Below are 142,383 nucleotides of genomic sequence, written 5' to 3' on the forward strand. Positions count from 1 at the left end.
GATTCCTTCCCTTAGATGCACAGGGAGAGTCTCAAGTATGATGGAAATGGACAGTTGAGTAGTGACTTAGCCTTATGTACGATGTTGGAATTCGTGCTAGCAGTTTGAGCTCTAGTTCTGTGTGCCTATGATTTCATGCTGCTTATTGTCCGATTCCACTTTGACTTCATGGAAAATTAATCCCACCAATTAAACAAAGCCTACTAAGTTAATGATATTTTCTGTGCAGAAATTAAATTTTATTTTCAGCCTTTAGCTAAGAAATTTTTCCAGTAGGTGCTCAGCTACTTAAAAACTATTCTCAAACATTCATCATTAGACAACTGGAGTTTTTGCTGTGTTTGTAACCTACTAAAATGGATAGGCTGTTGAATATTCCACATTCAAAAGTTTTGTAGGGAGGAGGCGGAGCAAGATGGCGGCCGAGTAACAGCTTCCTTGCATCTGGGCACTGTGAGTCTGGGGAGATAGGACTCCAGGCATCTCTGGCTGGTGGGATCTGCCTATCATCACCCCTGTGAGGATACAGGGAGTCAGCGAGAGACTTCTGGACCCCAAGAGGAGGACTAAAACAGTGGAAAAATGGCAAGTGGTCGCGTGTGTTCAATCCGTCTAAACGCGCCCACAACTGTAAGTTCAGTAGCAGCAACACTGCAAACCAGAAAGGCCTTACCTATGAACTGTTTTGGTGTCTTTGGACTTGGCACTCAGTTGAACTGCCTTGGGGAGAGCCTATGCAGGAGTGTGGAGAAATTTGGCCATTGTCTAGGGCCCCAGTCTGAGCCACAGAGCCAGACAGAGCTAACAGTGTTTGGCTCTGGGTCACAGGGAGCCATTGTGAGCGATCTGCCCCGGCAAGCTCAGCCCTCAGGGTCGCAGAGCTAGAATCAGGTGGGAGCTGGTAACCTATCCACCAAGTAGCCTAAGGGTGGGGTCTGAGCCGCCTTGCAGCCCTAACCCTCAGAGGCAGAGTGAGACCGGTTTTGGCACACTGGGTAAGTGGATAGCCACTTCAGCAGTGATTCCAGCGACAAGCACTTTCCTGGGAAAGCTTCTGCTCAGCAAGTTTACACGTTCAAAGTGCCTTTTAAGTGGGCTGAAGAGAGATTTAGGGTGTCTACCTGCTGGGGTTTGAGAAATCAGCAGCCTCCAGTCGTATCAGAACTGTGATTAACATCTCATACCCCAGAAGACCACTTGTTGCCCAGACAATATTCAATAACATATACATACTGCTTTGTTTTTGGTTGTGTTTTTTTTGTTTGTTTGTTTGTTTTTGGTTTGGTTGTTTTTTTTGTTTATTTTGATGTTGTTGATGTTGTTTTTTAATTTCAACCTTTTCCATACAGATCCTTTTTCTTTCTCAATTTTTCTAGTTTAATTATAATTTCCCATTGCTGCCTTTTTCAATAACTAGAACTTCATTTTTGCTAGTATTTCTACTGCTATTATTTGGTTTTTCACCCAATTTTATCCCGTAAAATTTTCTGTTTGCTTGTTTTGGTTTGATTTATAGCATTTTTGTCTTTCCTGTCTACTTGGTGGAGGTGGGGTACTGTGTCTGATCAGGTTAGCAAAGAGCTGCTGACCTCAAGGGAACCACCCAACTGGGCACCCCAAGAAGGTGGGGTTTTTTTAAGGTTGCATCAAAGTACCCTACTGTACACTTATATTGCTCTGTCTCCCTCTTTCTGTGCCTCTCTTCTTTTTGTCAATATTCCTTTTACCCACCCCCTCTCCTTTCTCTATTTTTCTTTTTTTTTTTTCTTATCACTCAGTCCTCCTTTCTTTCATCACCTTTTTGCTCTTCATCCTTCTCACCCTTCTGGTCCTGTAACCCTTAGTCCACAGGCACGAGAACTTAAAGAGCAAGAGGAAGTGAAAGGAAAATTAGGGTAAGGAAACAGATAAAAGAAATCACTCATGAGGAAGAATCAGGCAACATGAAGAACCAGTCCAGAACAACCCCGCCAAGGGACCATGAGGTAGCTACTGCAGAGGATTCCACCTATAAAGAAATGTTAGGAATGACAGAAAGGGAATTTAGAATACACATGTCGAAAACAATGAAAGAAATGATGGAAACAATGAAGGAAACTGCTAATAAAGTGGAAAATAACCAAAAGGAAATCCAAAAACAGAATCAAATAAGAGATGAACAATATGAAGAATATAAAAAGGATATAGCAGAGCTGAAGGAACTGAAACAGTCAATTAGGGAACTTAAAGATGCAATGGAAAGTATCAGCAACAGGTATAGACCATGCAGAAGAAAGAATTTCAGAGGTAGAAGACAAAGTTCTTGAGATAACTCAGATAGTAAAAGAGGCAGAAAAGAAGAGAGAGAAAGCAGAACGTTCACTGTCAGAATTATGGGACTTTATGAAGCGTTCCAACATACGAGTTATAGGAATTCCAGAAGGGGAAGAAGAATGCCCCAGAGGAATAGAAGCCATATTAGAGAATACTATAAAAGAAAATTCCCGAAATATCACCAAAGATTCTGACACACTGCTTTCAGAGGGATATCGGACCCCAGGTTGCCTCAACTCTAACCGAGCTTCTCCAAGACACATTGTGATGAACCTATCCAAAGCCAAGACTAAAGAAAAGATTCTGCAAGCTGCCAGGAGTAAGCGCCAGTTGACCTACAGGGGCAAATCCATCAGAGTGACCGCAGACTTCTCTACTGAAACTTTCCAAGCAAGAAGACAATGGTCATCTACCTTTAATCTACTTAAACAGAACAATTTCCAGCCCAGAATTCTGTACCCTGCTAAGCTAAGCTTCAAAATTGACGGAGAAATCAAATCATTTACAGATATACAAACATTGAGGAAATTCGCCACAACAAGACCAGCTCTACAGGAAATACTTCAACCTGTTCTGCACACTGACCACCACAGTGGATCAGCAGCAAAGTAAGAACTCAGAAATTAAAGGACAGAACCTAACCTCCACACTGTTGCAAAACATAAAACTAAGCAATGGACTCTCACACAATAAGACAAACAGAATACTACCACACTTATCAATTATCTCAATAAATGTTAATGGCTTGAATTCCCCACTGAAGAGACATAGATTGGCTGACTGGATTAAAAAACACAAGCCATCCATTTGCTGTCTGCAAGAAACACACCTGGCTTCAAAAGACAAATTAAAGCTCCGAGTCAAGGGTTGGAAGACAATTTTTCAGGCAAATGGAATTCAGAAGAAAAGAGGAGTTGCAATCTTATTTTCAGATACATGTGGATTTAAAGCAACTAAAGTCAAAAAAGACAATGATGGTCACTTTATATTGGTCAAGGGAAAAATACAACAAGAAGACATTTCAATTCTAAATATTTATGCACCCAATTTAAATGCTCCCAGATTCTTGAAACAGACCTTACTCAATCTGAGCAATATGATATCTGACAATACCATAATAACAGGGGACTTTAACACTCCTCTTACAGAGCTGGACAGATCCTCTAAACAGAAATTAAACAAAGATATAAGAGATTTAAATGAGACCCTAGAACAACTGTGCTTGATAGACGCATATAAAACACTCCACCCCAAAGATAAAGAATATACATTCTTCTCATCACCCCATGGAACATTTTCCAAAATTGATCATATCCTGGGACACAAAACAAATATCAACAGAATCAAAAGAATTGAAATTTTACCTTGTATCTTCTCAGACCATAAGGCACTAAAGGTGGAACTCAACTCTAACAAAAATGCTCGACCCCACACAAAGGCATGGAAATTAAACAATCTTCTGTTGAATAACAGATGGGTGCAGGAAGAAATAAAACAGGAAATCATTAACTTCCTTGAGCATAACAACAATGAAGACACAAGCTACCAAAACCTGTGGGATACTGCAAAAGCAGTTTTGAGAGGAAAATTCATCGCTTTAGATGCCTACATTCGAAAAACAGAAAGAGAGTACATCAACAATCTCACAGGAGATCTTATGGAATTGGAAAAAGAAGAACAATCTAAGCCTAAACTCTGTAGAAGAAAAGAAATATCCAAAATCAAATCAGAGATCAATGAAATTGAAAACAAAAGAATCATTCAGAAAATTAATGAAACAAGGAGTTGGTTTTTTGAAAAAATAAATAAAATAGATAAACCATTGGCCAGACTAACGAGGAATAGAAAAGTAAAATCTCTAGTAACCTCAATCACAAATGATAAAGGGGAAATAACAACTGATCCCACAGAGATACAAGAGATCATCTCTGAATACTACCAGAAACTCTATGCCCAGAAATTTGACAATGTGAAGGAAATGGATCAATATTTGGAATCACACCCTCTCCCTAGACTCAGCCAGGAAGAAATAGAGCTCCTGAACAGACCAATTTCAAGCACTGAGATCAAAGAAACAATAAAAAAATCTTCCAACCAAAAAATGCCCTGGTCCAGATGGCTTCACTCCAGAATTCTATGAAACCTTCAAGGAAGAGCTTATTCCTGTACTGCAGAAATTATTTCAAAAAATTGAGGAAGAAGGAATCTTCCCCAACACATTCTATGAAGCAAACATCACCCTGATACCAAAACCAGGAAAAGACCCAAACAAAAAGGAGAATTTCAGACCAATCTCACTCATGAATATAGATGCAAAAATTCTCAACAAAATCCTAGCCAATAGATTACAGCTTATCATCAAAAAAGTCATTCATCATGATCAAGTAGGCTTCATCCCAGGGATGCAAGGCTGGTTTAACATACGCAAGTCCATAAACATTATCCACCATATTAACAGAGGCAAAAATAAAGATCACATGATCCTCTCAATAGATGCAGAAAAAGCATTTGATAAAATCCAGCATCCTTTTCTAATTAGAACACTAAAGAGTATAAGCATAGATGGCACATTTCTAAAATTGATTAAAGCCATCTATGACAAACCCACAGCCAATATTTTACTGAATGGAGTAAAACTGAAAGCTTTTCCTCTTAGAACTGGAACCAGACAAGGTTGTCCTCTGTCACCTTTACTATTCAACGTAGTGCTGGAAGTTCTAGCCAATACAATTAGGCAAGACAAGGAAATAAAGGGAATCCAAATGGGAGCAGAGGAGGTCAAACTCTCCCTCTTTGCTGACGACATGATCTTATACTTAGAGAACCCCAAAGACTCAACCACAAGACTCCTAGAAGTCATCAAAAAATACAGTAATGTTTCAGGATATAAAATCAATGTCCACAAGTCAGTAGCCTTTGTGTACACCAATAACAGTCAAGATGAGAAGCTAATTAAGGACACAACTCCCTTCACCATAGTTTCAAAGAAAATGAAATACCTAGGAATATACCTAACGAAGGAGGTGAAGGACCTCTATAAAGAAAAGTATGAAATCCTCAGAAAGGAAATAGCAGAGGATATTAACAAATGGAAGAACATACCATGCTCATGGACGGGAAGAATCAACATTGTTAAAATGTCTATACTTCCCAAAGCAATCTACCTATTCAATGCCATTCCTATCAAAATACCAACATCGTACTTTCAAGATTTGGAAAAAATGATTCTGCATTTTGTATGGAACCAGAAAAAACCCCGTATAGCTAAGGCAGTTCTTAGTAATAAAAATAAAGCTGGGGGCATCAGCATACCAGATTTTAGTCTGTACTACAAAGCCATAGTGGTCAAGACAGCATGGTACTGGCACAAAAACAGAGACATAGACACTTGGAATCGAATTGAAAACCAAGAAATGAAACTAACATCTTACAACCACCTAATCTTCGATAAACCAAACAAGAACATACCTTGGGGGAAAGACTCCCTATTCAATAAATGGTGTTGGGAGAACTCGATGTCTACATGTAAAAGACTGAAACTGGACCCACACCTTTCCCCACTCACAAAAATTGATTCAAGATGGATAAAGGACTTAAATTTAAGGCATGAAACAATAAAAATCCTCAAAGAAAGCATAGGAAAAATACTGGAAGATATTGGCCTGGGGAAAGACTTCATGAAGAAGACTGCCATGGCAATTGCAACAACAACAAAAATAAACAAATGGGACTCCGTTAAACTGAAAAGCTTCTGTACAGCTAAGGAGACAATAACCAAAGCAAAGAGACAACCTACACAATGGGAAAGGATATTTGCATATTTTCAATCAGACAAAAGCTTGATAACTAGGATCTATAGAGAACTCAAATTAATCCACATGAAAAAAGCCAACAATCCCATATATCAATGGGCAAGAGACATGAATAGAACTTTCTCTAAAGATGACAGACGAATGGCTAACAAACACATGAAAAAATGTTCATCATCTCTATATATTAGAGAAATGCAAATCAAAACAACCTTGAGATATCATCTAACCCCAGTGAGAATGGCCCACATCACAAAATCTCAAAACTGCAGATGCTGGCGTGGATGTGGAGAGAAGGGAACACTTTTACACTGCTGGTGGGACTGCAAACTAGTACAACCTTTCTGGAAGGAAATATGGAGAAACCTCAAAGCACTCAAGCTAGACCTCCCATTTGATCCTGCAATCCCATTACTGGGCATCTACCCAGAAGGAAAAAAATCCTTTTATCATAAGGACACTTGTACTAGACTGTTTGTTGCAGCTCAATTTACAATCGCCAAAATGTGGAAACAGCCTAAATGCCCACCAACCCAGGAATGGATTAACAAGCGGTGGTATATGTATACCATGGAATACTATTCAGCCATTAAAAAAAATGGAGACTTTACATCCTTCGTATTAACCTGGATGGAAGTGGAAGACGTTATTCTTAGTAAAGGATCACAAGAATGGAGAAACATGAATCCTATGTACTCAATTTTGATATGATGACAATTAATGACAATTAAGGTTATGGGGGGGAAGCAGAAAGTGGGACGGAGGGAGGGGGGTGGGGCCTTGGTGTGTGTCACACTTTATGGGGGCAAGACATGATTGCAAGAGGGACTTTACCTAACAATTGCAATCAGTGTAACCTGGTTTATTGTACCCTCAATGAATCCCCAACAATAAAAAAAAAAAAAAAGTTTTGTAGGGTGGTGGGGAGTGGGGGATCTTCAATGTTTATTGTAAAATAAGTTCTTGACTTTAAAAAAATAAAATAAAATAAAAATAAATCTTTTGTGAGTAGTTTATTAGTCATTATCTGTTATGACAAAACTAGATGTCATCTGTACCACTTAGAATGCCACTGCCTGGCTCAGACTCAACTTCCCCTTTTTCAGGCTGAAAGCACAGCAGGAGGTCCCTGGGTGCTGGCTCAAAAAGCTGCCACAAATCTGGCTAACAACTTCAAAAGACATATAACCAACAGGTAAAAAGTACACAAACAATCCTCATGTAGGCAGGATATTAGAACAAACAAAATGACAAGGGAGCTTAGGGAGGACCACAAGGGACACAGTGTTTGAGGTATACTTTTAAGGATGTCTGATTTCAAGGGCTGGCGCCAGGGTGGCTCACACTTGTAATTCCAGCGCTTTGGAAGAGAAAGGCAGGGGAATTGCTTCAGGCCAGGAGTTTGAGATCAGCCCGGGCAAGAAGCCAGACCTTGACTCAACAACAACAAAAAATTTAGCCAGGCCTGGTGGTCCTGGCCTGTGGTATCAGCTCCTCAGGAGGCTGAGACAGGAGGATCACTTGAACCCAGGAGTGTGAGCCGGTAGCGAGCCACGATCGAGCCACTCCCCATGGATAGCAGACAGCTTTTAAAAGCTTTTTAAAAAAAAAAAAAAAAAAATTCAAGGAGTGAGCTGGACTCGGAAACTGTCCTGGCGGAGAGCTCAGTGTGGCACAGAGGTAGGAACATACGGAATGCAGACGTATGTGTAGATCTGTAAAGATCAAGGTGACAGTACAATTAAAGCAGTGACACCGTAAACACTGACACCATAGACAAGGGTTCCCATCCTCACCAAGCTGCACACTGGTTGTTGACTTTGGAAACTTACTGTTTTGAGCCTCGGTTTCTTCCTTTGAAAAGCAGCTACAAAATATTTTCCAGCGGTGTGAGGAGTGGAGATAACATTTGTAAAATATTTGGCAGGGAGCAGGTATTCAACTCAATAAATGGTGATAAAATTAGATTTTTGAATAGGAGTGAATGAGCAAAGCTTTTACAGGGGTCCTCAAACTGCGGCCCGCGGGCCACATGAGGCAGTGTGAACAATCGTTCCTTCTCGTTTTGTTTTTTTACTTCAAAATAAGGTATGTACAGTGTGCATAGGAATTTGTTCATAGTTTTGTTTTTTTTTTTAACTATAGTCCAGCCCTGCAACAGTCTGAGGGACAGTGAACTGGCCCCCTGTTTAAAAAGTTTGAGGACGCCTGCTTAGAAAAATAATGTGAGATCTGTGATTAAAACGGATGGTAGGAAAGAAAGTGTTAAGCAGGAAATCCGTTAAGATGCTTTTTCAATTGCCTAGATGAGAGGTAACCTGCGGGTCTCGGTGCGTGGAGATGCGGCGGGGGGGTGCGGGCGTGTTGGGCGGACCCTGAGCCTGGGCGCTGCGGCACCTGCCAGGACAAGCACACGGCCTTCAGTAGAAGTGGGAAAAGCACGCGAGGAATCTGGCCCTTCAGTAGAAGTGGGAAAAGCACGCGAGGAATCTGGAGACTCAGGGATTTTGGAGCCCAGGTACGGAGGACACCGCGGAGGGCAAACAGAGAGAGGGCCCGGGGGCAGGTGGTAGGAAGCTCCCCACCACCGCTCGCTAAATAAATCCTGTCCCGGCGAGAATCTGTTCCCAGGTCTCCCACGATTTGGTAAGACTCCGTATATAAGAGGAGGGGTAGACAGAAGCGACTGCGGGGTGCCCACATCCCTGCTCCCTCACGGAAGCCCGCGGACGCCCAGAGGAGGCGGAGCGCCGCCCCTCCCCCCGCCCCCCCGCAGCGCCGCCCCCACCCCCCTCCGGAGCGCCGCCCCTCCGCTCCCCGAGCCCCTCCCGGAGCAGCCGGGCGGAGTCCAAGTTGCGCCTGCCCCGCCGCCAGTGCGCTCCGAGCGCGACGGCGACAACATGTTAGGCGTGATCAAGAACTCGCTGTTCGGGAGCGTAGAAACGTGGCCTTGGCAGGTCCTGAGCAAAGGGGGCAAGGTAGGCCCGCAGGGCTGCCGAGGACTTGAAGGAGGGATCGCTCCAAACCCCCACTCTGGGTAGGGCTGGAGGGGGTTCGGCGGGGACCAGTAGAAACCCGTGTGCCCCGCACTGCGCGTCCTGGCTTCCGCCTCGGGCACGGCGCTCCACCGTCCAGCGCTGGGACTGGGAAGGAGGGGAGAGAGAGGTCCCGTGCAGCCGGCCAAAGGGCACAGCTGGGGGTGGGGGACAAAGCGGAGAGGGTGATTTGCCGGAGAAGCCCAGCTGGCAAGTTGGGCACTGCCTGTTGAATGCCTTCATTCATTCACATTCAGAACAATTTTGTTTGTTGAGAGACAAGACCGTTGCTGGCAGAAATGACTGACAAAAGGCCTTGTTGGCAAGAAACTCCCCAGTACTGGAGAACTAAGCAGAGTAATCCTCCTTCTTATCTGCAGTTTCAGTTACCAGAGGTCAGCTACCTCCAAAACTATTGAACAGAACATTCTAGAAATAAACAATTTCTGGGTTTTCAATTGTGGGCCAATTTGAGTATCAGGATGTAATCTAGTCACCCAGGACAAGAATCCTCCCTCTCTCCAGCTCATCCACGCTGTAATATGCATTTCCCCCAGCGCCCACACCTAGTCATTTAGTAGCCATCTGGGTTAGCAAATGAACTACCATGGTATTGCAAGTGTTTGCGTTCATATAATTCTAATTTTACTTAATAGCCTGGAAGTACAAAAGGAGTTATAACAATTGCTTTAATTGTTCTATTTTGTTACTGGTTGTTGGTGTTAGTCTCTTACTGTGCCTAATTCATAAATTAAACTTTATCAGAGGTTTGTACCTACGGGGGGAATGTGGTGTGTACAGGGTTTCAGGGATATCTGTGGTTCAGGCATCCACTGGGAATCACGGACCATATCCCTGAGGTTATCCTCAGGGGTCTACTGTGTAAAAGAACAAGATCTGTGCTGCATAGGTGGAAATGTGCCAGGCAGGGAAGCGCAGAGCAGGGGTTGGTCGGTTTTGCCACAGGATCATGATGAGGCCTTCACAGGAATGTCTTGAGCTGGGCCTCAGGGGTGTGTAGGAACGTTGGCGCAACACGGAGAAGGATGTGCACAGAGGCCCAGAGCTGTGCCATTGTTTTTGGCCGACAGACCTGCTGTACTTGGGTGCCTAGAATACAGAGTAAGGAAAGCACGTACAGTGGTGCTGACCTGGGCAAACTGGACTGTACCCCTGAAAACAAAGTCTATTACTAGAATATAATCTCCTTGAGGACAGGTACTTTGTGCACTACAGCTGCAGAGGGTGCTCCCAGCATGGTGCCCCATTTGTTAAAGGAATGTGTTGCCTGGGGGCGGAGATTTGATCCTTAGTACAAAGATCATCGTGCAGAAGCCCTCAGCTAGACTCTTGAGGCAACCAGAGGCCTTTCACCTTGTGGTTTTCCCAGTGGAAATGAGCAGGATAGCCCCATCAAACATGGCACTTCCAAATGAAATGAACATAGCTGGCTGTTACAGACTCTAAAGCAGTGTTTTTCAACCATTTTATCTCCCGGCACACTTGAGCCTATAGTTTAACTTCCACGGCACACTTAATTATGTTGATCAAAAAGGAGATTAAAAAAACGAATACACTTACTGTACTTTGAATTTCTTTTATTTTCTTTCTTTCTTTATTTTTGAGACAGATTCCCACTTTGTTACCCTCATAGAGTGCTATGGTGTCTCACAGCAACCTCAAACTCTTGGGCTCAAGCGATTCTCTTGCCTCAGTCTCCCAAGCAGCTGGGACTACAGGCACCCACCCGCCACACGCATGGCTATTTTTTAGAGATGGGGCCCTCGCTTTTGCTAAGGCTGGTCTCAAACCCATGAGCTTAGGATTACAGGCGTGAACCCCCGCACCTGGCCTGCTTAGACATTCTTTCAAAAAAATATATATATTTTTAAGACAGTCTCACTTTGTCACCCTTGATAGAGTGCTGTGGAGTCACAGCTCACAGCAACCTCCAACTCTTTTGCTTAGGTGAGCCTCTTGCCTCAGCCTCCTGAGTAGCCAGGACTACAGGCGCCCGCCACAACGCCTGGCTATTTTTCGTTGCAGTTTGGCTGGGGCTGGGTTCGAACCTGCCAGCCTTGATATATGGAGCTGGCACCCTACTCACTGAGCCACAGGTGCCGTCCCCCAAAATAATTTTATTAATGGTCTTTAAAAATGTTTCATGGCACAATGGTTGAAAATCACTGTTCTAGCCTGTACTAGGTGCTCCAGGTGTCTGATCTTATGTAACAGGTAATCCTTCCTCTGTCTCTCCTAGGGTGCTTACCTACCTCTAGGTTGCTTCCCTGTGCCCTTTCCCTGATAATACCTCAGCCCCTGTATTATTTGTATAACCAAGTCCTTGCATCAGGGTGCCTCTGTTCTAAATACTGTAGTAGTTTCTGTTTCTGTTAGCCTCTTAATGGTACAGTGTCACCTGTCACTGATTTGGTGCCTCCAGGATAAATGCATCTCCCTGATAAACATCTTCCATCAACCTTTGATGGGAATATGGGGCCATATTGTTATCAGACTGAAGCAAATCATTCAAAGTGAATGAACCGCCGTTTCTACAGCTATAGAATGGTTATATAAATATTAAATTCTTTGGAAACACATAAACATTTTATAAACTAGTATACTCTACCAATATAGCAATAGCATATGTCAGTACTCATCCCCACTTCTCTCTTACTAACTGTTGGGTGACAGGTAATTTAGCCTCTCTGAAGCTAATTATGAGAGAAAATAATCCGGAGGCCCAGGTGGGCAGATCACTTGAGCTTCAGACCGGCCTGAGCAAGAGTGAGACCCAGTCTCTAAAAATAGCCAGGTGTTTTGGCAGGTGCCTGTAGTGCCAGGTACTTGGGAGACTGAGTCAAGAAGATCACTTGAGCCCAAGAGTTTGAGGTTACTGTGAGCAATAACGCCAGGGCACTCAACCCCAGGACCACTGAGTAAGACTCTGTCTCAAAAAAAAAAAAAAAACTTCTTTAAATTTCAGATTAATATGAGGGTACAAACAATTAGGTTACAGTGTTTGGATTTGTTAAATAAAGTCCCTGTTGTAGTTGTGTCCCACACCTGGGACGTGTGCCATACACCTTACATTGTGCCCATGAAGGGGACCACACCAATACTCTTTGCCTTTCCCCTCACCCCTGCCTTCCACCTCCTCCCCTCTCCTCCCCAACTTGAATTGAATTGAGTCTTTCTCTTGTGTGGGCATGTATTAGTTGGCCTACTGGCTTCATATCTTAATAGACTGTTTTGAAATGTAAACGAGATAACCAATTACAAATTGTTCAACAGAATACCTAGTATTTGGTTGGGCAGAGTAACAACTCCCCCTTAGTTTTGCACATAACTTTGGGTAAGTTACTTAAGATCTCAACCCCTTTGAACCTTCAGATTTCTTAACTCTGAGATGAGCATGCCAATGCCAATGTGCAATTAATTAAATATCCAAAGATACTTACAACCTTTTTAAAAAATATGTACAAATTCAGAGTGTTATTATTTTGAAGAGAGGCTTCACCTGAAATTCTCTTTCGTATCCTGGAAAGCACTTGGATCAGAAATTGTTTTTCACTCTCCTGGGCAAATGGATTATACTCGATGAGCCGCGTGAAACATGAGCTTCAGGCTCATCAGATGTTCAGGATTGATTCTTGGCATAGCAGGGAGGCCAGTGCTGCTGCAGACCTTATCAGGTGCCTTCCTCCTCATAGCTCAAGAAGGGAGGAAGATAGCTCTCTGTATTGAATTGGGTGGATCTTGTGGATACTTAGAGCAGGACTGATATTAGTAACTGACATCCTTATCAGATTTGTGTCCAGCCTGTGCACATTGGTTAGGACCCAACACCACTTGGTCATTGTAACTTGGGCAGTTACTTAACCTCTTGTTCTCCAGTTTCATCTGAAAATTAGGATTAAAGCATTAACTTCTTCACAAAAGAAGGAATTGCATGAATAAATCCACATGAAGTGTTTAATAATACCCGACACATAGAAAGTACTCTGTTGAGTTAATTATTATGATCAATCTTTTCTTGTAATAAGAATGCAGGCTTCCAAAATCAATGTATATACCCACGACCTCAGGTGGCAAGATTAGTGTTTGTGATTACAGGCCAAAGTCCTCATCTAATAACTGATTGAGAGCGTAGGCTACCTGAAGGTGGGGCGAAGGAGGGTTATTATCACGTTCCATTACAGGCAAATGCACTAAAAATGTTAAGTTTTAAGAATCAATTCTGTGTTAACTTAGATCCTTTATTTTCTGCAGAGAGTTCTTGTTAAATTTATATATAGCTCCCTGGAGAACCAAAAGATTTTTAAAATATCCATTTCTCTAACATAAATTCTCACAGTGGTTCAGTGGTTCAAATGTCAATGGAAAAGAAGCCATACTCTGTAAAATAATTTAAAGAGGTTTATTCAGAGCCAAATTTGAGGACTATGATCCAGAGCCACATCCAAGAAGCCTTAAGCAAGTAGACTCGCTGCGGTGGGGTTACAGTGTTGTTTTATACGTTTCAGGGAGACAGGAATTACAGGTAAAGTCATAAATCAGTACACGGAAAGCATGCATTGGTTTGGGCTGAAAAGGTGGGACATCTCAATGTAAGGGGGTGGGTTACAGATACAGGTGGTTTTAAAGATTCCTTAGTTGACAATTGGGTGAAAGAGACTTCTAAAAGAACAGGATTCAGCTAAAATGAATGCTTGATTTAAGATAAGGGTCTGTTAATTAGAGACAAACTATTGGACATATGCCCAGGTTCTAGTGGTTTGTTTTGTATATTGAGGACTGTAGGTATGTCTTAGATAGCCTTAGGCCTATTCCTGAGTCACAAAGGTCGTCTCTGAGAAGGCAGGGGGACATAATGAGGCATGTGTGATCGCCTTTCTCATGGCTAGCAACTCGGTTTAGGGTATCCCCTTGGCCAAGAGGGGGTCGAGAAGGAGCCTTAAGATTTTATTTAGTTTACACAAATGAGAGGTTATGGATGTGGTTTCTGTGAAAACATTGTCTCAAACATTAAGACATTGTGGCCCAGCTTTCCCCCCAGATGTCTTGTGAGTTGAGATTCTTATCTCTCTACCTAGCTGTGTGCCTCTTGTCTTTCTTGTCACTAGAATAAAATCAGGTTTCACTCTGTAGCCCTCCTTTCCCACAAGTATTTGTAGGGTGCCTACAATATGCAAGGCACGGTACTAGGTACGGAGAGGTACAAAGGTGATCCGTAGAGGCAGCCCCTGACACACCGGGCTGTGGGGTGGGCATGGAACCCATTATTATTTAATTTTAATTACAATAAGTATTGTGTTGTGAATGTGTAAGGGCCTGTATGAATATGGTGAGAAGCTGTTTTAAGTTAGAACCTTATCTGAGGAAGCAACTTTTAGGTTGAGACCTGTTGGGTGAGTTGGAAGTCATCAGGAAAAGCAGAAGAAAAATACTTCTGGGCTGGCCAGGCGCTGTGGCTCATGCTTGTAATCCAGCACTGTGGGAGGCCAAGGCAGAAAGATCACTTGAGCTTATGTGTTCAGGACCAGTATGAGCAAGAGCAAGACTCCATCTTTACTAAAAATAGAAAAATTAGCCAGTTGTTGTGACGGGCACCTGTAGTCCCCACTACTTGGGAGGCTAAGGCAGGAAGATCTCTTGAGCCCAGGAATTTGAGGTTGCTGTGAGCTATGATGACACCACAGCACTCTAGCCTAGGCAACAGAGTGAGACTCTGTCTCAAAACAAAAAAAGACGACTCTGGGCAGAAGCACCGGCAAGTACAGGTCTGGGCTGGGGGAGTGACCTTGGTGTTAAAAGAAAGAACAGAAGGCCAAGGAGGATGTGCTCTGGGTGTGGCTGGCAAGGAAGGTGGAAGATACATGTGTGTGGGTCGTTGAGAGGCAGCTAAGAACTTGGTGAATGAAGGCTTGTGGGCAGGGGACTAACAAACACGATTAGGTTGGGATAGAACACCTGGGCAATCACCTCATTCACAGCTGTAGTGTCCCCGTATGCTGATGACCACCGCATTTATATCTGTATGTCAGTCCCATACAGAGCTCCAGACCTGGGTGTCCAACTGCCCATTGGACAGTCTGTTCCTCTCTGTCAGGAAGCAGTGGGACTGGCAGATAGGTAAGGGCCTTCCAGCTCTAGAGGCACCTCACTTTTGGAGTTCATAGAAAGGAAGGATCATTCAGGAGGAGATGGTGAGTTGAGTTAAGCTGGAAGGATGGTAGCCTTATCACGGAGGCTGTGGCACCTAGAATCCCACTGGATTCCTTGCATGGACTTTCCACCTGGGGAACAGGCTGGGAACACAGATTGTGTGTACCATTCCTTAGAGCTCTTTTCTACTCCAGAGAATCCTCCACCCAAGACATGCATGCAAAACCCTATGTTCAGATGACAAAAGTCAGGGTGGCGCCTGTGGCTCAAAGGAGTAGGGCGCCGGCCCCATATACCGGAGGTGGCGGGTTCAAACCCACCCCCAGCCAAAAACTGCAAACAAACAAAAAAAAAAGTCAGTTGAACTAATTTAGGGTAGATGAAACTGGTGTGCTATCAGATCAGCGTCAGTGGACTAATGGTTATAAAATCCAATACCCTACAACGGTCTGGGCGTTCTTCCAGGATCTGGCCCCTCCCTTGGGTTCCCTGCTCACCAGTCTCCATGCTCCAGAACTGTGCTCCACAGAACTGGCTGTGTTTTTTGTCATCATCACACTGTTCTTGATCTCTTCTTTGCTCCCATTGTACCCACTACCTGAAATCCCCTCCCTAAACTATCGGAGCATTTACTGCATTATATAATAATTTATATAATTCTTCCCACCACCCTCTTAATTATCCCTGTCATGTTAATCTCCAAATCTGAATCACCTGGCAGAAGTTTTCAGCAATGTTTATTCAGCGAATCAATGAAACAGTGATGAAATGTCCAGTTGAGTGATCTGTAAGGATCTCCAAGTCAGTTTGACCTATCTAGACACGTTAGCAATACACCAGTGCCCCCCATACTAACCCGAGTGGTCCACCTCTGTGTTCCCCTACTGCCCTGACATTCCTTGCCCCTTAAACACATCATCAGAGGACAACCTCCGTGCTCCTGGCTCCCTTTACTACACCGTGCTTTTCTTGATGTTGGAAACCAAGTCTTTCACCTCTGTCTTGTAGCATCTGTGCAACACTCAGCACGTAGTAGATTCTCAGTAGTTGTTGGTTGAATGAATAAAAAGAAAAGAAAGACCAAAGGAAAGAGCTAGCTGACCCTTTCTCAGTAAGATCTCGTCATCAGTTTTCCAATTTCTTTTTTTTTTTTTTTGTAGAGACAGAGTCTCACAGTTTTCCAGTTTCTAAAAGAAGTAACTGCATAAAGCTGGGTGTGGTGGCTCATGTCTATAATCCCAGCACTTGGGGAGGCCAAGGTGGGAGGATCACTTGAGGTCAGGAGTTTGAGCTTACAGTGAACTATGATGGCATCACTGCACTCCAGCCAAGGTGACAGAGTGAGACACTGTCTCAAAAAAATAAAATAAGCAACTGCATAGAATAACTTCTGATACCTTTGTTCTGAACAGGGTACAAATGTCTGCCCCAAATATCTAATGCAGTGAGTTAAGAGGGGTTAAAATGTTCACTTCATCACTAATAGCGATAGAGCAGCGGTTCTCAACCTGTGGGTCGTGACCCTCCTCCCCTTTTTTTTTTTTTTTTTGCAGTTTTGGCTGGGGCTGGGTTTGAACCCGCCACCTCCAGCATATGGGGCCAGCGCCCTACTCCTTTGAGCCACAGGTGCCACCGAGTCGTGACCCCTTTTTAACAATGAAAATGCGTTTGGGGCATTAGGAAAGTTGAGAACCACTGCTGTCGAGAGTCTTGCAACACGCATTAGATGGCAGTTTGGGAATGGGAATTTTTGTTTCAGTTTCGCCATTTAGTAGCTGTGTCATGAGTATCTCAATCTTACTTCCCCTTTGGTAAGATTAGTTGGGTTAAGGGAACTAAACTTCTTTCAGTTCTGAAATCCTGTGGTTCACAGAGTAATATTTCTGGAATTTAAAACATTACAAGTGGCAAGACTCAATTGAGGGGCAGGGCATGGTGGCTCACACCTGTAATCCTAGCACTCCGGGACGCCGAGGCAAGTGGTTTGCTGGAGACCAGCCTGAGCAAGAGTGAGACCCTGTCACTACTAAAAACAGAAAAAAACCTTGCTAGCGGGCGGCGCCTGTGGCTCAGTCGGTAGGGTGCCAGCCCCATATGCCGAGGGTGGCGGGTTCAAACCTGGCCCCGGCCAAACTGCAACCAAAAAAAAAAAAAAAATAGCCGGGCGTTGTGGCACACGCCTGTAGTCCCAGCTGCTCGGGAGGCTGAGGCAAGAGAATCGCTTGGGCCCAGGAGTTGGAGGTTGCTGTGAGCTGTGTGAGGCCACGGCACTCTACTGAGGGCCATAGAGTGAGACTCTGTCTCTACAAAAAAAAAAAAAAAAAAAAACCTTGCTAGGCATGGTGGCAGACACCCGTAGTGTCAGCTACTTGGAGGCTGAGAAAGAGGATCTCCGAAGCCCAAGACTTTGAGGTTTCTGTGAGCTATGATGATACCCAGGGCAACCGAGTGAGACTTTGTCTCAAAAAATATATAAAAAAGACTCAGTGGAGTCTCAAATGAAGGGGGAATTCTAGAATTCTCTGCTACAACAGAGCCAGAAAAGAGTAAAACACCCTGAGTTTGAGTGACAGTTTACTCTTGAAGGCTCTTTGGAAGTATGAGCCTCACAGCAGTCCTCAGAATTAATAGGCACAGTGCCTCTAAGTCAAGACCAATTTGCTTCCCCTGAATCTTGGTCTGGTGCAATCCCCCGCACCCATGTGAGGGGAGTTTGAACATGATATTGGCACTTAGAGTTTGCTTTTAGATTTCTCTGGCCTCTTTCTCATTATCCCTTAATTTTGCATTACAAAAACATTAGTTTTATATTCCACATATAAAATTATAATATTAAATATGTTTCTTCAGATTAGACTGGCCATTCACAGCCTCACAGCCCCACAGCCCTGCCCTCCTCCAGAGATTCTTTATGTCCCCAAGGAGTCACGTCCTCATCCCTAAGTGATTATAGGAAAATCTATTCTGCCAGCCTAGGCAGCCAGGTCCTCTGTTATTTGTCTGTTTTTCATAATCATTAGTAGGAGATACATCTCCTTAATCATATAAAAATCCATTGAGCCTGCAACATGTAAAACTCTGTGATATGGTTCCTGTCCACAAAGACTTCATTGCAGATTTTAAAAACTATGATAGTGCTCCATTACCAGAAGGTAAAATTAATGTAGACCAACTTTTCTTCTACAGAAATAGAGTAAAATTCACTCAGGTACAGTAGAATAGAAGAAGTAAATAGGATAGAAAAAAAGAGTATCAGAATGCGTCCCATCTAGAGACTAAAATAGTATTTTGTGAAACTTGGTGTCAATTCATGATAAGACGTGATACAAAAATGTTTTCCTTGTTGTGGAATGTGATTTTTTTTTTTTTTTTTTGTGGTTTTTGGCCGGGGCTGGGTTTGAACCCGCCACCTCTGGCATATGGGACCAGCACCCTACTCCCTGAGCCACAGGCGCCGCCCGAATGTGATTTTTTAAATGTTTGAAAAACATCATCTGGCAGTGTGTCCAGGATTACAAAATTATATGAGCCCTCACGTGGTATGGAGGGGTGAGGAGGTGCTGAGGAAGAGCTGCAGGGGCCTGTGAGTCTAAACACCAAAGAAATGCCAGATACTCAGTGCAGACAGAGGTAGCAAGAGGAGGAGGAGGATTTGTATAGAAAGAAACGAGACTAGTGCCAGGCGCAGTGGCTCATGCCTATAATCCCGGCACTCTGGGAGGCCGATGCAGGCAGATTGCTTGAGCTCACGAGTTCGAGACCAGCCTGAGCAAGAGGGACTCTGTCTCTAAAAAATAGCTGGACCTTGTGATGGCTGCCTATAGTTCCAGCTAGCTACTCAGGAGGTTGAGGCAAGAGAATCACTTGAGCCCAAGAGTTTGAGGTTGCTGTGACCTATGACAGACAGCAGGGCACTCAATTCCACAGCGACTGAGACTCTGTCTCCAAAAAAAAAAAAAAATTACAGGGGACCTGAGTATTAAGGGTAGTGAGAGAGAGGGCTATGACTTAGTGAGGTAAGAGTTAGGGGGAGAATGTTATGCCTGGGATTAGTGTGAACAGAACTATAGTTGGCCTTCCATACCTGTGTTTTCTGCCAAACAATGGAAAATATTCAAGAAAATAATAATAGCTGTGCAGCAATAAAAAATAATACAAATAAGTAATACAGTCTAACAACTATTACATAGCATTTACATTGTAGTAAATGTCATAAGTAACCTAAAGATGATTTAAAGTATACAAGAGGATGTGTGTAGGTCATATGCAAACACGGTGCAATTATATATAAGGGTCTGGCGCATCTGTGGATTTTGACATCCTCAGGAGTCCAGTCCCCCACGGATGCTAAAAGCCAACTGTACTCTGTTTCTTCTTGAATTGCAGCCCTGCTACTAGAACAAGGCTAATTTTGGGACCCTCAAGTTTTTTATGGGATTGTTATTATATTTCTTTGTTTTCTCCTTTCCAGGTTTTTCTTTTGTTTTTGTGGATCTTGTATTATTCAGATGTCAGATCTCCCAGTTCAACCCTCGATTTTCTTTTTCATTTTCTACTTCTTTTAGTTGACTTTCTGAAAGATTTCCTTCAACTTTATCTTCCAATGTTTTCAGTGAATTTTTCATTCCTATTATGAGATTCTTAATTTGCAATACCTCCTTTAATCTCTAAACATTTCATTTTTATAGCAGTTTGGTGTTTTTTGGATGTCATATCTTTCCTTATATGCCAACAGTGTTAATCATAAGAATTTTTTTTTTTGTAGAGACAGTGTCTCACTTTATCGCCCTCTGTAGAGTGCTGTGGTGCCATACTGCTCACAGCAACCTCCAACTCCTGAGCTTAGGCGATTCTCTTGCCTCAGCCTCCCGAGTAGCTGGGACTACAGGCGCCTGCCACAACGCCCAGCTATTTTTTTTGTTGCAGTTTGGCCTGGCTGGGTTTGAACCCCCCACCCTCGGTATATGGGGCCAGCACCCTACCCATTGAGCCACAGGCGCTGCCCAATCATAAGAAATTTTTTGTGCTTCTGTTATTCTCTACACTTATAAGAATCTCAGAATCCATTATAAGTGTTATTCTCTACACTTACAAGAATCTCAGAATCCATTTCTCATGGCCAGTCATACTCAACCTGTCTCTTCTGCCCTGTCACCATACCAATGTGGAACGTTTCTCAGCTGTGTGTGGCGGTACCATTACTGCTTCTAGAGGCATCACGGGTTGCCACTTTGTATCTCTTAGACACTGTGTCTGCTCTCTCTCTCTAGGAGGAAGTCTCCTATGAGGAAAGGGCCTGTGAAGGAGGGAAGTTTGCAACGGTGGAAGTGAGTGACAAGCCTGTGGATGAGGCTCTACGGGAAGCAATGCCCAAAGTCGTAAAGTATGTGGGGGGCACCAATGACAAGGGTGAGTACCCTATAGGACACGGCCCTGCATTAGTAAGAAGGGGGCTACAGACTGCCTGTTTCAGGGGCACAGGAATTCCTGCCCTGCGTGAACAAGGAGCTTCATTCAGGAAGCTGTGGGGAGACCACTCTGGCATCACTTTGGGGTTTCCTTGCTCACTCTCTCTGAATTTATGCTCTACTCCCAGATCTGGGGCCATTTGCTCTATTTTTTATTTTTTTAACCTTAGAGTGCTTAGTGTGTTTTAGGATTGGTTGACTGGGTGAGGTACCTAAGCTGAGCACAGCACAAGGCAAGGCTAGCATCTACCTTTAGGTCTCCACCACCAGGCTGGAAGTTCCCAGAGTCAGCCCCTCCCAGCTCAGACTCTGCTGGGAACTGAGGCTCAGGACAGCAGATCCCAGTCTCTCCATTGGCAAATGGAGGGGATGAGAATTCGTAGGCTGTCCTACTCTTAAAGACTAGGCAGTTCATGCTGGCTGCCTCTCTGTTTTTAAAATGAAAGGCCTAAAGTTTCATGAAAGGTGTACTTGTTAGCCTATAAACCATTCTTTTTTTTTTTTTTTTTTGAGACAAAGTCTCATTATGTCACCCTCTGTAGGCGTCACAGCTCACAGCAACCTCAAACTCTTGGGCTTAAGCGATTCTCTTGCCTCAGCCTCCCAAGTAGCGGGACTACAGGCACCTGCCACAACACTCAACTATTTTTTTGTTGTTGTTGTTGTTATAGTTTTCATTGTGGTTTAGCTGGCCCAACCTGGGTTCCAACTCGCCACCCTCGGTGTATGTAGCTGGCACTATGCTACAGGCACCGAGCCCTGTAAACCATTCTTAAATATGAATTTGTCTCTCAAGAAGTTTTCTAATTTGGGTGGCACTTTGGAATCACTGTGAACCAAAAAATGAATCAGTAAGGTAAAAAATGAGATGGCATGTTTAATCTTTAGGATATTTTTCAAACTGCTAATTTAGAAAGTCAGATACTGGTATTAGCCTTAAAAACATTTACTAGGACCAAAGTAATCATGCTTTGATTACAAGTTGACCAGTAAAAAGTCAAGAAGAAACCTTTGCCTTCTTAACACTGTCATAACATTTTTTGTATGGAAATATGTGTAAAAAGTATTTAACTCCTTGGCTAGGTACAGTGGCTCACACCTATAATCCTAGCACTCTGGGAGGCCGAGGCTGGTGGATTGCTTGAGCTCATGAGTTCAAGACCAACCTGAGCAAGAGTGAAGCCCTTTCTAAAATGAAAAACTGAGGCAAAAGGATCGTTTGAACCCAAGAAATTGAGGTCACTATGAGCTATGATGCCATAGCACTCTACTGAGGGCGACAAAGTGAGACTCTGTCTCAGAATGAAAAATAAATAAATAAATAAATCTAAATTCATTAAAGAAAATCTTGAAGATAACAAAATAATATCCTTAATCCCTCCCCCATTTTAATATAATCACTGCTATCTTTTGAATATATTTCTTTAGGGCTTTTTAGCTGGCATCTTAGTGTTCCTAGAATTGTACATTTTGTTACTTATTTCATAATTATTTTATACTACTGCTAAATAGTCTTCTTAAGCATAATTATTCACATTTACTTTGTGCCACGTCATGGGCCTACAATTTACTGAGACGTACTACTGTTTTGAACAGAGTTATAAATTCTGCTGCAGTGATCATCCTATTGTCTTTTCCATATTTTGGATTATTTCCTTAAAATGGATGTTTAGATAGGAAGTAAGTAGATGCTGATAATACACAGTCTTGATATATATTGCCAAGTAATTTTTTTCAGAAATTGTATCACTGTATTCCTAACTCCATTATAAAATGAGAGATGTTCGTGTGTGTCTCACTGTGCACTTTTGACACCTGAAATGTTCATTGCTAATTTCAAGAACAAAAAATACGGCCTTGGAAGAAGAATGAAATTAGTGTATCTTCCGTGGCCTTGCACAAGCGCCGTCTCTAAGCCCTGCCGCACTGTGTGTGTTTTTCCATTTTCAGGGATTGGGATGGGGATGACAGTCCCTATTTCCTTTGCTGTGTTCCCCAGTGAGGATGGCTCCCTGCAGAAGAAATTAAAAGTCTGGTTCCGGATTCCAAACGAATATCAAAGTGACCCGCCAGTTCCCAGTGACCAAAGCGTCAAGATTGAGGAGCGGGAAGGCATCACTGTCTATTCCATGTAAGGGGACGATTCTTCAGGCTTCTCAATTCCCATAACCACCCTTTGAATCATCTCCAGTGAGCATTCGCATTGAATTTTTATGGTTGCTGAATTAATTTAATTAATCAAGACTTAGCTTCTCCATCTGTTAAGTGTTAATTTAAGTAGGAAATGCTTAATCCTGACAAATTCTCATTTTAATTTCTTCAGGCTGCAGCCTACTTATGTTTGCATTTTATCTGAATAAGTGCCTTGGCTTATTGCTAAGTGTTGCGTAGAGAGAGTAACCCCATATCTTAAAGCTTAAGATGAACGCCACAGCAGGGTTGTGGGAGATTCAGCAAATATCTAAGTCAAACTGTGGTTTGGGTCATGGACATGTGGGAAGCACCAAGGGCTGGGGAACACCTGATTTCTACCCCACACTGCCTTGGAGTGCCAAGAGGACAGGGAGAATCTGCCAGGGCTGGTCTTCCCCCTTGTTGTTCTGCTCGGTGGTCCTTTGAGCAGAGCACATATCCAGCCTCTGTCATTCTGGCCCTATTTCTAGGACCTCATTTCCTAAACGCTCCCTACGGGATAGAGAGTAGCAGGTGCAGATGGTTGTACGGTTTTGTCCTTTGGGCTCCGACTTCCTCTCAGAAAACAATTCTCTTCTAGATAATTGATGACTCCCCATTTGTTAAAATCCTACTATGTGACAGGCACCAAACCAGGCACAAGAGAAGACTAGAATCTTCACCAGTAATAACCAGAGGTGGCAGTTTGGCTCCGCTCAGGAACAACCTCATGAAAAATCAAATCAATATACACATAACCCTTGCACTGGACAAAGATGTGGTCCATTCCCAAGGATCTCCAAATTTAGTCATTGGCCGTGCTGCTCCAACTCTGCACCTGAGGGTAGGACAGCTTTCTTTGGAGCCAGGTGAATGTGCTGAGAATGTGAGACTCGCTGCTGTGGGCAGCCCCAGGTCAGGAGACCGCAGGGCTTTCCAGAAGACAGTGAATAGAATGCAGCCCAGAGCTGGAGTCAAAGCCTCAGTCCACAGGCTTCTCCCACAGTCCTCACTCTGACTCCCAGCTTCACCACAGAGGCTGCAGAGAAAGCAAATTAACTAAACAGTGTCTTTTCCTGGGGTGGGAAAGTGAGGCACTGAGGGGACAAAATATGAGGGAGGGCTCACTCTCACAGTCTTGCAAGTGCAGGGTGGGCAGTGGGTGGGGGCACTTCCTTATCCCTGTGCCTGTTGGTGGTGTCTGTTTATCTCACCCTAGCCCCTGCTATCTTTTTCGTTCACTTTCCTGTGCTTTGGGAAGTATCCTGGCATAATAACAGGGTGGCCATAAAGTTCATGTGCAATTCAAAAGAGTGTGCCATTTTAAATTGCACACAGACTTTATGGCCACCTTGTATAATGAGGAGGCATTTTACAGACTGAATCCCACATCTGATGCTTACGAGCAAGATGATGCTGGGGAAGTCATTCAACCTCTTTAACACTTCATTTCTCCATCTGCTAAATGTTGATAATACGACTTCCTGTGTGTTGGGAGAAGGTATGATATAATCTCATAGGATTATTGTTAAAGAGTATCTTCCAGTGTTTATTAAGATATTTATTTATTTATTAGAGACAGGGTCTACTCTGTTGTCCAGGCTGGAGTGGTAAGATCGTGGCTCATTTCAGCCTCAAACTCCTATGGTCAAGTGGTCCTCCTGCCTCTGCCTCTCAGGTAGCTGAGACTACAGGCATGCACCACCATGCCTAGCTAATTTTTTTAATTTTTTGTAAGGTCAGGGTCTTGCTGTGTTGCCTATGCTGGTCTTAAATTCCTGACCTCAAGTGATCTTCCTGCCTCAAGTTCCCAAAGTGCTGGAATTACAAGTGTGAACCACTATGCCTAGCCTAAGATACTATTTTTTTTTTTTTTTGAGACAGAATCTCACTGTTACCCTGAGTAGAGTGCCGTGGTAGCATTATAGCCCACAGCAACCTCCAGCTGTTGAGTTCAAGCTATCCTCCTGCCTCAGCCTCCTAAGTAGCTGGGACTACAGGCACTTGCCACCATACCCTTCTAGTTTTTCTATTTTTAATAGAGGCAGGGGTCTCATTCTTGCTCAGGCTGGTCTCAAACTCCTAAGCTCAAGGAATCCACCTACCTTGGCTTCTCAGAGTGCTAGGATTACAGACATGAGCCACTGCGCTTGACCTGAGATACTATTTATAAGTTCCTTAATGTTTATGACCTAGAGCAGGCTTCAAAAATTAATTCCTTCCCTTTGTCTATTCTTATTTCATAAGGAATGAGATCAACATAATTCAGTCAGTTCACAAAAGACTTCAAGCAGATGGGGCTGGTCTCTAATCTTTTGTTTTACCAGACCCAGTATTGAGTTGGCATGATTGTTTTTGTTTCAACTTTTTAGTATGGAAATTTCCAAACATATGGAAAGGTAGAGAAAATAAGATAATTAAACCATACGGGGCAGCGCCTGTGGCTCAAAGGGGAAGGGCACCGGTCCCATATGCCGGAGGTGGCGGGTTCAAACCCAGCCCCAGCGAAAAACCATACACACAAATAAATAAATAAATAAAATAAAATCTATAAAAAAAAAAAGACTTGGGCTTCAGATTTAAAATAATTATTATTATTATTATTATTAAACCATATGTCCCCATCACCTACCTGCAGTGACAATGAGCTCCAAGCTTTGTCAATGTCTGTCTTCCAGCCCCTACCCTGGATTATTTTTAGGCAAATTCCAAACATTATTTATTTCATTCATAAATATTTCAGTGTGACTACTGATTATTTTTTTAAAAGAAATACCTCATTTTTCTAAAAATGTTAACAGTACTTCAGTAATGTTACCAGAATATAAAATATCCTATGTTCAGATTGTCTTATAATTGTTTTAATATTCTGTTTGAATCTAGATCCAGGTAAGGTCCATCCATTTCACCTGGTTTCTACGTTTTTAAGTTTTTATGAATTTGTACACTTCTTCACCAACACACCTTTTCATTTTTCCTGCCTGTTTCTAGGTCATTCTTCCTATTGTTTTCCCCGGTCTGGATTTTGCTGATTATATTGCCATGGCATCTTGCCATGTTCCTCTGCCCCCGACATTGCCTGTAATTAAGTAGTTGGAACTAGAGAAGGGATCAGATTCAGTTTTTTGAGGTTTTGGCGAGAATATTTCCTAGGAGGTGGTATGTCCCTGCCTCGGGGGCTCAGAATGCCTAGTTGCTTCTGGTTTAAGTCACCAGAAATCATCTGGATGCCTTTGTTTCATAAAGGGTTATAAAATGATAATGCTCTCTGTTTTTCCTTCTTCATTTATTGGCTGAAATACTGCAGTAAAGAGAAACTTCCTCTCATCTATTATTTGGTTTCCTTGAGTTTTATCATAAAAGCAAGGCACATACTTGATGTTTTCTCCTTATCAGCAAAATAATGGTTTTATTCTTTAACGTCCTCCAAAGGTGAGGGGGTCTGCATCTTTGTTTTCTGAGTATAATTATAAACGTAGGAATTTAAACATTTGCTACGTTTTAGTTTGTCGCAGTTACTGTTTTTATTGATGCTGAAGTTGTCCTACCTTTGGCCTTTGAGAAGCTCTTCAAGCTGGTTTCTTAGTCCTTTTGACACAACACTAGCAAGTCTATTGCCTCTTGTGAATGCTAAAAATATTCTGATAGTTTTTCTTTTTTTCCCAGCAGCATTCCATTTATCTCAAAAGCACTAGTAATTAATACTGCTTGGGTAGCTTCCTTGCTTTCTGATGTGACAAGACACTTTGAACACATCTTAATCTTTCTTGCTCAGAGTTGAAATTAGCCATTTCCCTAGGAACCCTGTTTCCATATGGTGGGAAAGAGTATCTATTTTAAGAGTATCTATTAAAGCCAAGTCCATGGCAATTTTCTTTTAATTCTCTGAAATCCAAACAGGTGAAAGTGCCAAACATGGTGTCTGGCATTGTGAATTTTTTTGGTTAACGTACACAGTAGTTCTAACTTAGCATATGATTATTCCTCAGCTGGCCACTTGGTGTCACTGCACAGTCACCAAGTTACCAGTTACCCTGTGGTAATTTATGCTATTTCTGATTCTGTTGAAAGCAGCATTAATGAGATGGTAGAAGGCAAGTGACTACTTCAGATGCAAAAGCACGCTTCAAATAATGCAGAGATGCATTAGATGACAAAACTAAAATTCTAAAATGAAAACCTTTGCATCCTTAATTCGGTCTCCCATTTTTTATGACCTTGTGAAACAAAGGGAATATACATTTATTAGCAGTATTAATTACCATGCTTTTTAGATAAATGGAATGCTGCTGGGAAAAACTATCAGAATATTTTTAGCATTCACAAGAGGCAATAGAATTGTCCTCACACTTAGACCAGTGGTAACATTCCAGACCACTCTCCTCCCTTAATGTTCTGTAAAAGCCATTTAAATTAGAACTTGGCCTCCTTGGCTCAGAGACCAACAGCAGGGGATTTTTGATGAAACTTTCACAGTTTTAATAAATGTCAGGATATAAAGGAAAGAGTTGAGAACCAGGAGTTCATTGTCATGGCGACCTGTAGCTTCAGTCCCAGCTCACCACAGTCTGTCCTCTGGCACGTTACCATCCTTGCTGTGCCTGTTTCCTCATCTGTAAGATGGGGATAAGAGTACCTAGCTTCCAGGGGTGAGGATGAGGATGAAAATATGATAATATCTATAAATGCCTGCAGAGTCCTAGACATGACACCCAGTAAATGTTAGCCTTTTCTCCTGTTCTTGGCTTCAACTCTCTAAGAAATAAATGAAATTTTACTAGAATTCACAACAACAACAAAAAAAATCAAAGTTACAAAGGTACAGTTCAAACCCTTATTTCCTCCCACAGCTGTCAGTTGTCCCAAGTCTTCTTTTTTTTTTGAGACAGAACCTCAAGCTGTCACCCTGGGTAGAGTGTCGTGGCATCACAGCTCACAGCAACCTCCAACTCCTGGGCTCAAGCGATTACTCTTGCCTCTGCCTCCCAAGTAGCTGGGACTAAGGTGCCTGCCACAACGCCCAGCTATTTTTTGGTTGCAGCCGTCATTGTTGTTGTGGGCCTAGGCTGGATTCGAACCCGCTAGCTCAGGTGTATGTGGCTAGCGCCTTAGCCGCTTGAGCCACAGGTGCCGAGCCTGTCCCAAGTCTTTTATAATCTCACCAGGCACGGGCATCATTAGACCATGTGGTTGACGCCCAGGTCTATAGGTCCAGGAGTTGCCCTTTCTGCCCAGCTCCCTCCTCAGTGTTTCCCTCCTCAGTTTCCTCCAAAATTGGATCCCTTTTTGTTCTCTGTCTACCCTCTGAGTTCATGTCATTCTGACTCCTTCACCTTCCACATCTAATCGTCGAGGCAGGCCCCATTAGCATCTGGCTGCCCCTTCCTTCCCACCGTGGTCTACATCACCTCTTGTCCTGAACAATTGCAGTGGCCTCCTGCTGGGTCCAGTTCTCCCACCTCTGCTCTCTCTCCATTACCCTTTCATCGCCACCAGCCTGAAGCACAGGACCAATCATATCACCTGTGCCTGCTCAGAGACTGATCCTGCCAGGGAGCTGCTCAGCTCTGGTTGGGGACCTCGGGCCATCCCTGGCCTTGGCATACACAGGGTTTGGACCACAGCCCAAGCATTGAGACACGCCATTCCCACAAGGAGACAGGTGGGTAAACTTTAAAACTTCAGGTCCCCAAATGTTTAACCAGGCAGCAAAGCCTAGTAAAGACCATGTTGAGGCACTTACCACTCTTCACAACAGAGCCCCTTCCCAAACATGCACTGACCTCCGAGCATCCCACCCCCACCCTGGACACAGCACCTGCCTCCCCCCTCCCCAGGCTCTGCTTGTTCAGAGCTGCGTGAGGACAGGAATGTTGCCGTGCTGCTCACTGCCGGCATCAAGATGCTCAGTCAATAATTGCTTAATGTGATGTCTTCCTGGATACCTTTCCTTCATGTTTCAAGTCAGACCTGATCCTCCCTATCCCCTGGCCCCAGAACGTTCTCTTTGTACCTTCTGTCTCCATGGCCAGTGTTCCTTCCACCCAACATCATGTTTGTGTGTGTCCTGTTTCTATCCTGACCACTACACTTAGACGTCGTCATCATTCTCATAGCCTTTATCCTGTCTGACTGGTACTCTGTGTCCGGTGGTGCTCCACTCCATAAGCGCCAGCTCAGTCGGGCTGCATGAAGCTCTTACTTGTCATGTTCAGCCTCTTTTCCGGTGGCTGTGAGGCTGTCAGTCCCTAGGCTGATGCTTCCTTTGCCTCACACAGTGCCGCCTGCACAGCCAACTGCCCGCTGATTCGTGTTGACCTGTTGATTGTTAAAGCTCCAGACAAAGTAGATGGTCAAGCTCAGAGTCATGCAATTTCTTTCCTCCTCACTGTGCCGGTACCAGACACTCCCTAAAAATAACACATTAGGATTTTCACCTTTTTTGCCTTTCTGCCAGAAACCCCTCCCTCTGTCATCCTCTCCCACTTTAACTCTTTCACCCCTTTTGGTTTCTGGAATCTGGAGCATATGTACATATGTGTGCATGAGAGAGATTCGTCAGTTCCCATGGTAACCAAATTCTTTGTTTGACATTGGGTGAGATAAAATGCAGCGCTCAGGGGGACAGCGTCTTTGATGATGAGGGATTACATAGAAACTTATTAACAGGGTCACAAAAATAATGTGCATGGTTCATGTTTATTTCCTTTTAGGAGCTCAGAGCACTTTATAAGCATCCCTGACCTCATACTCAGCATGTTCGTGAGCTTGGGGAGCTGCGGGAAGAAATGAGGCAGTGTGTCCGTGAACACAGCTGAGTCAGCCAGAGCTGGGCCTCCTTCGTGTTCCGGGGTGGTGGTCCTGGCAGCTTGTGCTGCTCTGCGGTGGGGTCGGGGGAGGTGGTTAACTTAGCAGAGAGGAGAGCATATGTGTCTGTTCCAGAGCCCACCCAGCTTTGTGTGTTTTCCAGTAAAATGCTTCCACGATGAAGCAATAGGGAAATTTTTATCTTCATTACAAGCTTCTCAGTCTGCCTGGAAATAAATATCAGGAATCATGGTTTTTCCAGAAGTGAATTTTAGAAATCCCTGAATGATGAAATTCTCCATCACACTCTTTACTGGGTGTCCTCATGCTGCTTAGAAAACCCCTTCTCAGTGTCGCTTGGCAAGTCCTCCTCCACTCACCACTTAGGTACTAAGATTCCTAAGAGCAACCCTTTTTTTATTTTTTATTTTTCTAGAGACAAGATCTTGTTCAGTCACCCAGGCTAGAGTGCAGCTCACCAACCTCAAACACTTGGGCTTAATCAATCCTCCTACCTTGCCGCCTGAATAGCTGAGAATACAGGTGTTTGCCACAACTCTTGGCTAATTGTTTTTTTTTTTTTTTTGGGTAGAGACAAGGTCTTGGTATGTCCAGGCTGGTCTTGAACTCCTGGCCACAAGTGATCCGCCTGTGGCGTGTGCCACTGTGCAGAGAGCAACCTTCTGACCCTCTGTTTGCATATCTGTCCCTCATATCACTCCTTACCATGATGCAGCCAGGACCTACTCACTGGGATGCCCCTAGGTCATCACTTTCCCAAGTCAGTATCTCCAACTCCAGTTCTGTCCCAAGTCTAAGGACACACCTATTTAGATGTTATTCAGATATTCAGTAATTGGTGCATGAATGTATTCACAGAGGCACTTTCATGTAAACATGCCCCCAAGCTAAACCTACCCCACCCCTCCTGTTCACACTCCTGATTCTAGTCCAAGGCATCAGCTCCACTTGGAAGCTTAGCATGAAGTCCTGGAGAACCCTCCATTCCCTTCTCTCTCATCTCCCCTCAATCTAGGTCTTGTCCTCTCATGCTGGCTCCAGTGACTCTTCATCTCTTACTCCTCTGCCTTTTCCCTCTCTACTGCCTCCCCGGGGGAGCCTTCTAAAACACAATGTGATCCTACTTTAAAGCCCTTGCATAGGCCCGCTGCACATGTAAGATCAGGCTCAAACTCTTTAGCCTGGAGGTCACTGCCTTTCCCCATCTGGCTCCAGTCAGTTCACTCTTCTTGTTTGCATTCCCAACCCTGTAGCTTATACCCAGATGTTTATTATATGAACGAATGAGTGAGTGAACATGGGGCAAACAGACTTATTTAACACTTAACTCACTAATAGGTCTTAAGTGCTATCATCTTTGGGTCTGCCAACTGAAGACAGTCACTTTTCTTGTTTCTAAATGAATGGTTTGTTCAGCCGAGGGGTCTAAACATGTATTGGGCACGGTATTGAGTGCTTAGGATACAGCAGTGGACCATTGTGGAGCCTATAGTCTATCAGGGGACAAAAACCATGAAAATAAACATAGTAAGTAAATTATATAGTCTGTTAGAGGGTAAAAGTGCTGTTTTGAAAAAGAAAAAATAAAAAGCGGAACAAAGGAAGAAGACCAGGGATGGGGGTGGTGAATGAGGTTACCATGGGACACAGGCCTATAGGGACTGTGAGAATTGTTAACTGAAGCAGTTCATGACTTGACTTTAGATTACCATCATGTCCCCCATGTCAGAGTCAGGAAATTGAAAGGCTGTTCTGAGCAAATTGCTAGCTAACAATAATAGCTCCTGCTTGCCGTGGGCTCACTGTGTCACAGGCACCAGGCTGAGCAGTTCGCACCATCCTCTCTTCAAACTTTACAATAGCCTTTGAAGATGGATGCAGTCGCCATCCTGCTTTAACAATGAAGGATCTGAAGATTTGAGAAATTAAACAATTTTCCCAGAGCTAGAATTTGAGCACACATTACCCATTTTGCCTCCAGCTGATGAAGGATGACATTTAAGGACCATCCCTTTGGCCCTTTCCAAAATCAGTACTTGAAGACCCAACACTGTCCCTTTTCATGGATCACAGGGAGCATTACCTACCTTCTCCCCCATCCAGCCTCTGATTCATTTCAGATGGAAGTTTCACAGTCTAAAGCAGGAGTGGCCAACCTGTGGCACACGGACCACATGCTGATTTTGTGAGGACTTTTGCTTATCTATGGTGTCAGATACTATATAAAGTATGGCATGAACTCCCCCCCTTTTTTTTGCTAATCAGCTTTCATTAGTATTTGTGTATTTTATGTACAGCCCAAGATAACTCTTATTCTTCCAGTGTGCAATAGAGAAAAAAAAATTGGACACCCCTGGTCTAAAGAGTTTCTTTGTAAGAAAAAACAGAAAGAAACAAACAAAAAAATACTCCCATCTTGTGGTTTTTGTTGCCAGACAAAATCCTGAATATTGTTCTCTGTCTCTTTTTTTTTTTTTTTTGTAGAGACAGAGTCTCACTTTATGGCCCTCGGTAGAGTGCTGTGGCATCACACAGCTCACAGCAACCTCCAGCTCCTGGGCTTAAGCGATTCTCTTGCCTCAGCCTCCCGAGTAGCTGGGACTACAGGCGCCTGCCACAACGCCCGGCTATTTTTTGGTTGCAGTTTGGCCGGGGCCGGGTTTGAACCCGCCACCCTTGGTATATGGGGCCGGCGCCTTACCGACTGAGCCACAGGCGCCGCCCAAGTGTTCTCTGTCTCTTAATTCATTTCCTCTTGTTTGAGCCTCAGCGATGCTAGAGCCCACCTATTTTCATAGCCTTTTAATCTTTCTTCAGTATATTTGAAGAAACAAGCTTCTGTCCAGATTGGTCTCAGCTCCATCCATGTTCCATAACTGTTGTCTAGACATTAGAATAACCAGTCCCTTAGAAACAAAAGTCCTGGGTGTTGTCACCTCAGTGACCCTGCAACCAGCATACTGAATGCTTGCCGAGAATGACTAACCACTTATAAAAGAGCAAAGCATGATTCATAGGGCTCCACCAAAAATAATGCATTATTTGGCCTAATGTTGGCCTGGTGCAAATTCAGACTTTTGAGTCATAAAGCTGATTAGAAATGGGGACATTTTGGACTCCAATAAAGATTTTAGTGTGACCCAGATTGAGAGTGGTATGTTCAGGGCAGGCTACAGGATGTATTTTGGAACACAGCTGGACGACATAAGGGGGGAATAATAATCTTGAAAGCCTTTATTGGTTCTCTTTCCTCAACTTCTGCCATCAGGAGAAATGCCAGATTAAGAAAACGTCTCTTGTTAGAAAAAGGAGGCTTTTACGATTTGAGCAGAAGGGATTTATTAGAAGTGTGTTCTTCTGGGGGTGTCATGTTTAAAGCTTGCCCAGGGGTCCTCCCCCGACTTCCCTTGGTCCTTGCCTTTGTGAGCGCTGGTTTGTAATGGAGCTGCTGCACGTTACTGGTCTCGGCTGTGATATGCAGTCCTGAGAGCGGCTCTGCTGTGGAAGGAGCATGCGCAGCTGCAGCGGCACCCTAAGCCCCCTTGATTCCTTCCCTTTCCCAGACTGGTAACAGAGAGGCAGAGAAGCGGCCAGACAGTAGAGGGGGCTAGAGAACAGGGCGAAGGCGCGGCCTGGGGAAGGCCAGCCTGCTGTCGCCTCGGGAAATGTCCGGAAGGAAAGGGGAGCTCCCGCTCCTGTGTTTCAGATGTTCGTGTTTTCACGTGTTAGTGCATCTAATGTCCTTGATCAACTTTGGAGGAAACAGAAAACATCCCCTTTTTACAGATGAGGAAAATGAGCTCAGAGAGGGCAAATCAGTCCCCGGTCTCGCCACTCGAGCAGTGTGGCGAGGGACTTCTGCCTTTCATGATTCTCCCTCTCTGAGGTCACGTCCTTCATTAACCCTCGCTCTTGCATCCTCAGGCAGTTTGGTGGTTATGCCAAGGAAGCAGACTACATAGCCCACGCCGCCCAGCTGCGCGCTGCTCTGGAGGGCACTGCTGCCTACCAGAAGGACGTCTACTTCTGCACAGGGTACGACCCCCCCATGAAGCCCTTCGGACGGCGCAACGAGGTCTGGCTGTTGAAGCTGTGATACGTCAGCCAAGGGCTCCCTGCCCCCGTGTCCCTTCCCAGGGGGCCGGAGGGGAGAGCACTTCTGGATTCCAACAGCAATTCCAACCTGACCGATTTCCCTTCAAAGCCATCAACTGCCAGTTTTCTGAAACAAGCATGTTCTGTATACTGCGGTTCTTCTCGTGGTAGGAAGTAATACAGCCAAGATAGGCAGCATCCTTCTCGTTGATGTAGAAAATTCTTTGGTACGCCAAAAACCCTGGCAGCATTTTCCCAGCCATCTGGGTCATGAAAACCTGATTTTAAAAAAAATTTGAATATGTATTTTTATTATTGAGGGATAAATGTGATTCATGCATGATCTTCATGATCTTTTGTGATTCTTACAAGCACTTTATCTGAAAAGAAAACAGAAATAAAAATCTTACACAGCAGAGACAAATCCTATGTATAGTTATTTCCAAGATTCAGCAGCCTTGATAAGTAATACAGAGAAGTGTACTATGGATGGGGTTTTCTGTCACAGGAGTCTTGTATTTACAGTCCCAAAGTCCTTCAGAATATAAACCCAGAGATCCCAGGGAAGGACAACATGCACCACAAGCTTGAATGTCCCTAAAGTGGTCACATACTGTGACTATGAGGTATCTCTTACATGATCGTAAGCAGAGGATCTTGTTTACAGTGATCAGCAAAGGGTTCTAGGAGTCCCAAGAAGGGACAGAGGAGAGAAACCATTGCACTCCCAAACACGCACAACCCTGGAGGTGGGAAATTTGCTAGGAGGATTAATTAGCACAGGGCAGTGGGGTTAGAAGAACCTGTGTCTGGTTTTTTTGTTGTTGTTTGTTTGTTTTTTGAGATGGAGTCTCACCATGTCACCCTCTCTAGAGTACTGTGGCATCACAGCTCACAGCAACCTCCAACTCTTAGGCTTAAGCAGTTCTCTTGCCTCAGCCTCCCTAGTAGCTGGGACTACAGGCACTCACCACAACACCTGGCTGCTTTTTTGTTGCAGTTGTCATTGTTGTTTAGGAGGCCCAAGCCGGGTTTGAACCAGCCCTGGTGTATGTGGCCGGCACCCTAACCACTGAGCTATGGGCACCGAGCTGTGGGGTCCATTTTTATGAACTGAAGAGGATAGAAATGAGGTACAATGTGCAGTTTGGCCTGCAGAGAAGGAAAGGGACACAAGGCCATGAGCAGGGAGAGGGGACAGCAAATGAGCTGGAGCAGAGATTGTGGAGCAGGGAAGGATGGAAGAGCATGGTGGGCCCCAGAACAAGAGTAGAAAGTGCTCTTATCCTCCCAGGGCACACCAGGGCCCTGCCCTGTCAGCAGTTCTTGAGATGGCTGCAAAGGTTTTCCAGGAGAAATGCACCTCAGCACTCACCCATGGCCCATTTGCCATTAACTATAAGAAACAGAAAAATGAGTTTTAATCCTCACCATGAAGGAGTCTTACTAAACATTATGTGGGGTTTCCTAAGAAGAGTAAGAACTGTCATCCCCTTTTCTGGGAGGCCCTTCACTGGTTTCTTCTCAAGGATGTGCCAGTACCTTTTCAAGATCAAGGGTAAAGGGTGAGAAAATGAGACCCTGTCTCAAAAAACAAGACAAAACAAAAAGATCAGGGGTGAAGAACACCAGCCACAACCTTGACTGTCAGACACCATGCCGGGCTACTATTATTATTCCACACAAAGATGAGGAAGCTGAGAGGCCCTTGGGCTTCCACACTGTAGTCAGGGCCAAGACAAAAGTGCAGCCACATGGGCATTAAGACTTGTCAAGGTGCTTAAATTTCATCCTAAGAAATTGGATGGCTTTGAGCAAGAACGTAATATGATCATGTTTTAAAAGGAAAATTCTGTCCAGAGTGTGGAAGATAAATTGGAAGATGATGTGACTGGAGGCCGGGAGATGGCCATGAGACTTAGTGGAAAATGATGGAGGCAGAAATCAGGATTGTGGCTGTGAGGCTGAAAATAGCTTGGAGTAAGAGATGAAGTGAATAGGACGTGGCAATTGACAGGTGAATGCAATAAGGGATAAGGTTCAAAGGGGATCAGAACATTGCCCCCAAAGTATGCCATTGTGATGTATTGATTATTTTGAGCTGAAGGCAATGGAGAAACAGCAGATACAGGAAGAGACCTCTACCTTACCCTTTTCTACCCAAAAACAGTGTGTGACTTTCCCAAGAAGAGTGCCATCCTTATACCAAGAAGAAAACACCCTTATCACCAGAGATGGAGAATCAGTGTCAAAATGTGTCTGTACAACCAAACCTTACTAAAATAGCGCTTCTCTTCCATTAGTTGTCCTTGTGTGTTTCCTAGTGATTTTCCCACAATATACCACCCACCCTCCCAGCCTAAACCCTTTTCCTTTGTCTTGTTGTGTCTCCACATTGTATTGCTCTTTGTTAAAATGGTATATAAGCCTCAGGTCAAATGATGCTTTGGGGTTTTCACTTCTTTCTGTGAAGCACCACCCTCATGCCACATAGAAATGTTAACATCAGATAAAACTTAATATACTTTTTCTCCTATTATTCTGTCTTTTGCCACAGAACTTAAGAAGGTAGAAGAAAAAGTCTTTCCTTGATTACAGGGCCAAGTCCAATGCCCACGATCTTGGCTTGGGCAAGGGTGTGGGTGGGGCTGCCACTCACTAAGGTGGAGGCACAAGTGAGAAGCAGGTGGATAGGGGAGCAGAGTCCATGGGGGCATATTTAGGCCTGAGGTGCATCCAAACAGGCTGTCTAGTGAACAGGTAAAAGTGGGGGTCTGATGCTTAAAAGAGAAACCTGATGAGGACACGTATGTTTGTATGTCACCAACGTGTAGGTACAGGGGATAAACTGCACTTGCCCAGGGAAAGAATGTGGGGTAAGATGAGAAGAGAGCCTAGGTAAGGACTCAGAGGAACTTTAGTACATATGTATTCAGAGACAAGCAGAGGAAAAGGGCCTGACAAAGAAGATATGGCCAGGGGTACAAGAGAATTGTCAGAAACTCCAAAGGAAGAGGTATCAGTGAGTATTAAATACTACATCTGCTCAGGGCTGCTGACCCGAGTCCCGAACAGTCCTGAGGCAGCATCTCCTGGTCCATTCCAAAACATCACCATCGTTCCCATCTGATCACTCCAACAGCCCTCTCATTGGTGTCCGCACCTGCCCCACTATCTTTCTTAAGCCCGTTGTCTATGTAAGAACCTTCATTTTGCATGTGGGCTAATATTCAAGCTCCATTTCCTGGCCTGCAGGGCCTCCTGTGAGTTGGTTCCCAACCATTCTCCAACTTTCTTGCTTTCCAATCTCTCTTACTACCCTCCTACCAGAGAAGACTTCTGGTTATTTGAACACTGGGTCTTTTTTGCCCTTGGGCCCTGCACGGTCTGTTATGTCTGCCTGAAGCCCTTGTCACCTCCTTTTCAAATGGCTGGGTCTTCTCCATACAGGTCCTGACTTAACCCCCTCCTCCTTGAAGAGGCCTCAGACCTTGCTAGCTAAAGTAGGGACCCACATTTAGTTTACCATAGCACTGTATTTTTTTTCTTCATAACCCAAACCACCATATTCCATTTGGGGAGGTTTATTCGTATTTCTTCCATCTTTTTCTGCTCCTCCCACTATATTGTAAGTTTGATCAGAAGAAGGCTCCTATCTGTTTGTTTGCTATGTGTTATGTGGCCAGCATTCAGCTCAGGGATATAGCATTTAACTTGACCAACAGTAGCTTAAACCGAGAAGGATTAAACCACACAACAAGAAATCCAGAGGTGGGGTCAGCAGCTTGACGCCAACATCGCTGCACTTGTCTTCATCTTCCCCTCAGAGCTGCAAGGCAATGGTGTGGCTCTTGTCATCTCATCCATGTTCAAGACAGGGAAATGGGGAGCAGAGGAAAGGCTGGATCAGTTGCATTTGTCCCATTTTGTCAAGACACAAAAGCTTTCCAGAAGTTCCCCCATCAGACTTTCATTTACACCTCATGGGGCAAAACTGACATGAAGGCCCAGCTGTAGCTGCAAGAAAGATGGAGAAATTGTGTGTGTTTGGCTATCCAGCCTCTACGGTGAGGGGCAGCAAGGAAGAAGGATATTCAGAATGGATTTGGGGTAGCTAGTCAATAGGTTTTCTGTAAGGGGACAATGAAAATGTATATGTACCTGGGGTGCAGAGTTTGGGAAGGTGAAAACATGGGTTGAGGACAAATCACTGCAGGATCTTAAAGCTTTTTTAATTCCACCTTCTCCCTTCTGAGCTGAGAGACATGGCTCAGGAGCACTTTGCTGTGGCTCCTGCTTCCCCATTTCTCCTCTCTCCCTTTGAAAACCCAAAATGGGCCAGGTGCAGCAGCTCACACCTGTAATGCTAGCACTCTGGGAGGCTGAGGTGGGAGGATCCCTTGAGCTTAGAAATTTGAGACCAGCCAGAGCAAAAGCAAGTCCCATCTCTACTAAAAATAGAAAAATTAGGATCAGGTGTGGTGGTTCATGCCTGTAATTCCAGCACTTTGGGAGGTCAAGGTCAGAGGATCACCTGAGCTCACAATTTCAAGACCAACTTAAGCCAGAGTGAGACCCCATCTCTAAAAATAGCCGGACATTGTGGCAGGCACCTGTAGTCCCAAGTATTCAGGAGGTTGAGGCAAGAGAATCGCTTGAGCCCAAGAGTTAGAGATTGCTGTGAACTATGACATCAGAGCACTCTACGGAGGCGACAAAAGTGAGACTCTGTCTCAAAAAAAATTAAAATTAAGTAATAATAATAATAATGAAAAATTAGCTGGGTGTTATGGTGGGCACCTGTAGTCCCAGCTACTCAGGAGGCTGAGGCAGGAGGATTGCTTGAGACCAGGAGTTTGAGATTGCTGTGAGCTATGATGATGTCACAGCACTCTAGTTTGGGCAACAGAGTAAGACACTCTCAAAGAAAAGAAAAGAGAAAGAGAAAAAGGAAGGAAGGAGGGAAGGAATGAAGGAGGGAGGGAGTGAAGGAAGGAAGAAAAGAAGGGAGAAAGAAAAGACTAAAATGGTGGAAGGAAGGAAGGGAGGAACGAGAAAGAAAGAAAAGAAAGAAAGGTAGGTCAAAATGAAGAAGGAAGAGTGGTTTTCAGTTGCCACCCAACAGTGAGGCTGCAGGGGTGACTGGATGAAGATAGAGAGTGAATTAAGAGATAATGAAATGCAAAATGTTCATCCTCATGCCAGATCTAATAATGAAAAACAGAACCAAAGAGACCAGGGTTTCCAGTTGCCAGTCTGTGGACTGGTAATCTTTTTTCCTGATTCCCATCCATTCTCTTGTCAGTATCTTTCCCAAAATATAAGCTGATGAAAAAAAACACTCTAGTCCCACCTTCCTCCTCCTCTCCCTAGGATCTAGAGTACCACATAAGGCTGATATTTTAGATTGTTGTACAATGAAGTTGGAAAACTGTAACAAGATGAGTACAAATATTGGCCAGGCACTGTGCCTCACGCCTGTAATCCTAGCACTCTGGGAGGCCAAGGCAGGTAGATTGCTTGAGCTCAGAAGTTCAAGACCGGCCTGAGCAAGAGGCCGGTCTACTAAAAATAGAAAATCTAGCCAGGTGTTGTGGCAGGTGCCTATAGTCCCAGCTACTTGGGAGGCTGAAGCAAGAGAATTGCTTGAGCCCAAGATTTTGAGGTTGCTCTGAGCTATGATGATGACACCACAGCACTCTACTCAAGGTGACAGAGTAAGACACTGTCTATTAAAAAAAAAGAATACAAATATTAATAAATCTCTAAACTGCACTCTAGGTTTAATGCTCAAGGTCACTACCTTAAGGCCGCAGCCTCTGTAGAACTGCATCTGTGAGGAGGCTTTGCCTTTCACCAGAGCTGTGTTCCAATGGCTCTAATCCTAGTGCCTGTAATCCACTGGATTACAGCCAGTGTGGCGATGACACAATCCCCGTGTCCTTAGGATACATGTGCTTTGTGATCACTGTGCAGTAAAATTTGTCGTGGCTGCCCCACAGCACAACACCTCACTGTCATGCTGGCTTGAGTGTTTGAGAGTCGTGGGGTGATTGTGTGTATAAACACAGTGGAACACCTGGCTGAGCTTGGGGAGTTAGTCGGTCATCACATTTTTAAGAAAGCACTCCTTAATTTAATTTACTTTTGGCTTCTCCACTCGTGAGTAACGTTACTTTGATCTTGAGTGTAGTAATTAAAGTTTTACAGCGTGCCACCTTGGTGGACATATATTTGATTGAATGCTGTGGATTTTGCCTTTGAATTTATATTTTTGACTAGCTCTAGGCTTTTTCTTTAGAAATATTTTGGTTTCTATAGCAGCATTCTTCTATAGGAATTTGATGACAGACCCATACAATAGCCACAAAGGCAGAATCCAGAATCAAACCATGTAGGATAAAAATGCCAGGGTGGACTAAAGGTATGGCAAGAATTGGTGTGAAGAGCTATCTCCTGATCAGACTTAAGGGAACATTTCATCTGTCATTGGCAATGAATTTATTGGACCCTTGTTATAAAGTCATTTGTGAGCTGGCTCAAACCTTAGCGCCTTCTCCTAGCATGCCTCTTCCTCTCCTCTGGGTTCCTCGTCCTTCCAATGTCCCTCCTGCAAGCCTTTACCCACACTGCTCCCACACCTGGAATCCTCTGTCCCTCTCTGTCCATCCTCTACCCATCCCTCCTGTCTAGCCCTAAGTCTTTGAATTTGGCCCTGATCCCTCCAAGAACACCACTCTTCCTCTGTGATCTATAATCCCCGCCTTACCTCAGAGCACAAAGATGTATACACAGCAGCTGCTCGGTTTTACTAATGCAGATTGGCTGGAATTTTTTTAAAATAAGAACTATTGGTAGCTAACATTTATTGAGTATTCACTGTGTCCCAGGCACTGGGCAGATTCTTTACATGAACTGCCTGATTCATTTTACACAACAACCCTGGGAGGTGTTCACTGGCACCGCCATCTCCACAGGTGAACTGTGGCAGCTCAGGGTGGTTCATTCACATGCTCCAGGCTGTACAGATGGTACCAGACAGAGCCAGGATTTGAGCCCACTCTGCTCTTATCCACTCTGCAGTGCAATGCTACACAATCAGTTCAATGACTGGTTTCCCTGCTGTCAAAAAAGGAAATGAGGCAGGGTGTGAATCTAGCAGCAAGTGCAGTGGGTGGGTCCTTCCTCCTCCCTGTATAATGTACTCTGCGGCTCAGCCAATGTGGCGATGACATAATCCCCGTGTCCTTAGGATACATGCTGCTGCCTGGAATTTAGGTGAACAAATTCCATGAGCTTGAAGTCCAAACCCAGCCTTGGGAACCAGCAGCAACCTATTTGCCACTTGTCAAAAGAGCAGCCCTTGTTTTCTTGCAAATAGTAAAACTCAGGTGAAAGAAATTCTTACCTCACCAGTACAAACACAGGCCTATTGCCTTAGATAATGTCTGTGAGGTGGTTCTAAATAGACTACATATGTTCATCATTGTATTATCTCTGCTCCTTTCTTATGAGCCACCAGATTGTGGATTCACAGCAAGTGTTTTTGCTGTGTGAGCAGAGCATGTTATGAGTGGGGGGAGGGGCTTAAAGCAGAGGATAACCAGCAAAGTCTCACCTGTTCTGGGAATCAAAAGGAACTTCAGCACTTAGATGTATCTGCAAAGACCCCGTGGGGGAGGTGAAGTTATAGGAATCAATTTAATTCTTAGGAGACATTTATTGGTCATTGGAGAACTCCACCCTTAACTCCTTCCCTCTAGCAGACCAGACACCCCACCTTCCATCGCAGGCTAGTACTGGGGGCCAGCTCTCTCACTTTCCTTAGGAAGTTCATTCTGCCATCTACTATGTCCTATGATTTCAATCTCTCCCTCGCCTCAAGCTCCTTCTTCTCAACATAAATTCATGTTCACATCTTTGCAATTAGAACAACAAAAAAAAAAACTTCCCTCAGTCTGATCTTGCTTTCCAGGTTCACTTCAGAGCTCTCGTTATCTTTACAAATTGCCTTGCAAATTACTTAACACACGGTGCTCCTATCCTTCATTCTTATTCACTCCATTCATTGACATTTACCTTCTGTACTTTGCATGCAGTGTTCACGTCCTTCCCTCTCATCCGCTCCATTCACTGACATTTACTTTCTGTGCAATTGATCATCATTCATGAAGTCCAGCACGGGTTGGTCTTTATCAGGTGGAATATCTCCTCTGGACCATTTGATATCTAGACCTCTCCTTCTCTCTGGAGTTTCTCCTCTAGTAACTGTGACCCGCCGTTCTCCAGGTCACCTTCCTCCGACCACTTCCCTGTGTCCTACGTAGGCAGCCCCTCCCTTCCCCCCTCAGTGTTGGTGTTCCTCAGGGGGGTGGTGCTTTCTCCTCTGCTGCATTGTCTAACTCTGCACCCTTTCCCAGTGGAAAAGGTGGGTGTGGGCTCATCCATGACCTTGAAGATTATACAATTGACTTCTGTGCCCATCCATGACCTATTGACTCCCAAGTATTTATTTCCAGCCCATCAATCTTCTTGACTTAATTTTTTTACTTCATCTCATCTCCTTTAAAAATGTCACCCTCAGAAAAAAAATGTCACCCTCAGGAATGCAGAAGTAAAAAACAGGTTCATTGCTGAGACATACATTGAAAGAACCCTCTCTTGATACAAACAGATAGAAAAGGTTTTGAAAGAATCACTTGTAAGGGGTTATAAGGAATTAATAGGATCTACTCCCATTTTTTTGAGGGAGTCACTCTCTAGTAGAAAGGAAGGTGGGAGTCAGGGAAGTATTCATTTCTTCTTCAAGCTGCATATACTTCATAGCACATGAATCTCAACTGTGTGTCAGCACATCTCCCCAATTAAACATGATTTTCTTGAGGGATGATATATAGTATTATGGATTTTTGTATTCTCAGTTCCTGGCAAAGCACCAGTAGACAGCAAAAGTTCAATGTATGGCTTTGGAATGATCAATGAATGAATATGTTTCCCAATGCATGAAAGCTGGAGAGTGGGGATAGGGAGGGGTGGCCTATTTGCCCCCGGCCTGCTATATGCCTAGGATGCCAAAAGGAAGTTGGCACACAAGAACAGTACAATCATGCAGAAATAAATCCACATACTGCAGGGGCGTGTATCCAGTGACCTACTTGACCTACTCATACAACAATTCACAGATATCTCAACTTAGAATCCAAAACTGAACTCCTCTACAGCCTTCCAGTCCCATCCTTCCCATGCCTCAGTCTCCCTCGTGTCTCTAAACAGCGCTACCGTTCTCCTACGTGGTCAAATCAAAAATCTGGAACCCAGACTGAGGGGAGACAAATCTTGCTTGTTGGCTGGACCGTCCGCAGGTAGGATCCTTCTCCCCCATTTGAATATAACCTGAGATCAGGATGTTCCTCTGGCCATTTGTGCTTGATCAGTTACCTCGGAGTAACCGATCTACCTTCCTCAGAGAGCCAGTGGGTTCCTATCTGCCCCAACTCCTCTTATATCCAACAGAGAAATGGTGGGGCAGAGCAGGGTCCCTTTGCTGGAGCACATGCCACAGTCCGTGCCTCCAGCCCTGGCCGACCAGGAGTGAGACTTTGGGAGGCCGCATGCCTTTGGCTTAAGCCTGCGCCTTGTTGTTCGTGGTGTCTGGCCCCACCCTCTGACTTAACACATTTGTGATTCCTTCTCATCATTTATGCATTTCACAAACATTTAGCGAGCGCCTCCTACACGCCAAGTGAACAAATCTAATTGTTTAATTAGATTTTTAAGTGAACAAAACAAAGATCCTTGCTCTTGTAGAGTAGGGGATATAGATAGCAAATGATAGACATAGAAGTAGAATATTGCATTTTAGAGCAAAAAGGACAGGGAGTGCTAGAGGAGGTAGGCACAGCGAGGGTGGCATGCAGTTTCCACCAGGATGGGCAGGGAAGGCTCCCTGCAGGACAGACGTGAGGTCAGGGAGCAAGTTTACCAGGTGGCATCTAGGGGAAGCAGGTCCCAGCCAGCAGAACAGCCAGTGAAAAGCCCCCCAGACGAGACGAGCCTGTGCGGTTAAGGAGTGGCTTGGGGTCAGAGAGGCTGACACAGTAGAGCCACGTAGGTGAGGTCAAAGAGGTGACAGGAGTGGGCCAGTCATTCTAGGCCTTAGAGGCCACATCAAAAGCTTTGACTTTTCCTGTACATAAAATGGAGAATCCCATCGTAGGATTTCAAGCAGAAGAGGGACCCAAACAAACTCAATGGTTTAAAGAATCCTTTGGGGTCTGTAATCCTAGTACTCTGGGAGGCCGAGGCAGGTGGATTGCTTGAGACCAGCCTGAGCGAGAGTGAGACCCCGTCTCTGAAAAATAGCCAGGGATTGTGGATGGTGTCTGTAGTCCCAGCTACTCTGGAGGCCTGGCAAGAGGATTGCTTGAGCCCAAGAGTTTGAGGTTGCTGTGAGCTATGACGCTATGGCACTCTACCCAGCACAACAAAGTGAGACACTGTCTCAAAAAAAAAAAAATCCCTCTGGCTGCTCCATTGACCATGTACAGCAGAGGCTCCAGGATGGGGGACTAGGGCAAAGCAGGGGGCCAGCTAGGATTTTCTGCAGTCAAGCAGGCAAGAGGTGATAGTCACTTGGACACAGATGATGACACGGAAGTGGTGAGAAGTGGTCAGGGTCTGTAATATTTTGAAGGTAGAACCAACAAGATTTCCTGATGGACTGTATGTGGGATGTGAAAGAAGAGTCAAGATGCCTCCAGGATTTTTGGTTTGAGCAACTGGAAAGATGGATTTGCTGTCAACTGAGATGGAGAGGACAGCTGATGGAGCGGGTTTGGGGTTATCAGAGATTCCACCTCCAAAGCCTCTCTTGAATCTTACTGGCTCTCTCCATTACACACACTCGATCCTGGGGGACTAATAGCCACCATCACTGCTCTCCTGGACTCTGGTCCCCTACTTTCTACCCAGGTCCTTTTTATCTGTTCTCAATGCCTGCTGCTCCTTTGTGTGTTAGACAGTCTGTAGCAGATTGACCTTTTTTACAGCAGGAGCTGGGTCGCGTCACTTTCCTGCTCAATGTCCCTCAGTGGCTTTCTGTTTCACTGAACCCCACTCAAGTCCCATGTCATGTGATACCCACTTCCTATTCTGTTCCCAGCCTTTGCTGCAGAGACGATGGCCTGATGGCCGCCTATCAGCCGCTCAGACACGCTGTGCCTTGTTGGCATCTCAGGGTTCCTGTTCACCTCACTCTCCACCTAGAATGCTCTACCTTCCACCCCGCACGGGAGTGACTGGATCTTTCCCATCCTTGGGGTCACTGCTTAATCCACCCTCATAGAGGGACCCCACTCTACCACAGCGTCTTTATAGTACTCCCCACAATTGGTAATTACTTATCTGTGTGTTTATTTGCTATTCTATTTGGTGGCTGCTGTCTGACCAAACTGCAAGCTCATTGAGGGCAAGAACCAGGTCTTCTTTGGTCACCACTATATCCACAGCATCAGGCACAAGGAGTTGTCCCACACTCCACATTCTCCTAGAGATGTGCTGAGTAAATTAATAAATGAATATTAAATGTAATGCACTTTGTAGCTTAAATACAATAAACACAATAACTTCCAGAAAGGCCTTCATGCTCCTTAACACAGCCATGGCTTCCCTGGCTGGTTGAGCCATGGAACCTTTCTCCTCCTCTCTCACTCATCCATCTCCCCACATCACTCGCTTGCTGTGTGGAGAAGAAGCTATGGTCTTCCTCACCTTGGCCACCGCTTCTGTCTGGAACACTCTTACACCTCACTGCACCTCGCTTAGCCATTTCCTCCTCTGAAAGGTCTTCTCTGAGCCCCTCCTCTGTGAACTTACAGAATATTTACTGAGTATCTGCTGCTGTGTTCCCTCCCCAGGGAGGTAAGCAACCTGCATGCAGCCAGTGGGCCCTGAGTCTTCTTCATGGTGGCATCTCAAATACAGCACAGTACCTGCACAAAATAGATGCTCAAAAAAAAATCATTAGGAGAACGATCAAGCAAATGAATGAATAATTACTACAAATATATTTTGAAAAAGAGAGTTTAGAGCAGCAGTTCTCAACCTATGGGTCGTGACTCCTTTGGGGGTCGAACGACCCTTTCACAGGGGTTGCCTAAGACCATCCTGCATATCAGATATTTACATTATGGTTCGTAATAGTAGAAAAACTACAGTTATGAAGTAGCAATGAAAATAATTTTATGGTTGGGGGTCACCACAACATGAGGAACTGTATTAAAGGGTCGCAGCATTAGGAAGGTTAAGAACCACTGGTTTAGAGGGTCTAAGAGTAAATAAATGGGCTACTTTGTTACACAGACAACACTTAAATTTAACATAATCATTTGCCTATTGATAATTATGGTAAAAAATTTCTTTAGAATTGTTAGTATTCTTAGATAGGTTAGACAGTCTTACCTAATCTTTGATATGGTTTATATCATCGCTTTGCTTCAAAAAACTATTTATCACAGCTCAGACCAAATTATCACAAAATCATTGGCAGTTTTCCTTTATGTATAGTAAACTGGGAAGAGGAAATATTTATTTAAGTTCAGAGAGAACAAGAAACTGGCCCAAGATCAGAGAGCAAGTTAGTAGCAGACATGCAAACCCAAGTCAGACTCCAAGCCAGTGCTCATTTGATGAGACTGGTTATTTTCAAACTTTCTTTGACTCTAGCGCATACTCAGAAACACATTTTATACTTTAACCTAGTACAAACATACATGTATATGCGTGTCCCCAAGTAAAGGTTTTATAAGACAACACTCTACAGCACCCCCTGTAGAGTGCTCTGGCATCAGAGCTCACAGCAACCTCAAACTCTGGGGCTCAAGCAATCCTCTTCCCTTAGCCTCCAGAGTAGCTGGGACTACAGGTCTACAGGTGCCTGCCACAATGTCTGGCTATTTTTAGAAACAGGGTCTCTTGCTCAGGCTGGTCTCCAACTCCAGAGCTCAAGCAATCCACCTGCCTTGGTCTCCCAGAGTGCTAAGGTTAAAGGTGTGAGCCACCATGCCTGGCCTGGCATTCTTTTTTTTTTTTTTTTTTTTATAAGAAAGAGCCTTTATTTTTCTTTATTTTTTTTTTTGTGGTTTTTGGTTTTTGGCCAGGGCTGGGTTTGAACCCACCACCTCTGGCATATGGGACCAGCACCTTACTCCTTGAGCCACAGGCGGCACCCTGGCCTGGCATTCTTAACCAAAATTTGAATCATGGAAGAAAACTATGATACATTTTAATATGTTAAACACATTTAAGGAATCCATAAGACATGGCAGTTTTAACAGATGGCTGTAGTTATTTGATGTTCCTCTCATCAAGAGGTGAGGTCTAATTCCCCTCCACTTGAATCTAGTCTGCCTTTAGCAACTCTCTTGTAACTGTAATCAATAAACTGTGGTGGGAGTCGGGATGCGTGAATTCCAAGGGTAGGTCAAAATTGGTCTTGCAGCGTCTGCTTTGGTCTATTGGAATGCTTGATCTGCAAATGTTCCCTCCTGGGACCCAGCTGCTGTGCTCTGAAAATTCCAGGCCACACAAGAGACCATATGTAGATTCTCTGGTCAACAGTACCAGCTGAGCCCACCCTTCTAGTTATCCTGGACGAAGCACTGGACATGCGAATGGAAAATCACCTGGGGGATGGATCCTCTTGTTCCAACTGTTCACTTGAAACTTCATGGAGTAGAATTTATGTTCAAGTCTGTATACAAGAATTATTTTCATTGCTATCAGTTTTATACATGTTAACTTTTATTTCTACAGATTTCTAAAAGTCCAGTCAAAACCAAAGGTGCATATCCTTATAGGATCAGATAATCCCAGCGGCACCAGCATTCCACTGAAGGATGTTCATTCCAAAGGCATAACATTTTCCTTATCAATGTAATGATTATACTTTCTGTATATTCCCAACATAGAGAAGGGAACATTATAAAATCAGTTTGAATGAAATAAAATTAGAGATTGTTATATCTCACTTTGTTCTCAAAGTCACAATTATTGCTTTTGAGAAGAAAATCTGAAGTTTGAAAGAAAAGTATTTGAATAAAAGATCTATTGCCTTTCAAAACTTTGAACTAATAATTGAATTAAATGTGGTGAACAAAGAAGAGTGACTGCATTTACATCTTGAAGAATGATTGAAGAATTCAATTACAATATTGAAGAATGATTAGAAGACCTTATAAATTATGTGAATTAAAAATTGAAGAAAAATTTCCTGTGCTACTAGCATAGATATTGCATTACTATTGTTAACAATCACAACAACCTTGGATGAGCAAAGCGGCTCATGCCTGTAATCCTAGCACTTTGGGCGGCCAAAACAAAAGAATTGTTTTGAGGCCAGGAGTTTGAGGTGGGTAACATAGTAAGACACTGTCTCTATAAGGCAAACAAAGAAATAAACATCGCAACAACATATTGTGTGGACTTTTAGGGTTTCGTGTTTGATTGGATTTTAAAAAGGAAAGAACCCAGTTGAACAATACGCCCAATGCACATGTTGTTTTGTCCTCAGCTAATCCCCTAGAATGAATTTATAATGAGGTTATCAAATCTGTTCATAAATAAAAATTGTGTCTAAATTCCTGTCTTGTGTTATTTTGGAATTTTGTTATCTACATAAATATCAATAAAATAATATGTGATGTTAATTTTGCTGGGCTTTTGTTTTTATTTACCATTGTTGGTAGTAATGGTTAAAAAAAAAAAAGAAGGCCTCCAAATCAACTTAACATACACTTTTACTATCCACATACCATGTCCAAAAATATTTGCTAAAGGAGAACATTTTCAGTTCAGAACATCTGAATCTTCTTTCTGAGTTTATGTACAACATGTACCATGTTGAGTTTAGTGTTTCCCCACATGGCAACCAGGAATTTGACCATGGATAGTAAGTGAAAATGGTCCATTCCAACATCTGAACACAATCTGCCTGCAAGTTTTCCCCACTGGCCTCTCATTTCTTTTCAAGTAATCCAATAACATCTCCTTAGGTACCAAAGACTAATAATGAATAAATCATGATTGTTGGTAATTATCTAACAATTTATGATAACTCTGCTGTATCATCTCGTTATTTTTGCTGTCCACACTTGTGATTCCTTTACAGTTTTTTTCAGTTTAAATAATATCCAATCAACAATATCCTCTTTCACTAGGAGCTGATCTCTAATCCAGTTGTGAGTGAAATAAAATGTAAGCAATGCAGCAAATTCTCTCTAAAAACTGTCTTGTCGCTCATCTCTGATCTGACTTAAAGTGTTGGCAACTTGCAACATCAGTGTTTTCATCAAGTTGAATCACAAAATCTATACCAGGCTGTAATTACTTTTAAAATTTGCCTCTTTTTGTTCTGCAGTAGTATAGATTTGATGAGATATTATGCTATACTAAAATTTGTCAGCTGATTTATCATTTTATCATCAAAAATCCTATGTACCATTCCATACATCCTGGAAGAATAATTTTTGGCAGCTGTGTTGCCCATTTTTTTTTCTGCCACCTACTGTACCGCTAAGTAGATGATTATAAGGCTCTTTAATTAGTAGCAGTCGTCAGCTTAGAAATTATTAATAAATTTATGTATTTTTTCCATTTCCTTGACTTATTGACAAGATATCATGTTGTTTTCCCAGGTTTTTTTTATTTTGATTTTGATTTTGTTTTATTTGGAAGGTTCTTTCACGTATAAAAATTTTATTATAAATAATACAAGTCTGTTGTTTTGTTAAGCCTTGCGAATTTTATAAAAATACATTTAAATTATCTTCACTATAAGGTTTTGCATACACTTTTTCCTGTTTAGAATGCAACTCAAACAAAATAAAATTTTATTAGAGTCAACATCATCAGATTTATACTTCCAGATGCAGAAGTTGAACATTTTTCTGTTTTTCACATCATCCACTTTCTTCTAATAATAAAACAGCCCAGTATGCAGAAATGTATACTAATTCAATTAAAATGTTATAATAGTCACAAACTGGAAAAAAGGTAGAATGACTTCCTTTCTGAAAAAGTACTCTGATATTGACATTATAAATGATACTCAGGTGGGAGTCCTGACAAGCTGCTGATCGATTGCTCCAGTACTTCGCAGCTAACTGCACATTGTGTCAATACACAATTGAACCTACAATATTTACATCCTGATCCAACATTGATCAAATTATGTCTCATCTACAAGAAGATTGAATGCAACGTCTAGAGACAACTACATCATTTCTGGAGTCAAATGCAAAAGGAAAATATGGGACCTCCCTGGGAAGTGCATAAATTAATCCTCCCTTTCCAAGGGGGCACCTGTGAGCCCACATGATGGGTGGCAGTAGTCACAGGGCAGGAGCAGAAATGGGGAGGCCATGTGGGCGACCCGGGGTACCAAGCAGTGGCACAGAGCGGGTGGATAACCATGAACCTGCCTCAAGGAGGCGACAGGAGATGGGACAAAGTGTGAATCAAGGCTCCAAGCCCCCGGTGCACGTTCCTTTGTCCTGTCCAACTTCACTTACCAAACACAAATCCAAAGATAAACTTATTGGCTGGGTACAGTGGCTCACACCTATAATCCTAGCACTCCGGGAGGCTGAGGCGGGTAGATTGCCTGAGCTCAAGAGTTTGAGATCAGCTGGAGCAAGAGCGAGACCCTGTCTCTATTAAAAATAGAAAAACTAGCAGGGCATCACTACGTCACTACAGGCACACACATCTATAGTCCCAGCTACTTGGGAGGCTGAGTTAAGAGGATTGCTCAAGAGCAAGAGTTTAAAGTTGTTATGAGCTATGATGCCACAGTACTCTACCCAGGGCAACGGAGTGAGACTCTGGCTCAAAAAAAAAAAAAAAGAAAGAAAGAAAGAGGCTCGGCGCCTATAGGTCAGTGGCTAGGGGCACCAGCCACATACACTGGAGCTAGCAGGTTTGAACTAGGCCTGGGCCTGCCAAAACAATAATGACAACTACACCACAAAAATAAAAAAAAAAACTGGGTGTTGTGGCGAGCACCTGTAGTCCCAGCTACTTGGGAGGCTGAGGGAAGAGGATCACTTAAGCCCAAGAGTTTGAGGTTGCTGTGAGCTGTGATGCCACTGCACCCTACCCAGGGCAGCATAGTGAGACTCTGTCTCAAAAAAAAAAAGAAAGAAAGAAAGAAAAGAAAAGAAATAAAATCATTAAGAATGTCAAGAGAATGACCTCTGGGCATCAAACTCCAAGTACAGTGCTCTTCTCAGGGGAGGGAGCTCCTACAACCGTAGGAAGCCATCCTGGACATGCCAGCAAACAAGATAACAGATGAGCTGCTCCTGGCCAGTGCAGCCCTGTCACGCGCCTTGTCCGCACACAGTTAGTTGTTCAGAGCTGCAGGAAGAAAAATATGTGTAAACTCTCATATTTCCTTCCTTCCTTCCTTCCTCCCTTCCTCCCTCCCTCCCTTCCTTCCTTCTTTTTTTTTTTTTTTTTTCTCCTTTCTGGCCATGACCCACAAATCATGTTTAGGCCCTTGCATCTCTCTAAACACCTATCCTTAGAAAGTGGGAAAAGTCAGGAAAGGCAACCTGGTACAGAATATGACCAGCAGACAGAAAACCTGCGCTGTCCTCTCCAACGTCCCATATCCTGAGCACATCCTTTCATTTCTCTGGGCCTCTGCTTCCTTGTTATTAAATTCCTCGTGTTACAATATCGGCTTTCTTATTGCTGATTATTAATAAAGGGTTAGGCTGGGTGACCTCCAACATTTCCTCCGGCTCTGTTTCTGTGAGAAGGAAATATGAGTAACACAAATAGGTGTTTGGCCAAAGGCTTTTGGTCTTTTGACTGTTTTGTCTCCATTTTTAATGGATTCATTATAATCAGGTATTTTGATTCATCAAAGCCATATCTGAGCTAGGTGTCCTGGTGGTATTGTGGCATAAAAGCCTAAAGAAATTAGGCGTGAGTAATTTGGGTGCATGAAGGCAAAAAGCCCTCATATCCTTATGGGCTAGCAGCCTATGGATGAATACTATAATGCCAGATTTTACAATAACAGTAATTAATGCCTGAGACAGGCCCTTTTATCTAGGGTGCTCAAAAGGCCTGAGGTCATTAACCCATTCATTCACCTGCCTGCAGCCATGAAGAGGTCAGGAGAAATCTTTGTAGAAGACCAGCACAGCCAGAAACTCCAGTCACAACAAGGAGGAACAGCCAGGACCAGCTAGCAGGAAGGAGGTGGGAGGTGGGGACTGCTAAAATAGTTCTCTGGGAAGAATTCAATGGAAAATTCTCCTGATGGTCAACTGACAACCATGTAGCCACTCACTGGGCTCTCAGAGTGGATTCTCATGGATGTTACATTTCATCATCTGAAAAATCTCTTTACCCTTCATGTAAACTGTAGCCTTGACAACTTCGGAAAAGAGTGACATCATGCCCAAAGTAAGCAGAGGGGGCACTCTCAGAGGAGAACCCTTTTTTTTTTTGTAGAGACAGAGTCTCACTTTATGGCCCTCGGTAGAGTGCCGTGGCCTCACACAGCTCACAGCAACCTCCAACTCCTGGGCTTAAGCGATTCTCTTGCCTCAGCCTCCCGAGTAGCTGGGACTACAGGTACCCGCCACAACGCCCAGCTATTTTTTGGTTGCAGTTCAGCCGAGGCCGGATTTGAACCCGCCACCCTCAGTATATGGGGCTGGCGCCTTACCGACTGAGCCACAGGCACCACCCAGGAGAACACTTTTTAAAGTTAAGGAGGCTATAAAGAGAGAACACTGCTGTAGAACAATTTTGTCAAGAGTTTAAGTTTCGGCCTTTTTTGTAGGTGGATTCCATTAAAACACATTTGTTAAAACCTCTGCTGGTGGCGCCTGTGGCTCAATGGAGTAGAGTGCCAGCCCCATATGCCAGAGGTGGCGGGTTCAAACCCAGCCCTGGCCAAAAACTGCAAAAAAAAAAAAAGCAGACTGCTAAAAAGTACTTTTTGAAGGGTCTGGAATTTTATCATTACAATCATTCAATGAATCAAACCATTCATCATTGAGGAGGTGTTCCACAAGGGGCCAGATACTAGGGAGGCATAAAATGTGGATTTTATAGTCCAGGCTGCTATAAAATCTAATCGAAATGAGAGTAATAAGTAAAATACAGATATATCTTCTTATTCTTTTATTTCTATTTATTATTACTTAATAAATTAATTAACAAAATATGCAGAAAATAGGATTGTGTCATTTTGAACAAGACAGACTCTAAGTCTTACAGAGTCCATGGCGGGAGGTGAGCAGCGGGGGCTTGGATGATTGGTCAGAGAAGGCGGGAATGTCACAAAGGAGAGAAAATGAGCTGGATCCTAGATGAAGACAAAGTGTTTAGGTCAGAAACAGGATCGCTGGGAATAAAGCAAACAGCAGTGTGGGACAGGGAACAACATCTGAGCAAAGGTGAGCGGAAGGGAGCTTGTTTCTTTGTAAGGCAGTGGGGAAAAGCCACCTGGGGAGACCTGAAAGCAACATGGGTGGACAGGAAAGGTAGCTCCAAGCCACGGAGTGCCTGGAAACCAAGACTAGCCGAGCTCCAATTCGGGGTCTCAGAAGTCCCCTGTGTGCTATATGATTTATTACTTGTCACCAAAGGAGGAAAGGAATATATTACTCTTATATCAGTTGGTAACCTGTAATTGAGAGCTCTGTTATCTCAGGACTTGGGAATCCCCCAAGGAATGAGACCCAAAGTGACCGTGTTCTAATGGGGGTGAGGAGCCGAAGGATGAAGGGAATTATAGCCAAAGACTTAGGCAATGCCAGGAATGGCTTGGTCCAAGCAGGTGCCCCCCATGATGAGCAGCCAAGGCCTGGGGAAGGATTTTCAAAGGAAAAGAGGAGAGATTAGTAGAGAAGACAAATTTCCCCTAATTCACAATTTTGCCTACCACTGGCTATTTTAATGCCAAGGGTAGGCAAAATCACCCAGTGAAACTCTCTTTACCTTTGTATGCCTTTGTTGAGTGGCTGGTTATTTGAATTTCACCATTAATATCAAGATGTAGGGGAGTCTCTGGGGCTGGCTTTCTTAAGGAGCAAGTCAGAAGAAGGATGAAGTGTCCTCTCCTGAGGCCAACTGGGGGCCACTTGCAGCTTCCTGAACACACCGGGCATATGCGGGCAGGAAGCAGTCTTCTCTACAATCACACTCCCTTCTGGCCTAGGTGCCTCTGCTCAGCAGCAGAAGGAAAAGTCATTGTTCTCACCAAAGAAATCTCTGTAGAAAAGTTGCTGTGAAACTGGAATAGGTGTGTCTTTCTGCCCTTCCGGTTCTTTTTATAGGCCCTGCAGGAACGTGAGTTAGAGGCCTGCGATTCTTCCGCCCATTTGGGGAGAGATTAAAGAAGCTGAGGTCGTCTCCTCCTTACTCATAGGCAGTTACAACCTGGCCAGCTCCACAGCCTCAGCTTCCAGAGTGGACAAAGAGAAGGTAAGTGGGTAATGAAGGCCCATGACCTCAGCTGGAAACCTGGATGGCACCTGCCATCAGCTCTGGGACTATCTGAAGGGAAATAGAGCTTGGGGTATTCAACTGCAAGTTATTTTTTTTCCAAATGAATTTGTGGGATTTTTTTTTTTTTCTAAGCCACCTCAGTCAAGACAAGACATGGAATTTGGTGCTAAACTATTTGAAAAGTTATTTAAAGGAAAGGACCATTTTGTATAATTCTTTGATGAACAAATAGTTGGCATTTAATTATAACTTGTTGCATTAGATTGACTTAAATTGAATTGGAAAAGGGAGCAGTCATTTAAATTGCTGAGAAAAATCATCTGCCTGTCTCCTTCAAGCAGTGCATCAGTGCCTAGAATGATCCAATGCTCCAGGAGCCCTTGTTCTAGAGCTTGACATAAGTGGAATTCCATCAATCATGCAACGTTGTCACAAATCTATTTTATGAAAAAGATGTCGCATTCACTTTCAAAAAGCCTTGGACACTGTGATATAAAAATGCAGTTAATTATCCAGATAAATTATCAGGAAGCCCAAATGAAATCTGTTCTGCTTCTCCCAGAAGAAGGATGGAGCTAACATAGTTTTGAGGGTTTTAAGTTGATTTTTTCCTTTCTTTTTTTTTTACTGATATCCTATATACAGCGGTTACAAATTTGGGGGTAATATATGCGATGGTATTTCTCATCGCTTTAGACCTCTGATTTTCTCCCCTAGGGAAGTTTAGTGTTTAAATAAGTATCAAGGATCAAACAAAATGCAACTCAGACTCTCTTCAGTGTCCTTAGGACAATTTTGGCAAAGCCTTTCTTTCATATGTCCTGCTGTCTTCATTTCTGAGTAAAAACACGTGATGGTGCCCTGCATAAGACTACCTCTGGGACAGGCACTGTGTGGTTATGTGATGTCCTAAATTTGTGTCATCTTTTTCTGCAGAGGGTCAGAAGATCATTCTTGTGAGATCCACCTTTAAGTCATCATGAATGAGGACTGCATCAAGTCCAGTGGGGAGTATTTTCTCCTCTGTGACAACGAGGGGGCATGGGGCGTTGTTCTGGAGTCGCTGGCAATACTTGGCATAGTGGTTACAATAATGCTACTCTTGGCATTTCTCTTCTTCATGCGAAAGGTGCAAGACTGCAGCCAGTGGAACGTCCTCCCCACCCAGTTCCTCTTTCTGCTCGGTGTGCTGGGGCTCTTTGGACTAGCTTTTGCCTTCATCATCCAGCTCAATCAACAAACTGCCCCTGTGCGCTTCTTTCTCTTTGGGGTTCTCTTTGCACTCTGCTTCTCATGCCTCTTGGCTCATGCCTCCAACCTGGTGAAACTGGTCCGGGCTGGAGTCTCCTTCTCTTGGACGACAATTCTGTGCATTGCAATTGGGTGCAGTCTGTTGCAGACAATTATTGCCATCGAGTATGTGACCCTCATCATGACCAGGGGTATGACGTTCATGAACATGACACCCTGCCAGCTCAACGTGGACTTTGTCGTACTTCTGGTCTACGTTCTCTTTCTGATGGCCCTCACGTTCTTTGTCTCCAAAGCCACCTTGTGTGGCCCGTGTGAGAACTGGAAGCAGCATGGAAGGCTCATCTTTGTCACTGTGCTCTTCTCCATCATTATCTGGGTGGTGTGGATCTCCATGCTGCTGAGAGGCAACCCACAGTTCCAGCGACAGCCCCACTGGGATGACCCGGTCATCTGCATCGCACTGGTCACCAATGCATGGGTATTTCTGCTGCTGTACATTATTCCTGAGCTCTGCATTCTCTATAAGTCGTGTAGGCAGTGCCCTCGACAAGGCAACACCTGCCCGGTCCCAGCCTACCAACGCACCTTTTGTGTGGAGAACCAGGAGCTCTCAAGAGGTACTTTCCTGGGGGATTCAGGGGATACAGCGGGGTGGGGAGGAGACAGAGAAATAGGGCAACTGTATGAACCAAAAGGGAACAAAAAAGAGAATGGTCCGATTTTGAGTGAGTGGCTTCATAGTTCAAGCATAGAGATGAAGACGCCCAGAATCAGTTAGGCACAGTGGCTCATGCCTGTAATCCTAGCCCTCTGGGAGGCCAAAGTGGGTAGATTGCTTGAGCTCAGGAGTTTGAGACCAGCCTGAGCAAGAGCGAGATGCCATCTCTACTAAAAATGGAAAAACTAGCTGGATTTCTTAGCGGGTGCCGATAGTCCCAGCTACTTGGGAGGCTGAAGCAGGAGGATTGCTCAAGTCTAAGAGTTTGAGGTTGTTGTGAGATATGCTGCCATGACACTCTACCCAGGGCCACAGAGTGAGGGTCTGTCTCAAAGAAAAAGACACCCAGAATCAAGGTTAAATTGTTATGAAAAACACAGGGCTGTATGAGAAGAGATCAAGACAGAAATGAACCAAAGACCCTAAATAAAGAAGGTGTGACTCTGAGTGCTCATGCTGGGTAAAGAAAGGCATCCACTGTAAAATGAGTTAACTAGCCCCAAATTAGGCTTAGACCATGCAACTGCATGACATCTAATGCAAAGTCCAGATGTGTTGGCCGTCAAGTACAAAAGTCAATCCTGGCAACACTGATTGACATTTTTAAAATTTAAATCTCAAACCTAATTTGCCCAAATGTAATCTTAGGACTCACCACTTCACTAAAGTCATAAAGCCCAAGTGTTTCTGAATTTTGCTTTTCAAACTATTCACTATTTAGAATTCTTTAAGATTTACAAAAAGCAACAGAAAGAGCCATTACATCAGATTTCTGAATACAGACTCAGATGGCATGTGATCATGAGTAGAAAGAAAACAACTTGATTATGTGACACTTCTATGATAATTTCTGGGTCATACTTTTATCCAAGCCACCTGACTATACTTTTTTAAAGATTAAAATGTGTTATCCATGACGACAAGGACATGTAGACCCCAACAACCTGGGAGAGATAGGGCTAATTTCAGTTATCTGGAAATATATCAAAACTCATTAATTTCTTTTCTGAAAGATCTGACCTATTATTTACATCACAGCCTATCACAGTTTACATAAATTCTTGTGTCTTAATAGGCATCTGATTTCTTACATTTTATTTCTAATGTGAAATGATGAAATTTTACATGCTGTATAGCACACATAATGTTCACCAAGCTCAAAAAAATTAATATATGCTCTTCTTTTAAGTACACACACTTTTTTGAGCTGTAATCTATGGCTAATTGCATATTCAAATTAAACTCTGCTCAGATAAATATGTCCATTAATTCTTTTCAGTTAAGTCGACTGAGAGTTGGAAATTGACATTATACATCCTTCCCATAATAGTTTTTCATTGCTTGTTGATGATGCATAATCAGATCACTGAGGCTTGTGGCAGAATTGCAGAGTCGATCTTTCTGTTGTTGTATGTTTCCAAGAAACAAAACTCAGAGAGAAAGAAGTTGTTAGAATTTCACAATAGCCCAAAACACACTGGGACTTGTAAGGTCATTATTCTAAACCCCCAAAACATTAGGCAAGTGTTCAAAGTGTTCTAGGAAGTTGTCTTAGTTAAAAAGCAAGGACTTGCAAAAAAAATGTACAATGTTTCCTCATTTGGCTAAGACTATCCTATTACTGAAGCAGGGTCATAAAATCTATTTCTGAGCAGGAAGTTGTCTACCAGTGATAGTCATTGCCAATATAGTTTGATATTGTGTGGGGGGGGAAATCAATAGGGTAGTAAAGAACTTATAGATTGTGCTCCAAGATTGGACAGAATAATCAGAAACTTAAGCTCAAAAAAAAAAAAGAATCAGAATTTAGGTCACCTGGAAAAAAGTACAAATATTGACATTTAGAAGAATAATTAAAACTCAATAAAAAGTATAGACTTCCTACCTAGCTAGAAAAAACATACAAATAGATATAAAACAGTTAGCATCCAGACAAGTATAATAACAATAACTTGAAAAATACTAAGTGTCATTGTAGGTCATGACCTGGCAGTGGGGAGGGGAGCAGCTTACCACTGTCTTTGTTTTTGTTCACTCAAGAAACCATAGTACTATATAAACAGATGTGTGGTCAGCAAGAACAGCTGTGCTGTTGTAGTCAGCATCAGTCAGTCCCAAGACTACCCATTCCAGGTCTGCATCCACTAATGAGCTTGGGGAGCTTGGGGAAGGCTCTACAGAGAACCACAAAAGATGATTAAAGGGTCATAACCTCAGACCCATGTGGAAAGGTTAAGGCAGTGAGATGGAGATGGGTGTTCTTAAACTTTAGGTGCCTTTCTCAGAGATCATCCAAATTCTTGCTCTTGAAATTCTGTATCAAAATACAACCTTTGGTTTGAGTCTCTGAGGCATGCATTTGTCATGTGACTCTTCTGACTAAGGCTGGTTGCAGCTAGGACTCCAGTTGAGTAATTATGTGATGTTCCACTGGGGTAGGAGACAAGAATTATTCAGCCTAAAGGAGAACAAGACAGGATGATTAGAAGAGAATTTCACCATTAGGAAGACCTCTCGGCAAGAGGCTATTGTTTTCTATTGTCAATTAGAGACAATAGATTGCAAATGGACTCAGAGGCAGGAGGGTTTAGATTAAGTATGAAAATAAGAGTTGATAAATGCTGAAAGGGATCAGCAAAGGGGATTAAGGACTCCATTTCCCTGGGAGTCTTTCAAAAGAAGATTAGGCTTTATTTCTCTGAAGTAGCTTAGGGAGTTAATTCTAAAACACAAATCATCTGGATGGAGAATGAAATACAATCAAGTTACTACAGCAGGACACCAAACAAATAGGTATAAATAGTCTTTGCACCAGGTTACAAATACGTTTCTGAAAAGCTGTAAAATGACTGAACATTTTTTTTTTTTTTTTTGGTAGTTTTTGGCCAGGCCAATTTTGAACCCGCCACCTCTGGTATACGGGGTTGGTGCCCTACTCCTTTGAGCCACAAGCATCACCCATGACTGAACTTTTAAAAAGCAGTTACTCTTCACTGGAATCTTAAGCCAATGATATAGACATGTTTTCACAAACATTTGATCAAAGTTTTACATGCTCAACATATTGTTAGGCACAGGAAATTGTTATTATAAAGCTAAACAAGATTCGGGTAAAGAACCTCTGTACACATAAGTGAAGCAATTAAAATGCAAAATAAAAATGAAGAAGCAATTCTGAAATTATGTTGATGTTTAATTACTTCATTTACATGCACCTGGGATTATGTTACTTTTTAACATATCCTTTATTAATTAGGTTAGTTGATGACTATACTACTTGTTTTATATTTAGAGTGACTGAATTTTAGAATATTGCCGTTCCTGAAAAAGGCATAACTAACCTCCAAAATAAATAAATAAATAGAATAAAATCAGTTACTCTTTGAGAATTTTAAATGTGATATAACTTGTAGAGATCTTAAATATAGTAAAGTATCAGCTATGAATCTTTTTAACTAGGGGAAAGTTCTTCTAATTATTGCCTGCTTTATCTGTTTCGGACAAATTAGAATATTGTCACGTATATATCAAGCTTGCTAAAAGACCTGTGTATATTTGAAAGTGTCACATTACCGGGGGCATTTTTTTCTTCCAGCATTTGAATGTACACAGAAAAATCTAGTATGATCCTTGCTGAAAGTAAAAGGACACAAAAATAATCAATGAGTGTGTAATGTAAAGGTGGGTCACTGAGTATAAAACGAGGGGAAGTAAGAAGACTTCCCGTAAACATAAACCCTTCCAGGTGTTTTCTCCTGGCAAATGTCAATGTTTTTCTGACAATTCTCAACATTTTTTTCTCTAAGGCACATCCACCTTACCAGGGGGAACCCAATTTGAATGGTCCCAGGTGGTGCAATTTTTGTTTGTTCTTTTGTATAGGATTATTTCTTTTTTTCTCTTGGTCACCCTCAAGAATTACAGACCACAGAGAGAGCACAAGCATAAAACAGTGGAGAAGACAGTGAGTTATGCGCATAGATAGATAAGGTGTCTGAGGATAGATAAGGTGAAGATGGTAACATTCAGAAAAATTCAGGGAGCAGAGGCTAATTGGCCAGCAAGAGGCAATACAGACCACAGATTCCTGCCTCACTACTCTGGCCGTGAGACTCTGCTTCTCACCAACTTTGAGATGGACCCAACCTCCTCAACCTCCAGAAGCCTCAGACTCCTTGTCTTTAAATGATGTTCATGATGTTTCTCTCTGCCTCCTCCATGTGTAAAGCAGAAGGTGTTACTCAACTCAGATTTCCTACCATGAGGTGGTTGCAGGTTTAATGTAGAAAAACACTCAGCCTTTTGGTTAATTCATGAATGAGAATAACTAGAGCTGGAAGAATGAGAGTTTCTAACTTATGATCTGATGAGAATGTTGGGTATAAGTTGATTATGGAGAGACTGAGTATGAAGGAACCTCATTATGCCACAAGGAACAAAGTCAAGGGTTCCTCTGCCATGAAGGAAGAGCAAGCATTTCATCTATCACAGCAGCCTCTCTTAAAAAAAAAAAAGTGCTGCTAGGAGGAAGATGTCTGAGCATCAGTTATAACTACACCGCCAGCACCATCACAACAATCCTATACAAAGCACTACACCTACAGCGTTTTCCATATATCGTGGCCTGTTCTGAGGGCTTTCTATATCTAGTTTTATATAATCTTCAAAGCAACCCTATAAATGAGACTTACTATTACGACTGTCATTATACCTCTTTTATTTCCATCAGGAAGCAAAAGCAACAACAGGTTAAGGAGCTTAGCCATAGGAAACACCAGAGGGAGACCCAAGCAATCTTCTCCAGGGTCCTCTGCTCCATACGACAGCCTCTAAGCAGGAACAGTAGTGACCCCGTGATGCCTGTGATCACCACAAAACAAGTATATATCCCGCAAGTACGTGGTCTGCCAGGCAGACCCAGAGCTGACAGACACTCAGCTATGTGTGTGATTATAACAGTACAGGACTGTCTCGAGCAACCTTTTTTATTATGTTAAGTTTCAAAACCTAAATTCAAGCTTGCAGAAAATCAAGTCTAAAGGGGCTGTTGAAAAGAGGGGAGATGTCCCAGGTCACACAGGTAACACAAAGAGAGAGGCCGCTGCCCCCAGCTTGGTGTTCTTCTAACACGGTGTGCGGTGTCCTGAACCCTCACAAGCTATCCGCATAAACATTCCTCATAAACTTTCAAAACACTCTTTTAAATCATCCATCTTTTCAATAACAGCCTTAAGTGAGAATTCCTTTGAAAGGTCAGGAGCCTCTCTGCAAGCCGCTGAGTCTTCCTGGAGTCCTCCTGTGCTGTTTCCACTAACCCAGCCCTTCCCCCCTTTGGCTTGCAGCCCGAGACAGTGATGGAGCGGAGGAGGATGTAGCATTAACTTCCTATGGTACTCCCATTCAGCCGCAGGTAAATGCGCTCATCTAAGCTCACCTAGGAGGGACATAGCAAGCCCTCCTTCCTTAGGGGACCCTCAGGCTTCACTTGCAGTGGCTTTCCTGACTCAAGAGGGGAAAGGCAGGGCAGGATTATCCCTACAGGGATGTGGAGTTTGACCCACCCAGACTTAAGCCAGGCCAGGTGGTGCAACACAGCCAGGGCACACCTTGGCCCCCACCCGAACCTCTCCCGATCTTCACCACTATCAACAGTCCAGTGTTCTGATGCAGGTGCAGGGCCCTGGAAAGAAAAGCCTGCTTGAAGGGTTTATGTGAAGGTGAAGAGGAACAGGCTTACCATGTTTTGCCTTGGGGACAATTATAAATATGTATGAGTGCAAGTTCTGTTTTTAGTAGCAGTTGTCTGACTCCATCGCCTAAACCCCGCTGACTGCCTCTCTCTGAATCGCTGTCTAGCTCCAGCAGCCTGGGCTGCCCCCCCCCCAAAACTGGGCTAGGTCCGTCACCATCATTTGCATGCCCAGATGGATGAACAAATTTTAATCCTTTCAGGCAAAAACAGAGGGAACACACCACTGAATAGATTGGTGGGGGGGGGCTTGTTTGTGCTGTGGTGGCTTGAAGACACACAATTCGAAGCCAAAAAAATGCTACTACGTTGGGACACAATTCTTGTATTATGGGGATCAAAAGTGAAAGCCATGCTCACACCATTTGTTCAATAGACTTTAGTAGTCTACTAACTAAGCTAGTCCCTCTGGTCTGTTATCTGAGAATTTGCTCTTCCTAGAATGACAGAAATGTAAGCTATATTGTTTGCTGTAATCAACCCTCAGAAGGCCGTTTACACAATGAGAGTATCTTTGTTATCCCCTCCAAGAGTTTCTTGATTTAGTTTCAATTTCCAGTGATCAGCCACTCGAGAACCTTGCAAAAAGATCCTTGTTCATTGCTAAGAGTGTAGCCTGATATAAGTAGGCTCAGTATCTTTTTCTTTTTTTTTTTTATTAACAAAGAATTAAATGGTGGTGAGACAATACTTCAAACATAGTTCTGCAGAGTGCCACACCCTCTGTTGGCTTAGAAATTTGACAATGGCATTTCTTTCTTTGCAGCCTGTTGATCCTACGCAAGAGTGTTTCATCCCACGGGCTAAACTAGGTCCCCAGCAAGCTGCAGGAGTATAAAGTCTACAGGAAACATGAGTAGTGACACCCCAGAAGACCATCCTGGGTATTGTAGCGCTGATCAGCCACTGGGAAGCCCTCCGAGCCACACCGCCAATGAAGAAGCGGCTCCTCCTTCTGTTTCCTGGCTCTTTTCATCCACCTAGATCCTGCATCAGAGCACTGCCCTTCCAAGCGTAATTATAATTTTGCTGGCCACCCTACCTTGAATATGTGTCTTTTTCTTCATTCGTGTTAACTGGAAAATTCCCTTTCTTAGCAATGCCTCATAGTCATAGTACTAACAGACCCCAGTCAGAAGAAATTAGAGGCATTATAATGTGACAAAGTACAGAAATCAGTAGCAACTTATTACAGAATTACTCTTCTAGCCATTCTTTTAAATGATGCTAAAACACACACAACATAAAATTTACCATCTTAAATTGCTTACGTTCATAGTTCAATGGTATTGACTATATTCACATTGTTATACAAAGGATCTCCTAGAACTTTTTCATCTTGCAAAACTGAAATTCTAAACCCATTGAACAATGATGACCCTCCAGCCTATGGCAAGCACCATTCTATGTTCTGTTTCTATAACTCTAAGTACTTCATATAATTGAATCATATGGCATTTGCTTTGTGTGATTAGCTTACTTCATTTAGCACAATGTCCTCAGGGTCTACCCACGTTGTACCATGAGATAAGATTTTCTTCTTTTATAAGGCTGAGTAATACTCTATTGAATGTATACACCACATTCTCTCTCTTTCTTTTTTAATGTAACTGTCCTTATTCACTTTCCTTCTGAAAATTTGGCACCATGAAGTCCACATTTTTGTTTTTTATTTTTTGTTTGTTTTTGTTTGGCTTTTTTTTTTTTCTTTTTTTTTTTTTGCCGTTTTTGGCCGGGGGTGGGTTTGAACCCACCACCTCCGGTATATGAGACCGGCACCCTACTCCTGAAATCCACGTTTTTTACTTTGGGTTGCTTTTACCTCTTGGCTTTTGCAAATAATGCTGCAGTGAACATTGGTGTACAAATATCTCCTTGAAATCCTGCTATCAATTCTTTTCGATATATGCCTGGAAGTGGGCTCACTGGATCATATGGTAGTTCTATTTCTAATTTTCTGAGGAACCTACATACTGTTTTCTATAGTGGCTACACCATTTTACATGCCACCAACAGCACATAAAGAGTTCCGAGTTCTCTACAACCTCACCATCCCTGTCATTTCCTATGGGTTTTTTTTTTATTTTATTTTTTTTTTTTAGTGACCATCCTAAAGACTGTATGGTGTCTAGTCATTTTTTATAAAGAAACCCAAAATATGATTGGCCCAAAATTTTCTATAAAAGTTATAGCAGAATTGTCAAGATCACAATTGAGCAATTTAAATAATACAAATATTTCCGTGGACTTGCAAGCTGGCAGGCTCCAACTAGCATAGCAGCAGGCACAGTGAGGGCAGTGACCTGCTTTGCTGAACTAGTAACAGCAAAGGCGGAGCCACCCAGCTGATGCTCATAAATGGTTTTAAGTGGTGAACATGAAAAGCACAGCCTGCCTATCTTGATGTCTCTAATAAGCTGGTGCCTGTGCACTAATCGTCTTGCCTTTGTTCCTCATGCAGACACACATTCTTTTCAATGGTTTCATTTGTCCTTAATACTCATTTGTTTTATGTAACAGGTATAACAGGACCAGTGTCAGAAGTGTGCTTCCAGAAGGGTCCTTAGGGTCTGATTCATCCCTCCCCCCTTTATCCCCCTCTAAGAGGCTTGTCCAAAATTATCTTTCTGTACTAGCACGTAAGGTATATTTCCTGTTGGGAACAAATGAGAGATTTCAGACCAATGAGTGCTGAGTGCCTGCTAGGTGAAAACACTTTCAGAATAACTATATGTCAGAGAGCCTTTTCAATGGACAATGGGCAGCATAAATTATTCAATAGCCGCAAATATGTCCTGAGCATCTACAAGGTACCCGGAGCCTTTCTGGGACTCAGCCTTAGACGAGGCAGATAACACTGCTTTGGCAGAGCTTCCATTTTTAGCGGGGAGATAATACAATGCAGAGAATTTTAGGAACACAGTTCTCTTGTTTTGCAGATAAGGAAGAGACACTTGCCCAGTATAACATGGCTTATTAGCAGCAGAACCAAAACCAGAATCCAGGTTATCCACTCCTGTCCAAGCTCTCACCCTCTACACAATGTTCCAATGTTTTCATATCCTTTTCTGCTACACTAAAATTAGCTGCTCTATTTTAAAATCTGTGCCCCAAGCAACATATCAGCACAACCCAAGACCTAGGTAATGACCAGAACATTCTACCTTCTGCCCTATTGACGATGAAAAATTGAGGAAAAAAAAAAAAAAGGTTTAAGCCTTAAGTAAGCGTTTGGCTTACACATGAGGTGGCATCGCCCCAAGAACCTAGTTCCAGAGACTGGAAGCCAGCCATGTGACCTTGCATCTGCTCTGCAAGAAAACCATTATCACTGGTCCTCCTGGTTTTATCCCAGTAATGATGACAATGATACCTTTGACATAATTTTGGTTCATTTTGTTTCACAAGCAGGAGATGTTTCTGTAGAGTTGGTTAACAAATTTTTAAAAACCCATTGAAGCCATACACAATGGCCTAATATTGTCTCCCAAAATGTATTTCCTAACACTAGCGAAGGTAAAATTGAGCTTGTTTGTACCAAATTACCTCTGAAATTTACACCACAATTTTAACCACATTATAGACTATGTGTGAGTTAGATTGTGATAGGTTGCAAGTTTCTCCTTCAGGATGTTTCAGAAATTGAGTTTTATTTTAAGGTTACATATGAGCAGGGAGACAAAACTGAGAGGACAGCCACTCAGCCAGCCTGTTGGAGGTTAAATACTGTCAGGCATTGGGAGGAGCTTGCCGTCCCCCTCCCCACCTCACACCCCCTCTCGGCCACTTTGACACTTTCCCAATAGTTTCTGCTGCTTTTTGCGGGTATTTTCACTTATCCACCCACTACCGACTGATTCTCTCCCCAAGTGTCATCATTCAGATTCCTGAGCGGGGCTCTGATTGGTCCAGCTGATCATCATTGTCCCTGACGGGGAGTTTATTTGCATCAGCCCACTTCATAGGCTAAACCAGCCTGTGGACTGGCTGCCCGTGGGTCCTGTACCCACCGCTGGTCTCTTCAGTACACTTGGCTTGGTCATGTAGTACAGACTTGGTCCCTTCAGTCTACTTCTACAGGAAGCTGTGGGCAAGGAAATGTCTAGAGAAGGCATAGCATGCACCACAAGTGACCAATGCAGGAGAGATTAATCCAGAAAGATATAGTTTTGTTTAATCACACTTTTATGAAAATCCAATTTTTAATTTATTTAGAGTATCATGAGGAACCTGCTTTAAAAACTAGATTTAAAAAAAATTTTTTAAATTATAGCATTTTTTAAAGATTAAAAAAGATAAAATTAAAAACAGATAAAGCTACTTAATTCAACAATGATCACAGGCCTAAACTCATTTACTTATATGTGATAGTTACATAATTTGAATGTTACATATTGTCTTAAGTATCTTAGATCGTATCCTTCTGACTTTATTTATCCAAAAGAAAAGGCATCAGTGAAAAGCTTTATTTTAAAATACCTGTCTAGTGTAACACAATTGGTTATCTCAGCTGGTTAGAGCATGGTGCTAATGAAATACTTGCCCAGAGAGAGTCAGTGTATCTTTCATCTTGATGATATTTCCCTGATTCAAAGAACATCAAAGATGTGTATTTCTCCACATTACATTTCATGATCTTCCCATAAACTTCAAGGGTCTTCTACCTAGGCTTTATTTCAAACTATGGTCAGGTCAAGCCAAAGTTTTCTTATTTTATCCATTATCCTATCTTCTTTATTATTTAAAAAGAAAAAACTCTCCCCTTTCCTGGCATACTATCTATTTCATATTGGCCAGATTCATGCTTTCTTGTCTGTTTTCTCTCTAGAAAAACTGAGCTTTTCCATTTTTGTTTTGAATATATACAGCTGGTCAGATTAAAAGAATATTTGCTGTAGCACTGCTATTATTAGGGCTTTGTTTTAAAAGCAAATGAAAAGAAATGGGGCTTTCCCTATAGCAGAATAAGATCTCAGATCATAAGGCACATTGAGATACCCAATCCTTTAGGTGAGAATTTGTTTTAAATAGTACTTTATACATTACAGCACTTCACATAATAATTTTCACATACACAATCTCATTTAATTTATTGGATGAATTAGCCAATGCTTTTTGATTACACATATATGTACATACATATTTTTTACAAAGATACTAAGAATCTCACCTAATAATCTGCATTGGGGCAGCAATCACTCTGCTGTTCATTATGACAGTCTGAACTACCTCTGTAAAATAAAGTAGACACATATCCCCTTGAGAATTTTTATTTACAGTAAGAGGTGTCACAGGAAGATTTCAAAAAAGACAGTGCTTTTGGTTTTCAGCTGCAGCTGTTACTGCTACAAAATAATTGGTAGAGGTGGTCATTTAGAAAATTAGAAAAATCAGTCAATTTTATGGAAAGTATTACTGTGACAATCATAAATGCTATTTTCCAAATATTTCCAAACTCTTATCTTCCAGGTACACTGTGTTTTTTGGGTCCTCTTGAGATTGAGTTGGGACCATGACACTATTTCTGGCCTGTAAGTTGTGAGCAGAAATGATGCCCTTTTCAAATTGTTTAAGGGCAAAAGCAATTAATTGTTGGGGTAAGACCCTCAAAAGCTTTTTTCTTCCTGCCAGGGTGGTGAAATATTCCAAATAGTGGCTGCTCCATCCATCTGGGCTCCATGGTGAACATGCAGAAGATCAAGAAATAAAACTTTTGTGTTGTTGTTTTTGGGTCAGGATCTCACTCTGTTGCCCTGGGTACAGTGCTGTGGCATCACAGCTCACAGCAACCTCAAACTCCTGAGCTCCAGTGATCCTCTTGCCTCAGCCTCTTGCCACAATGCCTGGCTATGTTATTAGAGGCAGGGTCTCACTCTTGCTCAGACTGGTTTTGAACTCCTGAGCTCAAGCAATCCACCTACCTCAGCCTCCCAGAGTGCTAGAATTATAGGCATGAGCCACCACACCTGGCCTAAAATTTTGTTGTATTAAGCCACCGAGTTGTGGTGGTGTTTGTTACCTGGGCTAGCCCAACCCATCCTGACTGACATAGCCAGTGAAACAGTGGTTTTATATCCCAAAGTCAAACAAGGAGTTACTTACTTGCCTGCACATTTTATTTTACTCTCTACCATTCTAGTGTTCTTCAAAGGCATCAGATCAAAGGAAAACCACCCTGTTCTTGACTGATACATGCCAGACTGATCTGCCAGCTAGGTGGCTCCATGGATGTTTGCATAATTACAATTCACTGAGATAGCTACCATCATAAAAGCATGTGGAAGGCGAAGTGGCCACTTAGAACAAAGAGTCATTCTGTCTGGGAGATTGAGTGCAAGAAAGACTTCACAGAGGAGGTCAGAAGCTTGCACTCTGTCTTATAGGGTAGGGAGGAATTTACTGGGCAGATGATGTAGAAAATGGTACTCAGAGCAGCCACTAACAGGGAGCCTTTGTGTGAGATAGAAAAACATGCCCCCTCTGAGTGGCTGAATTTGAAAATGTGCCCCCACACCAAAGGATGCAGTGTTATGCCAGGGCACAGGGCTTGGCAAGCAGAGGGAGGCTAGATTCCAACCCTACCCACCCCACCATCTGAGCCAGGGGGCTTTGTGCAGTGCAAAAAAAGAATCTAGTCAACTGACTGTAAGCCCAGATATGCAGGGCAGAAAAAAAAATGCATGTGTAGCTGCAAAGAAAACCAAGGCACATTTAGAGAGCTGCAGGGCTGCGTTTGTGCTGAAGCATAAATAGACAAAGGGAAAAGCAACAGGAAAGGCTGGTGATCCCAAATGGAGGTCTCTGAATACGGTCTGGATGTGACGAGCAGTGAGAGCAGGGGCCAGATCTTCAGCACCCACTGCTGTGCCCAGCCCTCTCCAGTCCCCAGGCAAAAGGGAAAATGTGTGTCCTATGTACACTTACCAAAACATCTTCCATGCTTTGAGCCAAATTGAAAAAGTTAACTTAAAAAGTTTTCTATCAGGCCAATCACAGTGGATCACACCTGCAGTCCCAGCACTTTGGGAGACCAAGGCAGGAGGATGACTTGAGCCAGGAGTTTGATACACCAGCCTGAGCAACATAGTGAAACCCTATCTCTACAAAAAAAAAAAATAGACAAATTAGCTGGACATAATGGCGCACATCTGGAGTCACAGCTACTTGGTAGCAGGATTGCTTGAGCCCAGGAGTTTAAGGTCGCAGTGAGCTGTGACGACACCACTGCACTCTAGCCTGGGCAACAGAGGAAGACCCTGTTTCCACATAAATAAATAAATAGTTCCCTATCAAAATAAAGTCCTTCATTGCCTAGTTGTTTGTACATCCTTGCCAACCCTCATAAACCCGTGAGAGGGACCCACAGACTGATCAGAAATGAGGGCTCCTCTTACCCAATTAACACTGGGTTATAAAATAAACCATGGATAGTCAGTTTTTATAAAATTTTGATATAGTGTTTATCATGGGCTTTTTTGCATTAATTTTGATTTTTAAAAAAATATTGGAACAAATATTATTTCTCTGGATGGCTGAGTCTTGGGGATCCCCAGGAGAGAGTCTCACCTGCTCCCCATGGTTCCTGCTGGTCAGACCATCCCTGTGGAGGGTATGGCTGGGGCTCGAGAGGTTCCCTACTGTGTGCCACATTCTCTTAGGAAGCTCCATGCTCCCCATAGCTGGGCCTCACCACAAACCTCTTAAAGGGGAATTTCTGAGAGTGCAGTCCAGACATGGCTGAATTTTAAAAATCTTTCCAGGTGAGTCCAGTTGGCCTCCAGGGTTGCAAACCACTGCCTTAAAGAGAGTTTGGATTAGATATGAGGGATGAGGAAGGGGGAGGAGTCGGCATCGTGCCTTGACTCTTTCGGAAAGAGGGAACCCAGGAGGGCTCAGGAAGAGAAAGAAATTTGTAGGTAGAGAAGACAGCAAGTGAGTACAGCTCTGGAGAAGCTTGTTTGGAGTGGCGATGAACCAGGCAGGTGACTCTAAGGCTGTGGAGTGCAGCAGAGACAGAGGGGAGGGAATGGGCTTAAAGGTAGAGATGGAGGTCGTAGTGTGAGAAGAGAGGCACCGGGGATAAGCACCCCAAAGATGCCTCATGGTGGAGCGGGCTGCCCTGTCCCTGAAGGGGCTCTCTCTCCTGATGCCTGTGCCTCTGTATCCCCCTCCACTGTTAACTTTTGGGGTCCCCAACAAGATCCTACGCAGGTGGGAATGAATCTGAGTGCTGTTTGCAGAACCACACCCTGTAGCTCACAGTGAATAAGACCAGAGGGCATCCTGAGATTCTTCCCGTGGACTGGGGTCACAGGCTGGGAAGGAGCAGTTGGAGCTTGCCTGGAGGATTGGTGCTTCCACCTAAGGACAAATGTGAACTGGCCCCGGCCTTTTCCCAAACCTGTCTGAGCAGAAGAATCTGCAGGGATACTTGTTACAGATAAAAATTATTAGACCCTGACCCAGACTTACTGAATCAGAACCTCCAGGAGAAGTCCCCAAGACTCTGCATTTTTAACAAGTTCCCGTGTGATTTTCAAGACAGAATGAGTTTGGGAAGTCCTGCTCTGTTGACAAGGAAAAACTTCTGGTCTGATATGCAGCGAAGACTGACAAGGCTTTCCAACTGAGCCCAGGAAGGCAGAAAGTGATGGCTTGAAATGGCATCATCAGTGGGAAGTGTATGAGTCAGAGCTGTCCCTGGGAGCACTCAGCTTCCAACTCGGATCTTCTTCTTCTCCCCGGGGGGGGTATAGTCTCAGCCTACCCCTAACCCATAGCTGCCACATCCCCAGTGACCCTGGGCTCCACCCAGCCACAATCCAGAACACATCCAGCTTTTGTAAGAGAAAATGTTGCCAGAAGCAGCTTATGCCTGAGAATTCAGAAAGACAAATCCTTCCTGGGCCTATTTGCTGGCATTCTCATCTGTTTTCAATTTGGTTTATATAATCTGAAGGGTCCCTGTTCATCCATTGTAGTTCAAGTTAGTTTAGAAAAGTAATGCACTTGAAAAAAATGCAGTTGATCTTGTGTGGATCAATCTAAAATGCTTCTTTTGTTTTTTGCTTTGGGGGATGCTTTTCTCTTTCCTCATATTTAAAGTTTGTTCTTGTCTAGTTCTCCTAGGAAACAGCACTTTCCCAAGCTTGACAAAGAAAAGCCTCAGGGGAATAAACGGGGACATGATGAAATGTATTCAGCCCCAGAAGTAAAGAATTCCGTTTCTTTCCTCCAAGCCTCAGGCTTGTGAGTTGTTCTTTTATCACATCAGACTTAAGTGTTTTTGTATGGGGAGGAAAAAAAATACATGATGGTTGATCAGCTGAAATTTATCAAAATTATTTAAGGATAAATTGGTTGATCAGGACACCAGAACAGACAAGAGAGCAATCTGGAAATTGTGTTCTCTGAGTGAGAAACCATAATTCTAGTTAGCCTGTTAGCCTCCTCCCTGCCAAAAAATCCTTTCTTTCAAAATGTTCATTCATTCAGTTTATGTGCAGATACTGTGCTAGGCTCGGAGAATGCAAGGGGAAAAAATAATTTTCTGTCTTTCTGAAACCTATAGAATAATGGGAGAAAACGAACCAACAAAAATACATAATTTCAGTCCAGCATTAAATGGACTGCCTATAGGAGCCTCCCAAAGTGAGCAGTGTTTGAGCTGAGATGTGGAGGCTGTGAAGGAGAAGACTCTGGGAAGAGTTGGCAGAAGATTCCAATGGGAGGCAGGTAGAGCTCAGCTCCCTTTAGGGAAGGACTTAAGGGGAAATGTGGCTCCAAACTGAGTAACTGAAAGCGTGGACCATTAAGAAATCAAAGTTGAAGGATCAGAACCAAGAAGGGCTTGTCTAACCAAATAGGAGACAGGCAATGAGTTCCTTAAGGGGGTTTCAAGGGTGGCAAGATGTGGTCGCGTGGACCCTGGAGCACCCTGGTCTCAAGTAGCCAGACCCCAGGCTGACTGCCTGACAATGAGCAGCAGCATCCACTTAACCTTTGTGTGCCTTAAACATCTTTGTATCATTTTCTAACTGTCCTATAAAGTGAAAATGATTGGGAGGCCCTGCTTAAGGCTTTAAACTTAAACCAAAGTGAGTGTTGTGAAAGCCTGCTTGAGATTTACAACTGTGTGTATAGGTTATGTCATCAAATTTCCTTACTATATAGAGGAAGATTTTTCGGACTGGACCCATTCCTGATTGAAGAAATAACTTGAGGCAAAAGGAGGGGTTGCCAGCCACTGTTAACCTGGATGCCTATTTCATGCCGGGTACTGCTGGTCAGGCCCTATCAAGGCTGGATGAGCCTATGTATTGACATCTGGAGATGGTTCATTCATTTCCAAGGCCTGCTGTCACAGAGAAGTTGAGGAACTGGGCTCAGTTTGAAATTATTGAAATCTGAAATTATTTTTTGTGAGCTGTGATGCCACAGCGCTCTACAGAGGGCAGCATAGTGAGACTCTGTCTCCAAAAAAAAAGAAAACCCTGGAGAGTGAAAAAGAACAAAAAGAAGAAGAAGAAGAAATTATGTATTTTTTGTTTGTTTACTTGTTTTTCTCCCATTATTCTATAGGTTTCAGAAAGACAGAAAATTGATTTTTTTCCCTCTGCATTCCATGAGCCAGCACAATATCTGCACATAAGTTGAATGAATGAACATTTTGAAAGAAAGGATGTTTGGGGGTGAGGGCGGGAAGGCTCACAGGCTAACTAGAATTAAGGCTTCTCTCTCTTTTTTTTTTTTTTGGCCGGGGCTGGGTTTGAACCTGCTACCTCCGGTATATGGGGCTGGCGCCTGAATTAAGGCTTCTCAGTCAGAGAACACAATTTCCACATTGTCTGTTCTGGTGTCTTGATTGACCTGATGGTGCTGGTCAGGGACCCAGTGCACTCCAGGCACCCAGGGAAGTGTGGACTAACTATAACTTTAGACTAACCTTGCTTTGAAGATATAACCACTTTAAGATAGGAAGATACTGTATAACTTTGTAACCTATGAGGAAGAATCTGTTTAACAGATACTATAATGAGTAATAATCTTGCTGATATTTACTTTTACTATGAGAATAAAAAGTAACAAAGGGAAAGAGGGATAAAGCAGTTCTTTGAGGAGATAGCTCAGCTGCTCTCTGGAATTGCTGGCTTTTCTGTAAATAAAAGTGAAACTTTGGCTCAGTGCCTATAGCTCAAGCAGCAAGGGCGCCAGCCACATACACCGGAGCTGGCAGGTTCAAATCCAGCCTGGGCCCACCAAACAATGACAACTACAACCAAAAAATAGCTGGGCATTATGGTGAACACCTGTAGTCCCAGCTACTTGGGAGGCTGAGGCAAGAGAAACGCTTAAGCCCAAAAGTTGGAGGTTACTGTGAGCTGTGACACCACAGCCTTCTACCCAGAGTGACAGCTTGAGACTGTCTCAAAAAAATAAAAAATAAAAAAGTGAAACTTTGATCTCTCATCTGCTTCTCAATTGATTGGCTTGGGTGACAAGCAGACCGACTCCTTGGTCTGGCAACAGAGGGATCTTGTAAACTGAAAAATGAGGTCCCTCACCCCAGGTCACAGGCAATTGGTGACATACACTCCTTTCTAGCACACAGTCAACAACCTTGTTTTTCTGTTGATTTCAATGGAAATATTTTGAATTTGGCACTATAATGTGTATGTACACACAGTGAATAGGATGTAAGGGTATTGGTTTCATCTTGTAGAAATTACTCTTTGCACCTCGTGATTACCTCTACACGCCAGTGTCCACACACATATCAGGAATTTTTGAGATTCTCATAGAACACTGGAAAAGACGTCTGGGAGCATGAAAGTGTCCCCCTTTATCCTCTGTGCAGAATTCATAAACAACTATTTTCCTTTCCATTCTCTGGTTTTCTCTTAAAATTAAATGCAACACACACAGCCTAAGCCCAGTGATCTATAGAAAATATACAGCTGCCAACTTGATGTGTCTGGCATGGCCACCAAGTTTGTCAGGAAAAGGAAGGATCCCGCCAGTGCCTTTGGTGCCTTCGGTGGGGGTAGGGGGAGCAACACCGCCCAAAGAGCCCCCTCCAAGCATGCCAGGCTCAGTGCTCTCTGCGCCTTTTGGAGGCTGCTCCTCTGAGCATGGTCCCCCCTCTTTTATGAAGCAGAGTCTTCCAGAAACTGAGAGGAAGAATGCCACTCTAATTAGAAGGAGGGTCTACGATGAGGTCAAATCCATCTGCTCAATGTCATAAATAAGTCATGACATTCTGAGACTTGTAACTTACTCTTTGCACCTCGTGATTACGTCTACATTTTCCTGCATTAATTATATATTTTTTCTGCATTATTTTCCTGCATTATTATATATTTTTAGACAGCGTCTTGCTCCGTCACCTGGGCCAGAATGCAGTGGCATTATTATAGCTCTGCAACCGCGACCTCCTGGGCTCAAGTGATCCTCCTACGTCTGCCTCCCGAGTAGCTGGGACTACAGGCAGTAGTCCTGATACTATTTACAGGTGCCCAGCTAATATTGCCCAACTAATATTTCTATATTTTGTAGAGATGGGGTCTGGCTAGGTTTCCCAGGCTAGTCTTGAACTCCTGGCCTCACATGATCCTCCAGCTTCGACATCCCAAAATGCTGGGATTACAGGTGCAGACAGCACTGTACCTATCTCCTGAATTTCTCATTCTTATGACCTTAACTTTTAACTTCATCTTAACATTCTTATTTATTCATTATTTAGCCAGATCTCTGATTTCAAAACTCTTCCTCCCTACCAGCTCTCTCTCCCAATCTCCCAATCCCACTATGACCCTTTTTTCCCAGCAATGCCCAGACTCCTCCCCTTCCTCTCTCTCTCATTAGTTCAGGACAGTCTGATGCCCCCTCCTCTAACCTTCTCCTGGTTGCCAAGTATTCAGAGTTCATGGGCTTATGACTCTGATGACTAATTCAAGCTACACAAGTTCAACCCACAAACCTTTCTGATCTTGCTGAGTAATACAAATCATAGGGTTCTTTCTTATGCAATTAATCACCCGTAAAGCACAACATGGACCAAGTTTTTTTGTACTTAAAAAATGGTAGCTTTTGTCTAAAGAACTAAGTCAGGCAATATTTCGGGCATCAATTACATGTATCTGAGGGTGGGGGCAGATTCAAGTATCTTTGCAAGGGATTCTACCGTGTCCACCATAAAGCCATATTAAAGTACTTACAGCTTGTACTTAACTCGCATGGGGCCTTCCATTCTCAAGCAAGGCTATGAAAAAGAGAATTGTGTTATAAAACAGAACTGCCAATGACATCAAATAATAACACTTACCAGAAGGTGAGGACACATCCCCACAGGAAAGAACATTTTCATTTTTACCTGAAGGGCAAAGAAAGTGTGTGGGCTGGAAATATGGAAAAAGAAAACCACACAGTAAAACTTATAGCTCCTCCATGGGTCTTAGACTCAAATACTACATAACAATTTGGCAAGTAAAAGTTGCCAAAGAATTAAGAGACTGTGTATCCTAACAGATAAGAGACGCTATAAGCTTGTGCAATCCAGGCTTGCTCTAGACGCAGAATTCCCCATGTGGTCATGAACAAGAGCTTCATGGAGCTTGAACACTTCCAACAAGAGAAAACCCACTACTTGACAGGAAGCTCTTCTGGAATCTGCCTCCTTAACATTTCTAACTGTCGGGTCACCTGTGAGGTTGTGGTTATTAGAGATGGTTGGGGGCATCACGGAGTTACAGGTAAGGGAGGTAAAGGCAGCCCACCCACCTCATCTCCCAGCCAGTTACTTGGTACCTGTGCCTCGTGAGTGGCACAGGGACCAAGGTGGGTGGATTACCTGAGCTCAGGAGCTGATCAGAGGCTTCGGGTGTTAAATAAAAGGGGATGACAATAATAATAACTCATGACATTTTTATACATATTAAATTATATTATACAAATAAAGCACTTAGAACAGGGCCTGTTTGGGCGGTGCCTGTGGCTCAAGGAGTAGGGCGCCGGCCCCATATACTGGAGGTGGCGAGTTCAAACTCGGCCCCGGCCAAAAAAAAACAGAGCCTGGCACAGGGTCAGCACACAATAAATGTTGGCTATAATGATGATGTACCCTGCAACATCCTCTCCTCTCTACTAGCTCTTTAGAAGCTCATCCATCAGAATGATGTGCACAGAAATGGATGTAGTATTCCAGTGCTGTATAAGAACAGTGCATGATGGGTCTTGGACTTCACAGTGATGTCAGTGCCAACTACAATTGCTTTGAATATTTGGCTGCTGAAACTCATCACTGATCCTTATCAGTCTAATAGGCATCTAAAACTACCAGGTCTTCTTCATAAAAACCACTGTCAAAATAAGTCTTTCCCAACTGTATTTGTGTAATTTATCTTGAGTGCATAAATACATTTACAGCTATTAAACTAAATTCTTGGCCTGGAATCTTTATTCTAGCCTATTGTAACACATCTGTGCTCTGGTTTTATTATTTAGTCTTTCCTCCTTCTGTGTCATGTGCAAAATTTGATAAACAAGCATTAGTTTTAGCCAAGTGATTGATAAAAATGTTATCCAAGGCTGGGTGAGGTGGCTCATACCTGTAATCCCAGCACTCTAGGGGGCCGAGGCGGTGAATTGCCTGAGCTCAGGAGTTTGAAACCAGCCTGAGCAAGAGTGAGACCCCTGTCTCTAAAAATAGCTGGGCATCATGGCGGGCGCCTGTAGTCCCAGCTACTAGAGAGGCTGAGGCAGAGTCTTTTTTTTTTTATTTTTGTAGAGACAGAGTTTCACTGTACCGCCCTCAGGTAGAGTGCCATGGCATCACAGGTCACAGCAACCTCTAACTCTAGGGCTTACGCGATTCTCTTGCCTCAGCCTCCCGAGCAGCTGGGACTACAGGCACCCGCCACAACGCCCAGCTATTTTTTTTTTGTTGTTGCAGTTTTGGCCGGGGCTGGGTTTGAACCCGCCACCCTCGGCATATGGGGCCGGTGCCCTACTCACTGAGCCACAGGCGCCGCCCAGTAGAGAGGCTGAGATAAGAGAATCACTTAAGCCCAAGAGTTTAAGGTTGCTATGAGCTATGATGCTACTGGCACTCTACCAAGGGTGAAAAGTGAGACTCTATCTCAAAAAAATAAAAAAAAATGTAATCCAGACAGATCCAAAGGTTGAGTCCTGTGGCACATCACTGGAGACCTCCAGCTACTAAAGGGTCCTTTCTTGGCTGTTTGACTTATGACTCTACCTAACGCTCTTATCATTATCCCTGCCTTTTTCCAACTTGTTCATAAAGTTATCATGCTAAAATCGATACATGCCTTTTCTATTTCAATTCCTTGTGGGTAAAACATTAGTCGATCTGGAAATATTCCCTTTTACAGAAAGGTAGTAGGTACATAATCCTGGGGCATATTGCCTGCCCCTATCATGGGTCCTTAAACTTTTTAAACAGGGGGCCAGTTCACTGTCCCTCAGACCGTTGGAGGGCCGGACTATAGTTTAAAAAAAAAAACTATGAACAAATTCCTATGCACACGGCACATATCTCAGTTTGAAGTAAAAAAACAAAACAGGAACAAATACAATCACACCGCCTCATGTGGCCCACGGGCCATAGTTTGAGGACCCTTGCGCATATCCCAGAGCTCAGGCATACCTATGTGGGCTTGTCAGAGGAGGTTTTTGAGTTGAGTCAATAAAAAAACAGTGGGATTGACAGATGGTAACACGGAAGCAGATCTGAACATTCTAAACTAGAAGGAATTGGGACCAGGCTGTAGAAGGCACTGGGTGTGGCACATGCCCTAATCAAATTCCATTTAAGTTTCATTTTCTTTTCTGTGGCAGATGTGGTTAGAATTTGGTGCTTGGGAGGCTGGGCTTGGGGCAAACCCTTCAGGCTAAGTCATTACAAATGCTAGTCATTTGCAAAGCTTTTCTGAGGACTACCTCCGCATCTGGAAGCTGCCCAGGGAGTAAAGGATCTCCCAGAGGTGTGGCACTTCCTCTCTAAAGGGAAAGGAGAGGTTCTGGGGCCAGGCGCAGTGCCTCACACCTGTAATCCTAGCACTCTGGGTGGCGGAGGCTGGGGGATTGCTTGAGCTCAAGAGTTTAAAACCAGTCGGAGCTAGAGTGAGACCCCATCTCTACTAAAAATAGAAAAACTAGCCAGGTGTTGTGGCCGAAGCTCATAGTTCCAGCTACTTCAGAGGCTGAGGCAGGAGGATCACTTGGGGCCAAGAGTTTGAGGTTGCTGTGAGCTTTGATGCCACAGCATTCTCCCCAGCGTGACAGAGTGAGAGTCTGAGAGAGAGAGAGAAGGAAAGAAAGAGAGAAAGAAAAGAAAAGAAAAGAAAAGAGGTACTAACTAAGTGTGGAGTTTTGGCTCGGTAGGAGCCTCGAGGAAGCAGAAGCCTCACTCTGGCTGGGGAAGATGAAGACGGACCTCTTTGCCTTGCTTTTCCAGCTCTCCTTTGGCTTGGGGGCTGAGGGGCAGGGACCTGTGGTTAACCAGAAGCTGCTAGTCCTTCCCAGTCCCGACAAGCACAAAGGAGGGAAGACGACCAGAGGAGAAATCAGGGAAAGAAAGGGCAGTTGGTGAGGGAGAGGAAAATGAGAAGAAGGCTTAAAATACGTGGCGACTGTGGCCATTTTATTTCATTATTTACTCAAATACTCCCTTGGGAAAAGCACCTGGACTTGACCCCACCGGTGCTCACAGTAGGAAGAGCACAGAACCAGAAACCTCGTCCTGGTTGTATCGGCTCCATCGGGCCTGTGCTTCTTCTGTAAAATGATGCCTGTAGGGAACCAGATAGAACCTGCTCAACCCCTAAAATCTTGAGTAAGCATGGGAGTATTCCACGGTGAAGGTTGAAGAAAGTGGCAGAAATCTGGAAAGTGTGGAGATCATGGTCAGGCATCAATGCACAGACCCATCTGCATCCTTAGAACATCCTGAAGCCAAGAAGGGAAAAGCATAGTCTGCCCTGTATATAAGAAATTCTAGGCTGGGTAATAATCTCAGCTACTTAGGAGGCTGAGGCAGGAGGATCGTGTGAGCCCAGGAGTTTGAGACTGCAGTGCACTGCGATCATGCCACTGCACTCCAACCTAGGCAACAGAGTGATACCCCATGTCCTAAAAAAAAAAAAGACAAAAGAAAAAATAAAATAAATAACAAGGAAGGAATTTCGGAAAATGACCATAAGGTTAGTCCTTTCCAAAGAGAACAATCTACAACTTAGAGACTCATTTCTCAGATCCTGGATCTCAGCAGTCAACACTTGAGAAAGGTTTTTCTGAAGCCAGTGCCTCCAATTCTGAAATAATGCCATGTTTCAAACTGAGGCCCCGACAGCAACAAACCTGCAAGCCCTTGGAGTGAGAAATGGGCAAGAATAAATGATAGGTCCGGCACAGTCCAGTTCTCAGCCATAATGATAAGTCCAGAAATGGAGGAAGGAAACTCAAGATACACGGGGGGGAAATGGGGCTTATGCAGCTTTTCCAGGGCCAGGCTGTACTTTCTGTTTTGGCACACTTTTCCTGACAAAAAGCCAATGTTCTCACCTTATAAATACTAGCTGACATTAATAACAATAGCATATGAGACCATTATTTGTAGAGATGCCAGATTGCACACAAATGGGCTGGAAACACCTTGTGGAAATTCACAAAAATAAGACAAAGAGCAAAGAAATACTTCCGATGGAGATTGAGAACAAGTTCTTTAATGATGGTGGGAGGCAGGAAGCAAAAGGCTCAGGCTCATAAGTACACGCTTCTTAATATGGGATGCGTTTGCCTCAAACCTGCTGAGTACCTGCAGCTCTGTTGGTCCACAGCAAAGCAGCTGCAGATGTCTGCTTCTGTGAGGCACCGGCTCCCTGAGAGCTGATGCCTGATGTGTCACTGCCATCTAGTGGAACTGTGGGGTATGGCAGTTGTGGACAGCCTCCGCCTAAGGTGAGAGACAGAGAAAGAAGAGACAGTCTATTTTGCACTGACAGTGAAAGATGAGAGAAAGACTGGAGTTTTATTTCATCATCACCCATTTAGTTCAAGGGAGATACCCTTTAGTTCCCCACCATCAACCAACTGGAAACACCAGGACCAGGCTGGGATGCACCTGTGTGTTCTTTTTCAGCCCAGGTGGAGACGGATAAACTCCACAAAGTCGAAATCCTCTTTTCCAAGGCAGTGATTCTCAGATGCCAGCACCTCCAGTCCCTAAGAGGTCTGCACTTAAACAAAAGAGCTTATTTACGCGCAGAAGATGTGAGACCTGCAGACAGGTTAACAGGCAGGGCGTGACAAGTGCTGTGTGCACACGGAGCGTTCTTCTGCCACTTGGCAAGAAAAGTCAGGGAGATGATGGCCTGCTTGTTCAAATTCCTGAGACCATTTTATTTCTTAGAAGAGGGACAAATATGGATGCCATTTCCAGATCCTCTCCAGTTTTTGAAGAGTCTGACTTCGAAGTCACAAGAGGAAGGAGAAACGCATGGTTTTGAGAGCCTTGAGGATACAACAGCCCACTAGATCCCTTTTCCCTAAAAAGAAACCAGATCTAGAGCATTCTGTGGTTTTAAGCCTTTGGTTGACAGGACAAAGACCAGAGAAGGAAATCAAAGACGGAAGGGACATGGTATAATTTCTGTAACTTTAATTTTACTGAGGTTTGATTTGAATCCTAGGATGTGATATATTTTGGAGTATGTGCCGTGAGCTGATGAGAAAAAAAGTATATTCTTTTACTTTGGGAGGGTAAGCTCTGTATATGTCTATTAATCCCATTTGATCTAGAGTCATTAAAAAAATAAAGAGGGAAGGGAACGTGGATGTCCTGAGTACCTACACTATGGCAGAAGATATGTGAAATCATAACTTGTGTTGCTTTCAATCATAGCAAACTTCACTGGGCCATCAAAGATGTCCGACCTTTTGGTTTCTCTGGGCCACACTGGAAGAATTGTCTCCAGCCACATATTAAATATATGAACACCAATGAAAACTGACGAGCAAAAAAAAGTCCATGAATAATTTTTTGTGATACCTGCCCCCACAGATAAACCGGAGTCCTCATATAATCCACATGTGGCCTGTGGACTGCAGGTAGGATGCCCAATATCATTATTTATCTTTTTCTCTTTTCAGGAAAAAATTAGGCCACCGAGTGCAAACCCTATCAAGCAAAGCTCGAGGGATGTAAACATCCCTAACTCAGCCATCGTCCACTCACCTCTGGCTCAACTCACCTCTGCCCCACGCTAGTTTTGCCTTTTGATGAAAAGCAAAGTGTCTGGCTCTTAGGAGGGAACTGCCCAGCTTAGCCATGAATTTTCACATCCCATTTACTTTCTATGCACAGCAATTCTTTTTCTCCACCACTAAAGAGAGATTTCCTATTGTCCCCCCTCACAGAGCTGTTTCTTGATCAAGTAATTGGTAGGTATCATGTCTTTGCCAAGAAATATTATGAACCAAATCCATTAAATACAAAGGGATTGGGATTTGTCCTCTCCTATAATTAAACCTAGGGTGAAACATGAAACCAGCTTTGAGGTCTCTTCCCTGTCTTTCTTGGGCTGCCAAACCCCATTCCAAGGTTGCTCCTCTGCCCGCCTGGAGCAAAATGTCAGGGCCCGTGACAACCCTGGCTTTCTCATTGTTGACAGCTTCAAAATTTGTCAGAGGATACATACTTGTCTTAGATGTCACAAGAGGAAAGAGAAATGCACGGAGAAGGTCTAAGTGCAAACCAAGGGAAGTGAACCTGGAACTTCAGCTCCAACATGAAGCCCCAGGGCAGGCCATGGGCTCTCCCTGCGCGCCTAACCCCACCACTTGCACTGCTGCCGTCACCATGAAAGAGTTGCCACCACATCTTTATTGCATACCCAGGTGAGTAACTGATTACACGAGGAACGCTCCTCCATTAGTAGACAATGCCTGCTTATAGAATGCAGGAGATAAATACAGAGCAAATCTATTTACAGAGGCTGAGGATCAAGGAGATGGGAGAAGATCCAGTGCTGGGGATTTAGAGCAACAGCAGCACACTAATTCTCCTGACCAGGAGCAGGTGGGCCTGTCCACGCTGGTGAGATCTGGAAGAAGACCTGGTAGAGCATACGGAGAAGATCAAGTTTGCAGATGGTGGTGAAGAGAGGGTGACCTGTGAACTGGTGCTGGGAAGCTGCAGGGCCCTTACGGTGATTACTCAGGGCCATGGAGATGAGTAGATTTAGGCTGAACTTCAGCCTCTCCCACCCAGGAAAGAAGGGGGGTTGAGGGAAGGGGAAGAGGGTGAGCAGGAAGAGATGGTGTCAGGAAGTTGGCTTCCAGTGTAGATAGGCAGGCAGGGCTGAGACCAGCCTTTTGATTTTGCTCAGATTTGCAGTTCTGCTCTGGGACAACCAATCCAAACAAAACCTGCCTCGGGTTAGATGAGCTGGCCCCTAAAGCTGGGCGAGCCAGTGTGTGGTCAGATGACCTTTAGTCCCACGTAAAATGACAGGAATAGTGAGTCTACCTCTGAGGTGCCTGAGACTTTCACATAACAGATGTGTCCTAAGTATGAGACAAAGGAAAAATACTATGATGCTACTGGGAACCCGAGTGCTGTTGGCCCTCATCTGTCCAGGTGTGCAAAGACAGTGGTTGAGGCTGAGGAGGAGGCAGCTGTTCCCGTAGCATTCTGTACAGTTTTCTTAGAAGACTTGAGAGTTGGCCCACATCCCTTTGAGCTCCCAGCTGGGTCTTCTGCCTGGCTGTGCTTGTCCCAATCTCCGGAACAGAGTTAACTGTCCTCTTTCCTTCCTTCATAGTTATTATAAGGGCTAGTCTGAGCGTGGGCCCGTGGGATGGAGAAATCCTTTTGGGGAGCCCGATTCTGGAAAGAAAGCAACCACATTATTAAACCCACTCCTGGGCCATTTCAGCAGATCCACAGTCTGGGTGGGAATCTGATTACCTCCCCCCTCTCCCAAGCCCTCCCTGAAGTCCTCCCTGGACCCAACATTTGTTCTGCCCTCCCCCCGCCCCAGCTCCATGAAGCAGATTACAGGAGAAAAGACCCATGGTCCTCTCAAGGTAGCCATCTAGGGACTATCACAACATTAACATCATCTGTTGCCAAAGGAGAACAGTTCCCGGAGGCTGATGCCACTGAGGAAGGAGAAAGAGATCATTTACCTGCAGCTGAAAGTGGGTGGAATAAGGCGCATACAGCGTATCGCCCATCTCTTGAAGACCTGCAATAGGGAAAGGAGAAATTAAAGCATTAGGGGCACCACCTGCCCGCACCCCATTGTACCTCCCGCCTCAGTGACATCTTGTCTGTTTAATCGCCTATCTCTCCAGTAGACTTTAATTTTCTTGCAGGGAAGAACGATGACATCCTCCATCCTGGGACCGAGTAAGCACACAATATTGGTTGAAAAAATGAATAACTACGATCACCAGGGAAATCCCTTTCCCTAACTTCACCAAGCCCCACCTTTTCCTAGGACCTTCAAAAGCACATTTGAAAAGCCATGAAAAACAAAAACAGTCTTTTCAGATAGAGATCTGATCACAGGTGTAACTAGAATGACTCTCAGGGGCCACTTACCTACTTCCTTAACTGCCTGACAAGGAAAATATAGATATATTCATATCACTTTCTTTGAGAAGGTGCAGAATTTAGGAGCAACTATTTTCTGTGCATTTGGAGAAAATTCAGAAGGTTTTAAACTTGGGAATGGAAGGGTAAATATATGCGATCGTCATGAATGCAATTTAAAGCAATTCATTTCTTTCCCACCAAATTTACCTGCCTAATTTGCCCAATAAACAGGTAAACTTCTAACTGTAAGATCTTGTGGAGCACAGATTAACCAGAATGATCCTGGCCTTGCAGCTGATGCTGGAGAGTAAGGACTACGTGACAGGTCCATAAATAACTACTGGATGAGGGAGACTGACAAGCGCATTTCAAAGTCCCACAGAGGCTCAGGGCAGAGTGACCACTGTTGGACAGGAAGGAGGCCTGGCATGTTCAAGGAAGAGGGGAGACTGAGGCCACACAGCAAGGGACAAAAACACCTTGAGCCCAGGCAGAGGCAGGAAAGTGTAGCGACTTGGTTTGTTTGGACAAAGAGGTTGTTGGTTCTCACGTGGAAGGATTTTACAAGAGCTAGTGGGGAATATAAGCAGCAAAGTGTGGTGGCCAGAGGAGCATTTCAGGGAGTGTGAGCTGACAGTGACCCATAAAATGAACAGAGCAAGGGAAGAGTCATCCGGGGAAGACAACAGGGAGTTCAGGAGTGAGGTGACAGAGGGAAGCCACAGGCACAGATAGAATGGACTGGGTGGATAAAATATCCTGCTGCCCAGCTCCCCTCACTTCAGAGCTCCAGTGCCCTGGAAAGGGACCACAGCTGCCACGAGAAGCCCCTGGACATGTTACCCCTCAGGCTCTAAGAAAAGAGAACAGACCTATTTTCATCTGGCACCTAGAACCTGGCCTCAGGTGTCCTCATCGCTGTCCCAGAACCACCTACCCGCTGTGGTTACACTCAAAGGTCAATATAAACCCAGGAGACCAAGGAATAGAGCCCTCTGGGTCAGGGCAGCTTCTGGCTCTCAATTTAGCCTCTTCTTACAAGAACAACACTGGGCGGCACCTGTAGCTCAGTGAGTAAGGACACTGGCCACATACACCGGAGCTGGCAGGTTCGAACCCAGCCCAGGTCTGATAAAACAACAACGACAACTGCAACAACAACAACAAAAAAAATAGCCGGGCATTGTGGCGGGCGCCTATAGTCCCAGCTACTTGGGAGGCTGAGGCAAGAGAATCACTTAAGCCAAAGAGTTGGATGTTGCTGTGAGCTATGACTCCACAGCACTCTACCCAGGACCACAGCTTGAGACACTGTCTCAAAAACAAAGAAAGAAAGAAAGAACAACACTGGGACTCCTGGTCTTATAGACTGTGAGGTAAGAGCAAAATATTTGACTCTTTTATGTCAAATATGATCTATTCCCTCCCATGGGCCCAGAGACATGCAATGAAACGTGACTCTTCACGCTGACCCAGAATCCCCAGTAACTTTATGGAGATTCCGGCTGGTTTATGAAAAAGGGGCTTTCTCCCGTCTTTGCTCTGGGATCACTGCTGGAAATCACGACTTGGCTTTATGCCCTCTAATCTACAAAAGCTCCCCAGTTCCTAGTTGTCTTTTATGTCAAACACAATCTCACCTACTTATCACTAGAAATCACTAGATTTTTTTCTAGTCACTTGTTTTCCATTTCAGAGAAATGGAGGATTCGGAGAAAGCTCCATGGTGCCCACCCTACTGGAGATTACACCACAGGCAAGGAGAAATGGGAGGGTCCTTCCCCTGTCTGTACCATGAGTAAAAAGTATGAAATTAAGGGTGGCGCCTGGGGCTCAGGGAGTAGGGCGCCGGCCCCATATACCGGAGGTGGTGGGTTCAAACCCGGCCTCGGCCAAAAACTGCAGAAAAAAAAAAAGGTATGAAATTAAGACACTCAGAGGCTTCTGCTTGTCTCTAACTGGAAGGATGAGTTTAAGCAAGAACTGAGCTTTGGGTAACTTATCTACCCTACCAGGGGTATAATCTAGAAAATCTTGCATGTTCCTTACACTTAAAATATCCTCTGATGCTCCCTCTCTTTCTACAGGGGATTGTCCACCCAACCAGGCTGCACACCTTGAGTGATCTCCTCTTGGGAGTAGGCTCTGTTCTCTACACCATAGCTCTTCTTCATGAGCTGAGGTTTACATAAAGCATCCTCAACCGGGTAATCCATGGGGTTCCGTTGCTTTGTAAGCAGCTGAAACTCAGGTATGACATAAACCAACAGGAAAACCCAGCCACTGGCCACCAAGGCAGAGCTGAGGATGGTGTCATCCCACTTGTGGTCAAAGACAGGCATCAAGAGCAGGGTGATCCATGTCACCCAGACAGCAGCAGAGAGGAGCGTGGTGAGGAAGATGTGAGCCCCGTGTCTCTTCCAGCCAGTGAAGGATCCACAGAAGGTGAAGGAGGACACAAGGAAGGTCAGCGCCATCAGGAAGAGGACGTAGGTGAGCAGAAGGACAAAGTCTTCGTTGCGACGAGGAGCAGGAAGCTCAGAAAAGACATTGACGTTGGTCCTGTTCATGGTCAGGATGACAAATTCAACAGCGATTACATCCTGTACCAGGCTGAAGCCCACAGCCAGGCCCAGAGTCACCAGCCAGGAGAGGGGCTGCCCCCCACGGACTAGCTTCGTCAAGTTGAGAGCATGAGCCAGGAGGCAAGAGAAGCAAATGGAAAAGAGGACCCCAAAGAGGAAGAAGCGAGTGGGCCCCGTCTTCCCATCCAGTCTGATGATGAAGGTGAAGGTCAGGCCGAAGACCCCCAACACCCCCAGGAGGAAGAGGAACTGGGTGGGCAGCATTTTCCGCCTGCTGGAGTCCTGCACCCTGCAGATGAAGGCCAGGAGAGCGAGCATGAACACCACCGAGGTCACAGCCCCGACTGCAGCCAGTGCTTCTAGGACGATGCCCCAGGGGTCAGCAGTATCACAAAGTCTGTGGTATCTGGGGTCCAGGCCTTGGCGGCAACCAGGAGGTTGTGTTGTAGTCATTCTGGTCCTGCAGGAAAGCAAAGTTGAGAGGAGGAGGATGGTGAATCTCCTTTACACAGTCATCAGGTACAAAAGACTAGAAAAGGATTAGAAAATAAAAAATTGTATGTTTTGCCCTTGACCTAACTACATTAGATAAAGCTACTGACTCTTCCCTACCTCTTGTGGCAAATTCTAAAGACTAATGAAGGGAAGGGGGGAAGCTCATACTTGCCTCCCTACAACTTAACTATATTAATATTTACCTTGAAGCCAGAGGACCTAATGCTCTGAGTAAGTGTTTTGAAGCCTAATTTCAAAAACATAACAATGTGAATAAACTACCAGGGTCCCTGGTATTCTGGGGTCGAGTTCTCTTAAGAATTAGTGACACATCTAATTTTAAAGTCAACACTTTAATCATAATTTAGCAGAGTCAAGTTGGCTCCACCTTTGGCCCTATTCCAGACAGCATTTGTAAGCACCCCAGTCTCTCATGGAGGACAGGAGTTATCCTAACTGCAGATTTTTCTACAGAGGCCAAACATTCTTTTCAGAAGTGCTCAATCCTCTTCTTAGGCTCTGTGGTCTCTTGATAGAAAAAAATGTTTTTTCCTCTTAAGATGTTTAAAGATGTGCTCGCTTCGGCAGCACATATACTAAAATTGGAACGATACAGAGAAGATTAGCATGGCCCCTGCGCAAGGATGACACGCAAATTCGTGAAGCGTTCCATATTTTTGTATGATGCCCCATAATCATATCATTGTATACACTTATGATTTAATAAAAAAAAAAAAAAAAAGATGTTTAAAGATGACTCTACTAATTCCAAAGAGTTATGTAAAGACTCTTCCCTATCATAACTAGATCTTGATTAGCAACCTGTAAGGAGGGATATCCTGGATGATACAAAAACAGCAAGTAATCCAACTAGAACTATTATTAATAGTTAACACATTCATTTTTTTGAATGATGGGTCAGATTTTACCACTAATTGCCATATACACACACATATATATGTATATAGGTGTATATTTGTATATGGCATATGTATATATGTATAACCTATATACATATAGAGAGATAGATAGATAGATCAGTTTATTTTCACAGCAAACCTACGTGGTAAAAATTATTAGCCTTATTTTAGATGAGGAAACTGAGGCAGAGAGAGGTCAAGTTACTTGCCCAACATCATAAGCAAGGAAATGGCAGAGGCAGGATTTGAATCCAGAGTTCATGTTTTCAATGACACTAGGCTTTACCTCTCCAGTGCATTCTAACTGGCCCTAAAATATAATCTGAGGCCTCAGTGCTTGTAGCTCAGTGAGTAGGGTGCCAGCCAGATACACCGAGGCTGGTGGGTTGGAGCCCAGCCCAAGCCAGCTAAACAACAATGAGAATTGCAACCAAAAATAGCTGGGCCTTGTGGTGGGCACCTGTAGTCCCAGCTACTTGGGAGGCTGAGGCAAGAGAATTGCTTAAGCCCAGGAGTTTGAGGTTGCTGTGAGCTGTGATGCCACAGCACTGTACCAAGGGCTAAAAAGTGAGACTCCCTCAAAAAAAAAGAAAAAGAAAAGAAAAGAAACTGGCTCTCTAAGCTTAACTCTATTGTATATAGTCATTTATTCAACACATCTTTACTGAGAATAGACATATTCCCCATCATAGTAGAAGAGATAGGTACAGGTAGGTATCATTTGCCACTATGGCCACTGAGGATCTGTCACCTGCGCACTCTGCCCTGCTGGAAGCTACGCCACAGCCATCCCTGTGACAAGTAGAGCACAGAGTGAATAATGTTCCACCCACCGAGAAGTGCAAAATGAGAAACAGGAGGAAGGCAAATGAGGTTCAGAAACAGCAACCCTTGAAATACAAATACCCCAGGTCTGATCTGCTTTGCCTACCAACGTCCCTCTTGGGAGGAGTCGGAGAGGGGAGGTGGAATACAGTGAATGTAGAAGAGGAAAACTTCATCTCATGCCAGGGCCGGAGGGACCCAGGCGTATGCACTTCATTCCATTTCTCCACACCCTTTCCGATTACTCACAAGGGTCATGTCTAGCAGGAAAGGTATTTTCTTTCCTTGGTTCTCTCACTCTCCTCACCCCTCCCTGCCAATTGCTCCTTCCCCACCCTGCGGGGTAGTACTGTTTGTGGACAGGTGGTTGTGATCATATTACTTGATAATTATGAAGAACTTTGAACCTGATGACTCTAAATTTTGACAGAGATTGATGAGGTTCTGACCTAAAGGACAGTTCTGGTGCTAGACAGATGGACGGTGAGGGAGATACTCGACCTACAGACAGACCCCTGGAATTTTGTGCAGCTGTGCAGATAAGAGCAATGGGGACAAATGTGGGCAGAGGATAAAACCTACTTCCTCACATTTCACCTCCACCTCCCACCTCCTGATCATGCAAAGGGGATGGAGAAACAGTCCCTGAAATGCCTTTAAAATAGCATTTACAAAACAAGAACACTTTTCCAAGTTTTCATTATGACATTTTTATAATGGAGGCCCATGCATCCATCGCTTGGTTTCAAAAATTATTACTAAATGGCCAATTTTGCTTCCTCTACATTCCCCACATTACTCACTAGATTATTTTTAAGCAAATCCCAGACATCGTATAATTTTATCCACAAATCTATTAGTCTGTTTCTCTAAAAGATAAAACCTCCTCCTTAACCACACTTAAACTAACAGTAATCTTTTAATATCAAATATCCAGTAAGGGTTCATATTCACTAATTCTCTCACAAAGGACTTTTTTTAAAAGGAAGGAAGGAAGAAGGGAAGGGAGAGAAGGAAGGAGGGAGGGAGAAAAGAAGGAACTTAGACTTCTTAGTAAATATTTTTTTATCTGAGTAACTAAGTTTTTGGAATTATCATTCTTAATTAACCACCATTAACACTCCTCACCCTTCCCCAGCCTGATAGGGATTGCTCAACAGGTCTAAAATGTCCTAAGTAGTTTGAGTCTAGTCAGAGGAAAATAAAATCTACCAGGGTGATTAACAAGCAAGTCTGCACTGAACATGTGTTGTGTTGCCCGGAGAAGGGTCTGGATGAGGGAAAACCACCAACCAGGTGGCTGGAAGGGAAGGACAAGATTTCTGAAAACTGAAAAGAATTTCTAGAAAGCAGTGTTTGAGGAGGAAAAGGGAAGCAATTGGCATTTGGGAATAGAACTGCGAGGAAATAGCCCGGGGGAAGAATGACAGACTGGGGCAAGAAAGAGAAACCAGACTGAGACTAGTGGTCGCGTGGACTCACTTGAATCAGACAGGGAAGGGAGACCTGGGGTCCAACCAAGAAAAGACTTGCTCCTACAAAGACCAAACAGGGGAGGAGAGACCCAACTTATTCTCAGACTGCTCTGGAAGGGAAGGGAGGTCTCACAGCTCATTCTCACCCTGGATCAGGCATGGTGTTATAGACTTAATTCACCCAATCCTCACAACAACCTTATGATACATCTCACATTGTTATCCTAGTCCTACAGCGGCAGCAACCGAAGCACAAGTTAGCTGAGGCACTCGCCTCACAGAGCTAGTGAGTGGAAGGGCCAGGATTCCAATCCAAATTCAAACTCCAAAGTCACGGGTTTTAACATTGCACAGCCCCTCTGTCCATTAAGAACTAACATACTGATTTGAAATGCAGGTGATATCAGCCTCGCTGGTGCCTTATGCTGTGAGTGTGGGTTCAATCCCCTGAGGAGCAGTTTGCCCTTGTGAGTTGCCCCAACCCTACAGAGCTACACACACCCTCAAACTCCTGCACACAGCAAAGAGGAAATGACAGTGTGTGGGCTCTGCTGCGGTGGACAGGGCAGGAAAGGAGAGCCTTCAGGAGAAGGAAAGATAGGGCAGGTGGTCTCCCACGATCTCCCCACTTGTGAACTCAAGGCAGTAGCCCTAAAAGCTGGCTTATAATCTACCACTAAGTGGAGAAATGACTTCAGAAGTGCCTATCCCGGCCAGGTGCAGTGGCTCAGGCCTATAATCCTAGCACTCAGGGAGGCCAGGACAGGTGGACAGCCTGAGCTCAGGAGTTCAAGACCAACTTGAGCAAGAGCAAAATCCTGTCTCTACTAAAATAGAAAAAAAATTAGCCAGTATTGTAGTGGGCACCTATAATCCCATGCTACTCTGAGGCATGAGGATCACTTGAGCCCAGGATTTTGAGGTTGCTGTGAGGTATGACACCACAGCACTCAACCACAGAGTGACAGAGTAAGATTCTATCTAAAAAAAAAAAAAGAAGTGCTTATCCTTCATTAGCAAACCTATCATCCAAGTCCCAGCAATGCCACCCCTTCACTATCTCTTAAATATGCCCACCTTCCCACCCCAATGTCCGGCCATCAGCATCTCTCCTGGACCACGTCAGGAGCCTTACCTCTCCCTGCCCAGGCCTGCCCTCTCCGAGCCTCCCTGCACACAGGGGAAGGAGTCACAGACCATCAGGCTCTGCTGCCAGCTTTCCCAGCCTCACACCTACCTTGCTGCCTCCTTCTCCACCTGCCCAATGCCAACGTCTTGGTACCACTCCAAACAAGCCCCACTATCTCACTTCAAACACCCTGTCCCATCTGCATAGAACACCTTCCTCTACTTCCGCATTTCCTGCCCCCTTCAGAGTTTCCTGCTTCCAGAATGTTTTCCTTGATTCCCTAGTTCAGTGAGAAACACATGTTAGGAATTCCCAGACACCCTCAGCTTTTCTTACCCCAGAGCTTTTTTTTTTTTTTTTTTTTTGAGACAGAGTCTCACGTCGTTGCCCTCAGTAGTGATGGTGGCATCACAGCTCACAGCAACCTCAAACTCTTGGGCTCAAGCGATTCTCTTACCTCAGCCTCCCAAGTAGCTGGGACTACCGGCTCCCCCGCCACAATGCCCAGCTATGTTCAGAGACAGGGTCTCACTCTGGCTCAGGCTGGTCTTGAACTCCTGAGCAGGTGATCCACCCACCTCAGCTTCCCATCTTACCCTAGCACTTACCATGTAGCCCTGTAAGTGCCTGTGTATGTGTAAGTCTGTGTCCCTCTAGACCAGATGGCTTTGTGCAGGCAGGGACTGTGTCATTAAACATTGTCTCCCCAGCCGCTAAGCCTGACACAGGGCAAACACCCACCCGGAATGAAGGAGCAGGTGCGCGGTACTAGGTGGGTAGGAGTGAAGCGTTTCAAGAATAACAAGAGCTACGGCCTCTTGAGAATACACTGAGCCATGCACTGCTGCATTTAATCCTCACAACACCCCTCTGATTATGTGCCCTTTTCATAACTGAGGCACGAAGAATAAGTAACTTGCTCAAAATTATAAGGCTCATAAAAGCCAGGCCCTAGGCACTAGGTGTATACATAGACATGTGGGTCTGGTGTGCAGGGGAGGTTTGAGCTATAAACACAGATTGGCAGTCATCAGCCTAGAGGTGGTATTTAAAGACTTGAGAGAGGAAAAGATCACACGGGCAACTGAGGACAGACCCATAGAAAACACCATCTCATCTAAGTAGGAATCAGCAAGGATGTTAAAAAGAAATTGTCAGAAGGTTAGCAACAATGACAGAAGTCCAGGTGGAGTCAAATACTGCAAGGGGAGCACAGAAGAACGGGCCTGGGAAGGGCTCTTTGGATTCAGCAGTTAGGAAGCATACCCACTTCTTTTAGTCTGTTATGACATAATAGATTCAGCCTCAATTTGAACTTTAGGCTTTTCCCATTGGTCCTCCAACTTACTGCTCCTTCCTTCCTGACTCCCATCTCCACCTCTCTCAGAGGCAAGAAGTCTTCCTACAGTTCTGCATTTTCTATCTGGAAGGGAATTTGGGCTCATCCAGGATCTTGTATCAAATCATGCTTGCTCTTTGCCTCAATACCTGCATTATTCTTCTAACCAGAAAGCTTCTCTTCCTCCTGTTCACATCTATTTAACATATTTTTTCAAAACTGAGCCCAAAACTTAACCTCTGTCAACAGTTTTTAAAATTATTACTATTATTAATCCCATCTCTTTCTAAATTTGGAGTTCTCTTCATATTTTTTACAATTAAGTACTTAGTTTTCCCATATGTATTTATTTATAGATTCTACATTAAATCAGTGCTCATTAGACCATTGGATAACAAGAAAATAGAGCAAATCTTCTATTTGTTGTATCTCCTCACTATCTTCTTTATGCAGTCATTGCTAAAAAAAAAAAAAAAAATTCAGGGTGGCACCTGGGGCTCAGTGGGTAGGGGGCCAGCCCCATGTACCGAGGGTGGCAGGTTCAAACCCAGCCCCAGCCAAACTGCAACAAAAAATAACTGGGCGTTGTGGCGGGAGCCTGTAGTCCCAGCTATTCAGGAGGCGGAGGCAAGAGAATCACCTAAGCCCAAGAGCTGAAGGTTGCTGTGAGCTATAATGCCACAGCACTCTACCCAGGGTGATAAAGTGAGACTCTGTCTCTACCAAAAAAAAAAAAAAAATTCATTGCCGAATATTTAGCTAAAGCAAATTAATTATTAGCAAGTATGAGTAATGAAGAGGAAGGAGTTTTAAGATGAATCCATGCTTATGCTAATCCTCATATTTCAATCCAGACTGAGCTCTCGTAAGGGAGGAGTCCCACAGAAATTTCTCTGCCCTTGACAAAGGATTAGTTATAAATGGGAAGTGCCTACAGGGAAATTTCTAGGATCCCCTGTTCTGAGTAGCCATCCCAGTTCTGATGACATAAAAGTGATGCATCATGGCAACAACTTATGAATAACATCTGAATAACATCACTGAATTGAGTTTCCATAGGAACTGGAAGAAAATAAATCACTGTAGCACCACAGGCAGATTAAAACGTGTATAACAATAGTGTTCATCCTAATTTCTGCACTTGCAGGTAATTCTCTGGGAGCATTACCATCTTCCCCTTATTCTAAACAAAAGATGGAGACTCTATACTGGAAGTCTTTTTTAAAAATATGGCTTTATAGGGCGGCGCCTGTGGCTCAGTGACAGGGCGCCGGCCCCATATACCGAGGGTGGCGGGTTCAGACCCAGCCCCGGCCAAACTGCAACAGAAAAATAGCTGGGCGTTGTGGCGGGCGCCTGTAGTCCCAGCTACTCGGGAGGCTGAGGCAAGAGAATCGCTTAAGCCCAGGAGTTGGAGGTTGCTGTGAGCTGTGTGACGCCACGGCACTCTACCAAGGGCAATAAAGTGAAACTCTGTCTCTACAAAAAAAAATAAAAAAAATAAAAAAATACGGCTTTATATTTTGAGTGAAGCTTCCTAATCTCTTAGGCCCAGAATTCTAAGAAATGAAATATTCAGAAAATAGAAAAATAAAGTGAAGTCCTCTAGTGGTACAGTCTTAAAGTTCTCAAAGATCTCTTCATTTAAAAATTTAATTCCAGGGCGGCGCCTGTGCCTCAAAAGGAGTAGGGTGCCAGCCCCGTATGCTGGAGTGGCGGGTTCAAACCCAGCCCCAGCCAAAAAAAAAAGCTGCAAAAAAAAAAAAAAATTCATTCCAATATTTTAATTCATTGGATCCAAAACAAGTTTAAAACTAAGCTGATCATCTCTCCTTACAAGCTTATATTTCTAATCCCTGAGAATGGCTCTACTATCTATTTGGTTGCCTAACAGATCTAAAACTACAATATAATGGGGGAGAGGATGGAAAAGAATAGACTATATGTCCTAAAATTATACTAAAATAACAAGTAATTATTATTACAATAAGTGTAAATGATAACTTTTGATTTTGGAAAACAAGACTAAGTTAAACTATATTATACCCATAAGAACCTAACCTAAAACAAAGGATTCAGAAAGCTTAAAAGCAAAAGGAAAGAAAAATAAATGTAAAAAGAAGAAATACTAATAAGTAATATTTATTCATCAGGTATTATGTGTCAAACACATAGCTGAATTGTTTGATCAAAATAAAAGAATTAAGGGCCAGGCATGGTGGCTCATGCCTATAATCCTAGCACTCTGGAAGGCTGAGGCAGGTGGATTGCTTGAGGCCTGGAGTTCAAGACCAGCCTGAGTCAAAGTGAGACCCCATCTCTAAAAATAGCCGGGCATTGTGGAGGTTGCCTATAGTCCCAGCTACTTGGGAGGCTGAAGTAAGAGGGTCACTTAAGCCCAAGAGTTTGAGGTTGCTGTGAACTGTGATGCCATGGCACTCTACCAAGGGTGACAAAGTGAGACTCTGTCAGGTGGTTCAAAGGAGTAGGGTGCTAGCTCCATATACTGGAGGTGGTGGGTTCAAAACCCGCCCCAGCCAATAAAAAAGAAAAAACTGCAAAAAAATAATAATCATAAAATAAAAGTGAGATTCTGTCTCAAAAAGAATATTTTTTGTTTCACAATAATTAGAGATGATCCCCACAGAAGATAAAAGCATCATAAAATTTTATGCACCTAATAACACAGCACCAAAATACACAAAACAAAAACTACTGGAAATACAAGGAAAAACTAAAGGAAATACATTTTCTGTAAAAGGCCAGATGTGAAGTAGTTTAGCCATACATTTGTAGCATGAAAGCAGCCATAGACAATACATGAACAAATGAGCATGGCAATGTTTCAGTAACACGTTATTGACAAAAACAGGTTCTAGGGCATATTTAGCCCATGGACCAAAGTTTGCCATCCTTACCTAGTTTGCTTTATATGATTGCTTCTATTTAAGTGGTTGTGGAACATTTATTTTTTTAAAAATGAGCATATTTAGAATATAAAGAAAAATGTGGAATTCTAAAATAAAAAATTTACAGACTATATATTCTGATCATAATTGACTAGAAATAGGAATAAAAGTAGAAACAAATACCCTGAACTATTCAGAAAGTCAATGACTCCTCAAGCAAAAACACTGTCAATTTATTGTTTACTATGCCACCATATCACTTCCCCCAGCTTAATCTGTGGGTTTTAAATAGCAATGAACCCAGAATGAGAAGAATAAAATCACACAGCCAATAGTTCTCCATACCCTGTTGCCTTCAATTACCACTATCGAGTGAAACACAATAAAACATGTTCCAAAGAGGACTCCCAAGGGTACATGTGCAGAGAAAGAGGGGCTAGAATCTAAATATAAGAAAGAAAATTGGGGGCCTCCTAAAGACACTTTATAAGGCTCTCAAGTTCCTAGCCCTTGCATGATCATAGTTACACGTTTCTACAGAGCCAAGAGGAGAAATCAGGCTTCCTAACTCATGATTGAGACCTCTTCCCAAGAAACCAGACTGTTCTCATTCCATTCTGCCCTTGGAGAAGCCTCCCCCCACCCCCGCCCCAGTACCAATAAGTCTTTTATTTATTCATTGTATTTTCCCAGGGAAAGTAGAAAGGAGGGGAAAGAGACAACATGTGTGCTACAAAATAATTAGAAAATGGAAAAGGAAGTACCCAGTACAGCAAAATCAACCATCAAATAAACACACCCCAGGATGGGGCCGTCAAAGCCCGCAGGGGCTCAGGCTCCTGCAGTTCAGGAATGAGAGGTAAGAGACCAGGAAAAGAACAGACATAAATTCAAGATTTCACACAAAGTTTTGGTTTCTAGCAGTAAACATGAGTTATATTCATCTGTCTTCTAGAAACAATCTTGTGGCCACTTTGACATGAGTTTCTTGCTCCTATATAAAAAGTTCTTGAGTAGCCAGGTGCAGTGGCTCAGACCTGTAATCCCAGCACTCTGGGAGGCTGAGGGTGGATCTCCTGAGCTCACAAGTTCAAGGCTAGCCTGAGCAAAGCGAGATCCCCATCTCTAAAGAATAGCTGGGTGTTGCGGTCTCCAACTACTCAGGAGATGGAAGCAAGAGGATCACTTGAGCCCAAGAGTTTGAGGTTGCTGTGAGCTATGACATTAAAGTACTCTACAGAGGGTGACAAAGTGAGACTGTTTCCAAAAAAAGTTTTTTAATTAAAAAAAAAAAGGAGGGCGGTGCTTGTGGCTCAGAGTAGGGCACCAGCCCTATATACTGGAAGTGGCAGGTTCAAACCCATCCCCGGCCAAAAACTGCAAAATATAAAATAAATAAATAAATAAAAAGGGCTCAGAGCCTGTGGCTCAAGCAGCTAGTGCACCAGCCACATACAATGGAGTTGGCGGGTTAGAATCCAGGCCAGGCCTGCCAAACAACAATGACAGGTGTTGTGGTGAGCACCTATAGTCCCGGGTACTTGGGAAGCTGAGGCAAGAGAATCACTTAAGCCCAAGAGTCTGAGGTTGCTGTGAGCTGTGACGCCACAGCACTCTACCAAGGGCAACATAGTAAGACTGTCTCAAAAAATAAATAAATAAATACATAAATAAAAGTTCCTGAGTGATTTGCATATACATTTATAATCCCTTTCTTGGTCTCCTGCCCTTCCTTTCTACATGGAAGTCTCCTAATTTCTTTTACTTCAGGATTACAGATTAAGTAGGTTTCATCCATCCAAAATACAGCAGTTTCAAGTCCTTGACATGAATCACCATCAAGTAATGGTGTTGGCTGGGGCCACTGGCTCATTCCTGCAATCCCAGCACTCTGGGAGTCCGAGGCAGGTGAGTCACTTAAGCTGAGGAGTTCCAGACCAGCCTGAGCAAGAGGGAGAATTTGTCTCTAAAAAATAGCCAAGTGTTGTGGTGGGCACCTGTAGTCCCAGCTATTTGGGACTACAGGTGCCCTCTGAGGCAAGAGGATCATTTGAGCCCTAGAGTTTGAGGTTGCTGTGAGCTATGACATCTAGCTGTCTATAGACAGCAGTCTACCCAGGGCAACAAAGTGAGATGCTGTCTCAAAAAAAAAAAAAAATAATAGAAATCTAGCCAGGCATGGTGATGGTTGCCTGTAGTACCAGCAGTGTTTCAAGTACTTGACATGAATCACCATCAAGTAACAGTGTTGGCCGAGGCCACTGGCTCATTCCTGATGGTTGCCTGTAGTACCAGCTACTCAGGAGGCTGAGGCAAGAGGAGCCCAGGAGTTTGAGGTGCTGTGAGCTATGATACCACAGCACTCTAGCTTGGGCAACAGAGTGAGTGTCTAAAAAAAAAACTGGGGCACTGGCCACATACACTGAGGCTAAAGGGTTCAAATCCAGCCCGGGCCAGCTAAAACAATGACAACTGCAACAAAAAAATAGCCAGGCATTGTGGTGGGCGCCTGTGGTCCCAGCTACTTGGGAGACTGAGGCAGGAGAATCGTCTATGCCCAAGAGTTTGAGGTTGCTGTGAGTGTGATGCCACAGCACTCTACCCAGGGTGATAGCTTGAGACTCTGTCTCAAAAAAAAACGATGTTGACTTAGGAGGTTGGGTACAAGGGGTGGAGGGTTCCTAGCATCTTTAGGATTTTTACATAAATGATTTCAGAGTTGTGGAGACCCTCCAAGAATTAAATGCATATGGGTGTAGGTGAGTAGGTTTTCTTTTGGGGGAGATGGGAAAGAGGTAGGGTAGGAGACAAGTTTTTAGGACAGAAGATCTGGTCAAAAATAGGAAACAGGAAGGAGAACACCAAAGAAATGTTGTTGTTCAAGATCCCCACTTCAAAAAGAAGACCTCCCTGGCTCAGCACCTGTGGCTCAAGCGGCTAAGGCGCCAGCCATATACACCTGAGCTGGCGGGTTCAAATCCAGCCTGGGCCCGCCAAACAACAATGATGGCTGCAACCAAAAAATAGCCGGGCATTGTGGCAGGTGCCTGTAGTCCCAGCTACTTGGGAGGCTGAGGCAGGAGACTCATTCAAGCCCAGAAGTTGGAGGTAGCTGTGAGCTGTGATGACACAGCACTCTACCCAGGGTGACAGCTTGAGGTTCTGTCTCCAAAAAAAGACCTCCCCAACTCCCAGTGAGCAGTTCTCCCAACCCTTCCTCCCCCTCATTCCTTCACTCTCCTTTAGTGCCCAGCACACAGACCTGGAGACAGGAGTACTGATCTCCAAACTCGCCCCTCCTGAGTCCCCAGCCATTGTGTCTGAAGTGGCAAAAGCATTCCCCTTGAGGAATGAATCCACTGCAGTAGCTGAAGCAGCTGAACCCGTCAACAGGTGTGGTGTTTACAAAAGCCTCTGAGGAGAAAACCAGCCCACAAAGAAGTCAGGAATGACTTCTTCAAATTCCTTCAAATTCCTGCATCCTGAGCAGGCTCTTTGCTAGCCTTTCCCATGGACCTTTAAGGGACCCATGTGAGCAGCAGGCAGGGTGTTCCCCAGTCCTAGCTAGTTGGTGGTGGAAGGTGGGCTCCAATGTACACTCAACTTCCATCTGCCCCATTCCTGAGCAACTTGAGGGACACCAGAATGGGGCTGACCGCCCCACAGATCAAGAGAAAATGGGCGACTTCTACATCTATTTTCCCAAATTCAGAAGGGTGGTTTTCAGTATCTGGGTAAAGTGGCAGCTGCCACCATCTCCCTCCTCTAAGATCTTTCTCCCTCTCTTCTCTTCCTCCAGAATGATCCCAGAACTGCTCATCTCTTGCCTGGTTGGATTCTACCTCCTCAGTCTGTAGAATGTGTTTGAACAGAAACTATTGCCCTGATTATCTTTTTGCTCTCTGCCACTATCTTCTCCTGGGAAGCCCAGAAAAAAAAGATAGAGACAGAGAAGAAAAACAGAAAGAAGAAAAACTTCTAAACTGAGTTAAACTAGAGGAATCGTTTCCTTGGGTAGTTTCCCTCTCATAGCCAGCCAGCTGTATTCCATTACCCTTCTGCCTCACCCCTCCCAATGCCCCAGGCTCCCCTGATGTTTTAAATCTGGAGGCCTGGAGCGTTCTGGGCTCCGTGAGCCTCACTCACCCCTGTGTCTGCCTGGGCTTTGGCCGTGAACTTGGCGCTGTTTCCCGCGCGGGAAGAGGGCAGGCGGCTCACGAGCCCCTCTGTGGTGGGAGAACCCTCGGGCTGCTGTCCCGCCCTCCGCCGCCGCGCGGTTATAAAGGCGGCTGTCGCCGGAGGGAGGGGGCGCTCCCGGGGGGTGAGCACGGGGACAAGGGGCGGGGGGCGGGTCAGGGGGAAGGACACGCCCATTCCACTCCCACGGCACTTCACTCTGTTATGAAAATGAAGTCCCTGTGCCAGGGAATGAACCAGAAGACTCCTGACGTCAGAGGCACAGTCACCCCTGAAATGGGCGGGAGTCACCCACCTCCGCCGGGACGCGCGCGCCGCCTGGTCCCAGGACTAGCGCTGAGGGCAAGGGGGGAGGAGACCGGCTCCTTATCTGTCCTGCAGGCTGTCACCTCCCTGAGGGAGCCACGCCGGCATTCCCCGCCGTGGGCAAGGTTAGCCAGCGAGGTTGTATCAGCTCCGAGGTTAATTCCAGTGGGACAAGCCAGCCTTACTCCACTTTTACCCTTACTTGGCCTGTTTCCCCATCACCGTCACTCCGCCGGTGGAGGACAGGTAGTCAGGCTTAAGAAAAAGAAGGTGGCCACTCTGTCAGGGCTCCTCAGCTGGGCATGTCAGACCGCAGGTGGGATAAGCACCATTAGTGCTGCCCTGGAGCTGAGAGATCATTATCTCCCTCCCTTCCTGACTGCCTCTCCTGAAGCCTTGACAATGAAGGCTGATGGGAATGCGGAGGCCAGATAAAATTATGAAATAAAGGAATTTGCCTTTGGTGCCTAGTTCTCCCTCCCTCCACTGCCCATTCCACTTGGATCAAGCCAATCGGACTGAAACTTGTCTTTGTTTACCTGTCAAACAATCCTGGAGTGGCTGACCCTTCTGTGTCACCTCTGGGGCTAGGTCCTACTCCACTGCCTGTGCTTTTAAGGCAGTGATTAGTACACCTGGTATACTAATCTGTTATTCTGCATTTAAATTAATGGGGAACAGCTTAGGGCTCTCCAGCTTTCTCCTCACTTCACACCCCGATTTTCCAGCTTAATGTGACTTATTGGAGACCATGTCCCTTCTTTCAAAACTTTTGTTAGGGCTCGGTGCCTGTGGCTCAAGCGGCTAAGGCACCAGCCACATACACCTGAGCTGGCGGGTTCGAATCCAGCAGGGCCTGCCAAACAATGACGGCTACTATCAAAAAAATAGCTGGGTGTTGTGGCAGGCACCTGCGGTCCCAGCTATTTGGGAGGCTGAGGCAAGAGAATCGCTTAAGCCCAGGAGTTGGAGGTTGCTGTGAGCTGTGATGTCACAGCACTCTACCCAGGGCGACAGCTTGAGGCTCTATCTCAAAAAAAAAAAAAAAACTTTTGTTAGGTTTTTATTCCACTCTTCACAAAATCATAGGCAATGCCTTGAGTCCTGAAACACTTCACTTGGGACCCGGAACCCAAAGGTCTGCAAAGAATTCACCTGCTTCACCTCCAGGGCTCCCAGGGGGTGTATGTGGCAGAATGTGCATCCTGAGAGATTGGTGGAAATGGAAATGACAGTGCTTTATAGTGTGTGGCATCCACTAAGTCAGGACGTCTCTCTCTGGGACTCAGTTTCCCCTCTGTTAGAGGAAGTTGAAATAGATCACTATTGGACAATAGAATTGTAATTCAAGCCACAAAAGTAAGCCGCATTTGTAATATTAAATTTTCTAGCAGCCACATTAAAAGACATAAAACAGGTGAAAAAAAAAATTTTTTTTAAACAGGGTCTCACTATGTCACCCTTAGTAGAGTACTGTGGCATCACAGTTCACAGCAACCTCAAACTCTTGGACTTAAGCTATTCTCTTGCCAAGTAGCTGGGACTACAGGTGCTCGCCACAATGCCTGGCTACTTTTTGTTACAGTTATTTAGCTGGCCTGGGCTCGGTTGGAACCTGCCACCCTTGGTGTATGTGACTGGCACCGTAACCACTGTGCAACAGGCACCAAGCCCAGGTGAATTAATTTTAATAATATTAGGCCATGCGTGGTGGCTCATGCCTGGACTCCCCACACTCTGGGAGGCCAATGCAGGTGAATTTCTTGAGCTCTCCAGTTTGAGACCAGCATGAGCAAGAGCGAGACCCTGTTTCCAAAAATAGCCAGGTGTTGTGGAGGTCGCCTGTAGTTCCAGCTACTTGATAGGCTGAGGCAAGAGTGTCACTTGAGCCCAAGAATTTGGGGCTGCTGTGAGCTGTGATGCCACAGCACTCTACCTAGGGCAACAAAGTGAGACGCAGTCTAAAAAACAACAAAAAATTAATAATACTGTATACTTTATATAACTCGATAGTTTCCAAATATAATCATTTCAACATGTAATCAATACTTTTGAAAATATTAATGAGCTATTTTATACTCTTGTTTCAAATTATGTCCTCAAAAATCCAATGTGTCTTTTTTACTTGCGGCATCCATCAGCCACATTTCAAGTGCCCAAAAGCCATGTGTGGCAACCACAGCAGACAGTGCCTCTGAGGAGGCCTCCAGCTCCCGCCATTTAGGCATCTGAATCACTCTGTCTGGGGTGAGGTTTATGACATCGAGCTGAGGATGTCCAGTCTAAGGGAGAAAGAGCAAAGGGGATTTGGGGGATTTCTTCCCCATGGATTTGTCAAGAAACTTGGGAAGAACTAATGAGAATGTGAAGAGTGTAATTTTTGGGGGGTGGGGAGGAAGACAGAGTTGGCTAGAGTGCCATGGCCTCAGCCTAGCTCACAACAATCTCAAACCCCTGAGCTCAGGTTATCCTCCTGCCTCAGCCTCCCAAGTAGCTGGGACTACAGGTAAGTACCAGTGCTGGCTGATTTTTTTTTTTTTTTTGCAGTTTTTGGCCAGGGCTGGGTTTGAACCTGCCACCTCCAGCATATGGGGCCAGCACCCTACTCCTTTGAGCCACAGGCACCACCCACTGGCTAATTTTTTTTCTATTCTTAGTACAGATGATGTCTTGCTCTTTCTGAGGCTGGTCTCAAACTCCTGACCTCAATTGATCCTCCTGCCTCGGTCTCTTGGGATTGCAGGCATGAGCCACCACCATGGCTTTTTTACTAATTAATTATAAGCTTATAATTAATAGTAAAAAATTTATATTTATATTTTTATAATATAAATTTATTTTTATAAATAAATTATAAATTTATTATAAATATAAATAGTAATAAATATAAATTTATAATTATAAATTATAAATAATTATGAATAACAAATTACTTTTCCTGTTCTTTCTTGTTCTCTCGATGATGTTTGCCTGGCAGGTCCAGGGTGTGTGAGAGAGAGAGCTTGTGTGGGGATGCTTGTTCTGAAGCTGTCTTTGGTCCCTGTTCCTCACTTTGCCATTGACTTTGGATGTACCTTCTTGTCCGCTTAGCACTCTTTTTTTCTACCCTCCTTTTAACCTCTTTTCTCCTCCCATCCCTCTAGGGAGACACAGGATCTGCACAGAGGATACGGTGAGGCCTGTGAGACACTTAGTGCACAGGATTCCATGGAGATGCCACACATCCAGGGGCCCCCCCCGCAGTGAGTTCCTCCTTAAATCCTGAGCAGGGCCCCTTGTGTGTGTCTCCCAGTCCCAGACCTGCACGTGAGTCCTTGGGGACTAGGTGTCTGGAAGATGTAGGGCGAGGCTAGGAAGGGTAGACTAGCTAAGTGATGTTGCGATGCCCCTGAGGCGGGGCTGGGGAGTAGTTCATTTCCCAGGTCCCCTGGACTGCTAAAATGGTCTGGAGAACAAGGCCCAGGATCCTTAGAAATCAAAGGAAGAAATAATATGCAGGGGGGCAGCGCCTGTGGCTCAGTGAGTAGGGCACTGGCCCCATATACTAAAGGTGGCGGGTTCAGGCCAAACTGCAACAAAAAAATAGCCGCGTGTTGTCGCGGGTGCCTGTAGTCCCAGCTATTCGGGAGGCTGAGGCAAGAGAATCATTGCCTATGCCTAAGAGCTAGAGGGTGCAGTGAGCTGTGAGGCCACAGCACTCTACTGAGGGAGACAAAGTGAGACTCTGTCTCTAAAAAAAAAAAAAAAAGAAATAACATGCAGGGAATCTAGAAACCCAGGTTTTACTCCCAACTCTAGTTATCCTCCTTTGAATGTTACCCAGTTTAAAGTGACAGGTAGGGGTGGCACCTGTGGTTCAGTGAGTAGGGTGCTGGCCCCATATACCGAGGGTGGTGGGTTCAAACCCGGCCCCGGCCAAACTGCAACAAAAAAATAACCGGGCATTGTGGCGGGCGCCTGTAGTCCCAGCTACTCGGGAGGCTGAGGCAAGAGAATTGCCTAAGCCCAGGAGCTTGAGGTTGCTGTGAGCTGTGATGCCTTGAGGTTGTAGTGAGCACTCTACTGAAGACGACAAAGTGAGACTCTGTCTCTAAAAAATAAAAATAAAAAGTGACAAGGAGCATTGTTGAGCAACATGGAAGGGAAGCTCACCTTACCAGAGAAGAGAGGGCCCTACAGTTGGCGTGCTTTATTCCCCCTAAAAGAGAGGCATGTCTGACACTGGAAAGAACCTTCATTTGGCAGCAAGGCCAGTAAGGGGGCCTGTGTTCCATGAAGATGGGCCTGGGTCTGCCTCAGCCTGAAAGTCTCTGAACTCAGCCACTGCTGACACTGACCCTTCACCAGCCACCACCATTGTGATCCCCACTCTTGGTTGCAGGAGTCAATCAAGAACACAGATGGCTCTGTCAACACCTGAAGCCTGACTCCTTACCAATGCTACCTCAGAATTCCAGGCTGCAGAACCTCACGCCTGGGGCTCCCCCTTTCTCTTCCTTCACCTCTTCGCTGGAAAGATGGAAGGTGCCACTTGTCCCTCTCCCTGAGCTCAAGAAAATCTCATTTGAGAAGCACCTAAGTTGGTAGGAGTAACACACAGGAGAATCCTATGTCCCTAGGTCATTACTGTATTGGAACTACAAATGTCAGTGACCCACAGCTCCTGCCAGTTTCCTGCTGAGAGTGGCTCCTCCATCCAATCCCCAAACAAAACTGGAAACAGTTGAGAGCCAGCTATGCACCCATAGTAGGGAACATGATAAAAGTATGAGACAGTCCCTACCTGGTCTCTCTCCCCTGAAGGGAAATTTCATGTGTATTCAGTCATTTAGCAGCTATGAGTGATCCTCTGTGTGATTGTGTTGGGAAATCAAAAGAAAATTGTCTTTAAGAAGCTCGGTCTGGCCCACTCCATGGCTCACACCTATAATCATAGCACTCTGGGAGGCCAGGGCAAGTGGATCGCTTGAGCTCAGGAGTTTAAGACCAATTTGATCAAGAGCAAGACTCTGTCTCTACTAAAACTAGAAAAACTAGCTGGGTATTCTGGTTGGTGCCTGTAGTCCCAGCTACTCAGGAGGCTGAGGCCAAAAGTATCACTTAAGCACCAGAGCTTGAGGTTGCTATGAGCTATGATGCCATAGCCCTCCACCCAGCTTGACAAAGTGAGACCCTGTCTCAAAAAAAAAGTTTTTTTTTTAATTAAAATTTTTTTTAAAAAAGAGCTTGGTCTGGTGCGGTGGTGGATAGTAAGCAAAAGCACTGCCTTGTGTTATACGTTATAGTAAGACCACGGCTGGGCACAGAAAGACCAGGGCAGCACTCCACACAGAATTCAGGGTAGATGCCACTGAGAGGGGAGGCCCAGAGGATGAGTAAGAGATTTTCAGGTGGAGAAGGAAGAGGGATGAGGTTCAGGACAGGCATTCCAGGCAGAAGGGACAGAACATTCGTAGGCACAGAGGCATGGATCAGCCCTGCCCACTGACAAAGTGTGAGCACAAAGTGTGGCCAGTGGGAGAGGAAGCCGGACACTGCACGGTGGCTTCAGAAGCAGAGGGGCACTGTGGGCATGAAGCAGGTGACCGCCACAAGGGAAAGTGTAAGAGGGAGAGCCACTTGATGATCCTAAATCCAGTAACTGGTGTCTTGATAGGAAAAGAAACAGAGAAGGAGGCCAAGGCCATGGGAAGGCAGAGGCAGAGACTGGAGTGATGCTGCCACAAACCAAGGACACCAAGGCCTGGCGCAGATGCCAGTAGCTGAGGGTGGGTGGGTAGGTTATGGGCGCTTCCTGCTGACTCCTCAATCTCAGGCTTCCAGCCTCTGGAAGTCTGAAAGAATAAATTTCTGTTGTGCCTTCTTGCAGTAACCCTACCAAACTAACACATCTCTGACATGTAGAAGATTTCTGCCAGCAGGTTACATGGCATGCTAAAAAGAGCCTGGCTAGCACACAAGTGTCTCCAGGGCTTACTCTCCCAGAGGCCTCCATTTCACCTCCTCCTCTCCCAGAGGAGTGGCATGTGCAAAGTGCAAACATGTGGCTGCCTGTGGGGTGAGAGAGATGACACTTGAAGCTCTGGAATGCAGCCGGTAGGGACCCAGGGCTTGCGGTCAGCAGCTGGCCTACCACCAGCACTGCGTCTCTCCTGCCTCTCATCCTTATCAGGCTATTTTAAAAATGCAAGCCATGGTTACAGCTCCGACTTCCCCACCTTTTCTGGGACTGACTTTAAGACTGAACTCATTCCCAGATTCTGAGGGAAGTTATGAACCAGAGGCTCCATGTTGAAAGCAGAGAGGTGCTGCCTGTAACCCCAAGGCTGGCTTAGAGAATCCCATTAAGTGCCCAGACTGGTTCAGTGACATGAAACCCAACGCAGCTACAGGATCCTCCTCTTCCCGCTCCTCAGGACAAAATACCACACCATCCCAACGGTGGATCTGCCCTGACTTCTCTCCCCCTCTCTCTGAGGCTGGGCTCAGCCCAGGCGGGGAGTCCTAGGGCCACTGTTCTTGTTCAGGACCCACAAATCAGTCTATTCTCCCAGTTCATGACATTTAAAAGCCTTTCACCTGGCTGGGCACAGTGGCTCCCGCCGGTACTCTAGAAAGCTGAGGCAGGTGGATTCCTTGTGTGGCAAATGGGCCACAAGGCGGCAGGGCCCTCACGGCCTGGGGAACACTCAGGGAATGAACCCCCAGTGGCTTCTCCTCCTTTCCCAAAACAACCATATTCCTTTCTTCAAGCCCCCTCTGCCAAAAGTCATGTAGTTCTTTCTTTGTTTAGTTAACTAGGCTGAGATCCTCATGATCTTTCCCTTCTTACTTCTTGTCATATGCTAACGAAGCTGAGAAGAAATCATTAGCAAGATGCTTTGTCTTTATTCAAGTCATTTACATTTTCCAATCATGCTGTAAGACCAAAAATATGTCTTTTGTTTATGCTACTTCCCTACAGAGAACTCTACCAAGATACTATAAAATAAAGCTGATTTTGTGCTTTGGTGCTGGCTGCAGCTCAGCTCAGTCAGCCCTCCTGATCCCAGCCTTTGTCTCTGTGTCTTGTGTTGTATTTTCTTCATTCCCCACCAATTCCAGTCTGGTTTGCTCCCCTTCACCGTGCTGGTTCAAGACCAGCCTAAGCAAAAACAAGACCTCCATCTCCACTAAAAATAGAAAAACTAGCTGGGTATTGTGGTGGGTGCCTGTAATCCCAGCTACTCAGGAGGCTGAGGTGAGAGGATCTCTTGACCCCAGGAGTTTGAGGTTGCTGTGAGCTAAGACGCCACAGCACTGTACTCAGGCAACAGAATGAGACTCTGTCTCAAAAAATGAATAAATAGGCCCGGTGTGGTGGCTTGTGTCTGTAATCCTAGTACTGTGGGAGGCTCAGGCAAGTGGATTGCTTGCTCTCAGGAGTTCCAGAACAGCCTGAGCAAAAAATAGAAAAACTAGCAGGGCGTTGTGGCAGGCACCTGTAGTCCCAGCTGCTTCAGAGGCTGAGCCAGGAATATTGCTTGAGCCCAGGAGTTTAAGGGTGCTGAGCTAGGCTGACACCATGGCACTCCACTCAGGGCACAGAGTGAGACTCTGTCTCAAAAATAATAATAATAAAATAAGTAAATAAATAACAATAATTAAAAAAAGCCTTTCACCTGACCTAGAGGTAGTATACTAGAATGAACTTTGGAGTTAGAAAGAACTGGCCTGAATCTACTTAACAGCATGATGGTCTGAAAAAAGGATGTCCACAATATTTCATTTACAGGGTTGGGTGAACGTCAAATACAATTACATCTAGTGCTTGGACAATCTTTGGTAACATTCACTCACTTGTGGATGTCTGGCAGCTGCTTGAGTCTGCTAACTAACAACAGACAAGACAATGGGGCTGGCAAAGTTACCTTTTAGCCTCTTGCTTTTTCAGGCCTCACCATACTTCCAGCTACCAAGACACCCCTCTACCTCTATAGGTCATTCAACAAAAAAACTCATTTTCATTAAAGTATTAAAGGATGGAAAAGATTGCCTATTGCCCCTCCTAGGAGTATTTATTATATGCTTCTACTTACATAAAATTCTAGAACAAGCAAAATTAACCTAAAAATTCTAGAACAAGCAAAATTAAGCTATGGTTACAGAAATTAGGCCTGTGGTTATCTGGGTCTGGGACTTAGGGCTGAGAATTTCCTGCAAAGGGTCACAAGGAACTTTTTTGGAGTGGTGGAAATGTTCTATTCTTTGTGGTAGTGGTTGTTACACAGATACGTGCATTTGTCAAAACTCAACAGCCTGTATCCTCAAAATGAGCGGATCTTAGTATGCATAAGTTATATATTGATAAGTTGCTCTTAAAAAAAAAGATCTTTTAAAGAGGTTGTATGTAATGCTGAAGAATTAATCACTAAGAATAGAATTATTAAAAAGCTGATGGATGACTAACCAGGCTGTGGGGGGAGAGAGGGAGTTCCAGAGGACATTCTGGTCTGAAAAATATTTGATGTCCTTTTCCAAACATAAGAAGCTATTTTGAAAGTGTGGTTTAGGTCCCTGAAAATAAGGATTCTGTGATTGCCCAAACTCCCACCTGTTGGTTCTTCCCTTCCTGGTTTTTGACTAGGATGTTCATTCATTCAGGCCAGGCCCTCTTCCAGGAGGTAAGGGATTCTGAAATGAGCAAGACAAAGTCTCTGTCCTCATGCAGCTTACATTTTAGTGAGAGGAAGGAAATAGTAACAATGTAAATATAATAGGTTAAGCTCAAGGGGGATAGGGAGGGTAGGGTTGGAAGGGACAGGTGCTATTTTACATAGGGGGCCAGGGAAGCCCTCTGAGGGAGGAAGACACTTAGCCAAAGACAGGAAGGCAGGAGAGGGTGAGCCTTGTGGACATCTAGGGCAAGGCATGGGGAACAACAGCGCAGGAAAGACAGCAAAGAGGGAGACCATGGAAGGACAGATCAGAGAGGACGTGGGCAGAGGAGTGTGCACATCACGTGGGACCTTGTAAATGGAGGAGAGGTGTTTGGCTTTTACTCTTTGTGAGGTGGGAAGCCCCTGGAGGATGAGAGATGACATGATCTGACTGATGTTTTAGGAGGCTCACACTCCCTGTGTTGAGAGGGGGAGGTGTGTTCTGGGTAGGGGGTCACCAGAGGCCATGGCTGGAGAAGAAGAGTGTTTGGAGAAGGCAGAACCTGGAGCTAGTAAATGGTGGCCAGTTTCTGAATACAATTTAAAGATAAAGTCAGCAGAATTGGTTAATGGATTGAATGCAGGAATCTGAAGAAAGAAAAGGAGTTAAGCACAATCTCAAGATTTGGGGGGCTCTTTTGGATATAATTGGAGAAAAAATATTTTTGTTATGTTTATTATCAAGAAAAAGCTATAGCCTTTATTTATGAACTACTTCTTTAACTTAAATAACCATATTACAAAATAAATGGAATGGTGTGAACTACCTAAAAGTTTTGATGCATCACACAAAGGGCAAAAGAGATTGCAAAGGCAGAGAAACTTAAGTATCAGTCTAGGACAGTTTATAGGCCAATGGGATCAATTGGGGATGAGTATTTAAAACTGGAATAATCCCATAAAATGTGATAACCTCTTATTTTTCCCCAAAAATGCTTTCTCATTGATTCCCTCTTATATCTCCTGGTCAAATTACTTGCCCAAGTGATGCTGAGTTGGATGGAACTGGAGTACTTTGATGGCGAAGCAGGAGTTTGGTGACACATCAGATGTTAAGATAAATTAATTTACATGAAGTTTCTCAATCCCCAAAGTAGTTTAGAATAAACCAATCATCATTTATCCAAAGAGGGAAACTATCACAGAGGTACAAATGATAAGTTTTTCCGTTTTCTTTTTATCCTTTACAGTGCTTGTATTTCACAAATTTGAAGTCATTGGTTTTTTTCCCTCAGTCGTTCCCAGGTGATGATTCATTCCGATTCCTAGTAAAGAACTGAAAATTCCTTCCTCTGCTTTCAAGACACAATATTAATCCCCCAGCAAATAAAATGAGGTGAGAGGAAAGAAAACACTTCTACTCACATTGCCTGGGGCACTCTAGATTTTCAATATAAGGGGGTAAAGACCACCTTCACTTCCGAAATTATTTTCAAATAGACTGACTTCCCAAAATGCCCAGATACCCTATGTTCCTGGAGAGGTGGGCTGAGCTAAGACCTATAGAAGAAAAGTAATTTGTCTGAAATGTACTTGATGAGACAGTGGAACTCAGAAAAATGTATCTACCAAGATAGGAAGGTCAGTAAATGAAGTTAGTTCTCCCCCAGATATAGGGGAAATATTTGACTTTTCAATAATACTGGCCTGAGGTTTTTGTGTGTGTGTTTTTGTTTTTAATTAAAAAAATTTTTTTTTTTAGAGACAGAGTCTCACTTTATCACCCTCGGTAGAGTGCCATAGCATCACAGCTCACAGCAACCTCCAATTCCTGGGTTTTAGGCAATTCTCTTGCCTCAGCCTCCGGGGTAGCTGGGACTACAGGTGCCTGCCACAACGCCAGGCTATTTTTTTGTTGCAGTTTGGCAGGGGCTGGGTTTGAATCCACCACCCTCAGTATATGGGGCCGGCACCCTACTCACTGAGCCACAGGCACTGCCCTGGCCTGAGGTTTTTAATCTTTTTTTCTTTCTTTTTTTTATTTTTATTTTTATTTTTATTTATTTATTTTTTTGTAGAGACAGAGTCTCACTGTACCGCCCTCGGTAGAGTGCCGTGGCGTCACACGGCTCACAGCAACCTCTAACTCCTGGGCTTAAGCGATTCTCTTGCCTCAGCCTCCCGAGCAGCTGGGACTACAGGCGCCCGCCACAACGCCCGGCTATTTTTTGGTTGCAATTTGGCCGGGGCTGGGTTTGAACCCGCCACCCTCGGCATATGGGGCTGGCGCCCTGCTCACTGAGCCACAGGCGCCGCCCTCTTTTTTTTTTTTTTTAGAGATGGGGGGGTCTCACTTTTGCTCCAGCTGGTCTTGAACTCATGAGCTCAAGCGATCCACCCGCCTTGGCCTCCGTAAGTGCTAGGATTACCGGCGTGAGCCACCGTGCCCGGCCCTGGCCTGAGGTTTTAATTATGTTCTTTAATGCAGCCTTACTCATGATCTCCTAAGTTTTCAGGAGAAGAATGAAGCACCTGAGAGAAAGAAGAGGTAAGAGCCAAATATATCAGATGGAAGGCCTACTATGGATTGACTCCCTTCTCAGTGCTAAAGAACCAGGGAGAGTTATTCATCCACTGTGTCTTCAAACATGTATAAAATACCTACCATATTCCAGGTATAGGAAGTATTTCAGACGAAGCTGAATAAATGAACAAATGAACCACATCCAAATCAACAAATCGCCTTTGCATCAAAGTGTCCTTATTTTCCTATCTTGGCTTAGAAAATCAGATTGTCATCTTGTGCTGCCTGTGCCTTTGGCCGCTAAATGTGCTCAGTGTGTTTGTGGGGGGATCCCAAGGAACATTCCAGAGGTGTGGGGGTGAAGTCTCCGGAGGGTGGAGAGAGAGGCGGCTCAGTCTGCTTTCTGGTTCCCAGGCCACATCTGAGTCTCCTTCTGGTCTCATCCAAAAGATGGGCCAGTGGCAGCAGTGGACACAGGCTACCACCTGATTAACTGGCTAATTCTAAGGACACCACAGACCCAAACCCAGAGTGCAACTCCTGTGGAGAAACTCTGCGCAGGGCTTCAGGGAACACTCCGGGGCCCCGCCATCAGGGACACACCGAGGCTGCAGCTCCTAAGCCAGCCTTGCTGCAGCAGGTGGATAGCTGAACAAGGGTGCAGTGGGGCCCTAAACCTGCCTGCAAGTCATTTCCTTATTTCTGTAGCACTACCCAAACCGCCACTGCTTGAAATGGCTTTTTCAGGACACTGCTGGGTGTGCCTTGGGAGGGAACAGTGTAAATAGGCAATGACACAGGTGAGCATTGAGAAGAGAAGACATCTCACAGGGAAGTGGGCGAGACCCAGCCGCCTTCATCTTGCTAAAGATGGAGGCCCCAGATTTTTCTGAGTATGACCACTTGGTTTCCCATAACCAAACCATATTCCAGATCCTTTGAGAAAGAACTTCTGAATTGGGCCCTACGGAAATTTTATTATCCCACTGTAAAGAAGTATGACTTTCTTCCCCAAAAATAATAGCAATGCAGGTTACATGTCTAGATGCAGAGACAGAGAATGCTTCATAGTTTTCAAAAGATTTTTCTGCATTTTGTCCTGTGTAATTCTCATGGCATAACCATAATGTCAATGAAATCATATACAGCAAAGACCAAAGTTGGCTAAGCCCAAATGCCAATTGCCGCTCATTCTTTAGCTATGTGACCTCTTCCTTATTTGTAAAATGGATATAATACCTGCTTCATAGTAATAGTAAACAGATTAGCAGTTCTATCTGGGGACATGGGTAGGGAGAGGTTGGAAACACTTAGCTTTGTGTCCAGCCCATGATACGGCACTAATATATTAGAATTAGGTGGGAATGACCAATGAGAGAACTGAGGTTCGGGGAGACCAAGTGACATGTGTTGGTTCCCAATTCTACTTGACTGGGAAGCCAAGACTAGAATCCCCAGGCTCTAGAGTGCTGTTCCAGGCATCCAGCTGCCATATCACTGTACTTCCCACATCATCATCTGTTTACAAATAAACTCGTTGCCATCTGCATTTTTTATTTACACCCACAAAAAAAAATTAAAGAAATGTATACATGCTCTCATAGATGACCACGGCTCCTTATTTTCTGTAGTGCAGGGTTCATAACTGGTGCTGATTGAATGGTGCCCCCCCCAATCATATGTTGAAGCTCCAGCCTCCAGTGTGATGGTATCAAGGAGGTGGGACCTGCAAGAGGTGATGTGGGTGGGGTCCTCATGATGGAATTTGTACCCTTTATAAGAAAAGACCCCCGAGCGCTTGCTCATTTTCTCTCTCCTTCTCTTCTCTCACACATACGTTGCAAAGGGAATGGCTTGGGGAAAACATGGGAAAAAATATTTTCTGTTTCCCCAACTTTTTGGGAACAGAAACCAGCATCTGTCCCTCAGGCCAGTGGTTGAGAGGGGTAGGGAATGTCTCTTGTTCTTTGTACCACAGGAGACAGCTCAAGGGAACCATCTAGGCCAGTGGTTCTCAACCTCTGGGTCACAACCCACAAGAACTGTATTAAAGGGCCGCAGCATTAGGAAGGTTGAGAACCACTGATCTAGGCAGAGGTCACAAGATCCTAGCTGAAGATGTAATTCTCGAGATCCTCTTAGCTGAAGATGGGCTTAATCTGGGTGGAGGTCACAAGACTGTGACAGAGGCCACAAGACTATCTTGGCCCAAGATGGTATTAAAAGCTTCATGCCTCTTCCTTCCTGCTCAGAAGCAGGAATTTGCATTTTGAGACCATTGTCTGCCATTTTCCTCCTTTGCTGGCAAAGTAATAAACTTCTCTTTCCTTCACCTGAAAATGCTTGTCCCTATTCTTCTGTTGTAGCTTTGAAGCCAGAAAAGCAGCCTGCAAGACAGAGTCTGAGAAGCTAAGCTGAAGCAGTACAGGGAACTCAATCTGCCCGGTTCACACATTCTCCCACACGCCCTTCCCCCGTGATTATCTAGCTAAGGTTTTTCCATGATTGTGAGGATGTTTGTCTCAGGAGACTTGAGGAAGTAGTCTCACATAAGACAATAGGTGTCATGATATTGATAGAATAAAGGTTACTTTGATGATATGATGTCTCTTTAACAATTCTCTTAGATGTTTTGTTAAAGTGAAAATTACCTGTCTGTTGTTTAAATATTTTGCATTGTTAAAATGAAGAAAAAGTTAAAGTTAACATTTTTTAGGTTTTTTCCTGAAATTCCCATGATAAAAACTATTAGAATTGTCTAACTGAGGCAGAGCAGAATTGAGAGACTACTCTTGCTGGTCTCCAGAATTGCTGGCCTTCTGAAAATAAAGCTTGTTGGACCTAATCCCAGTCTCTACATCTGGCTGATAGTGACAGGCGGCTCTAACCTCTTCTTCTGTTAACAGATTTTGGGGACAAGTGCCAAACTTTCAGTAACACATGGAAGAGGTCGTGTGAGTGAGCACAAAGAAAGATGGTAGCTGTCGTCAGCCCTCATCAGAACCCAGCCACTACTGCACCCTGATCATGGACTTCTAGCCTCCAGAATTATGAGACAATAAATCATTTCAGCCATTCATTCTAGAGCATGTTGTTATTACAATCCCAGCAGACTAGGATACCTGGGATCCGTGGAGCACCCAGCACACACAAAACTGGGATCCGAAGATGGGCCTCAAATTGAGAACTCTCTGCATTGTCAGATGTGTGTGTGCACTTTCCTTGAGGGAATGTCCACAGCCTTCATCACATTCTCAAAGGAATCTGTACAGGGGAAAGGTTGGAGCCACCATGAACCTGTCTCCCTTCATGCCTATACTCGCCAGCATGGGTGGGTTCTCCTTTGGGCATGCGCCTGGCCCCTGATGTTAAAAGGACACCGCTTCGGGTGATACAAGGGCAGGTACGGACAGACCAACACTGGGCTGGGAAAGGCAGGGTCAGTCCAAAGGAAATGATATTTCCCTATTTGGGTATTTTATAAGAAGCCTATTTTCTTATTCCAGGACAACAAAACCTATACAGATGGTAGGACACACCCCCCACTCCGCCCCCAGCTCATTAAAATATATCTCAGAAGCGAGGCACAGTGGCTCATTCCTGGAATCCCAGCACTGTGGGAGGCCAAGGCAGGCATATTGCTTGAGCTCAGGAATTCAAGACCAGCCTGATTAAGAGCAAGACAGGGTCTCTAAAAATAGTTGAGCCTTGGCGGCGCCTGTGGCTCAATGGGTAAGGCACGGGGCACATAAACTCAGGCTGACCACTTCAAACTCAGCCCAGGCCAGCTAAAAAAACTACAATGACAACTGCAACCAAAAAATAGCTGGGCATTAGTTATGGCTGGCATCTGTAGTCCCAGCTACTTGGGAGGCTGAGGCAAGAGCATCGCTTATGCCCAAGAGTCTGAGATTACTGTGAGCTATGATGCCACAGCACTCTATCCAGGGTGACAGCTTGAGACTCCGTCTCAAAAAAAATATAAATAAATAAAAAATAGCCGGGTCTTGTGGCGAGTGCCTGTAGTCCCAGCTACTTGGGAGACTAAGCCCAAGAGTTTGCGGTTGCTGTGAGCTTTGATGCCAATGGCACTCTACCCAGGGCATGAAAGTGAGAGCCTGTCTCAAAAAAATAAATAAATAAATAAATAAAACATAGAATAGTTATCAGAAGGAATAATTTGTTTTTAACCAGTTTTCTTTCTTTTTCACGATAATGACATCTGACATCCAGAGTTTTTACAGTTTCCAAAACCCTTGTGCTTGCTTTGTCTCTTTTTGTGATCTTTGTAGAAACTCTGCAAAGGAGACATCCCCATTATCTTCATTTTACAGATGAGGAAACTGAAGTTCGGAGAGGTAAGTAATGCCTAGAAAGTGGGTACAGCGTCCACCCGGGCCAGGCTCTAACTCCACAGCCAAGCAGTCTTTCAGCATCTTTCAGCAGGAGGCCTCTGGCCCTGCAGGGAGCTGACTTTGCCCAACATTAGAGGCCCCCCGTGCCCTTCTTTCCCCGAGGGAACTCTGCCCAGCCTCCTGGCCAGCCTCGCCCAGATGAGTTCATTTGCAGCTGGTGTTGCCCTGCAGCCTTACTAAGCCCAACAGTTTGCTTTTAAGACTGTTAGGTTTGGCAGGGCCTGCAACTCCGCCTTTAATTTTTTTTTTCCCAAGTGAAAATATCTGACAAATTGACTTTGCTTGGGCCAGGCTGGCATCTCTTAGTAAATGTCTCTATTCACAGCTTGTTTTCCATAATTCATGTTTTTCACTATTATTGTATTTCTATGCTTTTTTTTTTTTAAGACAGAGTCTCACCCTGTTGCCCTAGGCTACAGTACATCAGCCTAGCTCACAGCAACCTCAAACTCCTGAGCTCAAGCAATCCTCCTGCTTCAGGCTTCTGGGACTATCACACCTAACAAAACATCCAGCTAATTTTTCTAATTTTTTTATTTTTAGTAGAGGTGGGGGTCTCAGTCTTGCTCAGACTGGTCTGGAATTTCTGAGCTGAAGCAATCCACCCACCATGCCTCCCAGAGTGCTAGAATTACAGTCATGAGCCACCGCTCCAGGTCTATTTCTACACATTCTAAGATGCAGAACAGAACTACCAAATAGCTGCATCTGTGTTTGGTATGAGGCAGGGACTTCACCTCTTTGCTGGGGTTCCGGCTCACCTGTAATCTTGAGGGCTTCCAGCAGGCAAGGCAGTAACCTGGGAAGGAGATGCTCGCAGTGGGGTTGGCCAGCCCCTTCCCACTTCCACCCTACTAATTCTATGCTTTTCCCCTATCGCCTCTGTCCTCTGAATACCTTGCCACTTCTAATCTACTCTTTTTTCTTTCTTTTCGTTTTTGTCTTTTTTTTTACTCTAACATTATCTGATAAACACTTCTCTTATTGGGCACTGTGTTACTTGCTTTAAATTCATTATCCAAATCAATTTTCTCCTCCCAGGAAGAAGCTGATAAACATATTCCATGGCAAGGTTTGTAGGACAGATAAGGCTTAATGGGTAAACTCTAAGGTACTTTAGTGGAAACCAAAGACCTCTTGGCATTGTAAACATAAAAGTACTAGTAAGCCAAATAAAGAAGGAAATGTGGCTCAGAGCCCCTAGCCCAGTGGTTAGGGCACCAGCCACATACAACAGGGCTGACAGGTTCAAACCCAGACCAGGCCTGCTAAACAACGACAACTACAAAAAAAAGAAAAAAATAGCTGTGTGTTGTGGTGGGCGCCTGTAGTCCCAGCTACTTGGGAGGCTGAGGCAAGAGAATCGCTTAAGCCCAGGAGTTTGAGGTTGCTATGAGCTGTGATGCCACGGCACTCTACCAAGGGTGACATAGTGAGACTCTGTCTCAAAACAAAAAAAAAAAAGAAGAAGGAAGGAAGGAAATATATGCTTTAGTTTAGTTTAGGGGGATTGGAAGTGAATTGTGTTAGGAATTCACCCTGTTGTGCATTTGCACCACCATCTCTGGCAAGTCTCCTTACTCGGTTCAATTCCGTGCATGGAAAGGAGGACCCTGTGTCCACCTTTACCTTCTTCTTCACCTTCCAGGCTCCTCTGGTCACTGCTCTGGTATTGCTGTCTGAGCCACCCTAAGACATTTGGCCAAATAAATAAGCTCAAGAAGGGACCCATCTCTCCTTTAGTCTTGTCCATTTGGTGTTCACTTACATGTAGTCCTCTTAAGTCAAATTTAGTCTGATTCCATAGCTGGATTTACCTTGAGTGAAGGCAGCCATTAAGATAAATAATTTTAAGTATTCATACACACACATACATATACTCACATATGTAATTTAAGGCCACAAACATCTGACTTTACCACCTGGTTTATTTATTCATTAAATCAACATTCATTACCCTACCAGGAGCCAGGCTCTTAGATTTAAGGACACAAGTATCCCACATCCTATGGCCCTCATGATTCATGGGAGAGAGACATAGGAGCACAGAGAGAGACATAGTGAGTTGAGTGCAGAGAAACAAATAAACTGGGAATGCAAAAGAAAATCCAAGTCTGGAATTTATGCCCCCTCCACTGCCCTTAACCGAAGACCAGCTGAGTGCTGGCCAGTGCAGAGGCAGGGGTATGAAGGCTCCAAGGTCAGGACAGCTCTCCTGCCCCCAGCTCCTTGTTTCCAGGAGATCAGGTGGTGGAAACCACCTGAGAGCATGCCCTTGTGTGGCTTCCTCCCTTCTCAGGTCCTGCTTTCCCAGTAATCCCCCACTGTGAGCACTTCCCTTGGGTGCCTGACCTCCCACAGGTACAAATGAATGAATGAACCAGAGGCAGGGAAGGAGAACAGAGAAGCCTGAAAAATAAATTTCAGCTGTTGTGGCAGTGGCGCTTTGAGATGCAGTAGTGAAGAGTGATCGAAAGCACCCTTCAATGCCTGATGTTGTTAGTAGTTATTTTCCTATACCTGTCCCTTAAATTGCCAGTAACCAGAGCTGCTGTTTGCTGTACTCTGAGATGAGGCCATGCACACATTTTCTCATTCAATCCTTACAACAACTGGGTGAAATGGACATTATTTGTATCCCCACTTTAGAGGGGGGAGGGGACTGAATGAATTGACCCAAAGTCACAAACCTGGCCGGAGAGCCAAGATCAACCCAAGTCCCTCTGGCTGGTCACCCATGGCCTTAGATGGAGATTGATGGTTACTCCCTCCAAGAGTTTCTGTGCCACAGTGGAGAGCCAGAAGGGAGGTCCTAGCCCAGCAGGTCTGAAGAGGCTCCCAAGCTCACTATAGCACCATCCTACCCAAGACCTTTTAAAGAAAGCCAGGGGTTGGGCGGCTCCTGTGGCACAGTGGGTAGGGCGCTGGCCCCATATACCGAGGGTGGTGGGTTCAAACCCAGCCCCAGCCAAACTGCAACAAAAAAGTAGCCGGGTGTTGTGGCGGGCACCTGTAGTCCCAGGTACTTGGGAGGCTGAGGCAAAAGAATCGCCTAAGCCCAAAAGCTGGAGGTTGCTGTGAGGCTGTGACACCATGGCACTCTACCGAGGGTGACAAAATGAGGCTCTATCTCTTAAAAAAAAAAAGAAAGAAAGAAAAAGAAGAAAGCCAGGGACTGGGCATGGTGGCTAACGCCTGTAATCCTAACACTCTGGGAGACCAAGGCCAGTAGTTCGTTTGAGCTCAGGAGTTCAAGACCAGCCTAAGTAAGGGTGAGACCCCCATCTCTACTAAAAATAGAAAAACTAGCTGAGCATTGTGATGCACACCTGTAGTCTCAGCTACTGGAGAGGCTGAAGCAGGAGGATTGCTTGAGCCCAGGAGTTTGAGGTTGCAGTGAGCTATGACGCCATGGCACTCTACCCAAGGTGACAGAGTGAGACTCTGTCTCAAAAAAAATAATAAAAATAATAAAGGAAGCCAGGACATTATTGGAGGAAGACTGCTTCTCCCAGATAGGGTCTGATGGTGTCACTTTGAGCAGAGAAGAGGCTCCTATGAGATCCCACTCTGAAAGGAGCAGTTCAGCCTGGCCTTTGCTAGGAGGTAGTGACCACCTGGACATTAGCTTTATCACTGGCACTTCATTCATTTAACATTAATTAACAATCATTTATCAAACATCAACTATATCATGTTCTATGTTAGGTTCTGATTAAAAGAAAAACAAAAACATAGCCCTGTGCTTAGAAAAGATAATAGTCTAATTTATAAAGAAGGCAGGTGGGTAAACCCATAATGCAACAGAGCAAGTGCTGGCGATGGAAAGTGGCAAAGAGTAAGACGGGTGTTCTAGTTCTGCGTTTGGCACATAAGGGTGGTGGTGTTATTTAAAACCTATTTGCTCCAGTTTCCTTAGCTATAAAATGGAGATATTAGAATCTACCTTTTAGCCTTTGTTGAGAAGATTAAACAACAAACACATGTAAAATGTTTAACTTTGAGACTGTTCCTGCTTATCTTCTGAATAAATGCCAGCCTTCACAATCTTGGGCAGGCAACTTAACCCCTTTCTCCTTAGCTTCCCAATCTATAAATTCAGGCTGACGCATCTTCCAAACTTCTGGATCTGTCGATCAACAGAGGTCACCTGAAAACTCTGAGCAGCGTTGTGGGAACACAGAAGAAATGAGAAAGCCCCAGAGAAGGGCTTCCCGGAAAGCTGGGAGAGAGAACAGTGTTGGGTTGGATGCGCCAAGGGAGTGAGTGCTGAGCAATATGGTACCTGCTCTTCCTCTGGGGTTGTGACAAAAGGGGTATGGGAAGGTGGGGGTGGCCCACATGGCCCAGCACAGTCAGGGGTGCCTTCCCACAGAGGTAGGAACAGGGTATGCTTTGAAGCACGCATAGGACTCTATCAATCGAATTCCCATATAAAATCAGAAATAAGCCGGGGTTGTTCACGGACCAGCAGAGAGATTAGAGTAAATCCTCTCAGGGATCATTTAGAATATAATGATAGGCCAGGTGCAGTGGCACATGCCCGTAATCCTAACATTCTGGGAGGCTGACGCAGACAGATTGCTTGAGCTCAGGAGTTCAAGACCAGCCTGAGCAAGACCCTGTCTCTACTGAAAATAGAAAAACTTGGGCGGCGCCTGTGGCTCAGTCGGTAAGTCGCCGGCCCCATATACCGAGGGTGGCGGATTCAAACCCGGCCCAGGCGAACTGCAACAAAAAAATAGCCGGGCGTTGTGGTGGGCGCCTGTAGTCCCAGCTACTCGGGAGGCTGAGGCAAGAGAATCGCTTAAGCCCAGGAGTTGGAGGTTGCTGTGAGCTGTGTGATGCCACAGCACTCTACCCGAGGGCCATAAAGTGAAACTCTGTCTCTACCAAAAAAAGAAAAGACTTTGCTGTTACAGCAGTTCATTAATGACAAAAATGAAAAAAAAATGTTGTGAAAATAGAAAAACTAGCCCAGCATTGTGGTAATGCCTGTAATCCCAACTACTTGGGAGGCTGAAGCAAGAGGATCTCTTGAGCCCAAGAGTTTGAGGTTGCTGTGAGCTGTGATGATGCCACAACACTCTACCCAGGACGACAGAATGAGACTCTGCCTCAAAAAAAAAAAAAAGAAAAGAAAAAATAGAATAGAATCATAGACCTTCTGGGCCACTGAATGAGTAGCTCCTCCTTTGCCCACAGCAGGGTCCCAGCAGCCACCCTTGCTATCCCAGACAGACCCTTTCTTCAGAGCCCCCACCAGCCCTTATCTGTTCCCAGGTGCCCTCACCTCATCTGGCTCCTCCCCACCCCTCACCTCTACCCATCAGCCTGAATCCAAGCATGCACCTTCCAGGAACGTGGGCTGCAGGACCAGCCTGTGTCCACAGAGAATGTTTCAGAAACACAGTTTGAAAGGCCAGCAATGCCCCCCACAGAGTAGCCAATCACATCTTGCTAGTGTTTTACAAACCAATTAAACCAGAAAAAGCAAATAAAGGAGAATCATTGACCAGTTTGACCCTAAGGAGAACAAATGAGGCAGTTATAAGAAGATGGAGTGTGACTCTATAAACTTAAACCAGTAGAGCTGGAAAAAGCTCTCCTTCAAAGAGAATGGCTCTGCTTGTTCCATTTGCCTTGGGTGCAGTGAGTCCTAGCACACATTGATTTATTGTCCCCAACTGCAGGTAAAAGTAATGCACATGAAAACCGTACCTCCCAGCTAAACCATCTCTGCCTGGTTACATGTAGCTACTTATCAGTCTGTATCAAGCAGCACATATTAAACTCATGCCTAAGTAAACAAGTAAAAAAGGCTAATTTCCTGGCAGGAAATTCCTGTGTAATTAGTCAGTAGCTCCTATCCCTGCTCTATCACTAACTAGCACTATGACCTTTAGCAGGTCTTCCGAGCTCCATCCCCATCAACACAATCTAAGGCCAAGCCGGACATCCCTCTCCTGCACCCCATGGCAGCTACTAACTGATCTCTCTGGCTCTGGTTTTTCTCTGCCCATCCCCACTCCCACCACCCCACCAACACCCAAAAATTCTTCATTCTGGAGACCGTTACTTTTTTTTTTTTTTTTTTTTGAGACAGAATTTCACTATGTTGCCCTCGGCAGAGTGCCATGGCATCACAGCTCTCAGCAACCTCAAACTCGGGCTTGAGCAATTCTCTTGCCTCAGCCTCCCAAGTAGCTGGGACTACAGGCGCCCGCCACAACGCCCGGTTGTAGTTGTCATTGTTGTTTGGCAGGCCTGGGCTGTATTCCAACCCACCAGCTACAGTATGTGTGGCTGCTGCCCTAGCCGCTGAGCTACAGGCGCTGAGCCTTCCTCTTCTTCTGCACCGCTCTTCTGAGACAGAGTCTCACTCTGTTGCCCATGCTGGAGTGCCCTGGTAGCTGCATAGCCCAGTATTTTTCAACCATTTTTATCTCACGGTACACTTGAACCTATGGTTAAACTTCTGAGGCACAATTATGTTGATCAAAAAAAGAAAGAATATACTTACTGTGAAATTCTTTTGAAAATAATTTAATTAATGATCTTTAAAGATTTTTCATGGCACATCTAAAATCCTCTCATGGCACACTGGTTGAAAATCACTGGCCTACTATAGCAACCTCAGACTCCTGGGTTCTAGCATTCCTCCTGCCTCAGCCACTCAAGTGACTGGGACTACAGGGCTAGTTTTTTCTGTTTTTAGTAGAGACAGGTTCTCAATTTGCTTAGGTTGGTCTAAAACTCATGAGCTTAAGGGATCCTCCCAGCTCAGCCTCCTAGACTGCTAGGATTAGAGGCCTGAGCCACCACGCCTGGCCTTCCCACTCTTTCTCCATTTGGCTGACTCCTGCTCCTAGTCGGATGGTCCCCATGTTTATATCTCCTGCTCTGATAAGCTTTTCAGTTCCAGGCTGCTCTCTCTCCTCGGGGGCAGTTAATCTCCCAAGCAGCACCTGCTGAATGACACCTCGGACAATCATGTGTTGTAGCTCCTCCACACACTGCACCTCAGCTGGCTCTGTGACTCACAGCGGAATACAATAGGACTCATGGGCTCGGGCCTATAGCTCAGTGGTTAGGGTGCCAGCCACATACTCTGGAGTTGGCAGGTTCAAAACTGGCCCAGGCCTGGTAAACAACAATGACAACTATAACCAAAAAAAAAAAAAAAAATAGCTGAGCATTGTGGCAGGCACCTGTAGTTCCAGCAACTTGGGAGGCTGAGGCAAGAGAATCATTTAAGCCCAAGAGTTTGAGGTTGTTGTGAGCTGTGATGCCACAGTACTCTACAGAGGTGACATAATGAGACTCTGTCTCAAAAAAAAAAGAAAACCACTAGGACTCATGCTGAGTAAATTCTGGGGCTAGGTCATAAAAAGCCTTGCACTTTTACCCAAGTCTCTTAGAACAATCCCTCTGGAGTAAGTCACACACTGTGTAAGAAGTACTTCATGCTGTGAAGAATCCAAGCTAGCCATGTGGAAGAGTTATGTGGAGTTGGAGAGGTGCCCAGTTGGTCCTCAGGTGTTCTAACCATCCAAGGCCATGTACTAATATGTGATAAAGAAGCCATTTGGATATCCAGCTTAGTTGAGCCTTGAGATAACACCAGCTTCAGGCACTCCCTCACTGCAACCATATGAGAGAACCCAAGAAAGAATGCACAGAAGACTAAACCCAGTCAACCCACAGGACTGTGGGATTTAATAACAAATTGTTACTGTAAGCCACTAATCTTCAGTCTTATTATACAATAATAACTAGAACAACAGGGATACAGTGATAAACAATAGATTGTATCTACCCTCAAGGAACTTTCAGCCTAGTGTTAAAGACAGCCAAGCAAACAGACAAGGACAGCACAACAGGATGAGTCTGGGTGGTGAGGAAGGGTCAGGGAATGACAGTCCAGGACGGAACACAACTGAGCTGAAAATCAACGAAAGAAAGCAATATGGTGCAGATGATGAAAGCAGGAGTTTTTGATTATGTGGAGTTACCTTTGAATCCTTGTCCTTAACTAGCTTTTTGAATGACTTAAATTTCTCAAACTCTGAGCATTATTACCTTCATCATCTATAGAGTTGGGGCAATAATGCTTTAGTTTGGAAGATAGGCATAAAGATGAAATTAAGTACTGTTTGTAATGTTTACCATCTAGTAGGTAACAATAGCCTACCTACTTTGGGGACCAGATGATAGACCAAAGTGTTAACCAAGGCAGCACTGTTTGCCACTTGGGTGCAAATGGGCTAAGATCTAAAGGATGTTAGTGGCGGTTTGGGGAGAGAGGCTCGTCTCCTATAGCTGCCCCAGGGGGAGCTGCTTTCTTTCAAGGTCCACCAAAGTGTCGTTCTCATCAGGACATCATAAATGTCATCTCAATGCCTGTAATCCTAGCACTCTGGGAGGCCAAAGAGGTGGATAGCCCCAGCTCAGCAGTTCAGAGACCAGCCTGAACTAGAGTCAGACCTCTTCTCTAAAAATAGCTGGGCATTGTGGCGGGCACCTGTAGTCTCAGCTACTCAGGAGGCCAAGGCAAGAGGGTTGCTTAAGCCTAAGAGTTTGAGTTTGCTATAAGCTATGAGGCCACAGCACTCTGCTGAGGGTAACAAAGTGAGACTCTGTCTCAAGGGGGAAAAAAAAGCTGTTATCTCATCATGGGGATGCTCCTGGCAGGTTCTTCTTATCAGAGTGTCAGCATATTTCTCCTGGTGGGGTGAGTCTGTAACTGGGCTGATGCAAGGACAGGCAAGGATGAGCCTGCAGCACGTTTTTCACTTACCTAAGTTGTGTCCATCTGTAACAAGTCTCACAGAATGGCTTTTCAAGATGGTGTTAGTTTGGCCAACCTAACAGTAACATTCTCTATGTTATAAATAGAAGGACATATATTATGTCACATGTGTCTAAATATATCTACAGCTAATTATATGAAAACAGTCTGGTCCAACAATAATTTGGGCTTATCAAAGCTCACATCGAACTACAGAATATGTGCCTTCTAGACATGTGAACTTATCTCTGTAAGTTTCATGACTAAATCATTAATTACATTCAACTTACTTGAAAGCACATGTCTTTGGAAGAGAATGAAGAGGAGGCTTGTTTCTTATACTTTGGCTTCCTTTATTTTTTTTTTTTTTTAATTGAGACAGAGTCTCACTTGGTCACCCTCAGTGGAGTGCTATAGCGACATAGCTCACAGCAACCCCAAACTCTTGGGCTCAAGTGATTCTCATGCCTCAACCTCCCTAGTAGCTGGGACTACACAATGCCTGGCTATTTTTTTTGTTTGTTTGTTTAGCAGGCCTGGGCCAGCCCCAGAGCATGTAACCAGTGCCCTAACCACTGAGCTATGGGCACCCAGCCTATACTTTGGCTCCTATTAAACAAGATACTGGACAGGCCACTCCTTGAGGGCAGGACAAGAGTTGCGTATCCTTGCATTCCATGCTGGTATATGGTAGCTGCTAATTATGGAATGAATGAATAAAAGATGGACTCTTAATAACTGAGGACATACAAAGTACCAAAACCAGGCTGAGCATTTTACCTTGAATATCGCATTTATTTGTCGCACCCATACTATGATATTGGCAATACAGTTATTTCTGATTGAAACCATTCTCCAGTATTCAACACCTTATTCAAAACTACCTGCAACAGGGTCACAGGGATGGTCTTTTTCAGAAAGAAAAAGTGTGGCTTGATTTACTGACCAGAGAGAAAAATCTCACTGCCACACAAAGTTTATCTTTCACTTGTTACACATATATGTGAATAACCTTTGAAAGTTTAGATAACCTAGTTGAGGAAAAAAAGTAGAACTAACTCTCCAACAACTGGAGCAGAATGAGGGCCACACATGTAGATACTTCTTTTTTTTTTTTTGAGATACTCTCAAGCTGTCACCCTGGGTAGAGAGCCATGGTGACACAGCTCACAGCAACCTCAAACTCTTAGGCTCAAGCAATTCTCTTGCCTCAGCCTCCCAAGTATCTGGGACTATAGGTGCCCACCACAATGCCTGGCTATTTTGTTGTTGTTGTTGTTGCACATTGTCATTGTGGTTTAGCTGGCCCAGGCCAGGATTGAACCCACCAGCCTTAGTGTATGTGGCTGGTGCCCTACAAGCGTAGATACTTTCAAGTCCATCACTGAATATTTGAAGTTCATGGATCACAGGACTCTCAGTCAGGGAGATCAAAGTAGATGTCAGGAGACTCATTTAAAGTACCTCTCTAGTATGAAGAGAAGTCTCTGTATTTTGCTTCCTCTCAAAGAGGGAATATACTTATATCAGCCCGGGTACAATCAGGAGGCAGAAACCACACAGTAATTTAAACAGGGGAAGTTTAATACAATGAATTATGAAGCTATGATAGGAGAGTAACCATAAGATATAAAGAGAATTCTAACAGGAACTTTAGGGATGAGAGAGGCAAACTTGGAAGGGAGGCCTCCTCCTGAAGGCTGGTTGTTCAGACATTGTATGAGAAGGTGTGGGTATAGCCTGCAACTAGAGAAGTGGCAGGGAAGTGGGTTGTTCAGGCCATAGCTGGCCCACAGTTGCTAGGCAACCAAGAAACAACTCTCCAGGGGCAAATGAGCTGAGATGGGTGGGCAGAAGGAGTTGGGGCACCAATTGTAGGTGTGAGGTCTGGAGCTTGCAGCATCCGCATCAGAGGGCCATTGATGTGGGGGGCTGTGTGGTCACCGAGAGGCTGCACATTTCAGACACTCAGTGGGGTCAGAGCACCATTAGATGTCCTCACAGACCAGCCATGTGGCAAGAACAAGAAAAAGAAAAGAAATGACCCACGAGGACTAGGAAGAGAAGCCTGCAACTTCCCCCATTGTTGTCCACTGACATGGCTTAACATCATTCTGTACACAGAAGAGAAATGATTAGAATCCAGTCCATTATCATAGAATAGGTACCAAATTCAGGGTTGAGAGACCATAAATTGATAACTAGCATAGTACCTAAGTATGAAAGGAAAACAAATTAAGAATACTTCATACAGAAAAATTAAAAATAACCATATACTCTTCCTTGCTACTCCAAGAAACAAAATGAGGATTCTTTTGTGTGTGTGTGTGTGTTCCAGCATCTCATTCTGTTGCCCAGACTAGAGTGCTATGGCGTCAGCCTAGCTCACAACACCTCAACCTGCTGGGCTCAAGGGATCCACCTGCCTCAGCCTCCTGAGTAGCTGAGACTACAGGCACTCAGCACAACGCCCAGATCATTTTTCTAGTTTTAGTAGTGATGGGGTCTTGCTCTTGCTCAGGCTGGTCTTTTACTCCTGAGCTCAAGCACTTCTCAGCCTCCCAGAGTGCTAATATTACAGGTGAGAGCCACCATACCTGGCCTAATTATACACTTCTCAATTGTAAATCTCAAATTATGACTAAAAGCTCCTTAAAGGCAAAAACTGTTGAGTAGCATTTTGCTGCTGTTTCGTACCTTTGTAGCTTTTCAAAATGAAAGTTATTTGGGGCAACTCTTTGTGGATAAAAGTTATAGTGAGATTATTTGCAAGATATGTCTATTTCACAAAAGGGATTTACTTACTGAAAAAGAAAACATAAGGTGTCTTAATTACTACTTAATGAAATTTGTGTATAGGGGTAACTGTCATGACCTAATGTAAAGCTTGGATGATGACTTTCTGATTATCTGAAAGAAAGATACATAATGACTGTGCAGAAATTAAATAATTTTCATTTAACATGTTGCCATAACTTAGATGGTTCTTGGTAAAAAAAAAAAAAGTCATTTCTGTTTTTTGAGATGGAGTCTCACTCAGTCTCCCTAGAGTTGAGTGCTGTGGCATCACAGCTCATAGCAACCTCCAACTCTTGGGCTCGAGTGATCTTCTTGCCTCAGCCTCCCAAGCAGCTGGAACTACAGGAGCCTGCCACAACACCCAGCTAGTTTTTTCTATTTTTAGTAGAGACCAGGTCTCATGTTGCTCAGGCTGGTCTAAAATTCCTGAACTCAGGTGATCCACCTGCCTTGCCCTCCCAGAGTGCTAGGATTATAGGTGTGAGCCACTGCACCAGGCCAAGACATTTATTTTTAATTCTTAAAACTTATATTGCATATTAATATAGCTAAAATTACATGTAATCAATAAAACCACTTTTTTTTTTTTTTTTTGAGGCAGAATCTCACTTTGTCACCCTGGGTAGAATGCCATGATGTCATAGCTCACAGCAACTTCAAACTGCAGCTCAAGTGATCCTCTTGCCTCAACCTCCCAAGTAGCTGGGACTATAGGCACCCACCACAACGCCCAGCTATTTTTAGAGATGGGGTCTGGTCTTGAACTCCTGAGCTCAAGGGATGCACCCGCCTCGGCCTCCTAGAGTGCTAGGATTACAGACGTGAGCCACCTGCCCAGCCCGCACTCTTATTTCTCTTCAACTAAAACTAGAAGGCAAAAACTGTCAGATCTCTCATTGTCTCACATGCCACTGATCTAAATGTTTGTTGACTGATTCGTTTTCAGAGCTTGGTCTGCATCTGCACACACTTATTTTGAATAGTGAAAGCAGCATAGGAAGATGGGAGAACAATCCGAGCCAGTACAAAAAGGTAGAAGAAGAGAATTCGATTCTGATTATGAACATCGGTCTTCAGGGTTGACTGGTCCAAAGAGCAGATGCTAAGGTGCATGTAGAAATTTCTCAGGACCAGGAAACAGAGATGATGATGATCATCATCACATGAGTTAACATTTACTGCCTGTTGTCAGTACAGCTGGTCCCTGACTTAAGACAGTTTGACTTAGGATTTTTCCACTTTAGGATGAGTTTGTTTGGACATAACAACTCATTTAATCTTCACAATAACTCTTTGAGGGTGGTGTAATTATTACCCCCATTTTAAAGTAAAGAAAGACACAGCTACACAGAGAGCTTACATGCCCACTGTGACACAGGCCACGTGTAGCACAGTCATATCAGTGAAGACGTTTGGTTTCTGCCAGCACTTTTGGGGCCAAGCAGGACATCTCTGGTTTTGTTGCTATTCTTATAAAGTCTCTCTTGCATCACATCTGCACTGCAGGCAGCAGTGTGTGGCCCATATCAAGCAAGGGCATGTTCTATTCCACCTAGATAGAGGTTTAAAGCAAATCTCTTAAATTTGTTGTGTCCTAATTTGAAAAATAAGAGATGGAAAGAAGGGACTCTCATCAGAAATCTACGCTCTCATGGTATAGAATAGCTAAATATAGCTCTTCTCCATAATAACCTCCTCACAAACATGGGGCTGAGGTCAGAATGGGTTCTGTGCTACACATATCTTTGGCCCCTACATTTCCACTTCCGCCCCCTGTGGCTAGTGACTCTATTCAATGCTGTTTTGTACAGTATTTTATGCCTTTTGGTATCTGATAAAAGTTAAAGTAGAAAACCTTAATGTGGCATCACTGCATTTATTCTGGCCTCTACCTTGCAGGATCAATAATCCTTCTGTGGCTTAACCTACATGCCTTTGTATTTATCAAAATCAGGGGATGGAAAGGAAATTGAACTAAGCCAGTCCAAGTTGAATTCGAGGAAAGCTAAAGGAGACAATAAATGAGAATTATTAATATCAACTTAGGTATCTCTTCCAATGGAAAGTGAAAGGGTCTCTCTCTCTCTCTCTCCCTCTCTCTCTCTCTCTCTCACACACACACACACACACACCATGATGGCAAATTTCAGGTTCATCTTCAAAATTAACCAAACTTGTTTTAGGGTTACGAGGTATGGCAAAAGGAGATGCCTCCTACCCAAAGACCTAAGTTGAAAACGTCAGTATCAGTTCATGACTCTTTTTCCTCTTTAAAAAAAAAATGCAAGAGAGCTGGGGTCAGTGGCACATGCCTGTAATCCCAGCTACTCAGGAGGCTGAGGTGGGAAGATCACTTGAGCCCAGGAGTTCATGTTACAGTGAACTATGGTTGTGCCATTGCACTTCAGCCTGGGCAATATACAAGAGCCTGTCTCAAAAAAAATTAAATTAAAAATAAAATAATACACAAACACATTGTATAGCTGCACAAAAATATTTTCTTTGTATTTTTATTCTATATGCTGTATTCTATTTTTATTTTTTTAATTTTATTTTTTTTTTTTTTTTATTTTTTTTGTAGAGACAGAGTCTCACTGTACCGCCCTCGGTAGAGTGCCGTGGCGTCACACGGCTCACAGCAACCTCCAGCTCTTGGGCTTACGCGATTCTCTTGCTTCAGCCTCCCGAGTAGCTGGGACTACAGGTGCCCACCACAACGCCCGGCTATTTTTTTGTTGCAGTTTGGCCGGGGCTGGGTTTGAACCCGCCACCCTCGGCATATGGGGCCGGCGCCCTACTCACTGAGCCACAGGCGCCGCTTTTTTCTTAAAAACTAATACATAAACACCACATTAGCTAGGCCTACACAGGGTCAGGATCATCAATATCACTATCTTCTACTTTCACATCTTATTCTACCAGAAGGTTTTTTGTTTTGTGTTGTTTTGTTTTGTTTTCAGTTTTGGCCAGGGCTGAGTTTGAACCCACCACCTCTGGCATATGGGGCCAGCACCCTACTCCTTTGAGCCATAGGTGTTGCCCTCTACCAGAAGGTTTTTAGGGGCACTAACATGTCATCTGGTTCAAGTCTACAATTCTAGCATTCTGGAAGGCTGCTTATGAGTTTGAGACTAGCCTGAGCAAGAGAGAGACCCTGTCTCTACTAAAAAATAGAAAAACTAGCCAGGCATCATTGTGTGACAGGCACCTGTAGTCCCAGCTACTTGGGAGGCTGAGGCAGGAAGATAATTTAAACCCAGGAGTTTGAGGTTGCTGTGAGTTAGGCTGTTACTCCAGCACCCTAGCCTGGGGCAACAAAGCAAAACTCTGTCTCAAAAAAAAAAGAAAAAGACAAAAAGTATAGGGTAATAAATACACAAACCCGTAACATAGTTGTTTACCATCATTATCAAGCATTATGTGCTGTACCTGACTGTATGTGCTATACTTTTATTATATTATATTTTATTTTATTTATGCAGTTTTTGGCCGGGGCTGGCTTTGAACCCACCACCTCCAGCATCTGGGGCTGGCGCCTTACTCCTTTGAGCCACAGGAGCCGCCCTATCTATACATTATACTATTGGCAGCACAGGTTTGTTTACACCACAGTCACCACAAATGAAAATAATGCATAGTGTTAGGACATTATGATGGCTATCATATCACTAGACAATAAACATTTTTCAGCCTCATTGTAATCCTATGGGACCAACATGGTATATGTGGTCCATCCTTTTGCAATGAATGAATATATTCTCAACTAAAACACAAATAGGAAAACATAGAGAAAAAGCTAAAACAGGGCATCTAACATACTTACAATGATATCAAATGTTCTAAAATATTTGTGCTTGAAGTCCCAGAAGAAGAAAAGAGGTGGAATAAGGCAGAAGAAATATTTGAAAAAAGAATAAAGAAGAATTTTCCAAAATTGATGAAAGAAATCAATCTACAGATCACAGCAGCTCCGTGAACTCCAAGCAGGAGAAATACAAAAGAAACCATACTTGGGCACATTATACATAATGTTCTGAGAAACAAAGATAAAAATAAAGAAAAAATTATGAATGATGGCTAACTTCATATCAGAAAGAGTAGAGGCCAGAAGACAATAGAAAAGCCTCCTTAAAAAGATAAAAAAGGGGGGGAAGTGGTTAACTTAGAAATCTGTCTATACAAATCTGTATTTCAAACATGAAGGTAAAGTAACATTTTCAGACAAAAGACATGAGAATTCATGTCCAGTAAACCTGTTGTACAAGAAAAGATTAAGGAAAATGATTGTAGATGGAAGAAACAAAAGACCCAGAAAGCACAAATATGAGAAATATATATGTACATTTGAGAAGACAATACAATAACAACACATTGTGCAGAATATTGGAGATAGAAGTAAAATAAATCTCAACAAGAACTCAAAGGATGGGAGGTAAGTAACTTTTATGGTGCTCATCACATATTGTGTGGGAAGTAGAATAATGTTATTTGAAGAATATTATTTGTGTGAAATTAAAGATATTTTTAATCTCAAGAAGAACTACTAAAAATAAAAGATGTTTAGCTAAAAAGTCAATAAAAAATATTCAACTAGTCCAAAAGAGGACAGGAAAAGAGACAGCACAGTGGCTCATGCCTGTAATCCTAGCATTCTGGGAGGCAAGGCAGGAGTTTGACACCAGCCTCAGCAGGAGCAAGACTCTGACTCTACTAAAAATAGAAAAACTAGCCAGGTGTTGTGGTGGGTGCCTGTAGTCCTAGCTGAATCCGGGGAACCACTTGAACCCAGGAGTTTGAGTTTGCTGTGAGCTAGGCTGATGCCATATCACTGTAGCCTGGGTGGAAAAAAAAAAAGTATCTGTGGAATGAATAAAGGTAGTTTTAAAAGCCCCTCTATTCTAGATGTTAGAACTAACCTTGAATATATCAAAAACTTACTTTAATTATAAATAGACTAGCCACTCCAATTAGAAAACAAAAATTATCACACTGGGGGCAAATAGACCCAAATATATGCTGTTATCAAGAACACAGTAAAAATAAAAAGACACTCTTCTCCTAAGCGGCCTGAGGTGATCTGTGAAAATGGTTCATTATTCACTTAACCCAGAAAACCCCACAAAGTCATACAAGTCAAGAGGCTCAAATCTTCGTGTTCACTTTAAGAATACACATGAAACTGCCCAGTCATCAAGGGTATGCATATACGAAAAGCCACCAAGTATCTAAAGGATGTCACCTTAAAGAAACAATGTGTACCATTGCAACGTCACAATGTGTGTTGGTGGGTGTGCCCAGGCCAAACAGTGGGGCTGGACACAGGGTCAGTGGCCCAAAAAGAGTGCTGAATTTTTGCTGCACATGCTTAAAAATGCAGAGAGTAACGCAAAGCACCCAAGATGCGTTGCGGAACTTACAGAGCTCATGGTCACATTAACCCATACATGAGCTCCCTGTGCCACATGGAGATGCTCCTTACTGAAAAGGAACAGATTGTTCCCAAACCAGAAGAGGTAGCGCAGAAGAAAAAGATATGCCAGAAGAAACAAAAACTTATGGCACGAGGAGAGATGCAACATGAAATAAATGCGAGTAACAGTAAAAAAAAAAATAAAAAAATAAAAATAAAAAGACACAACCAGGTTTAAAGTAAAATAATAAAAAAAGCATATACTATGCAAGCACTGAACTTAAGAAAGCTGGTATGGCAACATTACATCGGATAAAATTTCTTTCAAGCAAAGAGTATTCCAGAGATAAAAAATATTTCTTTTATTTATTTACTTATTTACATTTTTGAAACAAAGTCTTTCTCTGTCACCCAGGCTGGAGCATAGCGGTACAATCATAGCTCACTGTAACCTCAAATTCCTGGACTCAAGTGATACTCCTTCCTCAACCTCCTAAGTAGCTAAGATACAGGTGGGTACCATTGCAATAATGTTTTTATTTTCACAGAGATAGAGATTCACTATGTGGCTCAGGCTGGTCTTAAATTCCTGGCCTCAAATGATTCCTTGGCCTCCCAAAGTGCTAGGAGTACACATGTGAGCCACCATGCCCAACCAAGAATATTTCTTAAAATATTTAATTAATTGGCTCAGTGCCCGTAGCACAGTGGTTACGGCACTAGCCATATATACCGAAGCTGGCAGGTTCGAACCCGGCCTGGGCCAGCTAAACAACAATGACTACTGCAACAAAAAAATAGCCAGGCATTGTGGCAGGCTCCTATAGTCCCAGCTACTTGGGAGGCTGAGGCAAGAGAATCACTTAAGCTCAGGAGTTTGAGGCACTGTCAGCTGTGATGCCATGGCATACTACCAAGGGCAACATAGTGACACTCTGTCTCAAAAAAAAAAAAAAAGAAGAAGACATAATGATCCTAAATCTGCACATACCTAATAAGAGAGAGCTTCAATATACATAAAGCAAAAATTAAAATCAACAAGCCAAAAGAAGAAGACAAATTTACAAACATACATGTAAATTTTATTATTCTCTCTTAGTAATTATTAGAATAAATTGGGAGAAAAGGTAAAGTAAAAGAAAATTTACCAGTTAATTTGACCTAATTGATCATAGAATATCATGCTCAATAATGGCAGAGTATACATTCTTTTGAAGTGTTCATCAAATATTCATTGAGATTGACTATATGCTAGGTCATAAAACCAGTCTCGAAAAAATGGCAAGAAATCAAATTCATGCAGGGTATGTTCTCTGACTACAGGGGTATTAATGCAGAAATAAGTAAGATGTTTTTCAAAAGCTCTAAAAATTTTGAAATTAAGTAACATTCTTCAGAATAATCGTGTCAAAAAAGAATTCATGAGACACTTAAAAATATTTAAATCAAAATGATAATGATAACACAATATATCAAAATTTGGTTGGGCTAAAGTAGTGCTTAGAGGAAAATGTATAGCTTTAAAATGCTATGTTAGGAAAAACAGCATAAAATCAATGCTTTAAGCTTCCTTCTTCTTCTTTTTTTTTTTTTTTTTTTTTGCAGTTTTTGGCTGGGGTTGGGTTTGAATCTGCCACCTCCAGTATATGGGGCCAGCACCCTATTCCTTTGAGCCACAGGCACTGCCCTAAGCTTCCTTCTTGAAAAGCTAGAAAAAAGCTGGGCACAGTGGCTCATGCCTATAAGTCCTAACACTTTGGGAGGCTAAGTGGGGAGGCTCACTTGAGCCCAGGAGTTGAAGCTATGACGACGCCACTGTATTCCAGAATAGGCAACAGAGAGGTTCTAAAAACAAAAAAAGTTAGAGAAAAAGGAGTAAAAAGGTAAAAGATAGGAAATAATAAAAAATTACAATGAAATAGAAAACCGTTAACAATGAACAATTTTATTCCAATAAGTTTTCCAAACTGAGTAAAATGGACAAATTCTTTGAAAAAACACAACTTACTTCCAAACTTACATAAAAGAGGAAATATAAATCTAAACATCCCCACACCTGTTACAGAAAATGATTGAATAATTAACACCCTAGACCCATAATTAATAGCTTCACTGGTAAACTCTGTCAAACATTTAAGGAAGAAATAACATCAATTTTATATAAACCTTTCAGAAAACAGAGAATGAGGAAACATTTCTTTTCTTTTTTTTTGAAACAGAGCCTCAAGCTGTCGCCCTGGTTAGAGTGCCGTACCATCACAGCTCACAGCAACCTCCAACTCCTGGGCTCAAGCAATTCTCCTGCCTCTGCCTCTGCCTCCCAAGTAGCTGGGACTACAGGCACCTGCCACAACACCTGGCTATTTTTTGGTTGCAGCCGTCATTGTTGTTTGACGGGCCCAGGCTGGATACAAACCCACCAGCTCAAGCTTAGCGCTTGAGCCACAGGCGCCAAGCCCAAGGAAACATTTCTTAATTCATTTTATGAGTCCAGCAAACCTTGATATCAATTCTTACTGAAGACATTACCAAAAAGAAAAGTATAGACAAATTTATTATACATCTAGATAATGGAATACTACTCAACAATAAAGAGGTATGAACTATTAAAACACACAATATGGATGAAACTCAAAATAATTATACCAAGTGAAAGAAGTCAGATTTTTTAAAAGTATACACTGTATGATACCACTGATATAAAACTCTAAAAATGCAAACCGATTTATGTATTGACAGAAAGCAGATCAGTGGTTTCCTGGTAGGGGAGACAAGGAGAAGGTGGTAAGGATTACAGGAGCCCAAATGAGCATTGAGGGATGATGAAGAAGTTCATTATCTTGGTTGTGATCACAGTTTCATGGAGGTCTTCCCATGTCAAAAGTATCCAATTGTACACTTCAAGTAAGTGTAGCTCATTGTATGTCACTGATAGTTCAGTAAATATGTTGGGGGGTGGGGAGAGACAGAGCGAGAGATTTTCCTTGGGTAAAAACATCCACAGTAAAGAATGGCTAAATTGAAAAGCCTGACAATACCAAATATTGGCAAGGTTGGGAGCAGCTAGAACTCTTGGACGTGCTGGCCCTGGCATGTCCCCAGCACAGAAAGGAAATTATGAAAATCTTGAGAAACACACTTCAAAGTGCAGTTACCCTTGAGAATAAGGTCCAGGGAAGACCCTCACAGGTTTAATGTAGTGCTGTCCAGGGGGCATAATGTGAAGAGGGTGCCCCCCACTTATTCCTCTTAAGGATCTCCCTCAAAACAGACTTGGGGTTGGGGATGCCACTCAGCCTACAGATCAACAAACGTCAGCCCCACACCCATAGCTATAACCACATCTTCTGTTCAGCACAAGAAGTCTGCTTCAGGTTCTTAACTATTTCATTCTTTTCTTTTCTTTTTTTTAAATAGAGTCTCACTCTCTTACCTTGGGTAGAGTGCTGTGGAATCATCATAGCTCACAGCAACCTCCAACTCCTGGGCTCAAGTGATCCTCCTGCTTTAGCCTCCCGAGTAGCTGGAACTATAGGCGTCCAACACAACGCTCAGTTAATTTTTCGATTTTTTTTTTTTTTTTTTAGACAGAGTCTCACTTTGTAGCCCTCGGTAGAGTGCCGTGGTGTCGTGGTGTCATAGCTTACAACAACTTCAAACTCTTGGCTCAATCGATTCTCTTGCCTCATCCTCCTGAGTATCTGGGAATATAGGCACACACCATAATGCCTGGCTATTTTTGGAGACTGGGTCTTGCTCTTGCTCAGGCTGGTCTTGAACTCCTGAGCTCAATCAATCCATCTGCCTCGGCCTCCCAGAGTGCTAGGATTACAGGCATGAGCTACTGTGCCCAGTCTAGTTTTTCTATTTTTAGTTTTCTATTTTCTATTTTCTATTTAAGGCTCTCACTCTTGCTCAGGCTGGTCTGGAACTCTTGAGATCAACATATCCTCCCACCTCGGCCTCACAGAGTATTAGGATTACAGGCATAAGCCACTGTGCCCCACCTCCTAACCATTTCTAACAATCATAAAACATTTGACCTTTAAGTTGGCCTGTGAAGTCTTATTATGGGTAAATACAAGATTTCTGTTAGGCTCTGGAAACAGTGAAAAGAGCTCACACACCTTCAATGAAGTCTTAAGGAAATAGAGAACAACCTTGGTTTAAAACCAGAATTTGGAGGCCTTCACTCAATTCTAAACACCTATAATTTAAAAAATATAAGGCTTCACTGGAGTTTTACTTGAAAATTAGTTTCAGAATGAAACATAAAATGATTTTGTTAAAGGACAACTCTCAGAATAATTCTCTGGGTCCACACTCTCAAACTTTCTTGATAGTGTGCCCTTATTCAACACGTTTTTAACATACCCCATATTTGTGTACATCCATTATAGGTTATTATTATAGTAACTCTTTATGTACATTATAAAGCATTAGAAAAATAGAAATTAGAAATAGATGAGTTAAAAGTAAATACAAACACAAGCTCTAGCACCTTCCTTCTGCACTCCAACAGATTATTTTGTCAATCTGTCATCCCTGGATACGTATGCCCCATGTTGGAAAGCACTCCTCTAGGCGGGAGGGAAGAGAAATGACCCCTCAGCTCGTTGGCCACTGGCCAGAGTGACTCAAGGAGTCTGGAGAACTCCAGGAGAAGGGGCAGGAAATGACTACATGGCTGTTGAGTACCATAAAACTTGGAAGTTTATGCACAGGCTGTAAATTTGAACAGGACACCCTCTCCCCTTTCCTCACTCTCTCTATACCCCACCCAGGTATAGAGTGGTATTCTTTCATTCCCACATAACACCTGAGCCAGAGTCTTGACCCTGTGGGGTTCTTTGTCCCCTTCAAGGCTGTCCTTGGTGATCACATTAACCTGAGTTCACCCAGACAGAGATGTGAAGAGGTGAGATTTGAAGTGGGACTTACCCATGTTCTTCTCTGGTGAGAGCCCCTAAAAGCTGATTAAGGCCATCACTGGTATTTATTAGAAAAATTAAGCTAATCAGGCTAATTTAAAGCATATTTTTGTTACCCAACATTTTCCACTACTCTTCTCAAAAAGAACATGTCAGTCTTGGAGATGCTGGTCCTGAAAAGCAGGTGTTTTTTTCCTTAGGCATTAAGAACGAGATGCCACTAGAACTTTTTTTGAACAGGAGGCAATTTTGGTGGCTTTCTTTAAATAGCTATGAGATGAGCTATGGACACAATATTAACACACACAGACTTTATAAACAGACATGCACTTCCTTTAAATATCCTCAAAGGAAAAACAAACAGATTCTGACTGACTGCCAAGGTCCTCTCGATCCCAAAATTCTGGCCTTGTGTAAGGTTTCTGTGAATATTACGGCAGAATCCAAATGCCGAAAATTGATTTTCTAGAGACTAAATGAAAATACAAAACTATGATGAAGAGGTGAATCTGTCCCACTTGGTCCTCATCCTGAGCCCTCTGCAAGTCGCCAAAACCAATGAAATGGAAACAGAAGCCACAGATTAACTATGACACCGAATGTCCGCTTCATTGCATCAGCATAGGCTCACCCTGTAAAAATTCCTTAACTTCTCTACATAGGAAGACACAGAAAAAGGAATGATTAGATTATGGTTTTTAAATATCGCACACAAGCTTTTCTCATTCACAGTTTCCTCAAGAAATGACTCGTTGCCTCCAGTAAAAGAATACTATATGCCAGGTACCAAGTAAATGCCAGCACATGGGAGGCTTTCCAAGCCCTATTGTAGTGAATCACTTGCTAAAAGCAAACAGGCCACCGTGACAAATGTACAAGTAGAAATTGGTCAGTGAAGAAATCTGGTGACAGTTCCCACTCTCGACCCACCCAGAAATCACAATAGGAATGTTGGCTTTCAGTTGGCACTGGATCTAACAGCTTGGGTTAGCAAGATGTCAGGTCTCCAGCAGGAGCTACCAGTGGACTCCTCCCCCACAGGAATGTCTGAGGACAAGAGCTGCAGCAAATTAGACCACACCTGATGGCTGCTGCTACTCTTTTGAACCCAGAAGGACAATTCCCCATTACTTTGGAATAAAGGACACATCTTTAGAACAAAAAGAATAAAGGAGTAGCTCACCAGCTACCCAGGACCAAGTTTATTTGACAGAAGAGAGACTGTGGGCCAAGCCTACTGGAAGGATGAGCAGGGAGAGAGGGGGACGCAATGGTGGGGACTGATGGCTCGGAGCAATTTCCATGCATAAACACAGACAACAGGCATTGGGGTGGGCAGGGGAGAATATCAGTATTCCTGTGTTACAGACTAGGGCAGAGGCAGAGGAGGGAGCAAACAGAGGGCAAGGGACTTGATCACATCCCAGAGTGGAAGGCAAGCTTTGGGAAAGAGTGAGACGGTGGCACAGATGGGAGCCGTGCAGCAGAGATTACAGTGGTTATGTAATCTCTACTACATAATTACAGCTACATCCAAATCTTAGTTTGCCTCCGTTCTCCCAGTCCCCATCCTCTATCTAGTTCAGTGATTCTCAACCTTCCTAATGCAACGGCCCTTTAATACAGTTCCTGTGGGTCGCGACCCACAGGTTGAGAACCACTAGTCTAGTTCAACCTAGCAGATCTTCTTAAAGGCTGATGCCCCTCAGAGACCTGTAGGCAGTTCCCATGCCCAGTCAGACCCTTACCCCTGAGTCACTAGGGGCCACACTACGTAGTTACACAAAGAGGCTGCTCTGTCTGCCACCACGCCTGTCACGGCTTACTGTTAATCACTCTGCTCAGAATTAAAACTTTCCCATTCCAGGGTGAGTTTTTCTTCCTTCTGCCATCTACTGGTGAAAATGAAAATGTCATAATCTCTTAGCTGCCTGCTGCCGGTTTGAAAATAGGTTGAAATCTGAAAGCTCATTTGCATCATATTTATTTGTTATGTAGAACTCATTATTCCAAAGGGGGAAAAATACGATAAATGATGGTATGTTCATTCAATGATCAGTTACTGAATGAGTAATATGGAACTATACACCCCATATCCAACAATGTATTTAAAGTGTGAAAAACAGAGGCTTTGAATTAGGCTTCAAATTTTTACTTTGCCCCTTACCAGCTGGGCAAACTACTTAACCACTCTTCATCTATAACAACAGTAATAATAATAATTACAATGGCTACCATTTATTGATCGTTACAATAAACTGTAGTATAGTTCATGTAATCTCACAACCCTGTAAGGTAGGTGCTTTTTCAGATAAAGGAGATTGAAACACAGAAAGGTTGAATAACTTGCCCAAAGTCTCACAGCTAGTAAAGGGTAGATTTGGCAGTTAGGTCCCATAACTCATAATGGGAAAGATAATATCCACCTTTCAGCATTATTCAAAGAACTAGAGACAATACATGTAAAGTTCCCAACACATGGCAGGTTTCAGAACATGACAGATCGGGAACATTATATGCTGGCCCCTCTAAGATGTTTAACCTTTGTTCATGAGTAGGACACAGTCCCTGCCCTGTAGACACATACAGCCACAAAGCCACAAAGCTATGCTAAGACTGAGTTTAAAAATGACAGCGTGTGACTTTTTCTGTGCCTGTGACTTTTTCTTTTTCTGTGACAGTCGCTGCGCCTGTTTTCCTGGCACAGTGACTAGGAAATGGCAGACACTGGAAGAGAAGGAACTGGATTTTTAAAACTAAGTTCAAGATTCTGTAGGGTGGATAGGACAGATGGCCTTTCTATTTTAACAGATGAGAAATCTCCAGGTTCAGAGAGGTTCAGCAACTTCCAAGAGGTCACACAGCAACAGAGTGAACAGTCCCATGACTAACACTTTCCCCACCTGCTGCTTTTCCCCATCCCTCTTTCCAGCCCGTAGATGCCACTGGCAGGTTGTCAAAGGGCACAGTGTTTGGAAGGTGTCCAGTGAACGGATGGCTATGAACAGACAAAAGCTCTGAGAATCTGAGCAGACAACATCAGGGCCCACCTCCCAGAGACTGCCTGGTTCTACGGGAGCCCATTTTCTTCTGTCTCCTGTGCACTTGGCACCTGTCAGCTCTTACTCTAGGTGAGACTGTTCAGGGCAAGTTCCCAGACTTCAAGTTTCTGCAGTTATTTTTAGCTGTAGCTTTAGAGCATACCTGGGGCAGGTGAGGCAGTAAAAGGAATGTGGGTGTGGGTAACTTTGAATCTCTAGTGCCAAGGTCTGGGTCTCTTGTCATTCCGACTGAAGAGGGGTGACTCACACCCTGATTTATTATCTGTCCTGAGGCTAGATTTTACCTTAAAAACTATGTGGGCTAGAACTTCTTTTATATTCTCTATGTTTTAGGAACATACTTTCTTGGTGTTATTTTATTACCTGCTTTTGATAACTTGGATACCTTCATTTTCTGTAACCAACACCACAGTCGGTGGTTCTTTCTGGTCCCATTTCCCAGGGCTTTGAGGAAAAGCTCTGGGACAAATCAGATTAGTCTCTCCTTTAGGTTTGTGGATATCCCCCTAGGCAGGAAAGCTACCTGGAAAGCACGCTGCTGATTGTATGCCAGATGCCCTTAAAGAGCCACCCAAGTTCTGGGATATTTATCACATCTTTGAGCGACAAGGGAATAATAATTATGATCTAATTGAGTACAGACTACTCTCAACAACTAGAATCCCCTCAGAATGACCTTAAACGATTTCTTCAGGGCTCCTTAGAACTCGGGGCCTGCTATAAGCCTGAAATAACCTATCTAATTGAAACCCTATCCCTGAGCTAGGACCCCCTTGTAAGATAAGTATTTTCCTCAGTCTCACTCTCAGCTTTGTGCAGAGAAAGTAAAACTGGGCTAGTTAGTATCATGAAGCCACTGTTACTGGGCACAGTGATGTCATATAAATTGGCTTTGTGATTCAGCTGAGAAATAAGGGAAATTTTGAGGTAGCACTACATGACGATTGCAAGATACTCCCTTTATTGAGTCATAAAAGTTAGGTGTGTTTGTTCATAATTAGGGTGGAGGTTGTTCTGGAGCTCATAGCTTCTAAAATCAGGAATGCAGAGCTAAGGAATTATGTCAAGAAGGGAACAGGAGACGTCAACAACCCCCTTCGCCACTCCTAAATCCAGACTGTGGTATCTTGACTGCAAAGTCAATTAACATTTAAGAGAATGTCGTTTCACACTTTTCTTTTGAGATAGTCTCACTTTCCTAGCCTAGACAGAGTCATGGTGTCATAAGGAACCCGCCACAAAACACCTAGCTAATTTTTCTATTTTTTAGTATAGATAGGGTCTCGCTCTTGTTCCAGCTGGTCTCGAACTCCTCAGCTCAGGGGATCCACTTGCCTCAGTCTCCCAGAGTGCTAGTGTGAGCTACCGTGCCTGGCCAAGCTTCCTTTCTACTTCTACCTATCCAACCACTTTTGAAGATCTATCTCCTGTCTTCTCTACTGTCTTTATAACCAACTCTATCCACCTTTTCTATTCCACAGTGCAATCTTAACCCCAAAGAATGTAGCAGTCTTCAATCCACTTCATACGGGGTTGAAGTGTCACCCAAAAGTCATGTCTACTCAGATGACCCTATTTGGAAATAGGATCTTGGCAGAAGTAATTAGTTAAGACAAGATCATACGACATCAGGTGTCTTGTGTCTTTATGAGAAGGTCATGTGAAGACACAGACACACACGGCAGAAGGCCACATGAAGTGGAGCAGATTGGAGTCATGTTGCCACAGCCAAGGAACACCAAGAATTGCTGGCAACTAAGGAGCGACACTGGTTAGGAAGCTAGGAAGGATTCTTCTCTCCAGCTTCAGCTAAGCACAGCCCTGCTAACACCTTGATTTTGGACTTCTATTATGAAATCCAGGACTGTG

General features: G+C 43.9%; 3 protein-coding genes and 1 non-coding gene across 8 annotated transcripts; 3 read left to right on the forward strand and 1 right to left on the reverse strand.

Moving 5' to 3' along the window:
• Positions 1–8,970: 8,970 nt before the first annotated feature.
• HEBP1 (heme binding protein 1) lies at positions 8,971–48,559 on the forward strand. 2 transcript variants are annotated; one of them, XM_053556034.1, is made up of 4 exons: positions 8,971–9,100; positions 20,596–20,734; positions 22,744–22,924; positions 33,718–34,304. In XM_053556034.1, exons 1-4 carry the CDS (start codon positions 9,023–9,025, stop codon positions 33,887–33,889), a joined length of 570 nt encoding a protein of 189 aa, XP_053412009.1. In that variant the 5' UTR covers positions 8,971–9,022; the 3' UTR covers positions 33,890–34,304. The 2 variants fall into 2 exon arrangements, with proteins under 2 accessions (XP_053412009.1, XP_053412011.1); XM_053556036.1 differs by lacking the exon at positions 33,718–34,304 and adding an exon at positions 47,701–48,559 and having other exon boundaries at positions 8,985–9,100.
• A 4,394-nt stretch (positions 48,560–52,953) lies between these two features.
• GPRC5D (G protein-coupled receptor class C group 5 member D) lies at positions 52,954–63,701 on the forward strand. 2 transcript variants are annotated; one of them, XM_053556225.1, is made up of 4 exons: positions 52,954–54,396; positions 55,357–56,291; positions 61,735–61,802; positions 62,908–63,701. In XM_053556225.1, exons 2-4 carry the CDS (start codon positions 55,400–55,402, stop codon positions 62,977–62,979), a joined length of 1,032 nt encoding a protein of 343 aa, XP_053412200.1. In that variant the 5' UTR covers positions 52,954–54,396; positions 55,357–55,399; the 3' UTR covers positions 62,980–63,701. The 2 variants fall into 2 exon arrangements, with proteins under 2 accessions (XP_053412200.1, XP_053412201.1); XM_053556226.1 differs by lacking the exon at positions 61,735–61,802 and having other exon boundaries at positions 52,960–54,396.
• An 18,295-nt stretch (positions 63,702–81,996) lies between these two features.
• GPRC5A (G protein-coupled receptor class C group 5 member A) lies at positions 81,997–99,722 on the reverse strand. 3 transcript variants are annotated; one of them, XM_053557631.1, is made up of 5 exons: positions 99,587–99,700; positions 98,703–98,854; positions 85,880–86,808; positions 83,352–83,410; positions 81,997–83,049 (listed from the first exon to the last, which is right to left on the reverse strand). In XM_053557631.1, exons 2-5 carry the CDS (start codon positions 98,753–98,755, stop codon positions 82,957–82,959), a joined length of 1,134 nt encoding a protein of 377 aa, XP_053413606.1. In that variant the 5' UTR covers positions 98,756–98,854; positions 99,587–99,700; the 3' UTR covers positions 81,997–82,956. The 3 variants fall into 3 exon arrangements, with proteins under 3 accessions (XP_053413606.1, XP_053413609.1, XP_053413607.1); XM_053557634.1 differs by lacking the exon at positions 98,703–98,854 and having other exon boundaries at positions 85,880–86,877; positions 99,587–99,709; XM_053557632.1 differs by lacking the exon at positions 98,703–98,854 and having other exon boundaries at positions 81,998–83,049; positions 99,587–99,722.
• LOC128562817 (U6 spliceosomal RNA) lies at positions 87,416–87,522 on the forward strand. Its single transcript, XR_008373518.1, has one exon. It is a non-coding gene; the product is annotated as a U6 spliceosomal RNA (small nuclear RNA).
• Positions 99,723–142,383: the final 42,661 nt, after the last annotated feature.

The sequence above is a fragment of the Nycticebus coucang genome, chromosome 12 (assembly GCF_027406575.1).
Source record: "Nycticebus coucang isolate mNycCou1 chromosome 12, mNycCou1.pri, whole genome shotgun sequence".
Classification (NCBI taxonomy): Eukaryota; Metazoa; Chordata; class Mammalia; order Primates; family Lorisidae; genus Nycticebus; species Nycticebus coucang.

What these genes read in the sequence shown, in the direction of transcription:
- HEBP1 (XM_053556034.1), top strand. Translation starts at nt 9,023, where the DNA reads ATGTTAGGCGTGATCAAGAACTCGCTGTTCGGGAGCGTAGAAACGTGG. An exon ending in TCCTGAGCAAAGGGGGCAAG is followed by an intron (nt 9,101 to 20,595) that starts GTAGGCCCGCAG and finishes CTCTCTCTCTAG; the next exon opens with GAGGAAGTCTCCTATGAGGA. An exon ending in GGCATCACTGTCTATTCCAT is followed by an intron (nt 22,925 to 33,717) that starts GTAAGGGGACGA and finishes TTGCATCCTCAG; the next exon opens with GCAGTTTGGTGGTTATGCCA.
- GPRC5A (XM_053557631.1), bottom strand. Translation starts at nt 98,755, where the DNA reads ATGGCTGGGGACTCAGGAGGGGCGAGTTTGGAGATCAGTACTCCTGTC. An exon ending in ATCAGTACTCCTGTCTCCAG is followed by an intron (nt 86,809 to 98,702) that starts GTCTGTGTGCTG and finishes GCTTTCCTGCAG; the next exon opens with GACCAGAATGACTACAACAC. An exon ending in CCAAGAGGAGATCACTCAAG is followed by an intron (nt 83,411 to 85,879) that starts GTGTGCAGCCTG and finishes TCCCTATTGCAG; the next exon opens with GTCTTCAAGAGATGGGCGAT.
- GPRC5D (XM_053556225.1), top strand. Translation starts at nt 55,400, where the DNA reads ATGAATGAGGACTGCATCAAGTCCAGTGGGGAGTATTTTCTCCTCTGT. An exon ending in GAACCAGGAGCTCTCAAGAG is followed by an intron (nt 56,292 to 61,734) that starts GTACTTTCCTGG and finishes TTTGGCTTGCAG; the next exon opens with CCCGAGACAGTGATGGAGCG. An exon ending in GTACTCCCATTCAGCCGCAG is followed by an intron (nt 61,803 to 62,907) that starts GTAAATGCGCTC and finishes CTTTCTTTGCAG; the next exon opens with CCTGTTGATCCTACGCAAGA.